This window comes from Aotus nancymaae, unplaced genomic scaffold (assembly GCF_030222135.1).
Source record: "Aotus nancymaae isolate 86718 unplaced genomic scaffold, 86718_ANA_hifiasm-v0.15.2.pri h1tg000044l, whole genome shotgun sequence".
NCBI classification, from domain to species: domain Eukaryota; kingdom Metazoa; phylum Chordata; class Mammalia; order Primates; family Aotidae; genus Aotus; species Aotus nancymaae.
The window spans coordinates 1,815,978-1,960,156 of record NW_026988458.1 but is presented as its reverse complement, the minus strand read 5'-3'; the positions used below and the strand labels follow the sequence as shown (position 1 = coordinate 1,960,156).

Here is a 144,179-nt window from a genome sequence, read left to right as displayed (position 1 = left end):
AGCTCTCCCGGCGGCCTCAGGTCCCTCACAGCAGGGCTGGGGCTGCTGCTTCACCCTGCACCCCCAAGCCCAGGACAGGGGCCTGGATTTGAAGCGCAGATCGCTCTATGACCTTTGGATAAGTTACTAAATGTTTACGAACCTCAGGGTGTTCAAATATGTACAAATAAAATTACGAAAATGAAAATGTGTAGACTGTAACAATGGATATTTGTTGATGAGAGATGGTGGGTTTCCACAAATGCAACCCCAGGCAGCCCTTCAGGGAAGGTGGTCGTCAGGAGGCATGTTCACCTAGCCACTGTCTCCAGGCTCTGCCTCTAGCCGGGGTCTGGCCTGGCCCAGCCTTCGCTGACCCCATCGTCCCCCTAAGTGCAAGTCCAAGCAGCTGGAGCTAATCACAGTGCCTTAGGGAAGGGACCCGTCTCCTTACATCTCCTCAACTGAGCTAGATTCTGTTAATGGGAGCCTTGTTTTGCAAGATGGGTCCAGTCCGGGGCCTTCCCGCTGCCCGGGGCTTGGTCCCACACGCTGCCTGGGGCCTCCCCACGCAGGTATTTCTCTTTCCTTTTACCAGCACCAGAAAGATCAACAATAGCAGATTCTTTCATCTGAAAGGATTTTTAAAAAGTAACTATTTAAAAATGGTGTTTCTTTTCCCGTCTATATCCTAAGAAGTGCTGGCTCCTCGGGCCGGAGGCCTCCGTGAGAACAGAACTGTAGACGCACGGGCCGGGGAGGAGGTCGCACGCCGTTCCCGCGCCCGGGCCGCCCCACTCCGCCTGGCTGCGTCAACACTTGACGAGCGTATTGACATACTAGGCTTTGCGATCCTCTTTCTATTTTTAAACGCTTGATTTATGCCTTTCAGTTGGATCTTATTCAACTAAAAATGTACTGTGTGTTCAGCTGAAAAAGAGTAAACATTTTCCATGGCTGTGGCAATATGTTTGCATAGACCTCAATTACGAAATTAACAGGGCAGATTTGGTTGTCTTTGTTGAGCCGAAGAGATTACAATGAAAACCTCTAATGAAAGGAGACATGAGAAATAAGACCTAAAGACGACATGAGCAAGAGCGGCTCGTTTATTCACTAAATTTGATTTACCAGCCAGCTGTGTTGCTTCGGTTTTAGAATCCCACAAGTAAGAACGCCATTTCTAAACTGCAGCAAAACCCCTAAATCCCCGGTGAGAGCCAAGGGCGTGTGGGTCAGCGGGTGGACGGGGGTGGGTGGAGGGCTGAGGAGAGGTGGTGGGTGGGTGGGGCCTCCCTGGGCCATCCGCACAATCCTCGCTCTGGAGTCACCTGTGTGCCCACGATGGCACAGTAAGAATCTCGTCCAGGGTGTGACTCCAGGTCCTGGGGGAGGTGGGAGGCGGGAGGCGGGAGGCGGGAGGCGGGAGGTGGGAGGCAGGGGCTGTCTGCCCCCAGCCTAGAGGGGAGAGGCACTTGGGGCGGCTGCCTCTGACCTGGAGGGGAGAGGTGCTCAGGGCGGGGCTGTCAGGGCTTCTCCAGGGGCTGAGCAACCCAGCAGAGCCCTCAGAGCTGTGCCCTGCAGCCTGGGACAGGCACAAGTGCCCTGAGGGCAGGCACAGAAGGGCAGGCATCACTTTCTTCCCCTGGCCCGAAAGGCCCCTGGCCCCCTGGACAGCATCAGGAGGCTGGCTGTCACAGGGGACAGGTGTCACAGGAGGGCCCTGGCTGGCACTGGGGGTGAGCACGTTGGCCCACAGAGGCTCTCCTTGGCCCACACTCAGTTGGCTCCTGAACCCTTTCTAATGAGGCCTAACCAGGGGCAACTCAGAAGCTGGGAAGGGTGTGGAGAGGGCGCTTTGGGGTTCCAGGGCCCACCTCACAGCCCCAGCCACCCAGCCACACCGGCCACTCCACTGCAGGTCTCTGGGGCATCAGTACTAGGAAGCAGGGGGCTTCCCAGAGCCTGCACTGGGCTCAAGGCCAGGCTTCGCCACAGCCGTCTGCAGCCCACTGCACACCCCCGACCCCCAGCAGCGCCCTGATCCCAGGCTGTCGGCCCACGTCCGGATGCTGCATGCACGTGAGTAAGGGAAGGAAGGAACACAGGCCAAAGTCAATCTTGACACTGTCTTGAGAAAACAGAGCGAAGCCCCTTCATTTAGGAGGTTCCATGCCCCGGAGGTGGCATCAAAGAAGGACCGCTCAGACGTGGGGTCCCCCGAGCGTCTCCCCAGCACTGACAGCGGCAAGCCCGGCCACACGCGCAGCACGGAAGATGAAGATGTCGCGTCCATCTTCCACGTAATTCCGTGCCAGCTTTTATTCACCACCTCAATCATGGTTCACGTTTCAAAGGCTGCAGAGGCCTGAGTGTCACTCTAACCGCAAGTGATCAGAATGTTGCATCGGGCGGGCAAGATTCCAGCAGGAAGCAGCAGCCGTGAGCGGGCGGCCAGAGGGACAGGACGGTCTGTAAAGGTGGGGACACAGGAGTCGGATCATGAACACAGGAACTGGGGGCCCTGGGCAGGACAGGGAGGGGACCAGGCCTGGCTGCTGGGATCCACGTGCCGTGGGTGGGAAGGATGCTGTGGAGCCGGACACCCCTGAGGAGCTCAGTTCCCGAGCCACTGCGGTTCCCAAGGGCAGCCACACAGCTGAGCTGGGCCCGTCTACCTGGAGCTCGGGCCCCTGGAGTGAGGGTTCAGGCCATCACCCCCAGCAGAAGCCACGCTGAGGGACAGCGGGAGCCCCAGCAAGGCCGGACCCCCCCCACCGCCACCACTTGCCCCCATGAGCTTCCCTTGGGAAGACAGTCCTGGAGCCATGGGGGCATCCTCCTCTCCCACAGCGTGAGCTGGGTCCCCGGCCAGTGTGGAGGGCGAGACTCAGCCCTGACCTGGAGGACGCCTGTCACTGCCAGGAATGTGCGAGCTGCAGCCTCCAGCAGCCAAGAGGAGGCCCCGCTGTGCTGTCCCCGCTGGACGGGCCTGGAGAGCAATCCTTGCCCCTCGAGCTGCAGGCCCTACTCCTGCCCCCCACCCCTGCCCCACTCCTGCCCCCCACCTCTGCCTCACCCCTGCCCCACTCCTGCCCCCCACCTCTGCCCCACCCCTGCCCCAGTCTTACCCCAGTCCTACCCCACTCTTGCCTCACCCCTGCCCCACTCCTGCCTCACCCCTGCCCCAGTTCTGTCCACACCCTTGCCCCAGTCCTTCCCTGCCCTGCCCTGCCCCTGCCCCATTTCACCCTGCTCCTGCCCCCCCATGCCCTGCCCCTGCCCCGCCCCGGCCCCGAGGACTTGCTCCAGCCCACGCCCTGCTCCTCAACAGTTTGCTTGCACGTCCGTCTCACACACACTTTCCGGGAGCCCACCCTGCAGCACTGACGTGGGAATCTGTGTTGAGCCCCAGGCAGGTGCCTCGGCCGCCTCGAGGAAAGAAGGGCAAGGTCAGACCCCAGGTCAGCAGCGCGACCCCTTCTGCGGGAGCTGGGGCCCCAGCAGGCAGCAAGCAGAGGCGCTGGCCCGACCACCTCTGGCCATGATCTGCTGAGGAAGGGCTCGCCCCCCACCCACAATGAACCCGCGTCTCCGAGCCCCCGAGACCCTGACACAAAAGGCGTGAAGCCTTGCGTGAGGACGTGGGCGATAAGGCACCAGCGCGGCCAGGCACAGCCCCAGCCCCTTGGAAGCGAGCCGAGCCTCCATCCCCCTTCAGAGGAAATTAATAAAGCTACCTGCAGACTATTATGGAAAATAGATTAGCTCCTGCTGCGATGATGTAGAATAAATTCCGTGCGAGGACTCCGCTGACACAGGACAGATGGAGCTGGCCCTGATGGGGGTGGGTGGAGTGGCCTGGCGTCCGCAGGCCCGGCCCAGACCGTCTCCTGGGGACTAAAGGAGACATGTCCCAAACGGCACAGCTCGGGGCGAGCAAGAGGAGTTCGACTTCCAGGACCACCTCGTCTTCATTCCTAGTGTGTTTATTTTTAAACTAAAGCAAACAAAAGGTGCTCTCCAAGGATGGCGTGTTGGAAGTCACCTTTGTGCTAAGGGGACAGCCAGGCCCACTGAGGTGGGGGGCGCAGGGGCTGCCGGAGGGCCCCAGGAAGCCTCCTCACTGCAGCCCAGACTCCCTCCTGGAGCTCAGCAGCTCAACCCCCACCGGCTCAACCCACTTCCAAACCACACTCCCTTCCACCCAGCTTCTCTCCCCGTGTACGCCACACGCAGACACTTCCCAGAGGCCGGCCTGGTCTGCCCAGGTGGGTTTCTGACCCAAAGCTGAACGATGCTCCAGCCCCCCGGCCTCTGCCATGTGGCCCTCACCTGGAGCTTCCCAACCCACCCACCGAGGCCCTGGCTGGGCTGCGCCGGGCTCAGCGGGCACGCCACCGACCCACCTCCTTGCTCAGGTCCCAAATCCCAGGAACAAAATTATACAAACAGCAGATGGAGGCCCAAGGGGATCTCAGAATCTCCTAACGTCCGTGAGGAGAAGAAAGCAGCACCGTCCCAGCCCCACCTCCACCCAAAAGGCCCTGCTGGAGTCCACGGATGCCTCTCGACGCTGGTCTCTGTCACACGTTAGGAAGAGAAGGTCACGGTGAGGTGGGCAGAGGAGCCAACCTGGGGGAGCAGGGGGAGCACCTGGAAGTGGGCACTTGGCTCCCAGCGCCCTAGGCAGGCCGCCCAGACAGTGAAGGCACCTGGCAAGCTCAGCCCGGAGCATGGCTTATAGTGCAACTGAAACACCCAGGGGGTTCAGCCCATCTCCACTGCGAGTGCCTGAGTCAGGGGGATTAACTATCTGAAGTCCGACTGTCACAGACGAGCAGGGAACAGGGGTTTTGGGGGGACACACACCCAGGCAGGCCTTCCTGATGTCTGTGTGAAAAGGGGCCTTCCCACCGTGGGGAAATCTAGCACAGTGGCCCTGCGGGGACTGCCGCAGCTTCAGCCCCGACCAGTTAGACTCCGTCTGAAGGAGAAGGTCTCGTGTCTGATTCTGTAAGCACCTTCCGGCTGTCCCTCCAAGGAGCTCCTCACATCTGAACGAGCACAGCGGGAACCCTGAAGCCTGCAGGCTCAGTAAACACCTGCTGAGCACCCTCTTTATGCCAGCCTGGCTTGGCCACAGGAAACACGGAAGTAACCCTAAGTTCTGGTCCCCAAGGAGCCGGCGGTCTCATGTAAGGACGGGCGTGTCGGCAGACAGATGACAACATGCAGCAGTGCGTGCATCTCAGAGGCATGGGTGGCGCCCCGCTGCCGCTGCAGCAAGCGAGTCACTGCATGGGGTGACCGTGGACACTTTCCCTGCGAGAGCCCAGACCAAGAGGGGCAAAACACTCGACCCTGAGGTGGCCGCATAGAACAGGGCTACCCAGTGAAGCAGTCCCCGTTTCTCTCTTGTGTGAAAGCAACCAGGGGCAGGCAGGCCAGGCACACATAAGGGCTCCTCACATCACAGGGCGCCCCCTCTCTGGGAGTGGCCTCCTGTGCTCAAGAAGGCTGCCTAAGCTCCAGGCTCACGTCCACATTCCCAGCAGCTGGAGGATAAAGAGCATGTCCCACCCACTAGAGAAATTCCTTCACACGGTGTCCAGTTACCACGCACTGTGAGTCATGCAGCAATACTGAGATGGGAAACAGGTTAGAAAATCAGGCTTTCACTGGGGCTCACTGCTGCCCCAAATCAATGGAGGTTCTGCCACCAAAAAAGGAGGGAGAGCAGCGGATGGGGCGGGACGCAGCCCCTCAATTGCAGATCCCCGAGGGCCAGATGGGGCAGGACGTGGCCCCTCAACTGCAGATCCCCGAGGGCTGGATGGGGCAGGACGCAGCCCCTCAACTGCAGATCCCCGAGGGCCAGATAGGGCCGGACGCAGCCCCTCAACTGCAGATCCCTGAGGGCCAGGGCTCCCAGGCTTCTCCCTGACGCCCTGAACTTCATCAACAAGGAAGGCAAGGGAAAGACAAAGAGGGGAGGGGCCTGGGAGGGCACAGGGACAGGCCGGGGGCAGAAGAGGAGGGGACGTTTCTCGAGGTCCACGCATCTTGTCTGCTTCAGGGGGAATGAGCTCTGGTGGGAGGAATTGCGAGAGCCACAGGCACAAGCCACATGGAACTGTACATGTTTTAGTAGCTACATTTTTGAAAAGCAAAAATAAACAGCAGAAATTTGTTTTACTATTCTATTTAACCTAATATATCTAAAACATTGCCATTTCAATGAGTAATTAGTAGAAAAAACAGATTAATAAGTATTCACTTTTACACCCACAGCATGTCTGCCTGGAGCAGCCGTGGCCATGTGGCCAGGGCTGGCTTCACTGGGCCACGAAGTTCGAAACCACTGGAAAACCTCCATCTGGGGCACCCAGGAGCAGGGTGTTTTTAAGACAGAGTGCCCCAAATCACACCCATAAATACACAACTGTTTGTCACCTACACACTAACACCACTCTGGCTGTGGGACTTTGTATGCAGAAGATAAATCTTGGAACAAAAACACATTTGCTGCCCAGGTGGTCTTGGTCGGGCAGGGCTGGCCAGCCAGCAGCTGGTCCTCGAAGCCCGTGCCTGCCCCAGGCCAGCCCTCCCAGGTCAGGGCCACAGCAGGGCCCCGAGCCCCGAGGCTGTGCAGGGAGTGTTCCCTTTCCAGTTACACACCTGACACTGAAGGCCTGGCCTGGCCCTTGTGGTCAGCACGGACCTTCAGCCGCTGGCCAACAGGTGCAGGTTTGAAGGGTCCTTGCAACCGTTCTTGCTGAAGTCTGGCCACAGGGCATGGAGGCTCCAGAGGGATAGCGGTGCTACATCTGTCTCAGTGGCACCTTTCAGAAACGCAGATTCTCCAACCCCACCCGACCTGCTGGGCCAGAAGCTCTGGGCGGGCCTGGGCATCCGAATTTAACAAGCCCCCCAGGTGCTGGGGCTGACTCAGGCTTGAATGCCATGGTGTTCAGCTTTGGTGCAATGAACACACATGTGCGTATGTCTTTATGATAGAGTAATTCATATTCCTTTGGGTATATATCCAGTTATGGGATTGCTGGGTCGATTGGTAGTTCCTTTTTAGTTCTTTGAGGATCACCACACTGCGTTCCACAACGGCCGAACTAATTTACACTCCCACAAACGATGTGTAAGTGTTCCTTTTTCCTCACACCCACGCCAGCGTGCTATTTTTTTGACTTTTTAATAACAGCCATCCTGACTGGTGTGAGATGACATCTCACTGTGGTTTTGATTTGCATTTCTCTAATGATCAGTGATAATGAGAATTTTTTCATATGCTTATGGGTCAAGTATATAGCTTCTTTTGAAAAGTGTCTGTTCACGTCCTTTGCCCACTTTTTAGTGGAGTTGTTTGGTTTTTGCTTGTACTTTTAAGTGCCTTGTAGATTCTAGATATTAGATGTTTATCAGATGCACAGTTTGCAGATACGTTCTCCCATTCTGCAGGTTCTCTGTTTACGCTGTTGGGAGTTTCTTTTCACTGTACAGAAACTCTTTAGTTTAATTAGCTCCCATCTGTTTACTTTCGCTTTTGTGCAACTGCTTTTGGCTCTTTGTCATGAAATCCTTGCCAGTTCCTATGTTTAAAACGGTGTGTCCGAGGTTATCTTCCGGAGTTTCACTGTAGGTGTGTGGTTTTCCTTCCGGGCTCTCTGTGCTGTTCCATTGGTCTGTGTATCTGCTTTTGTGCCAGTTCCATGCTGTTTTGGTTACTGTAACCTTATAGTATACTTTGAAGTCAGGTAATGTGGGTCCTCCAGCTTAGTTCTTTTTACGTAGGATTGCCTTGGCTATTTAGGCTCTTTTGGGTTCCATATGAACTTTAGGACAGATTTTCTAGTTCTGTGAAGAATGTCATTGGTAGTTCGATGGGAATAGCATTGAATCTGTAAATTATTTTGAGCAGCATGGCCACTTTAATGATATTGATTCTTCCTATCCAAGAGCATGGGATGTTTTTCCATTTGTTTGTGTCCTCTCTGATTTCTTGCAGCAGTGTTTTGTAGTTCTGCTTGTAGGGATCTTTCACCTCCCAGGTTAGCAAAAGTGTTCCTGGGTATTTTATTCTTTCTGTGGTGATTACAAATGGGATTGCACCACAATTGGTTCTTGGCTTGGGTGCTTTTAGGAAACACTTGGTTTAACACTTTGCAGTGCAACTATCTGAAGTGACATTTAAGTTTAGTTAATGCTGATACTCGGTTTTAATGACCATGATGACATCTCAAAAATGATGCCTCAAAATGATTCCTCACAAGGATACATTCATCAAAATGGAGAAGCTCATCATTGCCGTATTTCTAAACAGTGTTGTGTATTATTCAGTCCCAGTGATGAACTCCACCCAGGGTTTTGTTAAAGTTTGGGCAGCACATTTCTATACTTCAGGATGACAATCAGCTGTTCCTCCAGGCTAATAAGGATGTATTGAATTTTAATAATTTTAACAAATGGCCAATCAACTGAAACCCTTTCTTGGTATATTTTTAAACAAGTTTTAAAACTATTTTTTTCAAGTTTCTTCAGGATTTAAGTCAAATGGTTTTTAAAAAGTGACGCATCACTCTTAACCACAAAATCACATAATAAAACCACATTTTTGAACATTCATTTCCAAAACATTTTCTCCACAGACACATTTCTTTTGGAAGGTAGCTGCTTCATTTATTATCAAAACATTATTAGAGAGGTTCTACCTTGAAGGGATGAGCATTTTAACATTTTTGAAAACATTTGATCGGTTGTATACTATGGATAGCCATTTATCATCACAAAAAATACTGGCAAATTTGCAGCATTTACTCTTCAGTGAAATAAAATGTGTAACTGCTGAATAGCTCAGCATCTATTTACAGTGTTTGGCCATGAGTTGACCTTCAAACCTCCGTGCTTCACAGAAGAGCTTCAGGACCATCCCAACTCCTCACGAGATCCTCTGAGGATGCTGCCAGCTGAAAGAAGACACTGATGCCGTGTTCTCACTCAGGGTGCAGATGGCACAGGAAATGTGGCTCCCACCTTAAAGTGAGAAAAACTTAGATCATCTAAAAACTGTCATCTTTTAAAAGCCCATTAGAGAGCTAGAGCTGGACAGAATCCCAGTGAGATTAATCCACAGATCAGCAGCCTCCCCAGGAGAAAAGTGCCCGCAGCTGCCGTCAGCCATGGACCAGCCGTGGGGGAAGCAGAAGCTTCCAGGGACACAAATAAGAAGAAAACAGATGAGCTTCTGACAAATACGCAAAGGCTGAGTGTGGGGTGGCATGGGTGTCACAGCAGCTGTGAGTCTGCACAGGAGAACCCATCCCCACCTCCAGGGATTTTTCATGGGCCTTCTCCAGGTGCCCTTGAGAAAGATGGGGTATATGGTGGAAGGCTGAGAGACACCCCCCCGCCCTGAGACATGGGGATGAAGGGCCTACTGAGGAGCAAGCATCCAGCAGAACAGAGACAAGCCTGTGAGAAACTCCATGCCTTCTTCTGAGGCCTGCAGAGAGAGAGGGAAGCAGAGGGCCTCACCCCTTGGACACAGGCACATGAAGCCTGCTGCAGTCTAAGGGCAGGGACCAAGGCTGAGCAAAGCCTCAAAGGCGCCGCAGGGCTTGCACTAAGTACAAAGCAGAGGGCGTTTACCATGGAGAGGGGTGGAGGATGGAGGGCTGCCCCGGTGCAGATGCCAGGAGCCAGACGACACCCAAGGAAAGGCAGGGGAGCTGAGACAGAACCCACAGCCACCTGAGCCCAAGGAAAAGAGAGCTCTGATCTGGCCTTCAAATCACGTGAAGGCTGTGGTGAACAGAATCTTACTAAATTAACAGTAAAGCCCAGCTCAGCTCAGCTACAGAATGTGCTGACCAAACCCACTGCCGTACAAACTGGCACGAAGAGGCCACAGCCTGGGTGTGAGCAGCACAGGCACGCCAACAAACAGGCTTCCAGCAGCCAACAAAGCACTACAGGACACATCACTAAGCAGGAAAACACCACCCGCCATCAAGAGAGGAAACAGTCAACAGAACCAAACCCAGAAATGACTCAGATACTGGAATTTCAACTTTGATAAATATGTTACAAAATTGAGGGGGGAAATGGCAGACACCAGACACATGGAAATGCCAGAAGTCAAAAATGTTGTATCAGGTCACAGCTCTCTTTATGGGCACCTCTGCAGACTGTGGACAGCAAAGGAAAGAGTCAGTGACCTTGAAGATGTGAAGAGAAATTACTCAAGCTGAACGAAAGGAACAAATAGAGTGAGGGGGAAAATACAGAGCATCTGAGGCCTGTGGGTAAAGAGTAACAGCCAGTGTACATATTACTAGAGTTCCAGAAGGAGAGGAGAAAGAGAATGGGGCATAGAACTATCTGAAAAAATAATGGGCAAGGACATTGAAAAAATAAGAGAAGCACAAATCCCAGGAGCTTGGCAAACTCCAAGAGGAAACTACAAAGGAAACCAGTCCAGGGCACACTGTGGTCAGATTGCTGAGGGCCACCCAGAAAGAGCAAGTCCTGAAAACAGCCAGAGGCAAAACGGCACGGTGCACACAGCGGGACACAGATGACAGCACCGCCAGCTTCTCACTGGGAACAAAGGAGCCCAGAAGATGAGAAAACGTCTTCTTTAAAGTGACAAAAGCATCAACCTATATTTCCATGTCTAGCAAAAGTATTCTTTAGAATGTCCTCAGATAGGTGAAGGCTGAATGACTTTGTCTCCAGAATAGCACTGTCCAAAATGCTAAGAGAAGTCCTTTAGTCTGATGAGAAATTATACCTGATAGACGTGATGAACACTGACAAAAGTATCATGTTAGATACAAAATACCTTATATGTGTGTGTGTGTGTGTGTGTTCTCTATTTCTCTATATTTACATTTTCTCCCAAACATATATATGTGTGTGGAATAGGCTGTTGTTTAAAGATAATTAAAAAATAGACGTAATTTGCTGTTCACAGTATCTGTAGAAATAAAATAAAGACAAAAAATACAAAGGGGAAAGGGTGGTGGTTGCAACAATGATCTCGAAAACTTTCTTACACTGTAAAGCAGAAGGTATTTTTTAAGCTGGAGGTTGACAAAGATGCACATTTTAACATCTGGAGCGACCACTAAAAGAAAGGATGACACAAAAACCCCAAACTGACGGAGAAGAGAAGATCCGATACCGACCAGAATCACAGAATTCACCTTGGCGGGGAAAGGCACAGATAAAGAGAGGGCGGGAGAGGTGATTTCTATGTAGAAAATACAGAGAATTAAACACAAATATATTGGTATTGTATGTAAGTAGGCTAAATACACAAGTTTAAAGGTAGATATCATAAAACTAATAAAAATAAAAGAAAGACCAACCATATATTGTTTACAGAAAACACAGTTGAATCCTAAGGACACAAAGAAGTTAAAGGTAAAACAAGGGAAAAAGATACACCCTGTATACACCAAGTGAAAGGAAGCCACCATGGCTTTATTAATACCAAAGCAGACCTTCCATCAAACAGTTTAAGAGAAAGAGAGGGACAGCTTATAATGATAAAAGGGTCAATTCATCAGGAAGACATAATAGTCTTAAATGTGTGCGTCTAATAATAAAGCTCCCTGACACTTGAAGCAAAAACTGTCCGAAGACGGACTTAGAGCAGGGCCCAGGTCTTGGGTGCCAGTCCCCACTAACAGGACCCAGGGCTCTTTGGAGAAATGGTGGATCCCAGGGCAGGGGCAGGGAAGGCACGGAGAACCCCGGAATATTGTGTTCCATCAGAAGTGAGTCAGGACTCAAGCAGCCACAGCGTCATGGGGAGAGGACGTGGAGGCAGGCAGCTCCTGTGGGCCAAATGTTGGAGAATTTCAGCATAAAAAGAAACAGTGAAAGTAACAGATTATATCCCATTGAATCAAATGGAAAACCATGAATCTATGCTGATAAAAATACATACATACACTGGGCATGGTGGCTCACGCCTGTAATCCCAGCATTTTGGGAGGCCAAGGTGGGTGGGTCACTTGAGCCCAGGAGTTTGAGACCAGCCTGGCCAACATGGTGAAAAGTCGTCTCTACTAAAAATACAAGAGTTAGCTTGGCATGATGGCGTGCCCCTGTAGTCCCAGCTACTCAGGAGGCTGAGGCAGGAGAATCGCTTGAAACTAGGAGGCAGAATTTGCAGTGAGCTGAGATCCTGCCACTGCACTCCAGCCTAGACAACAGAATGAGACTCTGTCTCAAAAGAGAGAACGGAGAGAGAAAAAGGAGAAAGAGAGAGAGAGAGAGAAAGGGAGACCCAGAGGGAGAGGCGGGGGAAGAGAGAGAGGGGAGAGAGAAGAGAGAGACAGGAATCATTTGAAGGGTTGACGAGGAATGAAATATTTACATATTCTCAAAATCCACCCCCAAATGCTGGGAGTTCCAAAGAGGGAAGGACTGAGCTCACAGTGGACACGTCTGGCAGGCGCCTTGCTGGGTAGTTGGAGCTGAGCTCAGGCACCCCCAACAGCAGGGCACAGGAAGGACACCACATGACTTCGGCGATTTGCTGCCACGGGTGCGTAATTTGAACATCATGGTGAGGAGACACTGGACAAATCCAAACTGAGGGGAAAGTGACAAAATAACTGTCTATCTTCTGCAAAAGTTTCAGGGCCAGCAAGCCAAGGAGACTGCTAACACCTCCAAGCTGAAGGAGAACCAGGCCCTGACGACTCGCTGGTGTGCGATCTGAACTGACCGCTTCCATCTAAACAAGAACTTGCTGGAGCAGCAGGAGGAAGCGGGGTGAGGTCCGGTTGTCAGGGAAGCAGTCGATTCGTGTTAAACTCTGAGTTCTGCTGGTCGTGTCGTGGTTACATAGGAGAACATCCTCGTTTGCAGGAAAAAAACGAAAAAACGTGAGGGTGACAAGGTGACAGGACTGCAGCTTACTATTAAATCCTTCAAGAAAAAATTATTTTACTGTACTTGACACTTTTCTGTAAGTTTGAGATTGTTTCAAAGTGAGGAAGCTTTTAAAAATTAAGTTGGTAAGCCATAAATAGGGCGGAAATATTTGCAATTCGTACCTGACAGAAGGCTTGCAGCCAGAATCTATGACTAGCACCTATGATCCCACGAAAAGGAAAAACAGCCCAATTACAGTGGACGACACACCTGAGAGGCACTTCACAAAGGAGTTTCCGGCCGGCAAGCCAGGAAAGGCGTTCAGAGCCACAGCCACCGGGTGGCGTCCAGAGCGCGAGACATCGCCTCACACCCCTGAAACGGCCAGAATGAAAAAGGCCGATGACTCCAAATGGTGGTAGGGACGTGCAGCTGCCAGAACCCACAAGATGCTGGGGAGAAAGCAGAAAGCTGCGAGCTCTTTCCACACTCACATGTCAGTTGCTTATAAAGTTAAACACATGCTTCGCACATAATCCAGAAACTCCACTTCAGGAATTTATCCAAGAGATGTTCAAACTGTGCACACACAACTTGCACTCAAATGTTCATGGCATCTTTATTAGTAACTTAAACAATAGACAGAGGCTGGAAACAGCCTGGGTGTGCGGCAAGAGCGGAGCAGAGAAGCTGTAGCACCTTCACTCGTGGGATGCGCGTTACCCGGCCGTAAGAACCCGTGAGCGGACACGTGCAGCGCCAGAAGGACTCTGAAGAGCACAGCGCCAGGCACAGAGAGCACGTGTGGCAGGTTTCCGTCCATGGGAAGTTCTGGGATAGGCAAAGCTCCCTGTGCTGCTAGACGCCAGCTCCACGGTGGCTCCGGGGAAGGGGACAAATGGACCTTTCTAGGGTGAGGGGAAGTGGGTTGCACAGGCACCCGCGTCTGTCCGAGCAGCTGAACCGCGCCTTTCAGATCCCTGCATCTCTCATACCCTACTTTTGACAAGCGTAAATTTCAGAGCAGGCTCACACACATGAATGCACACAGACACAGACAGCACCTCAGTCCATGTGCACACACAGGTGAAGATACACACATGTGAAGATGCACACACATGAACATGCACACACAGGTTAACAAGCACACACAGTAAAGATGCACACACGAGCATACACACAAAGGTGAACATGTACACATGTGAACGTGCACACACATGTAAACATTCACACACATGAACACGCACACACGTGAACGTGCACACACAGGTGAACATGCACACACACGTAAAGATGTACACACATGTGAACATGCACAAACGTGAACATGCAAACACATGATGCACAAAAGGGAACATGCACAGGTGTGAACGTGCACATACATGTAAACATGTAAACACACATGAACTGCACCCATGAACATGCAAGCATGTGTGGACATGCACACGCATGCACACATGTGACCATGAACACATGAACATGCACACGCATGAAGGTGCACACGTGAACATGCACACATCTTAACATGCACTCATGTGAACATGCACACACACGTGAATCTGCATGCATGCAAACATGCAAACGTGAACATGCCCACATATGGGAACATTCACACGCGTGAAGATGCACAGATGTGAAGCACACATGCACACACATGAAGTTTCACATGTGCAAACATGCACACAAACGTGAACATGCACACACATGTGAACATTCACACAAGAATACATAAACATAAACACGTACACACCTGTGAAGATGTGCACACGTGAACATGCAAAAATACACGTGAACATGCACCAAGAGAACATACAGGTGAACATACACGTGAAATTGCACACACATGTGAACATGCAAAAACACACGTGAACATGCACACATAATATACACGTGTACATGCCCACACACATGAAGATGCACACACATGAACATGCACATGAACATGCACACACGTGAACATACACATGAAGATGCACACACGTGAACATGCAGACGTGTGAACATGCGCACACATGGGATTGTGCACACACATGAGCATATGTCAACGTGCACACACATGAACACATGGACACACGTGAAAATGCACACACACCCCAAAGGATGCCTATTGAGTCAAGCGCAGAGAAAAGGCCACACTGAAGCAGAAAGCACAGTGGGGCAAGGCCCTGCTCCCTCAGAGGCACAGGAACATGCACATACACGGGAACACACGTGTACACGGGAACATGTGTACACATGTGGACGTGAACACATGTGAACATGCATACACATGAATATGCACATACGTTAACATGCACACACACAGCAAAGGACACCTGTTGAGTCAGACACAGAGGAAAGGCCACACTGAAGCATGCAGAATGCACAATGGGGCGAGGCCCTGCTCCCTCGGAGGCCGCGGGACCCTACTCTCCCTTGGGTCCCTTCCCGGCATGTGCCCCTTGCATCCCTCTGACACCCAGGCTGCACCACAGCACCGGGCTCTGCTCCAGAGACCACCAGGCTGAAGTCAGGCAGCCCCAAGTCTCCCCGTCCGGAAGCTCCGGACAGCGCCTTGTGGGTGCTGAGGGCCCAGAGGCTCCCTGGCCCACCTAAAGCACGTGGTTTTGACATTACACTGTCTCCCAGGGGCCACATGGGGACCCAAAGTGAAACGGCCCCGAGGATGACCCTGCACCACTATTCAGAGCTGCTTGCTTCCACGCGGGTTTCTAACTCAACTCAGCCCCTAGACACCCAGGCGTGGGGTGCAGGCTTCCCCCTGGAAACACCGCACACCCCTGCTTTGTCCCACAAGCGGCGCCTCCTCCCAGCTCCTGCGTGCACAACCTCATGTGGAAGCAGGGGCTCCTCTCCCCCAGGACCCAGGACCCCAGCTGCAGGGCGCGTGGGGAGGCTTTTCCTCTCCAGCCTGTGGGTGGGGCGGCCCAAACTGGGAGGGTCGCAGAAGCTGAAATGCACCCGCTTGGCCTGGAGGCCCCCAGGGCGCCCGGGCCTCCTCCCCCTGGACACCTGCCCAGCGCCTCCCACACATGGGTGGATAGGATGCCAGACACGTGGTCTCCACTCCATCCCAGGCTCGGGAAGGAAGGCTGCCTCTCCCGGGGTCTCTCGGTGTTGGGGGAGCTGGCTCCGCTGCACCAGGGGAGGGCGGCCTGAGGCCTCGTCGGGAACAAGGACCTCAGCTCTGGGCGAGCTGCTGTGCCACATCCCCCCAGTGCGTTCTTATTAAAACCTTAAGCCCAGCATCAAGGCAGAGAAATAAAAATTTATTTCTCTTCTTTATGAGACACCTGGCAACACGTCCACAGAACAATATCCATAATCACTTAGCCAAATTTCCATCCCATTTGACTCAATTTTCTGGAAAGCAGAGGTATATTTTTGGAGCGCAGAGATCTTGGTGCAATTTTCCCTTCCCTTCCTCTTCCCCTTCCCGGCAGCCCTAGGCGGGAACTGGGTTCGCGTCAACCTCCCTTCTGGAGCAGGTCCATGCTTAGGCAGCCCCTCTGGGCACTGGCTGGGGAGGGCTGAGGCTTCCAGCAGAAGAAGGGGTGCTGGAAGCTGCCAGTCCCTGCGTGGGCCACCTTGGGGTCCAGGCAGTGCCGTGCAGGACACCGTGCTGGCAAGAGGAGCTGGACAGCATCCACCCCACCCTGTTCAGCTGGGTGGCCTCTCTGGCTGGACTGGGAGAGGGGCTTTGGTGCCTGGCACCTTACACGGCTCTGAAGATGGGTGACTTGGGGCAACTTCACTCCCTGAACCTTGGTCTCCCCAGATTAAAAAGAAACAATATCCTAAAAACTCTCTAGAGTGGCTGTTACACCTAGAGGTACACAGTAGGAAGTGTCTGGTGCATGTTAGGTGTTGATAACGATTTTGGAAATTGGCCTCTACTGCAGAGAGGCCACAATGACCACACACACCTCCGAGGTAATGACATCTCTGTATTCTTGAGAAACTTCTCCAGGCACAAGCTCTGCATTCCAGGTGAGGCTGTGACCCTTTGGGACCCCACACAGGTGACACTGTGGGTGCCTGCAGGATGTGCAGGTGTTTGGCCATTGATCCAGCAGATGCTTGGATCCCACACCGACGTCTGTGCCAGACTCCACAGAGAGCAGGGGACATGGCTGGGGGGATGGTGTAAGTCAGGATGTCAGGCTCCTTGCAAATCTCCATGGCAACACACGTGGTGATTGTGGTGCAAAGCTCACAGAACAGGCTCTCCAAGTCTTCCAGTGTGTCCTGAAAGATCCCGAAACTGCCTGTGCTGCACAGAGGAATGTGCTTTTCAACACCAGGGAGGTGAGAGGCTGCAAACACGCAATGATGAAAGCACATGGCTGGTTCTTCAGCGCAGCTCGGGGGACACCACATGGCCTGAGGCACACGCATCACTCTTAGGCGTGGTGACCCGGGACATGGACACGCATCACTGTCAGGCGTGGTGACTCAGGACATGGACACACATCGCTCTCAGGCGTGGTGACTCAGGACATGGACACGCATCGCTCTCAGGCGTGGTGACTCAGGACATGGACACGCATCGCTCTCAGGCGTGGTGACCCGGGACATGGACACGCATCACTGTCAGGCGTGGTGACTCGGGACATGGACACGCATCGCTCTCAGGCGTGGTGACTCAGGACATGGACACGCATCGCTCTCAGGCGTGGTGACTCAGGACCTGGACACCACGTGGCTCTCTCAGGCGTGGTGACTCAGGACATGGACACGCGTCAATCTCAAGCATGGTGACTCAGGACATGGACACCCATTACTCTCAGGCGTGGTGGCTCAGGGCATGGACACGCATCGCTCTCAGGCGTGGTGACTCAGGATCTGGACATGTGTCAATTTCAGGTGTGATGACTCAGGACATGGACACCACGTGGCTCTCTCAGGCGTGGTGACTCAGGACATGGACACGCGTCAATCTCAAGCATGGTGACTCAGGACATGGACACCCATTACTCTCAGGCGTGGTGGCTCAGGGCATGGACACCCATTACTCTCAGGCGTGGTGACTCAGGACATGGACACCCATCACTCTCAGGCATAGTGGCTCAGGGCTCCCCCTGTCACGCTCCCCCGACACCCGCCGTAAAGCCTCCCAAAGCGGCTTTCACTCCTAGCTTTTCTGAACCTGTACATTACTTCTCTAATTTTTATTTAGTTTACAAAAGCGATTCATCATAAACTACAAAACTTTTTAAGTACAAAGAAGAAAAAATCCCCATAAAGTCTATAATCAGAGAGAACTGTTGCTATTTTGGGGCATATTTTCTAGTCTTTCTATCTTGATCGGTGAATTCAAAGGTAAATATATTTATGTATGATATAAAATTCATATATTTTATATGTAATTTTACATATATGAAGTAAATACAGTTTTTAAAGAGTCTCTCTTTACTGAAAGAGATACGTAGCACACTTCCTGTATGACGCCTGTTTATTTAGCCATTTTCTATCACCCCCGTCACCCTGCGTCACTATAGAGATGGTCCCTGGTGTAGGATTTCTGACCTTACCACAATGCAGAGGGATGAACAGGCAGGAGCCCACCTCTCACAATGTTGGGCAGCCCCCGGGCAGCCACGCATTTTTCGTCTTCCTTGTTTGTTTTTCTGTAGAGATGAGGTCTCACTCTGTTGCCCAGGCTGGTTTCAAACTCCTGGACTCAAGCCATCCTCCCACTTCAGCCTCCCAAAGTGCTGAGATTACAGGTGAGAGCCACCGCACCTGCCTGGGCCACACGTCTTCAGCTTAGGCGAGTTTACTGGACGTGGCCCCGTGGTAAGTCAGGGAGCAACTGTATTCTTCCGGAACTTTGCCTTTAGTGTCTAACTCCTTCAATTTCTATGTGGTGGTGCAGTTGTTTATTAAGCAAAGTCTCAGTTGCTGGACATGGGATATTTCTGGCTTGACCCCTGAGGATCCTGAACTTTCAGTCAATGTGGTCAAGGCCTTGGATGGACACACGAGTTGCACAGGCTGGGAGGCAAGTGACCTGTGAGGATGCAGGGGCCGGTCCCTCCAGGCCGGGTCCCACGTGCAGCACACAGAGCATAGGCCAGGTGACTCAAGGTCCAGCCGAAGCCTCTCTCCAGCACCTCCTGCAAGGACAGTGCCACCCCTCAGGTCTCTGTGCATCAGCTAAGAAAGGCTCCTCCATACCATAGCACCCTCATGATCCAATCACCTCCCACCAGGCCTCACCTCCAACATTGACAATTACAACCGAACGTGAGATTTGGGTGAAGTCACAGATCCAAACCATGTCAGACGCCTCACAATCTAACCAAAATACCAGTTTTGTTGTGGGGCGTGGGGGGCGGGTAGAACTAGATTCTAAAATTTATATGAAAGAGAAAAGGTCAGATATAGCCATTCTTGAAGAATAAGAGTCGAACAAATTAAGATAGTCTTGTAGTGATGCGGGGCAAGACAATCTGATCAATGGAACAAAACACACATATACAGAGTCACACTTTGTGACAGAGACAGCACTCTAGATCCAGCTTTTCAATCAGTGGTGCTTGGAAACTGGATACGCTTATGAAAGCTGAATGAAACGGGCTCCTGCCTCATACTACTTGTTAAATTCATCCTGTGTAGATTAAAACGAAAGTGAAATACAGAACTATAGGCTGAAGATCTCAAATTGGAAAATCTAAAGTCTGAGACTTTTTGAGCACTAACGTGGTGCTCAAATGAAATGGACATCGAAGTATTTCAGATTTCTCAATTAGGGAAGCTGGACAGGTAATGCGAATATTCCAAAATCTGGGGGAACAAATCCAAGATCTGAAACACTTCTGGTCCCAAGTATATTAGATAAGGATGCTTAACCGGCCCTAAACTTTAGAATAAAATATAGAAGGCTATCTTCCATGACTTCAGCCATGGGAAGTACATATTTAGGGCATCAAACTACCTGACTTAAAGCTGTGCTACAAGCCTCCAGTAACCACAACAGCAGCGTACCGAGCTAAAAAAACAAACAAGAACAAAGAGACACACAGAGCAATAGAACAGGAGAGAGAACCCGGAAACAAGGCTGCACATCTAAACCACCTGATCTTTGACGAGGTCACCCATAACAAGCAAGGGGGAAAGGACTCCCTTCATATGCAGAAGATTGAAACCGGACCCTTCCTTCCACCACATACAAAAATCAAATCAAGGTTAATTGAAGACTTACATGTAAGACCTAAAACTAAAAATCTAGAAGAAAATCTAGTAAATAACATTCTGGAAAGGGGCAGTGGCAAAGAATTCATAACTAAAAGCAATTGCAACAAAAACAAAGGTTGACAAATGGGACCTAATTAAACTAAGTTTCTGCACAGCAAAAGAAATTACCAACAAACAGACGTTCTAGAAAATGCGTTAAAATACCAGCAAGCTATGCGTCTGACAAGGTTCTAACATCCAGAATCTATAAGGAACTTAAACAACTCAACAAGTAAAAACAACCCCATTAAAAAAAAAAATGGGCAAAGGACAGGACAAGACAGTTCTCAAAAGAAGACACACATGTAGCCAGTAAACATATAAAAATATGTTCACCAACATCGATCATCAGAGAAATGCAAATCAAAACCACAATGAGATAATATTTCACACCAGTCAGTATGGTCATTATTATAAAGTCAAAAAACAACAGATGTCGATGAGGTTTCAGAGAAAAGGGAACACTGACACACTGTTGGTGAAAATGTAAATTTGTTCCGCCATTGTGGAAAGCAGTTTGGAGATTTCTCAAAGAACTTAAAACAGAACGACCATTAAACCCAGTGATCCCACTACTGGGTATTTGCCGAAAGGAAAATAAGTCCTTCTACCAAAAAAGCAAAACAAACAAAAGCCATGCCCTCGTGTGTTTACTGCAGCACCGTCACAGTAGCGAAGACACAGATCCACCTGGACGCCCATCAACAGGGGACTGCTGTGTACATACACACGATGGAATGTCACGCAGACACAAAATAAAATCATGTCCTTTGCAGCAACGTGGGTGTAGCTGAAGACCATTATCCTAAGCAAATTCACACAGAGACTGAAAACCAAACACCATGTGTTCTCACTTATAAGCAGAAGCTAAACATTGAACACACAGGGACACAAAGATGGGAGTAACAGACACTGGGGCTACTTGAGGTGCGAGGGTAGGAGGTGGGGTGGGTTGAGAAGCCGCCTACTGTCTGCTATGCTCACTCACTACCTGGGTGATGGGGTCATTTGTGTGCCAAACTTCTGCGACACACAATCTACCCATGTAACAAGCCTGAATGTGCACACCCTGATCAAAAATAAAAATACACAACATTTGCTAACCATAACATTTTTTAAAAACATAAATATAGGTAGGTCTATTTTGAAAGTTAAAATGTCTGTTCACAAAAGGGCAATGCAAAGAAAGTTAAAATCTTGCTAGAAATTGAAAGATACGTGGAATATATGTAACCAGCAAAAGATCAGTATAGAAAATACATAAGTAACCCCTACGAATAAGTAACAGCCGTCCCAACAGCAGAAAACACTTGAACCAGAAATTCAAAAGTGGAAAAACTCGAGTGGCCAGTGAATACATAAAAGCATGCCCAACCTCATTAGTATTTAATAAGTAAAAGTTACGGCCACGGTGAGATGCCATCATGCAGTAGCCAGATTAGCAAAACTTGTGAAGCCTGGCAATGCCCAGTGTTCCAGGATGCTGCGTGATGGTGACTTTCACGCACTGGTGGGAATGCAACCTGGCACTTTGTAAAACAGCCTGGTAGTACACAGTATGTAAAACAGCAGAGCTCGATGCAGTCACGTTACAGACACCCTGCGACCTAGCGAGTCTACTCTTGGGTGTTTACGTAGAAAAACTCTTGAGGATTTGCCCAAGAGATGCTCACACCAGCAACGTTTGTAACAGACAAAGACTGCCAATAATCCAAATATCCATTAACAGTAGAATGGCTGCAGAAGCTGTGGTATGATCAAACACACACACACACACACACACACACACACAGAATAGTACTTATCAGTGAGTGAATGTCAGTTATAGCTGACATGATAGCAACATGATATCTTCAAATTATAGGTATCAGTCTGACCTCACGTATATAATGTGAGTTAAAGATGGCACTAACATAAAACTCAAGTGCAGGCAAAATGAGTCCATTATTATGAGGAGTGAATGCACAGGTGGTAAAGTTATAAAGAAAAGCAAGAGAGTGAATGCCTCAAAAGAGAAGACAATTTACCTGCCCAGAGAGCAAGAAATATAATCAGAAAGAGCCAGGAGGCCTTCAGGTGACTAGAAATGTCCTGTATTTTAAACTGGGAGGTAGAAATCATGGCTGCTGGCTTTATGATTAAACTTGAAACTATACATGTATGGAGAAATTATATAAAATCCATATAATCAAAAGCTACTTCTTTAAAAAAAACAATAAATCCGGGAAACCAGCACTCCAATAAAATACCTCTTGTCAAAATCATCGTGCCAAACACAATGACCGATTTTCTGTCATGATCTACTTCTGCCTTTGCGCAGCAGCCACACGAGTGACAGTGTGTTTCCTGCACCTCCGTCCTCTCGGCTCCTGAGACTCTCCAGCTCTCCTGTTCCACCTCTAAAAGTCGGGAGGACTTCAGGGTTGGTCCTGAATTTTCTTATCTGCACTTTCTTTCAGGGAAATCTCATACCCTCAAGTACTATTTATATGATGATGATTTTCACACTTGGAGCTCTAGGCCTGACCTCTTTTCTGCTCAGTTAACGTCTCTTAGGACATTCTGTGCTGTAAACTCCAACCGCCTCAGCTTCCCAGGACAATCTGCTCCATCTCAACTCAGAGAAATCGCCGCCGCGCTCTGCTGGGCCCTGCTCCCTGCTGCAGACCGTCAGCTTCCTCCAGGTGGTGAGTCAGGGCACCTGCAGGACTCGCCTTGGTTCCTCCAGCCTCAGGTCTCTGCCCTCCACTGTCAGGTGCACATGAGACCCACTGTCACGTTTTGTTTGTTTTCTTTGAGACCTTTGTTTGTAGCAGGCAGGAGGATAAATCTGGTCACCATTTTTCCATCTGAGCCAGAAGTGGAAGTCCTCCTTCTCTAATAATTTTAAAAGTGTAGATTAACACTGGCACATCATAGATACTTAAAATTTGTTGAATCAATTACCTAAGTTTAAAATGAGTACTAAGAAGGGTCTTGTCTCAGCAGTAAAGAAAAACAAATACAAGATGGTAGAAGTAAACTCAACCAAGTGAATAATCACATTAAATGTAAAATCTAGAAATTCCAAATAAAAGGGAAAGATTGCCAGATTGGATAAAACACACACACACCCCAACTATGCTGGCTACAAAATGACCATTATAAATATAAAATCACAAATAGACTAAAAGTAAAAGAATGAAAAAACTATATATCATGCTAACGCAAACCAAAAGAAAGCGGAGTGGCTATAAAACAAAGTGTATTTTAAAGCAAAGCATATTACCAGGAATTCAAAGTCTCTTTATAACGATAAACAGGCCAACTCATCAGGGAACATAACCATTCTAAATACCTAAGAGCCTAATAATAACAGAGATTCAAAATGCACGAAGTAAAAATGAGAGACAGACCAATTCCTCGTTATAGTCCGAGATTTCAACAACCCTCTCTCAGTAATTGACAGTAAAAGTAGACACAGGTCAGGAAGGGAGTAGAAGACCTCAACAGTACTGCAATTAATATCAACCCGCTTGCACTGATGGACTCCACAGGACACTCACCACCAAACAGGAGAATAAGATTCTTTCATTCCGCGCTCACAGAACATTTACCAAGACAAGCCTTCCTCAGGGTCAGAAACAAGTCTCAATAAATGTGAAAGAATTTCCTTTACACAAAGTATGTTCTCTTGCAGCAGGAGCAGTGGGGAGCAAACCTCTCAAACACCGAACTGAGGAAGGAAGTGTTTGTTATTCGGCCGGGAGCTGCGGCGGGCAACAGCCTCATTCACCGAGCTCCCTGAGCTGCAGCTTCTCACCCCTTTTATAGGCTTACGACGCTAAAGGGGAAACTGAGGCAGAACTATGTCATTGTCCATTTGCTGGACATCTGACCTTCCAATCTTTTGGCTTCATTGACTTGCTCATCCATATGCAGCACGAGCAGGGACAAGCAAGTGAGGGGGCTCACAGAGACAAGACAAAAGCAATAAGCTGTTTGTTGGCAGAGGTGTTTCCAGGCGGGAGCCTGGTCCATGGAGACGTGGGGGCGTGACCCAGTGCCGGGCTTCAGCCGGCAGGGATAACATTCATGTGCAGCTCTTTCAAGGTTAACAGATAGCAGAGACGCTGGGAACCAAAGAAATAATCATTTTCCCAGCTCTTTGGCATTTTATTTTATTTTTTTTCCTTCTTCACTCTCCTTCCCATCTGGTAGTGGGGGAAGAAGTGAAATTGAAGGAGGCGAAGGGGTCTCCCGTCTCCCTCTGACCACCATGAGATTGTGCCATAAGTCAGAATCAGAAAGATAACTGAAAAATCCATAAATATTTGAAAGCCAAATAACAAACTTCTAAATAACCCACGGGTCAAAGAAGAAAACAAAAGAGAAATTAGCAAGTATTCTGAAATGTATACAAAAGAAAGCACAGCCTATTAAAATCTGTGGGCCAGACACGGTGGCTCACACCTGTAATCCCAGCACTTTGGGAGGCCCAGGCGGGTGGATCACCTGAGGTCAGGAGTTTGAGACCAGCTTGGCAAACATGGCAAAACACTGTCTCTACTAAAAATACAAAAATTAGCCAGGTGTGGTGGTGGGTGCCTGTAATCCCAGCTATTCAGGAGGCTGAGGCAGGAGAATAGCTTGAACCTGGGAAGCAGAGGTTGCAGTGAGCCGAGATCACCCCTTTGCACTCCAGCCTGGGCAAAAGAGTAAGACTCCATCGCAAAAAAAAAAACTGTAGAATGCAGCAGAAAGATTTTAATTCAATCACCTTACTCTCCATCTCAAGGAAAAGAAAAACCCAGAGTTGGTAGAAGAAAGGAAGTAAAGATGCGAGCGGAAATGAATGAGATCTAAAGCAGAAAACAATAGAGAAAATCAGAGAGAACAAGAACCGCTGCTCTGAGGTCAGGAACAGTGATGCATCTCTACCCAGGCCAATCAGAGAGAAAAGTCACAATTTACTAATATCAGAAATGAGACTACAGTAACGCCATCACAGACATCAAATGAATAAGCAAATACCTCAAACAACACTCCGCCCATCGATTTGACAACTTAGACGATCAATTCCCTGGAAGACACAAGCTACCGAAACTCAAGAACAATTCAGAACCATGTGAGCAACCAAACGATGGGACCGTAATGCAAAACAGACAGCAAATCTCCGGCGTCCACACTGAGATGACAAATGCTTGAATCAGTACGTGCAGGAAAGACACCGTCTCCCATGCAGAACTTCAAATAATGTTTGCACACAGTCTACTCTCAAGAAGCTCCTGGCCCGGGAAGTTCGGGCCGCGCAGTGGCCCCCTCCGAAAGAGAAGCAGAGAAAAAGGAGGAGAAAAGCAGCGAGTCTGCGTGGAGAAAACAGGAGCTCAGCCAGGCAGGGGTCAAGGTCAACACCAACAGTCAGAAGTCACGCTTGCCCCCACGTGATGAGAATGGCATTTTGCCCTGGTCTTCCTCCCAAAAACCCATACTCTCCAGTATAATCACGAGAAAAGTATCAGACAAAACCCAACTGAGGGATATTCTATAGAATACCAACCACAAATCCTCAAAATTCTTGGTGTCCTCAAAAATGAAAATCTGAGAAATGCCAAAGCCTAACGGGGCCCGAGGACATGAAACAACTGAATGTAATGTGGTGTCCTGGATGGAATCTGGGGCAGGAGAAACGTCATACTGAAAAAGCACTCTCTTGCCAGGCTCAGTGGCTCACACCTGTATTCCCAACACTTTGGGAGGCTGAGGCAGGCGGATCACCTGAGGTCAGGAGTTTAAGACCAGCCTGGCCAACATGGTGAAACTCTGTCTCTACTAAAAATACAAAATTAGCAGGCTGCGATGGTGCACACCAGTAATCCCAGCGACTAGGGAGACTGAGGCACCAGAATTGCTTGAACCCGGGAGGCAGAGGTGGTGCAGTGAGCTGGTATCACACCACTGCACTCCAGCCTGGGCGACAGAGCGAGACTTCGTCTCAAAAAAGAAAAAGAAAAGAAAAGAAAAAGTTGTCTGACAGAAATATAACATGAGCAACATATGTAGTTTAAATTTTCTAGCAGCTATGTTAAAAAAACAGGTAAAACTAATCTTAATAATATATTTTATTTAACCAAATACATACGAAATAGCATCACTTCAACATGTAATCTGTATGAAAAAAAATTGAGATAGTTTACATTTTTTCCATATTAAACATCTGAAATTTAGGTGCATTTTACACTTACGCTGTATCCCAGCTGAGACCAGTCACATTTCAAGTGCCTGGCAGCCACCTGTGACCAACAGGGCGGGCCTAAATAAATAGCCTTGATCTAAAGCCAGCAACTAAAATTATGGTCATCACAGTGAGGACTCTGCATTAACCATAGGCTAATACATAGACATTGCTTCCTCTTAAGAGTTCCATTTCATGGTTAAAATGACAGCAAAGGCTAGTCATAGTGGCTCACGCCTGTAATCCCAGCACTTTGGGAGGCCAAGGCGGGCAGATCATCTGAGTTCAGGATTTTGAGACCAGCCTGGCCAACATGGTGAAACCCTGTATCTACCAAAAATACAAAAATTAGCTGGGCGTGGTGGCAGGCATCTGTAGTCCCAGCTACTAGGGAGGCTGAGACACAAGGATCGCTTGAACCTAGGAGGCAGAGGTTGCAGTGAGCTGAGATCAGGCCACAGCACTTCAGCCCAGGCGATAGAGTCAGACTCCATCTAAAAAAAAAATGGGCCAGGAGTGGTGGCTCACGCCTGTAATCCTAGCACTTTGGGAGGCTGAGGTGGGCAGATCACGAGGTCAGGAGATGGAGATCATCCTGGCTAACACGGTGAAATCCCATCTCTACTAAAAATACAAAAAATTAGCCAGGCGTGGTGGCCCATGCCTGTAGTCCCAGCTACTTGGGAGGCTGAGGCAGGAGAATAACTTGAACCTGGGAGGCAGAGGTTGCAGTGAGCCAAGATCGCGCCACTGCACTCCATCCTGGGCGACAGAGCGAGACTCTGTCTCAAAAAATAAAAATAAAAATTATGACAGCAAAAATGCAGCAGCAGCTACATTGTAGCTGCCTGTACATGCTGGTGTTTGTGTTTTTTTAATCCTATAAACTTCACCCCCAGGAGACTCTGTCCACACCATGGACTTAGATAAAAATCTCTATGCTGATGAGCATAGAATCCAGTAAACACTCAATTTTAAAAAAGGACGCACCACAGACTGGAAGAAAATATTCGCAAGTCACCTATCTAATAAAAGACTTTATCCAGACATATTTTTAAAACTCTCAAAACTCAGTAACAATAAAAATGGGCAAAATATTTTGACAGGTGAGGTTTCACAGCAAATAAACACATGAAATGAAGCTCAATAATATCAGACGTTAAGGACACTGATGCCATTTACAAATTAGAGGAATTAAAGCCACAGTGAAGTGCCACTTCATACCTATCAGAATGCCTAAAATCAGGAGTGCTGACCACGCAGAGCGGACGAGGACCAGAGCCCCTGGAATCTCACGCCTTATGCTGAGAACATCAAATGATGTAACTAACGTTTTGGCAGTCTCTTACAAAATTAAATGTAAACCTATCACGTGATCTAGCCATTCCTAAGAATCGACTCTAGAAAAAGGAAAGCATTTATCCACATAACTTGTGCACACACGTTCACAGCAGCTTTGTCGGTAATACGACCCAGAGGCCTCCACGTGAGAAGGGATGAGCCACCGTGACACGGGCTGCTCTCAAAGAAAGCGGAGCTCACTTCTGGTGCGGGAACAACATGAAAGGCACCTGGACGTAATTAGGGTTACTGAAAACACCAGACACACAGACAAGACAAATATGACAGAATTGTAGAAAATGCGCGCCATCTATGACAGGAAGGGGCCAGTGGCTTCCTGGAGATGGGACCATGACAAGAGGGGCGGGAAGGGGCTGCGTGGGTGGGGTTGCGGCTGGACTCCTGCTGTCCACACCCATCAACATGCATCAGATCACAGACTTGAATCGTGTTAATATTAGCACAATAATATAGACTGTGTCACTACAACCTAACGGGTGAGGCTACGACGGGGCATATTTGTGTTTTGTATGTTTTTGTGTGTTTTGCCTTTCTTTTCTAAATTGCTCATTGATGTGCGTGGAATTATTAGTAGATGTTATAGGCATTTATAAGGGCCTGCTATAATTAAGAATATAGATTTCATTGTCAATGTGGTAATTCGGTTTTCTAAGTCTGTCATTTGTCCTGACTGTTGTAATGTTGCCTTTCACTGGGAAACAGTTTTCCATTTTATGTAGTTAAATCTTTCATCATCTTCCTTGGTGTCGTAAGTCAGAAACCTGGGATTATAAAAATACTGCATTTTTTCTAGTAATTATGCTTTCAATCATTCATATTTACCCTATCTGAGTTTAATCTATCTGAATTTTTCTTCTGAGTTAAGGTCTTTAATTCTCTCCAACTGGTTTGTGCCTGAAACAATTTACCCCAAAGCATTTGTTCAATAATCAGACACTTGACATATTTCTGTAGTGAACCATCATCGTGTACTAAAGACCCCCGAACACGGGCAATTTTAGTCACTTTATTCCACTTCATGGATGTTTCTTTCTGTTCCTATACCACATTGCTTTATATACTATAGCTTTATAATATAATTTGATACATGTTTGGCAAATTTCCCTTTTTCTTTTTCTAAAAGAAAAAATTGAAGGAAAATAAACAAACTTCCTGGAAATTTTAAAATGTTAACTATATCCAGAATTAAGAAAAATAACAGAAATTACATAGTAGTTAGGTATTAATAACATTGAAAATAAACTATATATGTAAAAACCTGTGATATAACTAAAGTTATATGCAGAGGACAACTCACAGTTGGAAATGCTTATTAAACAATGACACAATAAATTCTATAGGCATTCAATTCATGAAACATTAAACCAAAAGAAGATATTAAATATAAAATAGTAATTTATGGCTGGGTATGGTGGCTCATACCTATAATCCCAGCACTTTGGGAGGCCAAGGTGAGCAGATCATCTGAAGTCAGGAGTTTGAGAACAGCCTGATCAGCATGGTGAAACCCTCTCTCTACTAAAAGTGCAAACAGTAGCTGGGCGTGGTGGCACGTGCCTGTAGTCCCAGCTACTTGGGAGGCTGAGGTAGGAGAAACGCTTGAATCTTGGAGGCGGAGACTGCGGTGAGCTGAGATTGCACCACTGCGCTCCAGCCTTGGCAACAAGAGCAAAACTCCATCTCAGGAAAAAAAAAATAGTAATTTATAAATAAATCAAAAGAAAAAAAGTGTATCTATAGTAAAATAAGTAACATCCACCCCCAAAAAAAGATAATTCTTGAAAGACATAAACTATAAACAAAATTTGGCTAATGTGACCAGCAAGGAAAAAGAGAAACATGAATACAAAATATTTAAGAAAGGAATATAACTCAAAAATGAGTATTTGAAAAATTACGAAGGAATCTATGTAAAAATGAATGCCAACAAATTTGAAAACCTAAATGAAAATGCATAAATTACCTCAGAACTAGGATATCTGGGGTAGTAACCATAGCAGAAAGTGGAGATGTTATATGCGACCCTTGCACAGTCCAGCCCAGGTTCTCCAAATACAGACAGAACCTGGCTGCACCTACCATTTACAGGCCGAATTTCATCCTTTTGACCATTATTTCCATACAGAAGAATATAGCAGACCTCAAAGGCATTGTGGGTCTGGCTGCAGACTACAAGAAAGCGAATATCACAACAAAATGAGTCACAAACATTTTCTGGTTTCCAAGTGCATCCAAAAGTTGTGTTTCCACTATATTGTGATTTATATTAAGTATGCAACAGACATGTCTAAAAAACCAATGTGTACACTTGAACAATACTTGATTGCTAAAGTACGCCAATGGCCATCCGGGCCTTTGGCAAGTTGTAATCTTTCTGCTGGTGGAAGGTCTTGCCTGGATTTGGATGGCTGCTGACTGATCAGGGTGGTGGTCGCTTAAGGCTGGAGTGGTTGTGGCAATTTTTAAAAATAAGACAACAATGAAGTTTGCCACATTAGTCCACTCTTCCTTTTACCAAAGATTTCTCTGCAGCATGTGATAGCATTTTACCTACAAAGAACTTCTTTCGACATTGGAGACAATCCTCTCAAACCCGGCCACTGCTTTATCAACTGTGTTTATGGAGTATTCTAAATTCCTCGTTGTCATTTCAACAATGTCCACAGCATCTTCACCACGAGTGGATCTCGTCTCAGGAAACCACTTTCTTTGCTCATCCATAAGCAAAGATGATGGCTAGATGAATGAGCATCTCCTCATCCATTAAAGCTGGATCAAAAGATTGCAGCAGCTCAGTCACATCTTCTGGCCCCAGTTCTAATTCTGCTTCTCTTACTAGTCCCACCACATCAGCAGTTCCTCCTCCGCTGATGCCCCGACCCCTCAAAGTCATCCAGGAGGACTGGAATCATCTTCCAAACTCCTGTTAATGCTGATGTTTTTACCTCCTCCCATGAATCGTGTTCATAATGGCATCTAGAATGGTGAATCCTTTCCATAAGGTTTTCAGTTGACTTTTCCAAGATCCATCAGAGGAATCACTGTTTATGGCAGCTATAGCCTGACAAACTGTGTTTCCTGAATAATAAGATGTGAAGCTGAAATTACTCCTTGACCCTGTGGAACGGATGTTGTGAAGCAGGCATGAAAACAACATTCATCTCCTCGTACAGCTCCATCAGAGCTCTTGGGCAACCAGGTACGCTATCAATGAGCAGTAATATTTTGAAAAGAACCTTTTCTTCTGAGCAGTCGATCTCTAGGGGGGTTTAAAATCTTCAGTAAACCCGGCCGGAAACAGACGTACTGTCATCCGGTCTTTGTTGTTGCGTTTATAGAGCAGAGTAGATTTAGCGTAACTCTTCAGCGCCCTAGGATTTTCAGAGTGCTTAGTGAGCACTGGCTCCAACTTAACATCACCAGCAGCATTAATTAGCTCCTAGCAAGACAATCAGCCTCTCCTTTGAAGCTAGGCACTGACTTCTCCTCTCCAGCTATGAAAGTCCTAGATGGCATCTTCTTCCCATACAAGGCCCTTTGGTCTACAGTGAAAGTCTGTTGTTAGCGCGGCCAGCTGCATCAGTGATCTCAGCCGGGTCTTCTGGATACTTGCTGCACTTTCTCCATCAGCATGTGCCGCTTCACCGTGCACTTCTGTGTTATGGAGACGGCTTCTTGCCTTTAACCTCAGGAATCAACCTCTACTAGCTTCAAACTTTTCTTCTGCAGCTTCCTTACCTCTCTCAGCCTTCACAGAATTGAAGGTAGGGGCTTGCTCTGGATTAGACTTCAGCTTAAGTGAATGTTGTACTGGTTTGATCTTCTGTCCAGACCACTACAACTTTGCCATATCAGCAATCGGGCTGTTTTGCTTTCCTATCCTTTGCGTGCTCACTGGAGTAGCACTGTTAATTTCCAGTTTCCTTCAAGACATGACCTTTGCATTCACGACATGACCAACTGTCTGGCAGAAGAGGCCGAGCTTTCGACCTGTGTCGGCTTTCAACATGCCTTCCTCACCAAGCTTAGTCATGTCTAGCTTTTGATTCAGAGTGGGAGACGTGTGACTGTACCTTTCACTTGAACACTTAAGAGACCATTGTAGGGTTAACTGGCCAAAGTTCAAGACTGCTGTGTGTCTGGGAATAGGAAGGGCCGAGAAGAGGGAGAGAGACGGGAATGGTCACACAGTGGGGCGCTCGGAACACGCACATCATTCATGGACTGAGGCTGTCGCCTGCACACGCCTCAGCTGCACCACACATCTCTTCCACGGGTGCCTCATAACGCAATCTGAGCATGCCTGTGGCCATTTCATAAAAGTACTCTCTTCCTTCAACAAGACTGTGTCCTTCTGTCCTACATTTTAATGTCTGGAGGTACATTTTTCCAGACGGACTTGAGAATCATGATGCCATGAACACTGCAGTTGACAACCTGCAGGCAAGGAAGGCAAGATTCCTCTCTCCAGTCGAGCTTGCCCGTGCAGCGGGACCTGAGGTGGCCAGCCCTTCTAACTGAGGACAGCTGTGCCCTCGGCTGCAGCCACCACACTTGCTGGTAAGGTGTCCTCACAGATGGAGCCAGGTGGCCTGCTTGAGCTGCCCAGGACACTATGGATACAGCATCACTATTATTTACAAGCGTGACAGGTAAGAGTGGTGTGCATTTTCTGGATAAAGACACGGCCATCCCAGAGCTTGGTGTGGTTGCCCACACCGTAGGCTCTCCTTTCTACACAACCCCAGTGTGGAGTCCCCAAGTCATCCATGCTTGGCTGATGTTGGGTTTTGGGACCGCAGCTCCCTAACGAGCCTGGCTGTGTGTCCACCATGATGGGAAGCGGGTCCCACGCAGCTCATCCGAGGCCTTGCCCCATCCCAGCTCCCACCTTCCAGACCCAAGGCACCCCTCAGGACTGCACCCCCCGAAAGCCCTCCACAGTCCACAAATCTGACCTAAGTCTTGGTGACTGCTACACTCCAATGCAGTCTTAATCCCTAAAATCGAGGGGGGCGTGTTCTAGAGTGGTTTCTACCGAGAATTAATCCCTGGAGCAATGCTGGCTCCAATAAAATAAAAGCTGGCTGCATGGTCAATAACCTTAGGAAATTTCTCTTGGTGATACACAATACACCATTGTGGGAAGTAGAGAAGCTTCTTTTTCAAGTTTCCTTTCTTGTTAAAGAGTAAGTGTGCTAATAACTTTGTGAAGCCCTATCCTATATAGCTTAGACGTGCCATGCTTACAGGCATGTAGTGCATTCTATGTCCTTGTACTGTCACCAAGATACTTGTGCTTTACGTGTCCACAGGCATGTCCCAGCTCTCCAATGCTTTTACTTGTTTAGAAAAGTTTTAAGTTGTTAGCCAATCGGGTTTTAGTTTAGACTGTAAAATCTGGCTCCAGCCAATGGAGATCAGACACAACAGTAAGGACGACCCAAATGCGTAAGGGATAAATTTGTGTGTTTTCCTTTGTTCACTGTACTCCCACGGCAAGATGGCTAGTGAAAGTACCCTTCCTGCGGTCCAGGAAGTAAAGACTGCGTTGCTAAAATACCCTTTGTCTCAGTGCTGATTTTTCTTTGCAGCATCAAGCATCTATTTCCAACAACCATAATTTTTAGAAAACCTTGCAGTAGAAAAACCTGTTTCAAATTTCTGATTTTGTGAATTTTAAAACTAAAATTACATTGAATTTCTGGCCTTTGCCATGGATTCAATTCTGCATGGCCAGGATTCCTGACAGCCCCTTTAAAGGAAATCCATACCTAAAGGAGTCAGATGTGGATTAAATAACTAAAGCACCGAGCCTGTGGCCTGAGCGGTGGCACTGCCTTTGCTTCTACACCTAAAGTCACACAGTTAACTTCCTGGTTTCACTGATTAAATAATTCCTAGGCTGTACCACATTAACTCGAATCCTATCAACGCTCAACCCCCAAACCCACAAGTAAACTGTCCCTTCATAAACTATTCAAGAAATAACAATGCATCTGAAAGATAAGTGCTTTTAATTTTCTAAATTTTCACTTATGCAACATAAAGGCAGATTTATGTGACCTGATAATGACATTTTTACAAAAAACAATCCCCCCCACCAACATCTTGGTCAGTAGTATATAAATATTTACAATGAAAAAATAGGCAAGGAAAAAGGAAATCTTCATTATCCATGTCGATTTCTTTCCAATGCTTATCAGGAATTTTGAAAATAAAATATCCATTAACTTTTTCTCATCATTCCTATTTACACGCTGCTTCAGCTGATGATCTGTGGTATTTGGGTTGCACTGTATGAGTGTTTTTGTTCTGTATCACTCCTTTTTCTATACTATTTTAAAAATCTGAAATAGTAAATTAAATATAAAAATGTAAACTCTGAAAGGAGAGAAAATAAGAATAAATATGTGTAAAGGTTATGCATTAAGATACAAAGGGTCTCACAGAGGTAAATATTTTACAACACTAAAAAAAAAATAAAATGCTCTATATATTTTCTTAGTTGGGACATTCTGTTTCAATTTAATTTTTGGTTATGTTAACAAAAATTACCTCTAAAGAGGATGTTAAAAAAATAGCAATGACGTTACCATCTTAACTAATGAATATCCTATCACCCTAATTTTTTCTAAAAGAAATTGATTTTTTTAAGTGACAAATATAAATTATAACATAGAAAGCTTAAGAAGCCTCAGCAAATTATGGTATCTTTTAGCAATGAAGACTTTTAGAGACGAATGTGAACAGTGCAGCCAGCCTACTTAATTTAGTGATTTACAAATGCGTTCGACTGCGACGTGTGAAACACGACGTGGATTCTCCCACCCGCCCGCTCCGCTGAAACACGGCGCACTCGTGGGCGGAAGGGCAGGACACCTGCAGATGCAGTTCCTGGAAGACACCAGTGGGAATTCTGTGTCTAGCAGCGCAACGAACATCATCTGCAGGTCCCTGGGAGGACCGCGAGCTTCACGTGTGGGAGCTGCGCCGCCCCCTGGTACCCAGAGACACGCGGAGCCTGGGCTCCCTGGCTTTGTAATGCTCATTAAAGTCCAGCCTGAAGCTAAGAAACCGAAGACTCTCGTCAGAGCTGGTCGTCAGTAACACCAAAAACTGCTGCACGATACCCTAAAAAGACGAAAAGGAATAAAATATTATTTCAGAAAAGAGTGACCCACAAATGTATTTCCCACACCCTTAATCCCCTTTGAGTCGGGTGTGTTTTTCCTTCCAGATCCACAGGCTCTTAGTAAATGCCTGCCATGGGAGGCGTCCAGGAAGCCAGTGCTGCTGGGACCCTGGAGTCCACACAGCCAGTGCACCTGCATTAGGAACGGGAGCACTTTTACAAGGACAAATTAGCAAACAATACATTTTATTTGAAAGCAGCTAACCAATAGGTTTTTTCACTTTGTTCTTAAGTTCCACAAGAATAAGCAAAACAGGAAAGTCCCAGATGTTGGAACGTTGTATTCTCTTTATTTTGAGTGCAAAACTCAGTGGCACACACTTCACTTTCACGCGACTCATGAAGGCGTATTTAGTCCTGGAGCCTGCCCTGGAGAACACATCGAGAGCATCCATAGGGTCTTTGGGTCTAGCTGCTGGACATGATGCTGCAGCTGCCCTCTTCACGGGCGTGGGCGTCGCTACCATCCTGTTACTGAGGGGCCTTTGTAAAGATGTGCCAGCCCTCAAACTCTGCCAAGACGAAAGGACTGACCGCTTCTATTTCAGGCTGAAAGACTTGCTTACTGAGTACAGGAACATCCCTGCCCAGTGCTGGAGCCTACTCCATGCCACGGGACACGGATCCGTTCATGGGAACTGCCAGCCGGGAAAGATATCACGGGACTGCAGAGAACGCAGTCACTGAGGCTCCGTGTCCTCACCAAGCCCCTCCCAAGTCTCCACCAGCCATTGCCCCTTCCCAGCTTCCGGTCAGAAAAACAAATGCAGAAGCTCCCAAGTAGGCCTGGAAGAGCCGGTCTGGATGTAGGCTGTGGTAACTTCACCTCTGAGCAGGCAAAGGCTGTGTGTGTGCACGCGTATGTGCGTGTGTGCGCACGCGTATGTGCGTGTGTGCGCATGTGTGTGCGTGTGTGTGCGCGTGTGGGATATTACTGCCTTTTTAGGTAAGGGGAGAAGAAAGCACCTATGAAGTTATATTGCCAAAAATACAGACAATGACTTCCTATTTTGTGAGAAAACTGAAATACAATGATCTGTGAAACTGACTAAAAGGAAATCTAAGGCTATTTCTTCCACAGTTTTGACGCCGTTCTTCCCCATCAATGTGAGAAGCTGTTAACACCCTGCTGTCTCCAGCACTGCCACAGAGAGCAGAGATGGGCTCCTGCTGTCACAGAAAAGACACTTCTTTGTAAATCAGGACCATTCAGATTTAAGACTGTAATTTGGGTAAAATTAGGATTACAGTGATTAAGATTACTTTTTAAAAAAGTATTAACTCCCTCAGGGAAATGTGTAACCATAAACATCATATTCTCTCTCAGAAATAAGCACACAGACAAGTCTTTAAAATAACCCACTGCTCCTCTGTAGCTATGTGACTGTCTGATTTTACAGAGTTGTATAGACCTAGCCATTAGGTCCATTCTATTAGAAACGAGAATACATACTGTATAAACAATACGAGTTCAAGAAGGCATTGTGTCGAAACTCCATCCAACAGGGGTGCCTGTGCACGGAACATGACCGGCCAGTCACTACCCCCTTTTATAAAACTTCAAGAATGCAAAAGTAGGCCAAGGTCAGAGTAAGACCACTTGTAAAAGGGGCAACGTTCCTTCTTAGTTATCTTGAAGAAAAATAAGTATTTAAAAAGTATAAGGGCTGGGTATGTAATCCCAGCACTTTGGGAGGCCAACGTGGGTGGATCACTTGAGGTCAGGAGCTTGAAACCAGCCTGGCCAACATGGTGAAACCCCGTCTCTACTAAAAATAAAACAATTAGCCAGGCATAGTGATGCACGTCTGTAATCCCAGCTACTGGGGAGGCTGAGGCAGGAGGATCATTTGAACCCAGAAGGCAGAGGCTACAGTGAGCCAAGATCACACCACTGCACTCCAGCCTGGGTGATAGAAAGAGACTGAGTCTCAAGAAGAAAAAAAAGTATGAGGACCTGGGAAACAAATTAGGTGCCCACAGAACAAAGCAAGTGAGGTCTCACTTTCAATTTTGAATCACACTAAGGCACCAGCACACAAACCCACAACGTTGGAGGGCTGGAGGCTTGATGCGCCACGATTAGTGAGCAGAGACGGAACAGAAATATTTTTCATGAAATCTTTTCATCTCTACCTCTCTCACTAAGATCACACTGAGAAATGGAGGAAGTGGGAAATGGGACCCACATGTGGAGGCGAAAGCAGAGTTCAGACGTGCCCAGTCTTCCGGGGTCTACACCATGTCTGCTGGCTGGCCAGCCCCTCTCACCCAGGCTGGACAGCTGCCTCAGGGACAGTCCCCATTGGGAGTCACTGGGAGGCCCAAGTGAAGGCAGCAGAGATGCCTGCAGGTCCCTGCAGTCCCACCACAGGGGAGCATAGGGGCCACTCTTTGGCCAGGGTTCTCACTGGCGGCACACTGGCACTGCCCGGAGCCCAGGCATACCTGAGTCCCCGAGAGGGTCACAGGGTCCACCGTGGGTGCTACTCACACCTACACAGATCAGTGGCAGACCAGCAGGGCTGACTCAGCTCTCATCACGGCGAAAGCAACTGTCAGGCACAGAACATGGGCAGAGTGGTGTGAAAAGCAACTCTCTATCCTCATACACACCTGGTAGAAATGTGTCAGTATTCGCAACTGTGAGCACATTTTTGGTATAGATTCTTTAAATTCTCCAATCCTCTTATTTTCCTCCTCTTCCTCCGCCGCCGTCACTCCCCACTGGCCCTGAAGAATCAAAAGTGCCAAATGTAAGTAAAACCGTGATGGAAAACGGATTATGGAGTGAGGCTGAAACAGGTATGTGGCGGGGGAGATGCTGCTTTCCATGCCCCTCTGTACCCTTCAACACTTTCTCAATACCCCTCTGATGCCAGACTCTCTCTAGCTTACTTTTTTCAATTAACAATGTATCTTGAGAATATTTCAGATGAATACTTCTGGGCACACAGAGAACTGCCTCTGTTTTTTTTTTTTTTTTTTTGAGACAGTGTCACTCAGTCACCCAGGATGGAGTGCAGTGACGTGATATTGACTCACTACAACTTCTGCCTCCCGGTTTCAAGCGATTCTCCTGCCTCAGCCTCCTGAGTAGCTGGGATTACAGGCACGCACTACCACGCCTGGCTAATTTTTGTATTTTTAGTAGAGACAGGGTTTCATCATGTTGGTCAGGCTGGTCTCGAACACCTGACCTTGTGACAGGCCTGCCTCGGCCTCCCAAAGTGCTGGGATTATAGGAGTGAGTCACCGTGCCCAGCCCTCTGTTGTACAACATGTAACAATGTCTATAATTCATCTCAAGCTGATCACTTTTCAGTATGATAATCAGCCTTTATCCTTCCCTCTGGTGTACACATTTTTATACAACAAAGACAGCATGTGTGAAGTGGAATCAGCTGGCTCAAGGTGTCCACACCCTTTAAACTATTATCTTGACTTTAGTGAGAATGCTTCTAGCTCCCTAAGCATGGTCTATTTTTCAGTACTGGAGATATGCACATTTATTTCTGTTTTTAAGATTATTTTCAATCAATGATGAATTTGACTAAATGCTTCTCATATAGCCTATATAGGAATTATAATTTTATTTGTTTATTTTTTATTTTTATTTTTTTGAGATGGAGTTTCACTCTTGTTGCCCAGGCTGCAGTGCAATGGCGCGATTTCAGCTCACTGCAACCTCTGCCTCCCAGGTTCAAGTGATTCTCCTGCCTCAGCCTCCCAAGTAGCTGGGACTACAGGCATGAGCCACCACGCCTGGCTAATTTTGTATTTTTAGTAGAGACGGGGTTTCTCAATGTTGGCCAAGCTGGTCTCGAATTCCAGACCTCGGGTGATCCACCAGCGCTGGCCTCCAAAGTGCTGGCACTACACTGTCTGTGGGCTGCTTCTGGACCTTACCCTGTTCCACTCACTTGTCTTTCCTTGAGCCAACTACTGTGAGCTTATTCTAGTACTAATTCACATGCCCTCAGCAGTGTGTGAGGGTCCCTTTCTCCACATCGTCACCAGCGTTTGTTCTTGCCCATCTTTTGGATAAAAGCCATTTTAGCTGAGGTGAGATGACATCTCATTGTAGTTTGGATTTGCATTTCTCTGATGATCAATGATGTAGAGCAGCTTCTCATATGCCTACTTGCCATTTGTATGTCTTCTTTCGAGAAATGTCGATTCAGATCTTTCGCCCATTTTTTAACCAAATAACTAGATGTTTTCCTGTTGAGCTGTTTGAGCTCCCTGTATATTGTGGTTATCAATTCCTCATCAATGGGTAGTTTGCAGATACGTTCTCCTGTTCTCTGGGCTGCCTCTTCACTTTGTAGACTGCTCCCTTGGGGTGCGGAAGCTTTTCAACGTGATGAGACCCCCATTTGCTTTGGCTACAGCTGCTTGTCGAGTATTACTCAAGACATCCTTGCCCAGACCAAGGTCCGAGAGTGTCCCCCAGTGTTTTCCTGCAGTAGTCCCATAATGTGAGGTCTTAGATCTAAGTCTTTAACCCATTTTTATTTGAGTTTTGTACATGGCAAGAGACAGGGGTCTAGTTTCATTCTACACAACCGACTTTTGTAACAACAAAATGCCAGCTTTCTTTCCTCGCCTCTGTTCTTCCCCTCGGCTTGCAGCCTTGGCTGGACCATCGGTGCAGAAGCGTGTGTGTCTTGCTCTGTCTCAGGGATGTGCTTCCAATATTTCACCCCCAAGTATCATGTTTTGTTATAAGATTATTCATGCAAACCTTTTTATCAGGTTTTACTTGGTATTAAATGATCTTCGCCATCTATTGAGATGATCATATAACTTTTCCCCTTTAGTTTATAAACATGAATTACAGTATTCATATTAGAATGATAAAAGGAGGTATTCTTGTATTCTTGGAATAAGCTGAAACTTATCTGTAACACATTATCGCTTTGATCTATCAGTGTGGTAATACTGTGGACTTCTCCGTCCATGTTTACGAGGGAGACGAGGACAGACAGCAACAAAAGCTAAACTACCCAAATGCTTTGTTCCAGCATCAGGTTACCACCTTAGAGAACTACGTTCAATTCTGTTTTATAAGTAAATTGATCCCTAAAAATTAAAAGCCAAAATGAAACCGATTAATCTAACTGTGCACTGAGTTGATGGAACAGCCTTAAGGGAGCAATTATTTCAAAGGACATTACCACGTGGAATTTGAATGCATCTATTTAGTGGAAAAAAATCTCGGCAAAAAATTTAAAAAATATATTAGAATAATAGAAAAAGTATTTTTCTTTTTTCCCTCAAAAAAAATTGCAAAAAAAGTAAAACTGTTTTCAAAACTATATTGTTCCCGTATCAGCGGCAGGTTCTCATTCTGAGACAGTCACACGAATGGGTGCGCATGGACGCGTTATCGTAAGACCGCAAATCATTACGTGCGATCCTGTCAGAAACCGATGTTTTCAACACTTAAGAAACATTTTTAAAATGAAAGAAGTAAGTCTGTTAACCCTACATTTGAATTGGAAATATCACTCTAAATGCAGGGGTACGAGAAGAAAGGTGGAAAGAAACAGAAGGGCCATGAGGAGGCGAAGACCCTTTGGGGCCCCCCACTCAACAGCAGCCCGAGAACATGGCGGCACCGGGGTGCAGCGGGCAGGCGCCGCTTCGGTCCCAGCACGCAGCCGGGGCTCTGTCATCTTTCCAGGAGGTGCCGTGCATGATCTCTTCAGAACCTGCCGTGGGCCTCAGGTCTAAATGACTGCTTTGAAGATTATCTTGCCTTTTGAATTTAAATGATTTCTTGGATGTGGCATTCGCTTTTGTGTCTCTTCCTGCCTCCTTAAGCAAGTCTAAATACAATACCCTGAACCAACCTGGACTTGGCCTGTGCACCTATCCCACTTGGCAAACTGTCCAAGAGAACCTTCCACTCCACATGGCCGCTGACAGGCTACTAGCACAGGGTTAAAATCCTAAGGATTGATTGTGGTCAACTTTTAGATAATTTAGTAATTCTCTAGGAGAGAAGCTTCTCTGGGGCATGTGGCAGTCTTACACATGGCAGTGGCCAGCACGCATTGAATGCCTACTAGGTAAGCGACAGATATCATCACACACAGGTAAATGACTCTGTGAGGTCGTACTCCTCATCACCCATTTTACAAATAAGGAGACTACATCTTGGAGAGGTGAGCTGCCCAAAGGCACAGAGCCAGTAAGTTACAGAGTTAGGTACAATCGTGAGTACGTCTGACTTTAAGTTATCCATAGGGTTGCCTGGACCAGCCCTAGGAGATTCTGTGTGCCAACTCTACAACACTCCAGAATTACCAAAATCCTCTTTGAGTAATGAGACCCCTTAGCGACACAAATGTTTCCAAACTGCACCAAAGGAATAACCTGTGCTCCCAGTGGCGGAGGCCTCTCCAAGCTACGTACGGTCCCCTAACACAGGTTTCAAGGGAAACCATACTGTATTGACTGAATAACATCTTCGACAACCCCAAAAGTAAGGACAGCTATAGATTAATGACAGACACAGCCGAGAAACGCATCATGAGGTGATTTCCTCCATGTGGACGTCACCGAGTGCCCTCACACAAACCTCAGCGGTGCAGCCTATACACACCCTGACTTCAGGGCACAGCCTATGCTCCTAGGCTGCAAACCTGGGCAGCGTGTGGCTGTACTAAATGCTGTAGGCAGCTGTGACACAATGGTAAGTATTTGTGTAGCTAACATATCTAAACACAGAAGAGGCACAATGAAAATATGGCATTGTAATTTTACAGGACCACTGTCATATATGCAGTCTGTCACTGACCAAAACGTTACATGGCACATGACTGTATCTCGAAAAAGTAAAAGATTACACAGATCATAGTAAATAAAAGAAATCCCATAAACAGCCAAACTTGCTTAATAAATCATCCCACAAGGTCCCGGAAATAACCTTAAGTACAGCAATTTGGTTCATAGACACATATATGTACACACACACGGGCATGCACCTGCACACACACATATATGTGCACACATGCGTGCATGCACCTGTACACACACATATACACCTATGTACACACATGCGTGCATGCACCTGTACACACACATGCATACACATATGTACACACATGCGTGCATGCACCTGTACACACACACACGTACACATGTGCATGCACCTGCACACACATACACACGGATGTACACACGTGTGCATGCACCTGTACACACATATACACGTATGCACACATACGTGCATGCACCTGCACACACACATACACGTTTGTACACACGTGTGCATGCACCTGTACACACATATACACATATGCACACATACGTGCATGCACCTGCGCACATATATACACGTTTGTACACATGTGTGCATGCACCTGTACACACACACATATACACGTATGTACACACACGTGCATGCACCTGCACACACACATATGCACACATACATAAATACCTATACATATTCCACATACACATAAACTTGCATTACAGGTATATAAACATACATATAGTCTCCAACTGAAGATGGTTTGACAAGATTCTTTTACTTCAACAATGGGTTTATCAGGGTACAAGTTGAGTATCCTTTATCTGAAATGCTTGGGACCAGGAGTATTTTGAATTTCAGCTTTTGCAGTATTTGCACATACAGAATGAGCTATCCTGGAGAGGGGCGCAAGTCTAAATGTGAAATTCATTTATGCTTCATACACACCTTAAACACATAGCCTGAAGGTAATTTTATACATTTTTTTATAATTTTCTGCAGGAAACAAAGTTTGTGTACAGTAAGCCATCAGAAAGCAAAGGGGTCAGGTGTGGAATTTTCCACTTGTGACATGTCAGTGATGAAAAAGTCTGGGGTTTAGGAGCACTCTGTATTTCGTACTTTAGATGAGGGATGCTCCACCTGTATTAAATGCGCTTCCCATGTGGAATGAGCTGACTGGGACATAAGCCTGCTGTGAGTTGGGGAGCGGCTGCAGATGCGCAGATCTGCAAACTGCAGTGTGGTGCAGGATCCACGAGCTTCCAGCACCGCAGCGATGCAGCGGGGAGACAACTGCGGAGACCCCCCGCAGCGGCACTTAGTAACGAGCACGGGTGTGAGACTGATGCTGCTGAATGCTGCCGCTTTTGTTTGTTTTTTGAAACATGATGATGATGATGGTGAGCGTGACCCCTCCCTCTTTAAAGCTATCCACACTTTCTCAGGACTTCGAAAGCAGCATAGGCACCTCTCAACCTGGCTGACCATTCTGGCAAGAAAGTTACGTGTTGGCATTTGTGATTATCGTGTGTGCCAAGGAGCTCATTATTCAAATAGAGAAATTCACGAGTGTAAATACCTTACCTCAATTTCACGCTGTTTCTTTTTCTCTTCAAACTGTAATCGTCTCTGCAGTTCTTCCAGAGCAGCTCTGTATATGGCATCTTGAGCATTCTGAAGTTCAATAATTTGATCAAACACAGCTCTAAGCTGATTTAAAAGTGCCTGAAGAGAGATGACCGTGTTTTATGAATACAGCGTCAACAAGCTTACTGAATTTCTTAAAAAAAACACTGATAATTAATGAAAAGACACTCTAAAGCAAGATATCAACTAAAATTCTCAAAGTGTTCATTAGCTGCTCGTTCATTCCCTCACCACACGCTTCCCGAACCGTCCTGCTGAGCAGCACCACACTGGGCATCAGCAAAATGTGACCATTCTGCACCCGCACGCGCCATAACAAGAGCAAGCACGACTGCCCGAGTCCCACGGTGGGCCAGGGGCTCTCCGCAAATCATCTCCATTCCTCACAAGCTTAAAAATAAAGTTCTGCCCCAAATTTCAAAGCTAGACAGCAGGTAGTTACAAGGAGAACTATTTCAAGATTTAGAAAAGAATAGGAAAGTATCTCCAGTTGTTTTAGATATAGTAAAAACAGGTAATGAAAATTATGAGAAAGGAAATACTCAGTAAAATATAAAAAAGCAAATTCAGCAAGGTTTTTAAAACGTATATCCTATTTTATACCAGGAATAAAAGGATACCTTAACATCAGGAAAAAATTCCTAATGCTTTAAACATACATCAATGTCACAGCAGGTATCTCCCGTTCATTGCTTATAACTGCACAGTAATCGTCAGTATACAACTACTGTACTTTGTTAATCTCTCTCCTAGTGTGGCACGAAAGGACGCAATGAAATCTACACGACAAAATCATTTCTGTAAATTAAAAATGTATACACAGAAAATACCATCTATATACCCAAGGCCATAGAGCAAACACATTAAAACTGATGCAAACAGCAGGGAAGGGGGTAAAGGAGGGAGGAATTGGGGTATTGGCGGGGAAGGGGTTCAAATTAAACCCAAGAACATATGAGAGGCCTTTCATGGACCACTGATGGCAGAGTTCCATGACTGAAGAGAAAGGTTAACTCTACCCTCTGCCATCTTAGGTTTGAAAAAACACACTAACAATCTCAGGGCGGAGCGAGGGGTAATTTCAAAACTGCAGAAGAAAACTGTGATAAAATCCAGCACCCATTCATAATTTAAATAAAGCATCTAAGCAAACTAGGCCTACGGTAGAACCCTCTTAGTTTGACAAGGTCCTATCAGATGTATTTGCAAACAAAACAGCCAGCGGTGAAGCAATAAAGCACCCCCTGAACATCAGGAATGAGAATGGGATTCCCTTTGCGTTTAGAGTCAGCCTAGCTAACACTCAGATGCATGAAAAAGCAGCAAAGGCAGGCTGTGTGCAATGAAAGAAACAAAACTGGTTTTATTTATAAAAAAGATGGACCGAGAAAATACTAGAATAGAAAAATTAGAGATCAAAGTAACAAAATCAGTACCATTTCAGACCAGTCAAATTTGTCTAATGTAGCAGTAATGTAACAAAAGATTTGCAAGAAGTTTATAGGAGAAAGATGACATAACTGTACTTGAGAAGCATAGAAGAGCTGAGGTAACGAGGCTCCAGGCCCGTGGTCGGGAAGACACAGTACCGTGGATCTGCGGAGACACTAAGATTAACACGACTTTACAGCGATGGAAAGCCACCTCTCACCACCATTGTCTAATGGACTAATACTATTCCGCAAACATATTTTCCCTTATGAAAGGATGGCGATGCATGGGTTCAAAATTCATTTGCTAAGTCACAGCAGCACCATTCAGAGTTGAGCTCATGCCTGATCTCAAGTGAGACAGAGCTGAAATGAGTATTTGCTGAATGGGTTTCAGAACAAACACGCAGGAAAACTTGGTATTGTGCAGTGAACAGCCCATGCTCTCTTTCACTAACTACAATGCACTTATGCAAAACAAGGTCTTCAAATTACATGGCAACGAAAACAATGTGAACTCATTTGGCAAATGACAGAAGGATGTGATCAAGCGATGCTGTTCCTAACATAAGACAACCACGTGATCAACAGGGCATCTTACGAGTTCTCCTCTTAGAAGCTGTTCTGTCCTTTTGATAGGGTCTTAAAACAAATAAGCAAAATAAAAGGTAGAGATGGTTTCATCTGTTGTTTTTAGTAAAGATTTTCTAATTTGTTTCTTTACGTAGTCTAATGAAGGATAATTTCTTATCTTTGGAAGAGCTGACGTGTCCACAAGGTGGCCCACTGACATGGACTTCAAGCTCAGGGTTCTGCCGCACAGGGCAGAACAGGGTCTGCCGCACAGGGCACCCGCAGGAGGACGCTCTTTGGCAGCATCAGTGGTACCAATCCACTGTGCAATTCACAATTCCTCTCAACACCGCGCAAACACAAGACAAAAAACGTGCACAGCCTCCAGCTTCAAGGTTCTATGCATCAAACCGCCTTGGTTTTCTTAGTGATACAATAAAATGTTATATTTAAAATTGCTTATGTCAATAATGGATTGTTTTAATCTGTTTTACATACTGGGTATTTCTTTTTATTAAAAAAATAAACCTCATTTTAAACAAATCATCAAATTAAGAGTAAAGCCATCAGCAAAGGCAAGTTCAGAAATGATGATGAAGCCTCTGGCATGATCCCTCAATGACGTCGGGGGGGCCAACTCGCACATAAACACCCACTTTCACCAGAGCACCGTGCTACAGACGGGAAGATTTTCCTCCCTGGGATGCTGTTCTTATCAGTGAAATCGTCTAGAGGCAAAAGCCATGACAATTTATTTTACACAGAACATTCATATCTGTAAGTGGGCTAAAATTCCTACATTATCCGTCAGCTGTGTGGAATATTACTTATTTGCCACAATTGTTCTGATATCAGTATGGGTATAATCCTCAGTAGTTCAAACATTTTCTGAACTCCATGAAATCTAGTGACTGTCAACATCTCTGCAAAACACGCAAACCCAGGCATAAAATAGCAACACCTATTGTCCAGCTACTATGGTCAACGTTATACTTGAATTGTATAATTCTTACAAATCTACTGGAGAGAGACTAGGACCGTGCCCTTTTAAAACAAAACACTGGAGTCAAAAGCTATGAAGTGAAACTCAACCCTTGGTCTACCTGGCTACAGAGCCGGTGTCTATCTGGCCACGCAACTGCACCATGAGACAGGCCATTGCAGCTAGCGGCACACAAGTGCAGGAACACAGAGCGATTTGTTACACCGACTGCCTGAACGTGTGCTGACCACGCTCATCGGCGTCTACTGAACACAGAGAGGCAGCGGCTGGCAGGCACCCCGAACCCTCCCATAGCTTTAGTCCGTAACAAGACCAGGGTTAGTAATAGAGGTTTCAAGGGCCTCTAACCTCAGGAGGTACATTGCTTTAATTATTAATTATACTCAAAGTATTTTAAATTATTGTTCTGCCATAATTTCCACACATTTATAAAAACATTCCAGGTTCTTCCTTTTCTATCCGCCATCTGAGCCTCAGGTGGGGCCGCCACCAAAATGCAGATTTTCGTGAAAACCCTTACGGGGAAGACCATCACCCTTGAGGTTGAACCCTCGGATACGATAGAAAATGTAAAGGCCAAGATCCAGGATAAGGAAGGAATTCCTCCTGATCAGCAAAGACTGATCTTTGCTGGCAAGCAACTGGAAGATGGACGTACTCTGTCTGACTACAACATTCAAAAGGAGTCCACTCTTCATCTTGTGTTGAGACATTGTGGTGGTGCTAAGAAAGGGAAGAAGAAGTCTTACAGCACTCCCAAGAAGAATAAGCACAAGAGAGAAGGTTCAGCTGGCTGTCCTGAACTATTAGAAGGTGGATGAGAATGGCAAAATGAGTCGCCTTCGTGGAGAGTGCCCTTCTGATGAATGTGGTGCTGGAGTGTTTATGGCAAGCTACTTTGACAGACATTATTGTGGCAAATGTTGTCTGACTTACTGCTTCAACAAACCAGAAGACAAGTAACTGAGTTAATAAACGACATGAACTAACATTTATTTTTGGATTTTATTGCACTGCTATAAAGAATGATTTTTAAGCACCAAAAAAAAAAAAAAAAAATTCCATATAGAAGCAGCTTTAATCCCAACCACGTTTTTACATGACTGATAGTTGTTTAATAATGAAAGTCATGGCTGGTTAACCTACACACACAAAAATGTTGATGAAGTAAAAGCCCTGATGCGGGGTGTGTTCCACTGACAGGCCGTGAGGAGAGTGCAGGCCTCGCCGGAGGTAACCTCCACCAGCCTGCAATGTCTGTGAAGTCAGAGTTCATGTAAAGATGCATCTGAAATGTTGCCCCGACTTCTCAGTATATTTGCTTCAAGTGAAAGCAATGTGGTTCCTTACAGCCCCAGACCTCAGAATAAAAGCAGAACTCAAGGAAGATCTGCTACGTGGAACGTGCAACTTTCAGAACATGCACCCTAAAGGAAAGAATGTTTGCAAAAAGCCTCATCCATGTTACCACGTGTTCTGTTCTTACATTGTGTTGCTTACTTTGCTCAGATATTAACCTCAACTCAAAACTCATGGTTTTCTCTTCTGAATACCACAATAGGATATCACTGTATCTGAAAAATGGAAGGTATTACTATTTTCTACAATGTTGATATCCATTTTAGAGTATATCCTCGTGTCAGCACTATTGCACTGCTGCTCCAATTCTGTTCAGAAACTGTACCTTCAACTTTAAAGTTTTAATACAATTATCTCAATGATCGCAAACGTAGCTGCATCAGGATTTCTAAGATTCCCCATTTGACAAGGACCCAAGAAAAGAAGATTCTGAGTTTGGTTTGTTGCTTCTAAGCAAGTCGGAGTCTTACCCTGGAGTCACTGTCCAGCAGGCAGCGGGAGATGATGGTGTCCAGGAAGACTTCATGAGCTGCGATGATGTGATCCAAATCCTGGGCCTGCTGGACTTTGTTCCAAAGCTCGTCCCAGGAACATTCAAGCACCTGGGAAACAGCAATTTGAAGATGCTAAATAAGCTCATGTTCTTCCTAGTATAGCACCACTTATAAAATATATACCACAAATGGGGGGCCGAGGTGGGCAGATCACCTGAGCTCGGGAGTTCAAAACCAGCCTGGCCAAGATGGCAAAATCCCATCTCTACTAAAAATACAAAAATCAGCCGGGCATGGTGGCGGTCACCTGTAATCCCAGCTACTCGGGAGGCTGAGGCAAGAGAATTGCTTGAACCCCTAGGGCGGAGGTTGCAGTGAGGCGAGGTCGCGCCACTGCACTCCAGCCCGGGTGAAAGAGCAAGACTCCATGTCGAAAAAATCTATAAATAGACATGTATATATATAGACACACATACATGTGCCATGTGAAAGCGTAAGACATGACTTACTTATTTAGATTAAAATCAACAGAATGACTGCAGTGTACCTCAAATGTGATGTAATACTGCATCTGGTGAATGAAATGGACCATCTCAGAGGCCAGGATGTGACACTGGTGCAGCACACCGGAGAACTCTGCAAGGCAAGAGCCGGCGTCAGGGGCAGTACACACTTGCCGACAGCATGCTGTTCTCCCTCTCACCCGCCTGCACGCTCCCTCCAAACAAAATCCGTCGTTTACATCCCTGACCCCTTACCTGGAAACATCCTCTCCATGACCAACTTCTGTGCTGTTCAAGCTGAACAAGAACAGCTACCTAACCACGCGGTACTACACTACTTTAAAACACGTAGAACACGCCGCATAGAAGCTTTGTATTCGTTTTCGTATTTAATTTTTACATACAATTATATTTTGCTTAACAAAATATAATTTAATTTTTTATAAGGCTTAGAATTCTAGAATTTTGCTTCACAAAATATAATTATATTTAAAAATCAAATACAAACATTTATTTTGTACTAATACAGTGCACTGGATAAACAGAAGCTCTGCTTCACGGCTTTACAGTGAGTTTGCCTGCTGTGCATGAAACAGTCACTCTTCCCTCACTCTCTGGAGATAAAGGTGGCATTTCTTTAAGCAACCGCCCGTGGCCTTGCCGCCTGCCTGTGAGAAGGAGGAGCTCGAGGGAGGTCAGGAATGAGCTCAGACTCTCCTTTTATCCTTTAGGAGATCACACAACCATCACCAGGCTGGAAGGTCACCACAGAGCACACTTCTCTGCTCGCACTTTTAATTTTTTGTTCAAAGACTATAGCAGCATATTGTTACACTAATGTATGTGATGGCTCAAATCAGAGCCGACCCATCAGTGGGGTGATCACAAAGAAGCTTTATAACATGGGTCAGCTTGGACATGTTTTGTGACTGCTTCAAATGCCCTCCTGAGTTACCTCGATAACGAGACCGAGACTTGCTATGTGTGCAGTTATGCAAGACGTCAGTCTCGCCTCTTAAGACAGTAACGAAGAAGTGTAATTTAAGCCTCTTAATAGAGGTGTGTGAAGATAATAGTGGCAATGGATACTTTTTTAAACATACTCTTTCTGTAAGTTAAAGATTCACGGACACCTCGCAGTTCTGCTGTCTTGGTTTAACACGTGACAGCTCGCGCAGTAGAGAAAAGTGTGAGAGGAGGAGATAGAATTCTAAGCTTTATAAAAATTTAAATTCTTAAACAGATGATCAACTTATACAAGCATGAAATATGTATGTGAACTGTCTGAACACTGTCCGAAGGCACAGATTCCACTAACAGGCAGCATCGCCGGCCGACCCCAGCACCAGGGAAAGGAGGAGGACGCAGCACAGAGAAGGACCCTCCTCACCTCCCCAGTGCCTGGGCCTCGGGGAGGGGCTGGAATTCTCAGCACAGAGGCTCAGGTGAGGAAGGGGATCCCACCAGGAGAGCCGGAGAGCTGTGAGGCAGACAAGGGTACACATCATATACCAGCACTTACTAAGTGAAGTATGTGGCAGCCAGTAACAAAAGATATTTTAAAAACAAATTTCAAAAGCAAAACAGAACTTGCTTCCAAGGAGACAGAAGGATTTTTAGTTAGGGATAACTGACGGCACCTTTCAGATGGAGCAAACCGATTTTCTCAAGAGGGGGACGACACACTCTCTCTCAGGATATGAACAGGGGGGAGGTGGCAATCTACCCAACGAGGAGCTCCGCAGGGCCTCGTCCACATCCACGCTCCACCCAGCACCTCACAAGGGAACAGGCCCACTCGAGGGCTCTGGCGCCTCCCCGCCAATGGCTATACCTGATGTGTCAGAGGCATACAAAGTTTAGAGCTCTGCTGAGAATCCTCAGCGCTCCTTCCACGGCCCCGCAGACAGTTAAACACGAGCTATAGTGTCCACAGCCATGAGATGCACTCTCAGCTAAGACCCTCAGAAGAGACCCAGCGGCCCTCAGGCCCATGACATCTCAGAGCATCTGTACTCGTGAGGCAACCTGCCGCACAGCTGCTCCACACGCCCCAAGTATCTTTCTTGCCATTAGGAATCTACAACCCACAGATATGGTCAATGTGCATCCTAAGAATGGGCTAAGCTTTGAGGTTCATCTGAAATCCTAGAATTATGAGTGTACTTCTCCCTACTAAAACTACAAGTAAGAGTCTACGATTTCCAATCGAGTAACACTCAAAACCTCTCAAACTACAATTACTTGTCAATATAAAAGGGCATGATAAATGTTGTTTTAAGTGATATTCAGCCATGTCATGGTTTCAGCAAGCTTCGAAGGAAAATAACTACCACTCGCACTCAATTTTAGGTTTTAACACAGAGCTCAAATGAGAGGACTGTGTCTTCCCCACTAAAGTCACTGGACTATGAAGACTACAGTCAGTCTCCCCTGGAGAACTGAGTGTTTAAAACATTCTACAAGTGCACAGAGCGTACATATATTTGTTCTCAAGATATTTCTCGAATGTGGTTTGATTTCTCTCCAGCGAAGCAAAGTTAGATGAAATAGTTTAGAAACCACCTGTGGAAGGTTTTTGTATTTTTATGTGAGTATTATCACAGAGCTCTGGTGGATCTTTTCACTGGGAAACAAAGCGACGAATGTCTGCAAGTCACACGGCACGACTCACAGGTCTCACCATGACATCCGATGTCCCCATCGACCCTTCCCCAGGTACATGCTCAGTGTGATCCTAAAATGCACTGCTGCGCACTTAGGCACAGTGAGCAAATCTGTTTTATTTTCTAGCATTTTCAAGCAACTACGCAGGTTATACTTATCAATCCTGACATCTTTCAGAGAAGGTTTAACCTGACAAAATCGTAGATTTCATCTAAAAATGAAGTGAAACTTCACCTAAAAGTTCACCTTCACCTAGAAATGCGAAGCAGGATACTGTCAGCACTTTCTCTGGGGGACCCTAGCTTTGTCACAGAAGCATAAAAACTGTTTGTGGCTCTTCTCCATGTTCTAGCTCCTGCTCCGTGCTCTGTGCGCGACAGAGCTGCTCGGTCCCGCGAAAGCTCAGATCTGTGCTGCTCTCCTCTTTCTGAGGCTTCCTCCAGTGTTCTTTTCAGGGGTCAGACAAGCAACCAGCACCTGAGTAACACGCCGGTTTTTAGTGGCACGCATGTGCTTTTGCTAATGTCTTCTACATTTCACTGTCATGCTCGTATTTATGAAACCAGGAATTTTTCTCTGGCTTCATATCAGTCTGAAAGTAGACACAGTGATCAGCGATTAAATCATTAATTCTAGTTCATAATCTCTGATTTTCTTGAGTGTACAATTTCTCTGATTACTGTTCTAGATTCTTTAATGTCACATTTGGAAATGAAAATGCAACTGAATGGCCACAAAACAAAACTAACAAAAAACACACAAAACAAAACCGTGACGCAATGCTCGGTGCCATCCAGGAAACACCGTGACACAATGCTTGGTGCATCTACAAAACAACACCGTGATGCAATGCTCGGTGCCATCCAGGAAACAACACCGTGACGCAATGCTCGGTGCCATCCAGGAAACAACACCGTGACGCAGTGCTCGGTGCCATCTAGGAAACACCGTGACACAATGCGTGGTGCATCTACAAAACAACACCGTGACGCAATGCTCAGTGCCATCTAGGAAACACCGTGACGCAATGCTCAGTGCCATCCAGGAAACAACACCGTGACGCGATGCTCAGTGCCATCTAGGAAACACCGTGACGCAATGCTCGGTGCCATCCAGGAAACGACACCGTGACGCAATGCCCAGTGCCATCTAGGAAACACCATGACGCAGTGCTCGGTGCCGTCTAGGAAACAACACCGTGACGCAATGCTCAGTGCCATCTAGGAAACACCGTGACGCAATGCTCGGTGCCATCTAGGAAACAACACCGTGACGCAATGCTCAGTGCCATCTAGGAAACACCGTGACGCAATGCTCAGTGCCATCTAGGAAACACCATGACGCAATGCTCAGTGCCATCTAGGAAACAACACCGTGATGCAATGCTCAGTGCCATCTAGGAAACACCGTGATGCAATGCTCAGTGCCATCTAGGAAACAACAACGTGACGCAATGCTCAGTGCCATCTAGGAAACACCGTGATGCAATGCTCGGTGCCATCCAGGAAACGACACCGTGACGCAATGCTCGGTGCCATCTAGGAAACACCGTGACACAATGCTCGGTGCCATCTACAAAACAACCCCGTGATGCAATGCTCAGTGCCATCTACAAAACAACACCGTGATGGAATGCTCAGTGCCATCCAGGAAACACCGTGACGCAATGCTCAGTGCCATCTAGGAAACAACAACGTGACGCAATGCTCAGTGCCATCTAGGAAACACCGTGATGCAATGCTCGGTGCCATCCAGGAAACAACGTGACGCAATGCTCAGTGCCATCTAGGAAACAACACCGTGACACAATGCTCGGTGCCATCTAGGAAACACCGTGATGCAATGCTCGGTGCCATCCAGGAAACGACACCGTGACGCAATGCTCGGTGCCATCTAGGAAACACCGTGACACAATGCTTGGTGCCATCTACAAAACAACACCGTGATGCAATGCTCAGTGCCATCTACAAAACAACACCGTGATGGAATGCTCAGTGCCATCTATGAAACAACACTGACACAATGTCCAGTGCCATCTACAAAACAACACCGTGACGCAATGCTCGGTGCCATCTAGGAAACACCGTGATGCAATGCTCAGTGCCATCTAGGAAACAACACCGTGACGCAATGCTCAGTGCCATCTAGGAAACACCGTGATGCAATGCTCAGTGCCATCTAGGAAACACCGTGACGCAATGCTCAGTGCCATCTAGGAAACAACACCATGATGCAATGCTCGGTGCCATCTAGGAAACAACACCGTGACACAATGCTCGGTGCCATCTAGGAAACACCGTGATGCAATGCTCGGTGCCATCCAGGAAACAACACCGTGACGCAATGCTCGGTGCCATCTAGGAAACACCGTGACACAATGCTTGGTGCCATCTATAAAACAACACCGTGATGCAATGCTCAGTGCCATCTACAAAACAACACCGTGACACAATACTCAGTGTCATCTATGAAACAACACTGACACAATGTCCAGTGCCATCTACGAAACAACACCGTGACGCAATGCTCGGTGCCATCTACGAAACAACACTGTGACGCAATGCTCAGTGCCAGCCTCAACTGCTGATGTCCCACTCCCACCCACCCCAATGCTGCCTGTGCCTTCCCCTTCTCCCTCACTCCCAGCCTGGGCAGCCTGCAGCCCTGGCTCCACTGGGTTTGCACTGTTTCGCTCTCTTGGCATCAGCTCTGCCTGCATCCCTCGCACCCCCAGTCACTCCAAACCCGCCTCTTTCTCCCAGTGCGCCCTTGAAGGCTAACTCATACCCCCTTGCTCTGAATCCACCTCTTCTTCCTCTTTGATTTTCAGCCTCCACTTCCTTCTCTCTATCAGCATTTCAAACAGCCTCCCAACAAACAAAGCATCTAATTTGGTTAGAAGTTTTGACTTTGATCTTGCCCAATTCTTCTGTAGTCTATCTTTACATTTTCAGATGCTATATGGCAGCTCAGAAGGATCTGTTGGTTGAAAAAGTATCGTGCACCATGACGGACAGGTCTGCAGCCCCTGCCCCAACCCCGTCCTCCTCCTAGCCATGCCTCCCTGCAAGAGTGCAGTTCCCACTCACTGACGCCACTCCCACATTCCACTCCACAACTTCAAGGATCATATGGGCTAATGACATCTAAAATCTCTACCTCTAGTCTAGATCTGTCTTCAATTTAAGATCAGTCTAATTAATGGTCTCACAAAGTAACCTAAAAAATACCTCAAATTAATGTATTTGAATGGAATCATCACCCCAAAGGAGCTCCTCCTCCAGTGCTCCCTGGGTGATAAAAGATGCTACCATCCACCAGGTCAAGTCAGAGACCCAGGTGCCACTGAGACTCCAACCACCTCCTGGCCTCCATACACACATCACCTGGTCCTGCTGGCACCACAGCCCAAGTCGCTCTCAAATCCATTCCCTTCCCTCCAGCCCCGTGACTGCTGTAACCCTGAAGGCCCACGTCACCTCACATGATTACAACTGGCTGCTCTGCTAACTACCATGGTCATGCCCCAGGCCCATTTTTCTCAACGACCTGAATCCAGGCCTTCAGGACCCCCTCCCGGCTGGGAGCCCCAGCCCCCGCTGGCAGCACAGTCCCCCTCCCCACTGACCGGAACAGCGCATCCTCACCTGTCAAGAGGCCAGCCTGGACACCACCACCTCTGGAGCCTTCTGTAAACACCCACATCTGTCAGATGCCTCCCTTAAACATTCCTATGCGACCTGGTTTTCCCGTATCAATTGACTGTAAGTTCCTGTGTAAAGTCTGTTCTGTCTGCATAAGCCATGAGCTGCCTGGCCACAGGGAGCTGGTGTGTCACCTCGTCACTGGGAACCAGCAACAGGGAGCACTACAGAATGCATGATTAGACACTCGAAGTCAGGGCAGGCAGTCTGCATTCATCTGGATCTTGAGTATTCAAATCCACACCTTTTCAAAAGATTCCTATAAGCAAGGTCAAGTCAGCCACGATGTGAATACAGGTGTTCTTTCCTTTTGCAGTTTTCCTTCTAGAAAAATCACCTGTTATTGTATCTACAGTGAGGACAGAGGACAGCATCTTCAGTGGTCTTCTTCTGAGACAAAGCCCCTTGACAGTGAGAGACCTCTGGCTGCTGCTGTGAGGATGCTGCTACTGCAAAGGACCCTGGCAACATCATCCACATCACGGAAGTCTGAAATCACTAAAGTACTACATCTATTTTTCTTTCCCAAATGAGAAGTTAAACACTACAGGCAATAGTAGTTCTGAACTTGTAACTGCTCTAAGGCTCTAGTGACTATGAACTCAATTCACAAGGCACAACTCAGTCCTTCCGTCTCTAAAAGATTCCATTTACACCTGCAACACGCCTAGAATCTCTTTACCCAGCACTGAAAATATATTTTAGGCACATGTTTTAAATGTGTTTTTATGGCTGGCCCACAAGTAAATACATAAGGATCCTAAAAGCAAAGCAACACTGGCAATGAGGTCCAATTAATACAGGAAGCACACCTCCTGCAGGGCCAAGACCACACTGGACAGTTGATACAAAAAATCAGGCGGCCACTCTCCTCACGCCTGGGCAGCAGCTAAGCGCCAGGCCCTTCCACAGTTCTCTACTGCCCCCTACAGGCTGTCGGGAGAACTTCAACTTTGACTCAAACAGGCTCCTCAGGACTTGTGCAGGCACCTTCAGCCAGAAGCCCCTCATCCAGAGATGCCCCTACAGACAGCACCGAGCGCTGCTAAACATTGGATTTGTTTTTGTCAGAAAATGCCTTGCAACAATTTGTTCACAATTTCAAAATCACCTCCTCAACCCACATTTATAGTGATGCTACTGTATTTAAAAGTGACCTCATCAAAGTACCCATCTGATTCATTTTTCTTAAGACTAAAGATCCAAAAGACGTTTGTTAAGAACTAGGATTTTTTATGTGTCTTGTTTTCAAAGTCTACAACCACCTTTAAGGATCTGCGTTCCTGCTCTCCCAGGCAAATAACCACGGCAACAGTGAACTTGGGGGCACTCACCACAGGTGGGTGCTGTTTCAAGTCCTTTCACACAGACTAAATCCTGACAACACTAATAACTAAGTCCCATCGCCACCCCACTCCCCAGATGAGGAAACTGAGGCAGAAGATCAAGAAATCAGCTGAGGCCACACAGCCCCAGAGACAGGTGGTGGGATGGGGACTCCCTGGGCAATGCAGCCCTACCACCAACAGCTCAGCTTAAAGTATCTTTCAGCCTGAGTCATGCAAAGAAAACTTTTAATATCTGTATTTGTATGTTTCACTCATCCACATACAAAAACACAGATGCATACACAAAGAAATTTTTAAAGAGGAAAACTTCAACTCATCTTTTATCTTTCACTGAGTCTAAGACACTGTCATTTTTAAGACGAATCATTATTATACGAATCATCAAGAAAGAAACATAGCTGCCAATCACAAGGACAAACACCCTGACCACAGTCCTGTGCAGGAAACACCCCCTAAGCCCACACTGCTCAGATGGGTCCCTCTCAGGGCACTGCTGGCCTGCGGGCACCTGCCTTTCCTGGTAAGATAAAGTCTGCGGTGCTGCTAATGGAAAAGCGGAATTTTGGTTCTTCCCTCGATAATAATTATGCACTTCACAGATTTCAAATTTATGCTCCACTGCTATTTCTACACCTTTTTGCAAACGCAGTAATTTTTTATTTCAAAACAGAGCCAGGGTGTCATCTTTTTGAAGGAATGAACCGCAACCGTGGCTGGTACTAAAGGCTGTCCTGCTGGAGCACAGAGCCCAGCTCCAGGCACCAAGCGGAGACACAGTGAGAACGTGAAAACAACGTGTATCTTAGAAGTGATAAAATATGGTTAAAAGGAAAACAAAAATAATGTAGTATGAGCTATTAAACCTTGGTTTATCTTATTTTTCAACATATTGGGCCAAAACCAAATTTGGGCCAATCCAGTCTTTTCACATTCTGGGTCTCAAACTGCTCTCCACTACACACGAGGGAGGTCTGTCTATGGTATCTCCAAAGTGCCTTCTACTTAAAAGCTTTCTAATTATAACTATCTGTGGGTTTAGATGTGGCCTCACCAAGTTATTTGCATGGCCAGACCCTGCTCTTCAATACCTAGACAAGAAAGCACTCGTCTTAGACGCTCACCTTATCAAGAGCACGTTTCATTCAGTGGGATTAGAAAAGATAAAGGAAAACCTTTAACTTATTATTACAGTTTAGGCAAGAAATAATTTAGTGTCTAGTGTACAAACTCTAATTTTAAAGCGTAGTACTATTATCTTTTTTTTTTGGAGACAGAGTTTCGCTCTTGTTACCCAGGCTGGAGTGCAATGGCGCGATCTCGGCTCACCGCAACCTCCGCCTCCTGGATTCAGGCAATTCTCCTGCCTCAGCCTCCTGAGTAGCTGGGATTACAGGCACGCGCCACCATGCCCAGCTAATTTTTTGTATTTTTAGTAGAGACGGGGTTTCACCATGTTGACCAGGATGGTCTCGATCTCTTGACCTCGTGCTCCACCCGCCTCGGCCTCCCAAAGTGCTGGGATTACAGGCGTGAGCCACCGCGCCCGGCCAAAGTGTAGTATTATTTACATCTCATTTTAAGCTTTGGAGTTCCATTATCTTAAACAGTGGCTGGGCACAGTAGCTGACGCCCATAACCTCAATACTTTGGGAGGCCAAGACAGGCAGATCACTTGAGGCCAGGAGTTCGAGACCACCCTGGCCAACACAGTGAAACCCCATCTCTACTACAAATATTAATACAAAAAATTAGCTGGGCATGGTGCACACGCCTGTAATCCCAGGTACTTGGGAGGCTGAGGCATGAGAATCGCTTGATCCCAGGAGGCAGATGTTGCAGTGAGCTGGAGTACATGCCACTGTACTCCAGCCTGGGCGACAGAGCAAGACTTGGTCTCAAAAAAAAAAAAAAAAAAAGCCTGGGCGCGGTGGCTCACGCCTGTAATCCCAGCACTTGGGGAGGCCGAGGTGGGCAGACCACTTTAGGTAGGAGTTCAAGACCAGCCTGGCCAACATAATGAAACCCCGTCCCTACTAAAAATACAAAAAATCAGCTGGGCGTTGTGGTGGGCACCTGTAATTCCAGCTACTCAGGAGGCTGAGGCAGGAGAGAACTTCAGGGACCATTTCAAAGAATTAACATCATTTTAACAGCTCTTCAAAAACTCAGTGTCTAAATATCAATTTCCGTCTCAGATGAGTATGTTACTGACTTAAACATCAGAGGAAAACTAAGAAAGTGTTATTTCTGAATCAGACTTCTATTAGAACGTTACTACGTAAATTTCATCTTGATTCTTTATAAAAGATCAATGCATCCTTGTTTTCCCTTAAGAACATGAGTGAGAGATCAATTTTATTTATAATAAAGACCAAAAGGAAATTATTTCAATGCCACTGTTTTGAAAGAGGGGGAGGGAGGGAAGTGGAGGGGAAAGAAAAAGCCTCCATTCTTTCCCTCCCCACCCCACACAAAGGCTGAGAAAGAATACAGGCACAGTTACATGTATTGGTCTATTTCATTCTGTGAAATGTTATTGGAAACATGAATTTAGTTTCCAGTAGCAGAAATATTTTTTAAATTAATATAATCTAACAAACCATTTTAGTATTAGCCATTGTGTTTTGTCCAGCTAAATGGCAAATACATAAAAAACTTTTACCAATTGGTAAAGGCATGAAAATCAGACCATCTTCCATTAGGAATGAGCGCAATCTTCTTGGTAGACCGTTATCAAAAACTCTCATCCCCAGCAAAGCACTTTCACATGTAACTACTTACTGCACATGACGGAGCAAGTTATTATTTTGATGAATATTGTTAAAATGCTGGGGTGATAACCGTTGATACTTTAAGTAAGACTAAGCTGTCCTTTGCACGCCGCGCCCATACAAGGCACCATGGCAGCTGTTGGCGGGAGCACCTTCTACTGCACGGTCTGTCTGTACTCTGCCTCAGATTTATAAGCAGCAGGACATTTCTAATGGGCTGGATTAGCATGATTAGCTAGTTGATTTCTGTTCATGAAGGTGTTTGGCCATGAGCTACTTTAAAATACTTCTTCATTAAAGGTCAGAACACTGGCACCCCAAAAGAAACACAGGTAAAACAATTCCCTGAAAAAAGAAATAAGGTAGTCCCCCATACGCAGTTTCTCTTTCTGCTGTTTGTGACCTGCTATCGACAGCAGTCCAAAAATAGTACATGGAAAATCCCAGAAATAAACAATTCATAAGTTTTCAGTGGAGCACCATTCCAAGTCGTGATGAAATCTCACACCATCCTGCTCCATCCTAGCCAGGAAGTTAATCAAGCCTTTGTCCAGCAAATTCACGCTGTACATACGACCTGCCCGTTAGTCACTCAGTAGCTGTCTCAGTTATCAGGTCAACAGATCATGAGAAAAAAGGTGAGTACAGTACAGTGAGACCTTTTGAGAGAGACATATACTCTCATAACTTTTATTATAGTATAATGTAATAATTCTACTTGTTAGTTATTGCTGTTACTCTCTTACTGTGCTTAATATGTAAGTTAAACTTTATCATAGGTACGTACATATGGGAAAACACATAGTATGCATAAGGTCTGACACTATCTGAGGTTTCAGGCATTCACAGGGCAAGGGTGGGAAGGGTCTTAGAACATATCCCCTGTAGATAAGGGGCGGGGAATACTACACAATATAGCAAAACAAAATAAAAAGAGGCCAGGCATGGTGGCTCATGCCTGTAATTCCAGCACTTTGGAAGGCCAAGGTGGGAGGATCACTTGAGTCCAGGAATTTGAGACTAGCCTGGGTAACACAGGGAGACCCCAATTTGAAAAATAAAAAGTGTTTACCCTCATCAAACATTTTAAAAGCACAACATTTAAAAAGCATAAAAATTGAAATGAACTTCCATTTTCACCTATGAATTGATAACTTATTTGAATTAATATCCAATGTTAGCAAAAACAGTGAGACAGACAACTTTCAACCATACGGTCCTGGCTGACTACGGTGTGAACTGAACTGGTTCCGATCCTGGCTTACTACGGTGTGAACTGATCTGGCACACACCTCCCAAAAAGTGATCTGAGAATATGAACAGAGTTAAAATATGAATACTCACTAAGTAAAAAGTCAAACTAAAAGTCATCTTTTTTTTTTTTTTTTTTTTAAGACAGTCTTGCTCTGTCACTCAGGCTGGAGTACAGTGGCATGACCTCGGTTCACTGCAACCTCCGCCTCCCAGGTTCAAGCGATTCTCCTGGCACGCACCACCATGCCTGGCTAATTTTTGTATTTTCAGTAGAGACGGGGTTTCGCCATGTTGGTCAAGCTGGTCTCGAACTCCTGACCTCATGATCCGCCCACCTCAGCCTCCCAAAGTGCTGGGATTACAGGCGTGAGCCACCGCACCCGGCCAATTCATACTGTTAAGCAAGCAGTTCCACTTTTTATCTATTCTCAAGAAATATTCAGAGAGGCATATAAAGATGTATTTACAAAAACATGCATGGCGTTATTTCCATTAGCAAAAAACTGGAGAAAAAAACTACACGTCCAGCCAAAGAAAAATGATGAAATGATATGTATACGAGATAGTATCCTGCTATCAAAAATGGTTCGGAAAAAGTTTCAATAATGAGGGGAAGGATCAGCAAAAGAAGCTGGAGTTAAACTCTATGAAGCAGGATCCTAGCGATATAAATTTTATAAATAATAATTTTCTCATACATGGAAAACTGATCAAAAAATTTATTAGTTGTTATCTCCAACTAGAAAACAAAACTCATCATTGGTGATTCAATACAATAAGAGAAGAGCAAATGGATAGGGACATTGCTAAACTGACAGATCAGAAAACCGTATCCCAACCAGCCCGTGTTTCAAGTTGTTATGGAGCAGCCTTCAGAGAGGCTTATCTTGACGTGTGACAATGACAGCATCAGTATGGCCCTAACTGGTCTCAGTCCACAATCAGAAAGATGCCGCTCGTGAGGGGCAGCCAGGAACGATCTACTCGCTGGCGTTCGTAAGAACACAGAGGGAAGGAGAAGTGCCGGCAAAGTGAAGAGCTTGCTGGCAAGTACACGTGCAGTTAAAGCAACAGCGAGCGAGGGTCCCGCCACGGCGGCGAGGAGGACGGTGTGAAGCCGTGGAGAAAGGAGACGAGCACGCAGCCCAGGCGTGCAGTCCTCTCGGCACCGCCCTCCTCCGCCTCCCCTCAATGGCAGCCAGGGTCACAAGAAGGGGAACGTGCCCACAGCCATCACTACTCTTAAAAGAAAATATCCCCTTCGCTTCCTTCTCAGCTACTTCAGAGGGTTCCCACTGTAGTAAGTATCAACACACAATAAAAACCGACAATTCTACACGTCAGTGTTGGCTCAGACAGACAACTCCCTGGCCCGCATCCTTCGGCGGGGGTCACTATTCTGGAACTCGGGTAGCCGCTCAGGGACCAGCCTGTGAGCTGGTAAAGAAGCAGAGATCATGAACTCCCTTCCCCAAACAACTGCTCTCTTCTGATTCTTAATAATTACTTTTCACCAAAGGATTAAGGGCACAATTTAGTTCTTCTTTAGAGACACGCCTACTGCAATACTTTCTCAAAGATTCTGACCAAGTCCATTTTAATATGAAGACTTCAAAATTACTTATAATTTAAGTTATTCAATATTTACAACATTAAAATAATCTTGACTGATACCTAAGAATTTTTACTATAGCTTTAAAGTGTTTTAAATAATATATTCCCTTGTCCTGGTTTATGAACAAAACGAACATTAAAGAAACTCTCAAAAACAATTTAGTTAAAACACTGTGAATTTTAAATGAGTCAGTGATTTATTAAACTGCTTTCCTTAAAAATGGGCAGTTTTTTAAAAGTATACATATGAATTCTAGAATAAAAAATAAATGTGATTTTAAAAGAAAGTTCGTGATCTGAAAAAAATATACAGCTATCACCGTGGGTCTACCTTAACTTCCACAGAGCTGCTGGAAACCGCATCCAGCAGAGGCTGGGGGCTTCTGGGAGAGCGCGCGGACCCGTGGCCGCGCTGGGGGCTCACCTGGCATGTTTCTCAGGAGCTTTGCATTGCACATGTGTCCCTTTCGTATGTCGGTGAGGATGTATTCCATCCGCTTAGCCCTCCAGAGGAAGTTGAATACTCGCAGGTAGTGGCTCATACACTCTCGGGTAAACACCTGAGGCAATGGCAGAAGACGAGTTTACAGTGTTCCACACATAAGAATCCTCTCAGTACAGGTCTCAATCATTTTTTAAAAAAAGGTACCTTTAGCAAACTGTCTTATAATATAACAACCACGCTGATTACTTACATGCTAGGCGGCATGCTAAGCAAATCACGGTGACAGAAGGCAGGCATTTTTATGCCTATTGTACAGACAGGGAAACAGAGGCCTAAGGTTACACAGACTTATCAGTCTATGGGTTGATCAGTCTACGCAGTTTATCAGGATTTTCAAACCCAGCCTAAACCTCGTCTAAAATGTGGACTCTTCACCAGAACTCCCCAAGACACCTTAGGGATACGTGAGGCAGGAGTGCACGTTCTTCTGCAACAATAGCTCCTGAGGGTGGTGACTCTCATGGAAGGCAGGCCTAGAAGAATCTCCATTCTGAAAAGAATTCTTCAGGTTATTTTCACCCATTTCCGGATAGCTTATGAATACTTCATTTCAGCGCCCATGGACACGGTTTCACAAGCAGAGACGACGAGCCAACATGGCAGGGATTGTGCAAGGCCTCCCTGCCACGCCACCCTCCTCCTGCGGCAGCCAGGTAAAAATACAGGATCCCAGTTCCATGTGAACATGAGATAAACCGCAAGTATTTTCTAGTGTAAGCATGTCCCACTGCACACACATAACTACTGCCAAACGTGTCTGACACCGACGCGTGTTTCACACAGATGTGGGCGTGTGTTCATTTTACTAGATGATGGGGGCAGAGAGTTCACCATACCATCAGCAGAGTTTTCCTACACTCCGGGGGCTGGGAGACAGGCCACCGAGGCAGGGCCTCTGTTCCTAGCAGCAAGGCACAGTCGCACACCAGTGAGAACATGCTCTGCTTCAAAGGGAGCCTCCTTCTCCCACCACCGCCCTCTGACCCAACCGCGATCGCTCAGGTCCTCGCTAGGGCCTTCACTCTGAAAGGTACCCTCCTGTGGTGCCCTTGTTCTGCCCTTTCCACCTGCCCAAATCCTATCCATCCCTCAGGCACAAAGGCCACACGACTTTCCCTGGTCTCATCAATTTCCCGCTACTTCAGAAACATAGAACACGCATTGCATTATCTTCTTTGATGTCATATATTCTTGCCATTTCTCACCAGTTGGCAGGAACTATCTATTTATGCCTCCATATGCCTGTTTGTGCCAGTAACTGTCTAAACAGGGATGAGAAACTGCTTTGAAGATCCTCCAAAATCCAATACGAATCTTTTGGAGGTTATCCCATTTTGCTGTGCTGCTCACGTGATCATTTTTTCCATTACAGAAATTAAGCGTGACCAGTTTAAATAATTTTAGGAATAAATTAAATCACTAATCAAATGATGTGTTGCAGGAGTCCTTTCAGTATGATGTTCCTGTAGCATGTTTAAAATAATTTCATTTTTAAAAATTCAGTTACATCACAGCTCTTCAGGAATATTAACTATCTAAGAGGAAGGCAGTCAGATTCCACTCAGTCTCCAAAGACGAAAACTTCGTCCACGCTGAGTCTGTAATGTACATGGTCCTTCAATTCACCTGTTACTGGAATAAAGCTCAGAGAAACCCTCAACAAATCAGCCTCTAACGCCCCATCTAAAACTCGTCCACGGAGATGAAGAACAGAAATGATTAGATTTTTATTCTATTGTCAAAATGAAAAAAAAGATAATCCCTCCTCACCTAATCTTAGGCTATCTTACCACACATTGGAACCTCATGACCTTAAAACAAAACATAAATCCATCTTTAGTTATACGGTCAACATTAAACGACCGAACCATATCAAAATTTTAGATAAAATTAAATTATTGATTTACTCAAGAGTGTAAGGTTCATTAGAAACAAGATGAACAAAAAATATTTTAAATGTTTATGAACTATTTTTAGCTAGTGTACTTTTAAGAGTAACCTGAGTTTTAAATTTCCCAGATTAATTTTCCATCAGACCTATAATAAATTCACTGATATTTTACATCATAGAAATGGTACCACAGAATTAGTATGAAGGTAAAATTATGCTACAAGATATAATTATATAATTATTATTATGTACCTATTATAATTAAATTCTGTAAAAAAAAAAAAAAGAAAAAATCTCAATAACAGAACAAAAGCAGAGGTAACACAATGAACAAGGAATAAGCAGAAAACCCATTTTCTTCCAAATCTTGACTCTAAAAGAAAAATTTTAAATACTACACTTTTTATCTTTCTAGTAACTTTTGTACATAACCACATACAAATTAATCTAATAAAAATTACTTCAATTTCTACTATTAGTTTGAATACCTATAACTGCACAATGTGGCCAAAGTATGACGATTCAGCTGAAAATCTACCAGCGCCAGGACTGGACGGCAAATGCCAGACACGCAAACGGCCACTCCCCACACGGTGGCCCTGGCAGGTCCTGCTCACCCACCATGGGACACACTCTATCATCCTCGGCACATTAGGCTGCCACTGCCAGCCACTCGAGGGGGCATGCGAACTGACACCTGTGTGCCAAAGACAGGCATCTAGCACAGATTTGTTTACTTTGGGGTTTTTTTGTTTTTGAGATAAGAATTGCCCTCTGTCGCCCAGGCTGGGGCGCAGTGGTGACAGCTCAGCTCACTGCAACCTCCGCCCGCCTCCTGGGTTGAAGTGATTCTCATGCCTCAGCCTCCCAAGAAGCCAAGATTACAGGCATGCGCCACCATGCCCAGCCAATTTTTATGTTTTTAGGAAAGATGGGGTTCTGTCATGTTAGCCAGGCTGGTCTTGAACTCCTGGCTTCAAGTAATAGACTTGTTTTATTTTTAAATAAATCTATAATATAAACTTTTTTTCCCTGAGTCCTTCTACTAAAGTAAAGCTTTAAAAACCTGAACATTTAACAATATTGCCATGAGCAATTGTTTATGTACGTGGCATGACAACTTTGACACTCTTAGTAAGATCTGCCGTACTACGAAATAATTAATTATCTAGGCAATGTTCAGTTTACCTATTTGTCAAGGCACTCAGATCTTGTGAAATAATCTACGCAATTATCTGCACTGTGGTATCTCTTATGCTATGAAAATAATATGTAATGTACGCAAATTAATAAGGCAGGAGATATGAAAGTTACTAATTTAAATAATTTGTGAAGGCCAGGCACAGTGGCTCACGCCTGTAATTCCAGCACTTTGGGAGGGAGGCAGGTGGAGGTTAGGACTTTTGAGACCAGCCTTGCCAACATTGTGAAACCCCACCTCTACCAAAAATATAAAAATTAGCCAGGCATGGTGGCTCGTGCCTGTAATCCCAGCTACTTGGGAGGCTGAGGCAGGAGAATCACTTGGACCCAGCCAGGAGAGGTTACAGTGAGCCAAGATCGCACCACTGCACTCCAGACTTGGCAACACAGTGAGATTCTGTCAAAAATAAATTAAATAAACAATTTGTTAAAATATCACACTACTTTTTGCATTATAACTATTTTAAATTGTTTAAGACATAAGTCAAAGGAGAAAAAGGTAATTTGAATATGATGAGAAATTAAATCTTTAGTGAGGTTATGCACTTAAAATATAGTAGCTTTGATCCATAAAGTTTACACATCAGGAACTTATATGTAAAAAAAAAAACTGCACCAGCAGCTCCCATCTTATTGTAGGAGAGATGGATTCGCCAGTGGCAGGTTTCTTAACCCCAAAAGAAAACAGGGTGAGCGTGCCCTCACGCGATTATTTCAGCAGCGTCATGTGCACTCTGAGACGTGGGGAAACAGTGCAAAGCAGGCTCTACCGGAACCGCTAAGAAGAAACTTTAGAGCCCAGTTATATTCCTTCTCAACAAAATACTTTCCCCAATACCTCAAAGAAATGCAATGTCCTTCTTCAGTATTTCAGATATAAAAGTAACTGAAGTAAGTTTAAAGGGGTATCTTGGTCAAGGAAATGTATTCAAGTTTGAATACTTTAAAAATGAGCACTGAAAAGAGGTATTTTGATTGCAGACACGGAAAAAGACAGCGTCCCTGGTCAGCCTTTTGTAATTTGGTGACTGTTATGCAGGTAAAAGCACTATGAACAAAGCACAGCTACTTCATCATCAGTTTAAATGAATGCTAAACATCAAATTTTACCTCTGTAGTAAAAATGTAATTCCCCTAAAATATACTTTATAGTTCCTTTCAAATTATCCTAAATTAGTTGCCACAGTCTAAGAATAATGGAACAAAATGAACAATCCATTTATTAAGGACCTGCTGAAACCTATGATAGAACAAATGATATTTTTAAGAATTTTTAAAATAATAGAGCATTTCAGTACTCATTAATACTCATTTAAAATACACACACAATTCTGGCTTAAGTATTCATTCAATGAGTATATCTTAGATGTCAAGTGATCACTTTAATTAGAAGTCCCCAGAGAAGAAAGCCAATTTCAAACAAAATGTTTAGCAATCTTAATAGCTGTAAATACTATAAAAGGATAATCTTACAGTTGCAATTGGCCCGTCCACATGATAATCGAGGCTGAAGACATCCCATCCAGTGTCACCTGGAGAGACCTAAAAGAAACAAACACATAATTGCAAGACACATAATTGAAGAACTTGTTGACTCAAAGAAAAAGCAGTAAAACAATGCCCAGTTGTTAAAAATTGCTCAACAGTTCTGAGTGCATCTTCTTGTTAACTTCTACAACCTCACCAATTAGACAATGATGCGCACACAGTAGGTGCTCTGCAAACATCTGGCAACAAATAGGGGATTTCTGAATGAATATTGTGGATATGTGTTTAAAATTCATCACCATTTGCTTACGACAAAAACCCATTGCCTCTAAATATGTTCCAAATCCTTAGCTACTCCAAGATGACTCTTTCAATATTTTAAGAAAACCAACAGGTTTTGCTAACGATCTTTCATCACAACTAAGCAAATAGTGGGTTTATGTTTAAAATATCCATATCCTTAAGAAAAGTCATGTCCTACCAAACTGAAACTAAAAACATCAATTTTCTGATAAATATCATTATACACCAGGTCTCATGCTCCTGTCAGATTCGCTATGAGAAGGAAGCACCATTTTCTAAGCATCTGCAATGTGCTACCAAGCACGGGGCAAGGGCGTCATGCATTTTCTCCAACTTAAGCCCAGCAGCCCTGCAAGGCTCCCTGCTGCCAGATGAGCGCACAGAGACCCAGAGTGGAGGACAGGGGAGGAGCTGACCATGCAGTAACAAGTGAGAGTGGAGTTCCTACTCAGGCTGCCCAGTTTCCAGAAAGATAATGACCAGCTGTGCCTGAAATAACATGGAAAATCCTCGCTACAACACCCCAGCCCAGGGGTCCTCAGGGCCGGAGCAGCGTTCCCAACACATGGGGCTGCAGTACCTCCAGCAGCCGCACGTCCAGCCTTCGCAGGATCTCAGGACTGTCAAACTGTGCGTTGGTGGCTCTGACCGCAGTTTCTAGAATCCCAGTCAGGTTATGCTGATATAAAGTCGTAGCTGGACGGACAAGTTCTGGTCTTAACAAATTTTTAAAAATTAAAGAAAATATTACTTTAATTCTTACTTAACTTTAAAAAAGCTTATAAACTATAAAAATTAACAGTTCAAATCGTAACAACTCAAAAGAAAAATGGGACCAATATAATAATGTGGCAACGAAAGCTTCACAACATTAACTGCAAATAGGGCTCACCAATTATTGTGGAGTTACATTTCTTTACAATCTCAAAAATACCAGCCTGTAATCCCAGCACTTTGGGAGGCCAAGGTGGGTGGATCACCCGAGGTGAGGAGTTCAAGATCAGCCTGGCCAACACAGTGAAATCCCATCTCTACTAAAAATACAAAAATTAGCCAGTTGTGGTGGTGCACACCTGTAATCCCAGCTACTCGGGAGGCTGAGGCAGGAGAATCACTCGAACCCGGGAGGCGGAGGTTGCAGTGAGCCAAGATCGCACCACTGCACTCCAGCCTGGGCAACAGAGCGAGACTCCATCTCAAAAAAAAAAAAAAGATTTTGATTCAGCTTAAACTGACAGTACTTAGATGTGCTATGCTATACATGTTAACAAAGTTTTCAAACTTCAGGCCAGCCTATGAGTTACATGAGCTGATATAATTTCCTTTTAGACCCAATGGTAGTAGGAGAGGTCTCCATCAAATCAAGGTATGTGGATGTCATGATTACAAAGAGCCAAGAACCACTACACTTTCAGCAAGCATTTCTTGAGAGTTACTGACACCTGCTTTCATAACCATGAAGCTAACATGTCTCTAATCAGGCGGTGACCAAGTTAAGAACATCACCAATCAACTCAGGTAGATGTGTAAGCGCTACAAAATGCAGGGCAGAGACAGGTAAAAAAGACACACAGTGTCAAATAAACCTAAAATCTAGAAACCTAAAACACAACACTGAGGAGAAATGAATCTTTTACTTAATAGCAAGAATGCAACCCGTTCAACTTTAAAATCAGGCACAAGGCTAATGATTCAACTGCTGTATGATGTGACCTGTAACACCATCACGGTCTAAACCTCACTGTGGCTTCTAATCTCCAACTGCAGCAACGACCCACATACACACCCCAGACCGCCATGGCATCTAGAGACCATTTTCCCTTGAAAAACTCACCATGACTCATATTTTAAATGGGTTGACCTCATCACAAGTATTTACCATACTAGTGAACCTTCTTACAGTGCAGAACGCCGCTTCAGTGATGATAACCACAAACCTGTCAGCAGACATCAGCTATGACTAAGACGTGAGCGTGTCGCAAGTCAGCTACGGCTGTGTATGCCTCAAAAAGCCACATCAGCTTTCACACGGAAGAGTGGCTTCTGGCGAGAAGGCAGGATGAGAGCTCTTGCATGCCTCTAACAGTGGTTCTCAATGTGGAGCCCCACTCAAGCAGCATCACCACCAGCTGGGAACTTGCTGGAACCGCAAATCCTTGAGCTCTACCCCACACCTGAGAATCTCATTCTCTGGAAGTGGGCCCACAAGCTACTGCAGCAAGCTTTCTAGTCTGGAATTCACTGACACTTGAAGACCTGAGGCCTAAAACAATTGCTTGCGTAGCACTGACAGGATTTAAAGGTAAGTTACTATTTTCTATCTTAAAGGGAACATTTAAGCTTACTTTAAGTGTCCTAAAAGGAACACCAAAAGAGAAGTTTCATTCTTATAAACACTTGAGTGAAAATCTCCAGGCCCGTGCTGTGGCCCTGCTGGGGGGCTCATGCCTGGCTCACGCCACCTGGGCAGGGGTCTGCACTATCCCCTCGGGTCTGCGCTGTCTCTAGACCCAGGAGCACAGCGGGCTCCGGTCCAGAACTGCATCTGTGTCTACTGGTGAAGAAGAACATACATTTAATTCTGAAAGGGAAGATGCCATGAGAAATGTCAGGAAACAAAATGAAAAGAGCAGAAGTTTTGTTTTTATGTGAAACATTAACTACAAATATGAAAGTAAAATTCAATTTTAAAATATATTTTATTTTTCAGATTTATTTCAAACTCAAGCTAAAGTTAATTGTGATTAGACCAACTCCTCACACGTAAAGACTGTTTAAGCGCCACAGTTTTGGTAAGAAAAACCAGTTTTCTCTTCTGAATAAAGCACAGAACATGACAGCGATGCTCTACTGATAACCAGAAAATAAAGGGACTTTAACTTTTGAAAATTTTACATTCTTTCCCGATTTTATTCAAAAAATATGCTCTGTAAGACTTCAATTCATTTTCCTTTAATATCATTTATTCTTTTAAACACAAGATTCTTTATCATGTCAAATATATTATTTAAAGACATCAAAATAGTGTCTTACTTCAGCAAATCCATTAAGTGCCTTATGAAGTCTCCTTGACCAAGAAGCAGGTACCGCCTCATTGCCTGCATGTGGTCCAGCAAGCTGTACTTTTTATTGAGAACATCCAGTAGGTATTTGCTGGTCTCAAAATAAGCAGCATCAATCTTCCCCTGAAATGCATTTTCTAAGTCTGTGAATAAGTCTGCAGCTGGAAAGAACAGGAGAAAGCACACATGCATCCGTAACTTGTATTTTCACAGAGAAGAAATGAAGGCACACGCGTCCGGACTCAGGGCCAACCACTGTCTGTGGCATCAGTAACAGACTGACCCCAGGCACAGGCAGCTGGACGCTCCACAGAGGAGACCAGAGCCCTGAGACCACAAAGATGAAAATGCTTCTGCCAGCTGGGTTCACAGCAGGCACCTACATTTGTGTCTTCATGATTTCCAAGTCCCTTTCTACATTGTAACTAACCTGAAATCTCACCAAAACACACTGGTAGTAGGGCAAGTGGGTATTGGGTCACCTGTCCACATCCATAAGATGCCTCCATAAATTAGTCTTAAGATGAAAGCAGCACATGCAAATAAGCTTGATGAATTGTACAACTCGAAAAAGTTGAGGAGTATTATCACGCATCACAGAGTGAACTCCGGGGAGCCTGCTGGAGATGTCTAGGGGACAAAACCAGACTGTCACCAAGAAAGACGCCTGACTCTAAGCTATAACACGGGAAAAAGAGCACTTCCACAGCTTTCTATTGAGAAGAAATATAGTCTCCATGTGGAGACTACACACACAATAGAGCTGCTTTTAGTGCTGATTTACATCTGCAGAGCACAAAACTGTTTTTAAAATTGATCTCAATACTTGACTTCATTAAACCCACAATCATACTTGAGCTAGAAAATAACCCCAGTGGGAGGAACAGCCTCAGACTGAGAGAAGGCAAAACGGTAGCTAAAGACTAAGCAAGAACAAGGCGCGATCTTCTGATTTGGAGTTTAAGCCTCTCTCCACTATCTGAGTTACCCAGCTGGAGTATATCAGAAGACTTTTAAGATTTGTTAGTCCTTCAGAATAAGAAAGCAGGTAAGACAGGCCTATCTTAGTGTTACTATTCCAATTACATACTGGTAGTAAAAAAACTAAAATGCCCTAGTGAAGAACATGCAGTTATCTGAGGATGAGTGAGGTCTGCCTGGAGAAATGACACCACGAAGCCCCTTAATGAACTCACCACGGTCCTGTTTTAAGGGTATGGGGATCTATTTCCGTTGACTTGCACAGTTTTAATGACATAAAGATTGTTGTTCTCTAGAAATGTTTTCATCATACCCTTGTTTGAGTCATTAAAAATTTTCATTCCACGGCTCAATCCTGTAATCCCAGCACTTTGGGAGGTCGAGGAGGGTAGATCACCTGAGGTCAGGTGTTCGAGACCAGCCTGATTGACATGAAGAAACCCCATCTCTACTAAAAAAATAAATTAAAAAAAAAAAATTAGCTGAGTGTGGTGGCACATGCCTGTAATCTCAGCTACTCAGGAAGCTCGGGCAGGAGAATCCTTTGAACCCGGGAGGTGGAGGTTGTAGTGAGTCAAGATTGCACCACTGCACTCCAGCCTGGGCAACAAGAATGTATCGGGGAGAAATAAAAGAAAATTCATTCCAAAGAGAAGGTCTGAATCAGTCTTAACCAGCCTTAGCCCAAAGCAGCCTTTGGGAAAAAGCAAATAGGGAAAGCCAAAGAGCTTTGCTCTTCAGGGTTGAGGCATCTCTCTTGTGCTCCAGTTTTTAAATTTTCATTTTATTCTTTTTTCATATTTTTAAATCTTCATAATCTTTTCACAGACAAAGATGAATTTGACATGTTCTGTTGTTTTTTGATCTTATTGGGAGTCTTTTAGGATTTGTATCTTCTATCCTCCCGGTTGTACTATAAACTCAACCGCAGAAACTTGGCTCTCCACAGACCCTGGCAGCTGTGGACAGGACGAGGGTGACAGCAGGGGTCATCACAGAGAAGCAGCAGCGGCAGCAGGAGCAGCGCCCCGTTGCCCTCAGTGTCTGCAGGGGACCAATCCCACGACCCCTAGACACTGAAATCCCCCAATGCTCAAGTCCTTTATATAAAACAGAGCAATATTCGCACCTAAGCTACACACACCTTCCCCTACAGGTTACAGCGCCTCTGAATTACCTGTAATATCTAGCACACTGTGCCTGCTATATAAAAAGCTGTTATACTGTATTTTTATTTGTATTTTTTAATGGTTGCGTGGGTTTTTTTAAGTTGTTTTTGATCTTCAGTTGATTGAGTCTGCGCACGTGGGGCGGTGGGTATGGGGCCGCAGCAGTAGAGCAGCAGCAACCTGCACGGAGAGCCTCCGGCAAGACAGGCGCGTGGGGACACCCTGTCCCAGGCACAGCCCGTCACAGCCATGTGTGCACCGTCTTCTCTGGTAACTATGAAAGGTCATGACTCGAACACAACTGCTCTCCGGGTTCTTTTCCTTACACCTCTTCAGCATAGAACCATTTCCGCAAAATCTGTATTGGATCACATTTATCTCTATTTCAGGAACTAACCCAAGGTCTATGGACCGCCCACCACCCAAGAATACATGTAAAATTGTGTGTGAATGCTTTAGGGTGAGAGGGGCTGTGGCTCTCACATGCCTGGAAAGGGTATCTGCCCTGGACCACAAGGGAGCTCTTGCTACACCATCCAGCCTTGTTCTGAGTTATCATGGTGAGATAAGTGCTTCCAAAATCTCTATATTTGGCCCTGACTTTTAACCAGAGTTTCCGTATAGCATTTCCAATACATGCTGGAAGCCTCTATTAGTAAGTCCTCTTAGCTACTGAAAACCAAATTGCCCTAAATGACACTCCTCTCTTGGTGCTATCTGCTTCCCAGATTCCCTGCTGCCCTCCTGACTTGGCCTCGTGAGCTCAGCTCTACTGCCATGACTGACTTCCTGATCCGCAGCCCTGCTGTCCAGAGAGCCACGTCCTGTCAGAGGACGTCTGTCACTCCAGTAACATCCGCATCCAAAATCACACCCAGTAACCTATCCTACTTCCTCGCGAGGTCCTTGTCTGTCTCTCTCGTTAGTCTGCCACATTAGTAAGTGATAACAACTTACACCTTTTTTTTTTATTTTCACTGTAATCTTTAGCCCAGTCTAATTGGCACTATTTCTCATCTGCACTATCACGCACGTTACTCCTTTGTCCTGGGCTGCACCGTAACCCACAACCAAATTCTCCTCCTCCTCCCAGGGCCAGTGCAATTCCTGCCCCTTTCCAGAGCCTTCCGGTTGAGCCTTGTCTGAACATACCCGACGCCCTTTACCTGCACAGCCGACCTCCCTGATCACTTTCTACCTTTATCACTGACCATTGGTTATTTCATTACACATCTCCTTCTCCATGACCAGACTGATAAGCGCATGAAAGGAACAGTCACGGTGAAGTCATCATCTCTTTCCTGTAGCTACCTCAGTGTCCTACGCAAAATAAACGTTTTGAATGAACCATGACAATATAAATAGCAAATACAGCCAAAACTGGAGAGCTGTAAACATAAATTAGCCATAGACAAAATATCATGAAATTACTGGAGGTGGGGCAGACAGCAAATAGGGAAAAGGAAGAGAGGGAAAGCCTCAGTGCTTCACGCAGGCTGAACCCCCGCATGGCACTCTGAATGCAATAAACACTTGCTAAGTCCTGGCTCTTCTCCACACAAAGTCTTTGCATCCCAAAGCATGGGTACCGATAGCAATATCTTTTCTGTTAGTTTCTTATTTTCACACACTGTCACTTTATCATTTTAAAAGTAACACAAATTATTAAGAAACACAAAACAGCAATACCTACTGTTTAACTCTGCGTAAAAAGGAAATTAAAAATTTACACAGTACTGTATATACAAACACATAATACTATTTATTAAGGTATTTTAGAGAGTAATTCCGATAATCGTAAGGTACAAAAAACACTTTTAAGTAATCTATAACATCAGCATGTCATCACCATTACCTCCACTATCATCACCACTATCACCATCCATCATCATCTCTATCACCATCACCATCACAATTATCACTGTTGTACTATCATCACATCACCATCACATCACCACCACCACCACGCCATCATCGCCATCCTCACCACCCACCCCAACATCGTTATCACCATCATCATAACCACCATCTTCACCATCACATCACCACCACCATCACTACCACCACGCCATCCTCACCACCCATCCCCAACATCGTTATCACCATCATCATAACCACCATCTTCACCATCACCACATCACCACCACCATCACTACCACCACGCCATCCTCACCACCCATCCCCAACATCGTTACCACTCTCATCACGTCACCATCATCATCACGTCATCATCATCACCCCATCACCATCATCACACCATCAGCAACACTGTTGCCATGAGTCTCACCATCCTCACATCATCATCACCACCACCACCACCAGCAGCAGCATCATACCATCCTGGGGTGACTCTGCAGACTTGGTCACAGCTATCATCTTTGTAGTGGGAGTCTGATCATGACAAACCTGGTGCAAGAAATTTATTGATTTTCCTATCAAAAGGACCTAAAAAGAAAAACATCCTATGATTACCTTTATGTACATTTAAAATGCCCAAATACTACAAATATTCAGAAGCTACAAATTGGCTATTGATTAAAAACTAACAAGAGCATCTGCTACAGTACTGAGTGAACTCTAGTAACTCAAAGATACATTGAACAGCTACTATGTTGATGTATTCAATTAACATGCACTTCATCTCAAGAACATTAACAATCTCAAAACGCATGAAGTTTTATTTAACTAAAAATTGGTTTTGTCACATTATCCAAGTATACATAGCCATAAAACATCAAAATCACAAAAATCTCTTCTAATCCTACCTTCCTAGACTGATCCATCGTAATAAATGAAGGAATCATAGATTTCCTCAAAGTATACTTGTCATGCCACAGTCGATCTGTTTTAACTGTTGGATCTGATGCTACGAAAAACTGAAAGCAAAGGGGTATTGAAACATTAAAAAGTGATATTTATGGCAAAATATTAACCAACAGCAACATCAAAGAATAAGTTATTCTAGAAAGCCAAGTTCTCTGGACACAAGGAGTCTTGCCCACTTATACAATAAAACTTGCATGAACCACAGAAATCTCTCTAAATTGAACTATGTATTTCCTAGACTTTTAAAACGAAAGTATAACAAAACAAGTTACGTTTTCCTTGGAGACTCAGCATGCCCATGAGAGCCTCTGCAGCACAGCACTGAGGACCCAAGTCTGAGGCCTCCCGAGCCGCACAGAGCTCTTCCTCAGTGACAGTGCAGGCTTTCAGGGTTCCCTCCCTCACAGGCAGCAGCTGTGTCTCTTCTCATCACTCCGCCTGCCCTTGCAGTCTCTCTTCTACAGAGCCCCAAAGCCTGGAACACAGAGGTGCCCAGGCTGGTGCCCTCTGTTCACAGAGAAGTCCCAAGCTCTATGGGCAGACCTTGCTGTACATGTACCCACATGTACAAGGGGCCAGCACCAGCCAGCACTGTAGAAGTGACCCTGCTGTGTGGCTCCCCCAGGAACCACCTGTGCTCAGGAGCATTCTTCCTCATTGGCACGCAGTTCCCCTGCACCGACCCTGACGGGCACCCACATCACTGCCGTCAGAAAGGACACCGAGCAGTGCAGAGAAAATTCAACTGCTGTTGCTTCCAGTTCATTTAACACTACAACAATGAGGCCATTTTCATTTTTCAGTCATACACCCTAACAGACTTAAGCTTTTATTTCTATAAACTTGTTGTATAAAAGCACAACTGCTGAACTGAAGTAACTTTTAATTTTTACAGACGATGCCAGGCTTCCTTTCCACACAGCTGTGCAGACTGACACTCTCACGGGCAGGATGTCCTGTTTCTGCATCCTTGCTCATTTTAGATTTTGCCAGTCAGGTGGAACCACGGTTTATCCTATATTGCTGTCATTAACCAAAAATGAAGCCAAGCGTATTTTCATAGTTCTAATTGCCATTTGCTTTTCTTCTGTGAATGGTCTTTTCATGCCCTTGACCCATCTTTCTATTCATTTTGTCTTCTCATTAATATACATTCTTTGTACATTAGGGATAGCGACCATTTGTGAATCATTAAATATTAGAAATTTAGCTTTTCCAAGTTAATCATTTGCCACTGTTTACAACATGGTCCATATTTTGGTTCTGATCTCTTTTTCTAGTGTACGCAGATAAACACCTGTCTTCCTTTATGGTTTCTGAGTTTCCTGTCTTCCTAAGAGCTTCCCACTCCTAGATTATGAGAATGTTGTCCATCATGTTCTTTCAGTATTTCTATCGAGTTATTTTTATTACCTAGATTTTTTTTTTTCCTTTTTGAGACTGGGTTTCTCTCTGTCGCACAGGCTGAAGTGCACTGGCAAGATCTTGGCTCACTGCAACGTCTGCCTCCCCAGCTCAAGCCATCCTCCCACCTCAGCCTCCTAAGTAGCTGGGTCCACAGGAGCACGCCACCATGCCTGGCTATTTTTGGTAGAGACAGAGTTTCACCATATTGCCCAGGCTGGTCTCAATCTCCTGAACCCAAGCTATCTGCCTGCCTCAGCCTCCCAAGGTACTAGGATTACAGGCAGGAGCCACCATACCCGGCCTATTACCTAGATCTTTAATTCCTCTGGAACGCAGTATAATCCTGGCACACAGTACACTGTAAGGGGGAAGTCTATGTTTTCTCCTGGATGGCATTTTATTCTTTACTGGCCGGGCCAGCCCTGTTTATTGAATACACCATCCTTTCCTCTAAGCTAAGGATGCCTCATCAAGAATTGTTAATATCACCGTAATTAATTATATCAACAGATTAAAAGAGAAAATCATTTGACTATACCAAAAAATGCTGAGGAGGCATCTGATAATGCCGCTATTTACATTTTCCAACAGTGACCAATTCGACTTTTGTTATCATGAGAGCGTGGATTTAAGCATGTCCAGTGCTTCCCTCATCACAGTTATGCTCTTCCTGGAGCTCCCCGCCATCTCCTATGTGGGGAGGGAAGCCTCTTCAAGGTGCTCCTGAGTCCTTCACACTGGACACGACTGGGCTGCCCTGCTTTCTGCTACAGAAGGTGCTCCAGGCTTAGCTTCGTTTCTCCCAATACCCAGAATCAGCCACTTCTCAAAGGAGCCCTGCTTCCTTTGAGGGAGAAATAGCACTGGGACCATGACCTCAGCACTTGGCAGTATTTTCAATCAAAAGCTGGAAGGCCTAAGACCCAGCACTGCCCTGTGATGCACGGCAGCTGAGTTCTCCATTCAGACTGTAAAATACATTTCAGTCGTATCACACCCAAAGTGCCTTTTTGGTCATCTTTCCATAAATCCCAAATATTTTTTTAGATTACATAGAAATACAAAATTAATGATTCCTTAGCAAAACGTAATGAACAAAACTAACCGAAGAAGCAAAAGAGAGGAGACCCTGAAATGCAGTATCTTCAGAAGAAACTGGAAATATATGATGCTATCACTGAGGCACAGGGCTGCTAACATTTCTTAAGACATAATTCTTAGGTTGCTTACAGTATTCTAGGCCACAGAAACACACATAGGATGCCCTCAGTTGATTTTATGAAACTGGCATAACATTAGCACGTGATTAGAAAAATACCAAAAATATTACAGGACAGTCTCATTTGTGAATATGAATAAACTCTAAATAAAATGTTATACTTGCATTACTGGAATAAAATATTCTTCATCAGCATATATTATACTTCTAATACGTTATACTAAATGTCTTAAAAACAAGGGAATATTGAAATGAATCATAAAATATTACCATGTAGTCATTAAAAATAGATTGTTCTTAACTGCCACAGACCCTTCCAATAATCTGATGAAATGTACAGGTCTTCCAGGAAAAAAAAATCACATGTACAGCTGACCCTGGAATCACACCAGTTTGAACTGTGCAAGCCCACTTAAGCAAGGGCACACGCGGAAACACAGCATCCTTGGGGTGTGAAACCCACTCGTATGGAAGGCCGGCTTTCCCAAGGCACAGGTTCCACAGGGCCGACTGCAGGACATGAGGACGTGTGGATTTCGGTATCCACAGGGCTCCTAGAACCAATTCCCCTCGCATACCACGGGACAATTATATTCACAAAATAAGAGTTTCAGAGATCATTTTAATAAGCCTTGGTGTCAAAGAAAAATATTTAATGGCATAAAATAATGTTCATTATTTGCTTCAACCAAATAAGGTGACAAAATACTGTGCATAATATGATACACACAAATACACCAGAAAAAAATCGGCATATACAAATATTAAGAGGATGTGTCTGGTCCTGTAGGTTACTAAAGAAGTTTAACTTTATCCTCGTATGTGCTTATGTGATCAACGTTATTTAAACTGCGAATATTTTTCTATTAGAAAAAAATACTGTTAATAAAAGAATCAAGTAACTCTAGCCAAATACTGAACACATGTTACCAGTAAATTGTTGTTGTTGTTTTAAATAACATCATTTTCCCAGGGCAACCAGGTAAAAACAAATTTTTTTTCTTTCACAGAAATCTGCCAAGAGTAAGCATTCAGGGAAACGAAATTTTAATGATGTCAGGATCTTATATTCGATCCTTTTAGGGGCCAGACAGTATCAATTACGTACAGCCGATCTCCTCCCTAAGTAGGCATGTGAATAAATGCCAGCATTTTTATGACCATAGGGAAGAGATGGCTACATTTATTTTTAACTAAAATGTCTTATCCTTAAGTATCCATTTAAATGACTAAAGCATTCACTGATCTATTTTAGACTTTTTTGATCTATACCACCTTTGAGGGATAAACAGCAGTACTATCCCGGAGCCGTCCTCACTCTAACATACACAGAAGTTGTGCATGATAGAAATAGGCCCCATGAGTAATCTCAACAGCGACTAAGTCACCGTGCTCATGCTGGAACTGTTCTGTAGCTCGCCATATTACAGATTAGATTAATTGCACATAAAAAGTCTGTTATTCAGTTAGACAGAAGAGCTCGTTTCTACAAACAACACACTAATTTATCCTAATAGTTGGAGTACAGCCGGATTTTTATCAGTATGAACAATAAAGAAAACTTAATTTAAACCATAAAAAACCTCAGACAATTCAGACATCTTTAGAAGTTATGAAAGCACTGCTTGCTTCATCTAAGGGCGAAGCAGCACGCAATCACTCCAGCGGCAAACATCTCAGCAAACAGAGCCTGGTATGCTTTAGAATATAATCAATTCTGTGAAAAATATATAGTTATAGAGAGAAAAAACCAAGGTCAGAATATAATTACAACATGCTTTTATTTTACTGAGGCATTTTCCACTCCAGGTTCTTTAATTTTCACCATTATGCCAAACGCAGAAAGAATTAAGAAAAAAAAATAAAACATAATTGTACCATGATTTCTCATTAACTGTTGGACAAATGCCAAGGCCTCCCTACTAAAAACAGAAATGAAGAGGGCAATTTTCTTAGCAAGCAACTTCTAAGAATCAGATCCATTAATACAGACCACAAAAAAACTCCAACTTCTACTTGCCAATCATGCAGGCAGCTACCAAGAGATTTCTGCTAAGGCCACACTTAGAAAAAATAAAATGGCAACTGGACCACGGGAATGAGTGAATTGGTCAGATTCTCTATACAACAAAGGATGGCATAAAAATTCCAAAACAGTAAGATATTTATATGGTAACCTTTTGCAGTTCAGTAATGCAGCAAGAGTGCTAAAAAGATCCAGAGATATTCTGTATTAGCCATACTTTGTGGATCTTCAAATTTAAGGACGTGGAGTTTTAGAATATTATCACAGGATTTAAGGAAACATTTAAATCACATCTGCAAATCTAATTTTGAAAACAAGAGAGTTTAATTTTAACTTGACCTGTCTTTCCCTGCTGCTCATTGAAGCACCTAATCTTTACTATCTGAAGGGCAAGTTGAAACTGAGTGATTGTGCCTGTAACTTGAATATATTGGCATAACTTGTTTACCTGATTCAGTTTAAACGGGGAAGAAGCCATGTTAGCTACAGAAAGGACTCACCATGCAGCTTCTCTAGATAGTAAAAACACAAGAAAAACTTGGTTTACTTTTACAGTACCTACATTTATGCAGAAAAAATATAAACTTGTCCCCAAATGCTGAAAGTGGGGTCCAACTTTACCTTCCAAACTCTTATGACCCTCTATTTTTGTCTGCCTTTGCAAATATACCAGATATAAATAAAAACAAAATAAAATGTAGATACCATTCTTAGCACTAGTGGGCTAAAAGGTCTATATCTTTTTTATTGTTAAAAAGTAAAATCTCAGATGTTAGACTTAGAGGCAGCTTTTAATGATACCACAGCAGACACAGCAAAGCAAAGATGCCATCTGAAAGTTTTTCTCTCATCTTTCAGTCACAAATCAGCCAAGGCCAGAGGCTGCTGGGCAGGGAGGCAATGCAGTGCTCAGCCATGATCTCATTCAAAGAGCTTCCAGGAAGGAAGACAGGAGAAAGCCTTCACGCGTAGAGTGAGCTCTGCTGGGCTGTCAACAGAGAGACTGAGAGGTCCCTGAGACTGGCAGGAACCCAATGCAAGGAAGTACCTGAGGAACAGCAGTAGGCTCTGGACAGACACAGCCAAGAGGGAGACGGATCCGTCCCCATTCAACAGGCATCCACCCGCTCCCAGGCAGGAGGAACTGGAGGCCGAGATGTGTTCAGGCTTCGGGTCTCTACAGAAAGCACAGCTCTCACACCAGCACCCTGCCGGACTCAAGCATAGCTGGTGTTTGCAAAACCCCAAGTCAAAGAAAAGCTCTGGGTCCTGTTCTAACTTGTGCTTCCCTCACCAGGACGCACAGACAGAGAGCGCAACAGGGGTGTGTGGACTTGGGAGAAAAAATAATCTCATCTTTATGTTCACTAACATCTATCTGAAACTTATCTCCTCCTTCAATTATAAACCCGACTAACAAACCACAGTAGCCGTGCCTTGTCAGCAACAGGAACCACACACTTCACGTCACATGTTAAGCTGTTGCGCTGTTTTGAAACAGGCACTAATCCTTATTTAATGTGTCAAATTTTACTTTATTTACTAAAAAATAAGCTCACATACTGTCACATCACTGACTTGATATTAAGTTTGGACAAACTACTTAAAGCAAGCAGAGTTCTTTACAAGAAAATTTCTTTTTTTTTTAAATTTTCTATTTCCATAGGTTTTAGGGAACAGGTAGTGTTTTGTACATGAGCGTTCTTTAGTGGTGATTTGTGAGATTTTGGTGCACACATCACCCAAGCAGCATACACTGCACCCAATTTGTAGTCTTTTATCTCTCACTCCCTTCCCACCCTTTCCCTCCAAGGCAATTTCCTGGAGCCTGCACTACTGCATGGAGGAGTGTGAGTGTCGAGTGTGGAGGGGAGATGAGCGTGCGGAGCTGGTGTGGAAGGAGGTGGCACTCTGAACTCAGCCCCCTCCCATCACATCAATTTTAGAATAAACTTCGCAGGTCCTCACCCAACTCCAGGGGCTGCTACAGGGAATCAGAGGGTGGGTAGGCCGGGATCCTCAAGTTTCAGTGCACAGGAGAAACCCCGCGGGGCTTTGGAAATCCTCATGCCCACACCAATCCACTGAAACTCCTGCAAAGCCCCACGTGCGGCCACACGGATGTGCAGCCTGAGAGCTACAGGGCTCGACTTAGGCACATTGACTCCACGGCGAATGGGAGCACCGAAACCTGGCAGGGAGACAGAAGACCCAGGAAAGGGCCCAGGAGCTACCGCAGCTGGCATTCCTCACCAAGCGTTTGTGTTTTCAGAACTTCTACACTTTGTTTGTTGTTTACTGAGAGAAAATTCACATAATATAAAAGTCACCATTTTAAAGTGTTCGACTCAGTGGTTTTTAGTATATTCACAACGTGGCTGTGCAGCCGTCCCTATTACCTAACTCCGGAACATCTGCATCAGCCGGGACAAACTCTATATCCATTAAGCAGCCTCCCTGCCCCCAGCCCCTGACAACATTAACTACTCTCTATCTCTATGGCTGTGCCAATTCTGGGCATTTCATATGAATGGAATCGTGCAATATATGGCATTCTGCATCTGGGTTATTTCACAGAGCACAGGGTTCTCAACGTTCATCCACACTGTAGCAAGTATCAGATTTTCAGTTTTTTGTTAGGGCTGAATAATATCCCACTGTATGGATAAACGTCATTTTACTTATCAGTTCATCAGTTCGTGGACACTAGAGCTGTTGTCACTTTTGACCACTATAAAAGACGCTGCTACAATTGTTCAGACACGCTTTTATACGAATGCATGTTTTCATTTCTCGAGTATATACCTAGAACCAGAACTGTTGGGTCACATAGTAAATCCTTACTTAATTTTTTTAGAAACTGCCAGCTGCTTTCCAGAGTGGCTGCACCATTCTGTGTTTCTACCAGCAATCATGCAGCTTCCAATTTCCCAAATCCTTGACAGCACTTGTCATCTTCTGGCTGTTGCTTTGTTTCTGCTGACCAACCTAGTGGCTGTGAAGGGTATTTCACTGCGGTTTGGATTTGCATTTCCCTATGATGATTATCTTTCCAGTGCTTATTGTCCATTTTTCTTCTTTGGAGATACGTCTCCTCACATCCTTCTTAAATGGGGTTATTTTTCTTGCTGAGTTGTGACAGTTCTTTACGTGTTTGGGATGGGATGCTAGACCATCATCAGATCAGTGATTTAGAAATACTTTTCTCCCATTCCACGAGTGGTTTTTTCACTTTCTCAAAAGTGCCCTTTAATGTACACAGTTTTTCTTTTGATGAAGCATGATTTACTTGTTTTCTTTCCTTGCTCATGGTTTTCGTGACATAGCTAAGAAACTGCTACCAAACCTATGGTCCCAAAGACTTACCACTATGTCTTCTTCTACGTTTTATAACCTGGGCACTTAAATTTAGGTGCCTGATCCGTTTTGACTTAATTTTTTAATACGGTGTGTGACAGAGATCTCAATACATTCGTCGACATGTGGATACCCGGTTGTCCCATCATCATTTGCTGAAAAGACTCTGTTTCCCCATTGAATCATCTTGGCACCTTTGTTGAACATTAACAAAAATGAAGATTGACTTCTGGGCTCTCACTTCCATCTCACTGACCATAGGTCTATCACTACGCCAGTATCACACTGTTTGGATTACCTTGCCCTGTAGCATGTTTTAAAATCAGAAAGTGTGTCTTTCAACTTGGTTCTTTTGCACAATCGTTTTGGCCTCAGGGCCCCTTGCAATTCCTTGTGAATTTGAAGATCAACTTTTCCATTTCTGCAAAGGCTGTTGGAATTTTGATAGAAACTGCATTGAAAGCATGGCTCGTGTTGGGGGAGTACAGCCATCGTAACAGATCAAATCTTCCCATCCATAAGCACGGAATGTCTTCTTCCCATTTATTTAGGTCTTTTTCATTCCCTCAACAGTGTTCTATTGTTTTCAGAGTACAAGTATTGCACTAAATTTTCTCCTACATATTTAACTTACTTAGATGCTATTTTAAGTGGAGTTGTTTTCTTAACTTTCTTTTTGGATTATTCATTGAAAGTATGTGAAAATATAACTGAAATTTGTTATTGAGCTTATACCCTGCCAACCTGGTGAAATTACACTTTAAACAGCTATACGTACACCTCTCTACCTATATATAATCTTTATTATAAAGCATGTGTGGATTCTTTAGTTTTCTATACATAAGATCCAGTTATCTGTGAACAGAAATGGCTTTACTTTTTTTTGGAGACATAGTCTCACTCTTGTCACCCAGAATGCAGTGGCACAATCATAGTTCAATGCAGCCTCAAACTCTTGGGTTCAAGTGATCCTCCTACCTCAGCCTCCCAAGAAGCTGGGACTACAGGTGTGCACCACAACACCTGGCTCATTTTTTTCTTAATCTTTTGCAGACAGGAGGGTCTCGCGATGTTGCCCAGGCTGGTCTCAAACTCTGACCTCAAGCCATCCTCCTGCCTTGGCCTCCCAAAGTGCTGGGATTACGGCTGTGAGCCACTGCACCCAGCTGGTTTTACTTTTTCCTTTCCAATCTGGCTACCTGGATGCTTTTGCCTTTTCTCTTTTTCTTTCTTTTTTTTTTTAACCTTGACTAATTATCCTGGCCAGAGCTTTCTAAACAATGCTAAAAAGAAGTGGTAAGAGTGAACACCCTTGTCTTGTTCCTGACCTTAGAGAGAAAGCATGGAGTCTTTCCCCATTAAGCATGATTTTAGCTGTTAGTGTTTCACAGATGCCCCTTGTTAGTTATGTTACTTTCTAATTCCACATTTGACTTTTTTTTTAAATCATGAAAGGGTACTCAGGCTCATCCAAGCTTTTTCAGCATCTGTTGAGTTGATCACTTTTCCTTTTGTTGCCTTAATAAGATGTCTTACATCGACTGACTTTGAGTATATTGAACTACCCTTGCATTCCCGGGATTAATCCCAGTTGGCCATGGCATTCATTCATTCCTTCTACTATGCTGCTGAATTCCGTTTTCCAGTATTTTACTGAGGTTTTTTGCATCTATATTCCTAAGAAATACTGGTATGTTGTTTTCTTGTGTAGTACCATGTTAACTTCATAAAATGAGTTAAGAAGTGTTCCTTCCTTTTCTATTTTTTTAAAGCAATCTCTGAAGGATTGGTGTTAATTTTTTAAATATGTGGTGGCACTTACTAGAGAAGCCATCAGCTCCCACGGTTTCCTTTGCTGAAGTTTCTTGAGTACTGATTCAATCTCTTTACCTGTTACAGGTCTATTCAGGTTTTCTATTTCTTCGTGAATCAGTTTTCGTAGTCAGTGTGTTTCTAGGAACTCTCTCAGGTTTTATCTATCAAGAAATGTCTTGATTTCTCCTTCATTTTTGAATGGGAATTCTGCTGTATACAGAATTCTCGAGTCATCGTGGTTTTTCTTTCAGCCTTTTGAATGTGTTCTCCTCCCACCTTGTGGCCTCCATAGTTTCAGGTTTTCCCATCTGCCACTTTGAAGATTTGCTTTGTCTCTCTACAGTTTGGTTATATAGGATGAGTATCCCTAATCCTAAAATTTGAAATCCAGAATGCTCAAAAATCCAAAGCCTCTTGGACGCCGGCATGACACTGACACGAAATGTTGGCTGCAGCATTCCTGAGAGCAGATTGTCTGATAGGGGATGCTGAACTAGTAAGTACAATGCAAGCATTCCAAAATCCAGACTCCACAAGGTTAAGAGATACTCAACCTAAATGTGTCTTGCTGTGGTGAGTTCATCCTACTTTTGAGAGTTTGTTGAGCTCCTTGAATGTGTAGATTAAATGTTTCTCATCAAACTTGGGTCTCTTAGGCTCTGTTCATTTTCCTTCCCTCTTTGAACTTTCTGTTCTCAAGCTGGACGGTCTCAGGTGACCTAAGCTCACGTTGCTGACTTTCTTCCCCCTGCTCAAACCTGCTGCGGAGCCCCACTAGTGAGTTCATTCATTTCAGTAACTGTACTTTTTGACTCCAGAATTTCTACTTGGTTCCTTTTTACAATTTCTCTTTATTGATATTTTATACTTATTATAAAAAGGAGCATTTTCTTAGGTAGATATGCAATAAATTACTATGAGATGAATGATTATAAAGCTCACTTACAGCTACTTAGAGTTAACCACACATTTGAAAAAAATGCAATTTTACAACAAAGTTATAACTCCCATTAGGGAAACCAAGGAAAAATTAACCTACAGAGGAAACAAGAGACAAAATTCCCACATTTTAATTACATAGTGATCAAACACACAATGTAATTATCTAAATTTATCTAAATTATCAAATTCTTACAGTAAATATGTTATTAATATTTAGAGTAAATTAAAAGAGAACCTTCCAAAAACTAATCAAAGACTTAAATGGATGTTTATAAATTTAGGGTCTAACAAAAAACAGAGATGTCAGAGAACTACAAACAAATCAGAGAAAGGCCAGAGACATCTTAGGGACAGAAGATACTCAAATTTTATCAATGTTCTCCTTAAAGTAGCAGCAGGTACACTACACACTTCCTATTTGTCTGACGTAATCCTCACATATACACAAAATTGCACGAGACAAGCACCATCATACACACATCTGGAAGATGGGGAAGGGAAGACCCAGAGAGGCAAAGGTATTTGCCCAGGATACAGAACCATCAGAACCTGAAACCAAGAACCAGACCCAAATCAGACTTCAGAATCTAAGCTCTTAAGCTCTAACCCACATAAAGCAGATAAAGTAGTCAGATGAGTTACAATGAGATAAACCCGTAGGTGGTATAAGCCCACTGGTATTGCAGTACTAAACACAGCAGACTCATGGTAAAGAACACAATATACTCTATGTCAAAAACGATTAACTTTAGCTCTATCAATCACAATGCATTTCTGAAAAAACCTACAAGCAAAATTAGTGAAGCAAACAAGAGTATCTCAGGTGTAAAGAGTTATTTGGACAAAATAACTAGCAAATTTAAAAATTACAAATCATGAATTTCCTAAAGCTCTATCGAATCTCAGACCCTATGTACGTGCATCAGTAAATTTAGAACCTTTAAAATAAAAATAAAAATAAAAAAGACAGGGATCATGACATCAATGTAGTAGCCTCTGAGCACTCAGGTAGTCTTGGGAAAGGATACCTGGGAATGTTGGCCATTAATTCTTGCAACTTTTCTAAGTCTGAAATTAAATCAAAAGTAAAACATTTAAAAGTGAAAATTTTTGCAAGTGAGGCAAGACCTGGGATAAGTTCATTAATAATGAGATACTGACTTGAATATTATACTCAATAGACATGCATTAATTTTTAAATAAATAAAACATGAACATTAGCCTTATGCATATTCTAACCAACAAGAGTTCTTCAAAAACGTTTCCCAAATTTAAACTACACTAGTCTTAAGGGTCTGTTTTTGTCTCACCTCAGTGAATCAAAGTTTAAACATATTAAAGAAAAAGTCTAGAGGAAAACCAATTGATCAGTTTTTGCCCAATTCCCTCTGCATTCCCTATCAACTCTCCGGCCCCATCTTTACTACCATGAAAGGAAATTAATACACAGGCCTGAATAACACACAAGCAGAGAATCAATAAAGAACTGGTGGTACCCTTTAAGGACTCTTTCAAAAACACAAATGGCCAGGTGCGGTGGCTCACACCTATAATCCCAGTACTTTGGGAGGCGGAGGCAGGCAGATCACCTGAGGTCAGGAGTTCAAGACCAGCCGGGCCAACATGATGAAACCCTGCCTCTACTTAAAAAAAAAAAAAAAAAAATTGGCCATGCAAGGTGGCACATGCCTGTAATCCCAGCTACTCAGGAGGCTGAGGCAGGAGAATCGCTTGAACCCAGGTGGCAGAGGTTGCAGTGAGTCAAGATCACACCACTGCATTCCAGTCTGGGTGGCAGAGCAAGACTGTCTCAAAAAAAAAAACACAGACAAATATAATGAATTGGTGGTTGAATTAGGTAGTACTTTAAAAACCTGGTTGTGAGAAATAGGCAAACTAAATTATCCTCAAGAAAAAGATAAAAGTATTACAAATTAGGTGCTAAAGCCAAAAAAGACAATTAGCCAGGTTGCGGCTTTGACTCTTGTTCTAATTGTTAGCAATATCTAATCCAATCGTATGAAAACTCGACAATTCCCACTCTACCTCTGCAGAAAACCAGGTTTATCAACTGATCAGCAATCATTAGAAAAGTTAGTCACCCAAATTCATACTATAATCGACATATTAATTATTGAATGAAGAGATACAAATTCTTTAATTAAATAAAAAGTGAATTTTCTCATTTTTATAATTCTAATTTTTAAAGACTGCCTTAAAATATCATCTTGTAGTTCTGAAGGGTACAATTATAATGGATTCTGAGAAGATACGCCTCAAAACTGAAAACAGTAACACACAGAACTTTTTATTTCCAGCGTAGAAGCTGGCCAAAGTATTTCTCACACATCTACATTGGGAAGCATGGCTGAGAGCATACAGATTATGGTAATATAAAAGAACACACATTCTCAAAATAAAACACTGATTTTTCATTTTCTTAACCACAAGATCACTTAAACTCCCATAAACTCATTACACAACACATTTTTTAAACTCAGATAATCTGGCTTATTGTGATAATGGTCAGGAGATTTAATATGCATTCTAAATAATCAATTGCACAGGTTTTTAAACAGCTTCCAAAATTCACCTCATCCTTTAATTATGGAATAACTGAACATAAATGCATTAAAAATGACAAGTCTCACTCTATCAAAGGAAATGCCTATTACCTATGCATCCTTGCCACCTTACCATGGTGATAAAAACTAAACAGTAAATCTTGTAAGTCTCCACTTACTCTTGAAACATTAAGTCTAGAACTTTAAGTCAAAATAATTTTACGATGCTTTCCAGAAACAGACCTAAAAATAAAGATTCAAACTTAAATGATGAATAACAATATGCCTCTATAGATGCCATGTAAATGTATTTTAACACTGAACATTATACAAGATTTAAAATAAGACTTAGCTAACTACAGTGTCAGAAGTCAGTATCGGCCGGGCGCGGTGGCTCACGCCTATAATTCCAGCACTTTGGGAGGCCAAGGCGGGTGGATCACTAGGTCAAGAGATCGAGACCATCCTGGTCAACATGGTGAAACCCTGTCTCTACTAAAAAATACAAAAATTAGCTGGGCATGGTGACGCACGCCTGTACTCCCAGCTACTCGGGAGGCTGAGGCAGGAGAATTGCTTGAACCCAGGAGGCGGAGGTTGCGGTGAGCCGAGATCGCGCCATTGCACTCCGGCCTGGGTAACAAGAGTGAAACTCCATCTCAAAAAAAAAAAAAAAGAATGAAAGAAAAAGAAGTCAGTATCAAGTTTGCCTTTAAGAAGAATGGAACAATGACAGGTACGATATAAGGTATTGATAAGTGCTATTTCTTGACTTGCATAGTGGCTTATTACAAATTGCATATAAAAAATTAAAAATATAAACAACCTAGATTTAAACAAAAGGTGTAGAGATTAAGAGTGTGGCAGTCATGCAGGTATGCAGAACCTGGAAATGGGCATGATTCTTCATCTTAATGGAGGAAGGGGTTAAAAATACCAGTTTACTCATTATTTTAATGTTTAGAAAGTTACAGGCTCACGAAAGCTTTGAAAAACTTTAGGCAATCATTAGTAAAATAAAAACACCTTTCAAAGCTTTCGATTTTTTTTTTTTTTAAAAGTTCATTCATTGAAAGGAACATAAGAAGCCTGAAAACCCTTTATAATCTCTAAATTCAATATGCAATCCCTACAAAAATTTTGAAAACAACTTTTAACAGAATTGACAGGCTGATTCTAAATTCATATCTAAGTATAAATTTACAAAAACCACAGAGAAATTGTGAAAAGAACAAAAGGTAAGGACCGCCTCTATCAAACTTCAAATAGAAAGTAGAGTCATATAAATAACACTGACAAATAAAAAGCAAACAGAAAAAATCCAGAAACAGGTTGAAGTATACAGAGAAGTTTGGTTCATGATAAAATGTGGTAAAACTTTTGTGGAGTCTCAATTAAGGCTCAGTCAACAGTACAATGATTCTTTGTACTAGTTTTGCAACTTTCTCGTAAGTTTGGAAGAATGAGGGAAAAAAAGTTAAAAGAGAAATTCCATATAGAAAATAATTGAAAATATAAAACCATCCATGATTCACTCCTAAAAAGAGAAACAAATCCTTAAGAAAAATGGGCAAAGGATACTAACAGGTAATTAGAAGAAGAAATTAAAAAAAAAAAAAAAAACTTTATATAAGCATGAAAAGCTGGTCAATCTCGCTATTAATCAGTGAAATGCAAATAAACATCCTAGTGAGATGGCACATTTTGTGCATTAGGTGAAAATATTCTCAACATTGGGTAATACAAAGTGTTGACAAGAATGGGGGAACGAGGCCCGTCACAGCAAGCTGACAGTTGGGTAAACCTGGATAGCCTCTCCTGAGCACAACGTGGCAGAATCCAAGTTTAAAACATGCATCCCCACAACCCAGCAACCCCACCTCTCAGAACCCACCTTAGGGAAACTCAGAAATACATGCAGGGAGACACATAAAAAGATGCTCATTTTAATACTGTTCATAAGATTAAAAACAACATTCTCTCCATCAATAGGACTGGCTAGATGGAAACAGATCTGTCCCTACCGTGAAATAATTCCCAGTAATTAGGAAAACTACACACCCCGTCAGAAAAGAGCGACAACACAGGCTGAGCAGCTGGCACGATGCAGATACCCATGCGCCATGCTGCCCAGAGAGTCGATTCTGCTCTTCTCTTGCTTTAAAAACAACTCATAACAGCACAAACAACAAATAAGAAAACAAACTGAACATAACACAAACTTCCTACTTGCTTATTTGCAATTTCACCCATGAGAAACAGTACAACACAGGCCACCGCACCCAGCAGCACCCGCACACAGGCACACCCGTGTTTCAATGGCCAGGCCTCCACCACTTCCCGTCACACATAGGCTGTGGCCCCTACAGCCCACTCCCACAAGCAAACGCCAGGGCTTTTCCAAGGTCAATGTGATCTTTACTGCAGTACTTAGGTATCTGTTAGCCCTTTAACATGTTCAACTGTACTACAGCTTGTGTGAGATTCCTGTCGTTCTGTTGTTTTAATGTTACTGACAAAGCTTGTGAGTATGGTGCCCCTCACCCTATCTTCCACCAAAAGCCCTACCATTTCTATCGTGTGATTTTTCAGCAGCACATGCTGCGTTACAAAACTGCCTATATTTCAATAGCTATATATGCACTAACTTGTTTCATTAAGCAGTTAGCACCAGTCCATCAAAGTGAGTCTGCAAAGTAATCACGGCAAAGCGGCAGAACCTGCCCTGATGACTGCAGCACGACTTGCCTCAGGAGGCCTGGTCCTGCTTTGCCATCCACGTGCTAGTAAACTCGGACACATAATTTGACTTTGCTGAGGAATAAACTGGGACAATTTTCCACTAACCAAAGAACTCACGAACGCATCTGCCATGCAGTGAGATAACAGCTGTCGAGGCACCATGTAAAATGTACATGGCATTCAAATGAAGCGCAGGCGTATTCCTGTTAAGAGAACACGGTAATCATGGTGGGGGGAGATTACTGCAGGGCCATGCTTTTTAAATCCAAGTCTCAGAACCGAACAGCGATCCTTACTTCATGGTAAGTGTCCTCGAGCTCCCCATCATATATCCAGCGGTACAGGAAGCTCAGAACAGGATGAGACACGAGGCTGAGGATGTGCTGCACCAGGGACCGCATGTATGGGTCTCCTGTTTTCGTGTAGGCATGGACAGCCGAGGCCAGCTCACCTCCTTTCCTTCCTGGGAGAAATGGGGGAAAATACATAAAAACACCCACATTTACACTCATAGTACACACCAGTCACTTCACACTAACCGAAGATGCCCAAGTAATTGAGATAAAGCACATTTGTTTTCTTATGGTTAATACCACTTTGGACCTAGAAACAGTGGTAATATGTAATGTTTCAGAAACCAGGAGGTCCAGACTCTAAGCCCGACTTCACACAAGCCTGTGAGTTACTCCTCTCTTTAGGGTTGCTGAGGAAATTTTCAGAAACAAAAAGTAGCAAAAAAATTGCTGGCTACACAATCTAAAGTTCACATGACTTTTCACGCCCTTTTTACTTGAGACATACTAAGATTCACGCTTCCTGGTGCAATGCAGGGCACAAATACGTGTGGAAAACAAAAGTTCTATGAATCAACACTGGCTCGCTTTTTTGTTATGGTACGCTAGTCCCAACCCACTGACTGGTTTCCTGACCCATTAACTGGTGACAACATCCAGTGTGAGAAACACTGCTCTGTGTGGAGAGAAGAGGGCCCCTGTGCCTTGGCCAGAACTACTCAGTATGAAGCACTGGGAATGGCAAAAATCCACCCCAGGAACAGAAGCACATGAAGGGTTCTCATATTCTGCTAATTTTATTAGACCAGTGGAAGATTTTAAGGAGAGGTGTGAAATCATCTGATTTTAAGATGATGGCTCTAGTGTGTGTAAAAAGTGGGAGTGTGAGGCTGAACAGGGATCGGACAGCGGCCCTGACAACAGCCCCTACGGCACCACGGCCAGGCGCACAGGCTGAGCAGGGTGAGGGGAGTGAAGGACCCCAGGGACCTGCTGGACACCGCAAGTGACAGAGGAGTCGGGGGGGAATCCAGTTCTGGAGGAGCGCTGGGAACTGGAGAAAACGCTGCTGTTTCTTCACTGTGCTCCACTCCTCTCTTTTTTGAGGAAAGTGCCAAGAGGTGAGGGGGAGGGTGTGCAGACAGAAGGCGATCGGTGTGGCCCTGCAGATTCTGGGGACCGCCCCGGGCAGCGGGAGGCAAAGAGCAGGGACCTCTCGTGTGGCAGACGGCCGGGTCGTCCACCTCATGCCGTCTAACAACCCTAAGAGGTAACGGCTGCTAGGATCTCAATGTTGCAGATGAGAGAAAAGGCAAAGAGGTTCCTGGACAAGGCAGCACAAACAATGAGAAAAAATGTCAGAAAGCAACTAGAAATACAGAACCTGCAGCCAGACAGGCCAAAGCAAGACATGCAAATGTGGGAACATCTGACCGAGAAACACCGACACCAACACGGCCCCTGACCGCAGAAGGAATAAAGGCGAAAAGCAAAATGCAAGGCAGGCTACCAAGGGAGCGGCAAGCAGGCAAGCACGGTGGGGAGGCACAGCCGAGGACTGCGCGAGAGAGATCGCCACACACAGACACCCTCCCCTTCCCACCTCCTCTCAATGCCACCCCCAGCTTCTACTGTGTAACTGCTGGGCCACACTGGCAACTGGTTATGTTCCCTCTCGGTTAACAGCCATCGATTCCTATTGAATCCTCATGGCCGTTAAGGAAAGCAAAGGGCAGGACACAAAAGCGAAAGCCTGGATGGCGCCCCCTACAGACGAGTTCTGAAACAAAGCGAGCGCAGGACACGCATGGGACCTTGGCAGTGGTCCACCAGGGCCGCAAGGGTCTTCAGCCTGATTTTGGGATCGTAGGTCCAAACCAGGAGGCGCCGCAGGGTTAAACTACTCTCAAGTCCCAAATTCACACCCTGGTCATCCTCTAGTTGTAGCTAGAAAACAATAAAGTAGAAATGTTTAAGTACAAATAACTACATAGGTCACACTTCTTAATCTACACTAAGTGAATATAAGAAAATTATTATACTCATAAAAATGAAGCCAAAGTCCCCTTTATAAAACAAGTGTTTTTAAGCTACAAGTAGCCTTTAACTGGCAGAACTCCAAAAATTAGCAATTAATTTGGCTCTAGGAGACACTGAAACTTGATATTTAAACCTTACAAACACTTTTATGAAAAATATTGCTATCTTTTAAACATAATGTATGAAGTTAAAATGTTCTATATAGCTTCAATTTTGTAACACTTCAAATCATGAAGAAATTAAAATAAAAATATTTACCTGAGAATGTAAAACAGAGAGCAATCGATAGTATTCTCTGAGTTCTTGGTGCAAGGCAGCACAAAAGCTCTGTTTGGAAAAGAGAAATATAATTAAAGCATGACACACTCATTACACATTGATTGATTTTAAGTGCAAAGGTATAATGCTTTTAGATAAAGTTCAAGTGGGGTTCTACATTATTTAAATTCAGGTTTTGTCAATAATCTTGTAATTGTCTTAATCACCACAATATTTGTGGTTTTCTTAGTACAAAAGTGTTTCCTTAGTACAAAAAGCATGAACTTTGCAGAAGAGCAATGGGAAAACAAAATGTGGTATAATTTTCAAGAAGTGTAGTCACTTTAGAGAATGATCCTTTAATATCATATCCCCTGTAAATATTCAGGGCTAAAATGTGATTTTCTTTAATGCTCTTAATTCACAAAATGTAAAAATTGGCAGCTCAATGCCAATCCCAATTTTTGTTCTGTTTGTACTGCTTTCTTCTCTGACCAACTTTTCCACACATCTCCACCAGCCACGCTCCCACCCACCAGCCACACTCCCCCCACCAGCCACGCTCCCCCCCACCAGCCATGCTACCCACCACCAGCCATGCTCCCTCCCACCAGCCATGCTCCCCCTACCAGCCACGCTCCCCCCCAACCAGCCATGCTACCCACCACCAGCCATGCTCCCTCCCACCAGCCACACTCTAATCCACCAGCCACACTCCCCTACCAGCCATGCTCTTACTCATCAGCCACACTGCCACACCACACACCTACTCACCACTCATGTTCTTACCCACTGGCCACGCTGCTACCCACCAGCCATACTCCTCCCCACAAGCCATGCTCCTACCTGCCAGCCACACTCCTACTCACCAGCCACGTTCTTACCCACCAGCCATGCTCCCACCCACCAGCCATGCTCCTACTCACCAAGCCACACTGCCACACCACACGCCTAATCACCAGCCATGTTCTTACCCACCAGCCACGTTCCTGCCCACCAGCCACACTCCTACCCACCTGCTGCACTCCTATCCACCAGCTGCACTCCTACCTACCAGCCACATTCCTACCCACCAGCCACACTCCCACCCACCAGCTACACTACATGCCTACTCACCAGCCACATTCTTACCCACCAGCCACACTCCCACCCACCAGCCACACCACATACCTACTCACCAGCCACATTCTTACCCACCAGCCACATTCCTGCCCACCAGCCATACTGCAGCACTCCTACCTCCAGCCACACTCCTACCCACCTAACACACTCTTACCCACCAGCCACACTCCTACCCACCCACCATGCTCCCACCCACCAGTCAAACTCCTACCTACCAGCAACACTGCCACACCACATGCCTACTCACCAGCCACACTCCTACCCATCCGCCATGCTCCCACCCGCCAACCACACTCCTACCTACCAGCAACACTGCCACACCACATGCCTACTCACCAGCCACACTCCTACCCATCCGCCATGCTCCCACCCACCAGCCACACTCCTACCCACCAGCAACACTGCCATGAGTCCTGTGCTATGCTGGGCTCATAGTACAGTTGTTCTGTGATTCAATAATTTTTGGAGATTTCATTGGCAATAATTACTGCCCAATAATCAACCTATGGACAAAACTACATGGTGCTTAGCCACGAAGAAGGGCTGGACAGTGGGAAGGCCACTGCTCCTGTCAGCTGCTCCCTGTCAGGCTCCAGCAGGAGGGGCAGCAGCAGCTCCCTCCCAACCATGTGCTGTGACATCAGCAGTTCCCACCCACGGCTGCCAAGACAGCCATAGGTGGGATTCCCATCTCCAGCTTCGGCAGTGTTCCCAAATCCTGCCTCACCGTGCTGCCCGGGAAACCACAGAGCTGGGAGTGCCCCCTGTCGGCAGGCCCCAGTCCAGCAGGGCCCCGTCCGAGCGTCTGGAATCAGGCAACGCCAGCTCCCCATGGTCAGCACTGTCACCATTTTCTCTGTGCTTTACAGTCCCCAGCAGCTCCTGAGCCAACCTTCTGTATTCAATGTCCTCATCAGCACCTACTGTGGGTTCTACTTTCTTGAGTGGACCCTGACAGTCGACCTCAAAGCTGCTTTACTTGGAAAGAGCCCTAGGAGGAGCTGTTTCACAGTAAGATTTCGAATAGAGTATGCGTCCCCCAAAGTGCACGGCATCCCAGCATCCTAGAAACCAGGAACACACCTGCCCAACAAGTCCGAATGAGCGGTCCAGACTCCTCTGGTCTGTGTATCTTCTGATTTTATTATGCAGCCAACCCAACTCAGAGAGCCTGACTGCTGTGTCTCTCAAAGACCTACTTAGATTTGCCTAAAAAGTAAATGTATCAAGAGTTAAACATTAAAAATCAGTACTAGAGTTTTAATTAGTATTTTTCACAAGCACTTATACTTTTCATATTATAATCCTTAGGCTTCAAGACATAAAAGTTAAAACGAAGATCCCATCCCTAAAGGGTAGGAAAACACATCAGGTGCCAGCGTGACGGAAAGCACCTGGAAGGGCACAGTGAGCTCATTTCACACCCCTGCCACTGACCTGCGGTGTGGCAGAGACAGTCTGTGACCTTAGTCTCGCTGTGAAAGGGCTAGGAGACACAGTGTGACCCACACCACAAGAAATGGGCATGGTAAAGGCAGGTTATGGAAAAAGAAAACAAAAGCAGATGAAGACCCCTGACCTGGAATCCTCCATCAATGCCAAAGACGCCAAGGGACCTCTGTCCTTGGATGCCTCAGGCATCACACAGCAGGATGCAGAAATCGGCTATGGGGTGGCCCCATCAGTAGGGTCGAGGAAAGGAGGCATGCATCAATCACAAAGCGTCCCCATAATAAAACTGCACGAGCCACAATGGACAGAAATATAAACCAAGATTCCACAGTGCGATTTTATCTCACACCTGATTCTGCAAACGCCAATACCACCTATCAATCAACAGCTCACTATCTGGACTTCATGACATTTTTTTTTGAATATTTTTAATTAGATTTTGTGTTACCATACCTTTCCTTCTACTTTGTAACAATTTTCAGTGTTGTTCATTTTGATGTTTTTGCCATCTATGCCCTGGAAGACGTACAAAATGTCCCTTACCAGAGCTGCTTCTGTAACTTCCATAGTACCTGCAAAATCATTTTTTAAAGAGAGTAATTACTAGACAATACATTTTAAGACACAATAGATATTATGATACAATTAGCTTCAGATTAGATATTTGCCACCAGGATGCAATTTACTAACTCAATAAATAAGCTCAAGATGAAAAAGAGAGTATGAGGTTAGAAAGAAACAAGGACTCGCTGAAAGGGGATGGAGACTGTGCCATTTCTTATCTAAAGAGCTCTTTAAAAAAAGACAAGCCTCTGTGTGGGAACCTAATACATAATCAAGGGAGCAGTACAAATCAATCACAAAAGGGTCAATTATTGAAACACGGTGTTTGGAAAACCGGGTTTACTACAAAGTATACTAACCGGGGTTCTTCCCTAATACCACATAAAAGAAGTTAATAGTACAGAAAAGACACTTATGGTTTCAATAATTCCTTTGAACAAAAGCTAAGCCAGGATTCAGATATTAAGCCAAAATAAAAAACGGGAGGCAATGCCCAGAAATCCAAGACACCTGTGGGAGGTGAAAGACACCTCCAGCATCTGGTCTGGGGATCAGGACTCTGAACCGCCCAGCGCCTGCCCCACACCTAAGCCTGCCCCACCCAGATGCAGAGTGCATCTCCCAGGCACGGAACCTTCTATAAATATCCACTATGTCAGGTGGCTGAACAGAACTGCTCAGATCTTACATATCAATATTGACTATTTTCCTCTGGTATTCTATCCATTCCTAAGAGAAGGAAGTTGAAATACCCAACTATAATTACAAATTTGCTTTGCTTTCTAATTCTGTCGGTTTTGCTCTGTGTGTCCTGAGGGTCTGTCAGTAGGTGACTTTGGGTTGGGATTATTTCTTCCTAAACAACTGACTCTTTCATTATGAATACCCGCTCTACCGCTGGTGCTCCTCCTGATGTCAACTTAACACAGCCGCCCGTCTTTCTTACCATTACTCTTTACAAAATTGCTGTTTTTCCATCCATTTATTTTCAACTTTTTTTGTCCTTACATTTAAAATGTATTTCTTGTAAGCAAGGTGTAGCTGTCTGAATGATTTTTTTAAAAAATCACAAGTCAATCACAAAAGGATAAATTATTGAAAGACGGTGCCTGGCACTTCAAAGAGAGTCACTGAGGAATTGCTCGATGTAATTTAATCACGCTAAATTACATTTAATTACCAATATGTCTGAATTTAACACCTTATTGCTGTATGTTTTAAACCTATTTATCCCACTGTTCTTTATTCCTTTACTTCATCTCCTGTTTCTTCCTCAAGTATATTTTTTAAGTCCATTTTATCTCTCAGTTTTGAAGCTATTGGTTAGGGATCAGGAGCCCCAGCAAACAAAAAAGCAGCAGGCAGAGAACAGCACCTGACTCAGTCTAGATGAGTCTCAGTCTCAACGCTGGCATGCTGTGCCACGGACACACAGCTGTCAAACATGACATGAGTCGATGGTTGTGGACAGACAGAGACTGGATGCCAGAGCTATACACAGGGACAGGCAGCGTGGGGCAGAGGCTGGAGACTGCTGCAGGGGGCTAAGGCTGTGCCAGGATGTCCTCCAGCTCTCAGACGCTCCTCACCTTTGCATTCTACAAGTAACATCCAGAGCTATTTCAGAATCAGCAGATCATGAGCCAACAGGGAAGCCCAATCCTCTACATCCAGGATACAGGACACTCATGTTTGAAACGCTGCTAACTGCAATGTTCTCAATAAAGAAATTCAAACTTCCTTTTGGAATCTAGCAGGGCTTTAAAACCCTGAGGTATCCATTTCACCATCAAGCAATTCCTCAATGACTCTCTTTGACGTGCCAGACACTGTGCTAAGCGCTGGCACCATTAATGAAACAGACACAGCCCCACAGTGGACTTAAGACTTTGGTAGAAGAAGGTGATTTTTACTAGGGGCCCTAACCCAGCCTTAAAGACTTTCCCAGGGAGAAAGACAGGATGAAAACTGACAGGGAGAATGTGATGGGGAACAGCAAAGAAGAGACATGTGGAGGGAGGAGACCACGGGGACCACCAGCCAAGCAGACCATGCTGGGAGGAAGAAGCCCAGGTGTCCTGGGGTGAAAAGCCAAATCCCCCACAGCACTGCAGACCACCAGGGACTCTGGACTTCATTGTAAGAACAAAAATAAACCACCGAAAGGTTTGAGGTGGGGATCCTGGGCCGTATTTTAAAACAAGGAAAGGCCGAATCCCAAATGTTCACAGAAAAGCTGTATTAACGTAGTCCTTACTCACCACCCGTATCCCCTTCTCTCCTGGACCTTGTCATGTTGCGAGACAGAGCATTTGGGACACCTTTTGAGGTAGTGGCTTGTGAAGAAGGCTGATTTGCAGTTAAAGTCCATGCGAGTCGTGACCCCAACTGCTGTCGAAGGCAATCTCCTACTCCTGGAGCTTGATGAGACTGTCTAAAAAAAGAAGAAACATTTATTATCTTCACTGAAGAGACAAAAGTATCCCTAGAAATTTCTCTCATATTATTGTCATGAATTACACAAATTTATAAATCTAAGATAGCTGATACCATGACTTTACCCTAATCGAATATATTAATAACAATCAGTCAGTCCCAAGTCCCTTGAACTTGGGACGTGTGGCCTAGTGTTCAGACCCAACACAGCGGTGGAAAAATAGTCTTACTGCTGCTACCTTATATACACATTTCTTACCATTAATATCAAAATCTATTTGGCTTTTCTTTATAAACACTTAACATACCTTACCCACCTATAACCACTTTGAAATTCTCTACTTATTTTAACTTCAAAATCAGCAACTCTCATTCACCCGCCACATACTGAGCAGAGGAACCGAGTCATCTGGAACGCTGCCTCAGGGGCCTGGCCTCACCTGTCTTCAGCCTTCAGGGTGCTCACTATGAAAAGAAGCACTGTAATTCTCAACTAACTTCTAACAGTTACACATATAAAATCTAAGGCAAATGCATATTCAAGGTCACGAAGGCTTTTCAGCAATGTTGAGACTACGTCGAAGTTATTTTTTTGAAAAATATTAAGAACCTCATAGCTGATTTCTATTCTATGAGCATAAGTTTTGACAGCTGCAACAAAAATATCACTTCCTGGGACTGCAAAACACAGCAATGAGAATCTCAGCCGCACCATGGTTTCCAGGTGCCAGAGCTTGGAATTAGCACTGGTACAATACTTGTGGGCGGGGGGCGTTCATCCATTATCCACTCATGAAGCAAGGAGAAGAAAGAACTAAAACAGTTCTTATTTTATTCTATTTTCACCAGCAGAAAAGTCAACAACATTCACCAAAATTATGTCTTTGGGCATAGTTCTAAATTTAAGAGGAAGATTCTAAAAGACTGTTTCATTTCAAAGTTCTCTTTTAATAGGATAACAATAATTACTTCAAATTCTAAGGTATAAATGAGAATGCCAGTTAATTTTTTTAGCTGGACCTTAAATTCTAGATGAAATGTGTCAAGTGTTATTTTTAAATGCTTTACGTTTTCTCTATAGAACACTAGACCCCACTGATAATCCACATTCTGTTTTTAAGTATTTTGAACATAATTTTATAACTCACAAAATGACTTATAATTCTATTACACTCACATGGAAAACACCATGCTGAATCCTTGGTCAGTGTTTTTCTGGAAAAATATCTACTCTGATAATCCACCTTAATGTGATTTCCAGGAACCAACTATGGCAAAAAGCAAAGCCGCCTGTTTATCTACATACAGGAAGAATGTATTTAAAAACAAAGAAAAACAAAGTTCTAGGCATTAATGATAATGGCACCCGCTTGATTCTCAACTGTAAATCCTGTATTTCCTGAAAACGTGCTTTGACCACGTACATAACACCTTCGCTGTGCATTCCTGCATTTCATCATCTTAATTCACGTGCACTAAAAGGTCACAATCCTTGAAGATCTCAGCACTTGAGGAAAGTTCAACCTTATTTTATTTTACTTAACAATTTACTAAAGAATCCAATGAGGAGAAAAACACACCAGTGAAGAGGCCACTGGTCCCTAAGAGATCAATCTGAGAACACAGTCAGAGAACCTCCAGAGGAAGGGTTTGCACACGGCACTTCCAGCTCCTTCATGATGGGCAGGCACTTCAGTGACAGGTGAGAGCGGCCAGAACTTCACAGCCAGCTCTGCCGATTACCAAGTGGAAAGATCTCCTGTTGTATCACAGCTCTGAAGAGGAGTAACACTCTGAGACACAGTGTATCAGACACAGTGCCCGAAACACTGCCTGGCACAAGAGGCCCCACTGATACTGTTGGTGAACACCGATGCCCAGTGAACGGCCTGCAGGCATCTCTGTTTCTAGCACGTAGAGAATCTGTACATGTCGGCGTGGCCTTACCCCGGGAGGAGAGATTGTGGCACAGGCGTGGGGCCACTGAGGGCACACAGGCCGATGCTGCTGATGCCACTGCTGCCCACGCTGCCGGAGCTCTGGGCTGACTGGGTACTCCGATCCTGGTAGCTCAGGGGGAGGGTCTGCGGCCTGGCATAGTAGTAAGGGGTTGAGTGGGCATCTCTCGGTAAGGCCTGAGCAAATAACGTAGCATAGCTAGAAACCTGAAAAGAGAAACGCACTAAGAACAGAGACAGGAGATTACAGAACAGTCTTCCCGGACCTAATAAGGTCATTTACGTTCAGATTTGCCTTCTTTTTCTGTAATTGGATTTGGATTCCATACTTTCTTAATAAATCAGATGTTACGCTTTTAAAATATTCCTGAATTGATAAAGTTTTAGAACATTTTCTGAACTCCAACAACCACTACACTATCTGATAACTAAACATTCTGATTCAAACAAACTAAAACTTAAATAACTTTCTAAAGTTAGGCATTATGAAATAATGATTGCTCTCTATATATCCGTATCTATGTGATTTACATTTATATTAACATATAATGATGGCTGAGACGAAGCCTTCAGCGACAAACAGAGCTCTTTCACCCACAGCTTCAACCTCCTTGGCTCCCATGTCTCTGGCCAGTGAGTACTTTATTATACCAGACTCTGAGATGCAGAGCACCCAATTCGCTCTGACATACTGCAGCAGACAGACACTGAGCCCCGGGATGAGAGGGTTTCACTGGCACATAAGTAAAGAATGCTCATAACTAAAAGCAAGAAAAACTCCTGAAGGGTCTTTTAGTTCACAAAGAATTACCTATCGGCGCTGATATTAATAACTTCACAACGTAAACATTTTGAAAACTGACAATTTATTCTCTATTTAATCACCCATTGTCATGTCTGAATAACAAAATTCTGAAAAACATCTTCAGGAAGCTGCACACTGACTAAAAATGCCCTTAAAAAGAAAAAGGAAAAGAAATCTCTCGACCTTCTATGACCAGACAAGCCTGTTGCTTTCCTACGCTACGTTCTTAGCTGCAGAAGCTGTTTCCTTCAAAGTCGGCCAGGGTGTCCGACAGACACAAAGCTGCGAAGGCAAAGCCACCCACCTTGCTTGGCTGCCTGCGCGGGTCCTCACTGAGGCTCAGCAAGAGGTAGAGTATTGACCATTTATTTTTCAGAACTCCCTGTTTAGAAAAAAGTTAATATTAAAAGAACAATTTTATACTAATCTCCAGTCTTATTTTCCTCTTTCCTGAACTATATTTCCAAACTAGAAACACACTTTAAAATTCATAGTAACGGGAGGCAGAGGTTGCGGTGAGCCGAGATCGCGCCATTGCACTCCAGCCTGGGTAACAAGAGCGAAACTCTGCCTCAAAAAAAAAAAAAAATTCACAGTAACATCAAATCTAACTGTTCATAAGTATTTTCAACAGTGCCACCCAACCAAAGGTGGAAGCAAATGTCTTTATGCAACCAACATGCTTGGGTCTTTCATTCCCCTATTAACTAGCTCTACAGTCCCCAATAAGAAAAGTTTCTCAAACTACCCTATTCCTGAATAGCAGTATTGTCTCCCCTGAAATAATCCTTATAATGTCTCCAAAACCATAATTATGAGACAAAGCCATCATAAAAATATGTGAATTATTTTCTCATTTATCAACATCCCATTTACGCCACAAGCACAAGTTAGTCTCATTATTGTGTGTACCTAAAGTCAAGATGTGGGCAGGAGCAATGGCTCACGCCTGTAATCCCAGCACTTTGAGGCCAAAGCAGGTGGATCACTTGAGGTTAGGAGTTCAAGACCAGCCTGGCCAACATGGTGAAACCCCATCACTACTAAAAATACAAAATTAGCCAGGCGTGGTATCACGCACCTATAGTCCCAGCTACTCGGGAGGCTGAGACACGAGAATCACTTGAACACAGGAAGCAGAAGTTGCAGTGAGCTCAGATCGCACCACTGCAATCCAGCCTGGGTGACAGAGTGAGACTCCATCTCAGAAAAAAAGAGATGTGGGTCTGAAGCACTTAGCTGTCAAGATGACTAACCCACAGGTTTCTATCCAAGGGTTATACACAGATTTCATTCATTTCCAAATGTGTATCACACCAGTCTGATTCGCAAACACAACAGCAGCCAAACCTCAGTCGTTCTGCCTCGAACTGACATGGCATTATCCTCTATTCATATAGCCTTACCTTTTGCATGCACAGGCTACGATATATAAGCACCTTTATTGACAAAACAAACTAGAGGATGATTACGTACATTACGCAAATTCTCCATTATATCAAACATTCTCTGAAAGTTTAAGAGTAAGCTCATCCCAGGTATTTACATTACTGTCTAACTTAAAAAACTGATGGACATAGACTTTTTCAGAAACTCAACTCATTTCCCAGTCGGGGCCACAAGGATGAGAAAGAGACCCAGCCCTGACGGAGTGTATCTCATCACAGGCAACGGACAAGTGAGCAGATGCAACGTGACAAATGGCACTTCACAGCTCACGAAAGGGCTCCCAGGGGAGACTCGCATCTCCTAGAAAGATGGGCCGTGCAGAGGGAGAGACAGGAACAGTGAACACGGCAACCTGGCAAAGGCCAGGAGTCAGGAGGGAAACTGACAACGCAATGAGGCCTCGACGCTGCACCAATGAGGCCTCCAACGCCACTTGGATGTGGCGCTGAAGACAACAGCAGGAAGCCTCTGAAGGACGTCCTGGGGAGAGGCACCATCACTGCACCACTGGTGATGAACTGGCTGGAGGGGACAGCCTGAGAGGAAGAGCGCTGTCATCCGGAGGGAGATGCGGGCAGCTGATTGCAGTGCAGTGAGCTGAGTGTGTGCTCAGTCACGTGTCCCTGGTGAGTCCCTGCAAGCCGGCATCAAGGGTCCAAGAGGCTCAGGCACTCAGGCCCAGGACCAAGGAGCCAAGCTACTGCCTATCTTTAGCTCTTTCCACACATTAAATCCTGTCGTCATCACAACCACGCTATGACGGCTTATTCTCTTCGTGCCACAAATGAGAGAACGAAGGACAGCAAACCTCAAAAACTCAACCAAATCACTGAACTACATGCAGGGTTCACAGCCAGCTCTGCCCGACTCCAGAGGGACAAAGGAGCAATATACCTGGGATGACACTCAGGTCCTCGTGTGGGGCAACATCAATGGTGCTGTCATTCACCAAAAGAGAGCACACGGAAGAAAGAGCAGTCTGTGTGTGGGTGGATGCGAATGGACGCCCAGAGGGGTAGACAAGGGGTGACACTCCTTTCAGCTCAGAGGATGCCAAGCTGTAAGTCCCTGTGGGAGTTTTGAGGGGAGTCTCTGAGTAAAAATGACCAGTAGGTGTAGGGAAAGATAGCAGGAAATGTTCTATAAGAAAGTGCTGGGTTACAGCACTTTGGGAGGCCGAGGCGGGTGGATCACGAGGTCAAGAGATCGAGACCATCCTGGTCAACATGGTGAAACCCCGTCTCTACTAATACAAAAAATTAGCTGGGCACGGTGGCGCGTGCCTGTAATCCCAGCTACTCAGGAGGCTGAGGCAGGAGAATTGCCTGAACCCAGGAGGCGGAGATTGCGGTGAGCCGAGATCGCGCCATTGCGCTCCAGCCTGGGTATCAAGAGCGAAACTCCGTCTCAAAAAAAAAAAAAAAAAAAAAAAGAAAGTGCTGGGTTAAAATCTCAGATTTTATTTCAGCAAAGATATATTTGAGGGTGAAGGGTGGAGAAATTTCAAAAATGAACAAAATTATGCACCAAAAACTTAGCAAGTAACATATTTAAAGGAGGAGGCAGCATCATTTTTTACTATTTTTTTTTCCCATTTGTGTCTTGAGAAAATACATTTTTTACTATTAAAAAAAAAAAAAAAAAAAAAAAAAAACAGTATAAAACACCCAGGATCTCTTCAGTCTGCTGAAAAGCATTTGATACGAAGGTGTGGATGGAAACAGGGAAACCACAGGAGACAGTGAGGCAGTCTGGGAACACCACCAGCTACACTGTCAGACAGGACCCACCAGGGAACACCACCGGCAACACTGTCAGCCAGGACCCACTAGGGAACACCACCAACCAGGAGCCACTAGGGAATACCACCAGCCAGGAGCCACTAGGGAACACCACCAGCCAGGAGCCACTAGGGAACGTCACCAGCCAGAACCCACTAGGGAACACCACCAACCAGGAGCCACTAGGGAACACCACCAGCCAGAAGCCACTAGGGAACACCACCAGCCAGGAGCCACTAGGGAACACCACCAGCCAGGAGCCACTAGGGAACGTCACCAGCCAGAACCCACTAGGGAACAACACCAATCAGGAGACACTAGGGAACACCACCAGCCAGGAGCCACTAGGGAACACCACCAGCCAGGAGTCACTAGGGAACACCACCAATCAGGAGCCACTAGGGAACACCACCAGCCAGGAGCCGTTAGGGAACACCACCAGCCAGGAGCCACTAATGACCCCAAGGCCAGAGGAATGGGGGCTGGAGACAGCAGTTACAGGGCCCAGGAGGGCCCAACAGAGGGCAGGGTCTGCCCTCAGAAGCTGTGGGCACAGCCACACCACTGACAGCTGCCCGGCAGCAGGGGAGATGATGGCTTAGCATCATCCCTCTCCCAACTCTGGACTCACCCTGGGGCTGAAGCCAGTTCCAGCTGAAGCCAACCGGGAGACACACAGCAAGAGAGGCTGAGAGTACAATCCACCAGGCCTGCAGAGCAGAGAGAGGGGCAGGAGCGGGTAGAGGAGAGATCTGGCAGAGGAAGCCACATCGTGCCTGCCACTGTGGCAGTATAGATGCTTTTAACCATGCTAAACCACTTCAGACCTGCCACATTACACTCTGAACTATAGGACCGCATGTTCAGGTATAAAATTTTAAAACTGTGCACAAACTGAATTGTAAGTGAGCAAAGTCTTATCAGGACATGGTGTAAAGATCTAGAGGAACACGAAATCAACATCTTTGCACAGCAGCTGTCTAGTGCCCAGCACAAGAGCTGCCCTCAGCTCTCCCGGCACTGCCACGCCAGAACACCCCTCATCAACAGGGCACCACCTACCACCCCGCCCTGGCTGGGCAGTCCAGCTGCACAATGTTCTCCCTCTGCTTCCCTCATAAGCCACCCTCCCGCCTCCGCCTTTCTGCTCAGCTCAGGAACACCGCGGCACTCTACTCACATCTCCAGGTCAACCTGGACCCTCCTTCCACTCCCCGACTCCTTCCTCTAGGTCTAAAACAACAAGAGCAAAAGGTCAACTGCACCTTTGACCTTTCTTCCATGTGGCCCACACAACACATCTGCAAATGGGGACCTAACTAAGACAAGATTAAAAAAAAAAAAAAACAGGATCAACAACCTTCACACTTGTGAGGAGCCCCTTCTAGCACAATGACGGCATGGCTGCCCATGTGAATACACTGTTCTGCTTTGTTTCATTATTGCTCTCACACTATTATTTCCTAGTACTTTTGATCACATTTCAGTCACACAAAGAAAAAGCCGAGAGAGTCAGTTTTGGGGGCAAGCCCTAGGAAGCAGGCTGCGATTTAAAACACTGATATTTAGGAATAAACATTCAGAGCGCCAAACAAAATTTTAGAAAGCAACCATTTTAACTCACAAAGTGTCTAAACATGTTTTCAGCCAATGGCTAATACTAACAAATACAACAGCTCTTACTGGATGAAATCCCCCTTCGGGGATCCTGGTAAGGCTAAGGATCTTGAGAAATGTGGTATCCAATAAGCAAATCTTTTTAACATTCAGTGTGTAGAAAACGGTCTTAAAAATGGAGGAAGATGTAAGAAAAGCGAATGATAGAGCAGTTCAAACTAATTTGCCTGGAAATGAATGGACGAAAAAGGTTCCTATATCTTATTCTATATTACAAAGATAATATTGCAAATATTATGGGGAAAAGCATGCTAAAAACAGTGAATCCGAGTCAGACAATTAAGGAATCCACACGGGCAGCGAGTGAACTAAGCTTGTTTCAGGAGCACAATATAACAACAGAGGAAGACTCACAGTGAGAGCTGAATCACTAGCAGCATCAGTCATTTCCACTGTGAAACACCGACAGTATTTGCTGCGCAAAGCACTAAACCGCTAGATTCTGGAATCTAAAACTAGATTCACTTTCTTCTCCATGAAAGGAGAGAAAGCTGGATGAACTAAGTTCCTTTCTGGTCAGAAATCACAAAAATCTCACCCTAAAATTCAATTAATGTATTGGTATACAAGCTGCCAAAATCTTTTATCAAAACACAAGGCGGGGCTTGGTGGCATGCACCTGTGGTCCCAGGTACTTAGGATCACTTGAGCCCAGGAGTTCGAAACCAGAAACCACATCTCAAAAAAAAAAAAAGTTGGAAAAATCATTCATTTTCAAGTATCAATATCCAATCACATTCAAAATGAATTTTTTCAGTTATTTGCTATGGCAGTACAAATTATGACCCAATGAATAAAGTATAGCAACCAGATAAAGTTTAGCTATTACACGTAGATAAGTCAGGGCGTCCACCGGTGTGCTTCCTCCCGGCAGTGTAATTAGCAACTACAATACAAACTCACAAATCCTGTTGACTTTCCCAGTGTAGCTTCATTCATCTTTATAAGCAATTTAGCATTAAATCCAGCTAAAACTTACTTCTAATACTAAAATTCACACACACATACACACACAATCTACAATTAAAAGCAATTACCAATTACAGAAAAGTTTAACAGATACCACAAAAAGTATTCAAAGTTTCCTATACCACTTGTCATATCCTCAACAATCAGTGCAATGACTTTCAGAACTCCGCACAGTACCTGTGAATGAAGTTTCCTGTGGAGTTCCGAAAACAATGCAGCATCTGCTTCTCTCCGTTGTCGAATAACTGAAAAGTCAGAAAGAAAATAAGCGTGGTAATTACAAACACCAAAATTCATTTTTATGACGCTGTTTCACCTATAATGATAGATAACTTGCGAGTGATGAATTCAGAGTCAAAAGCCATTGTCAAATCAGATGATGAGCAACTTGTGACCTCTATGAATCTGAGCAGTTTAACCTCCCTGACATTTGCAAAGTATGAAAAATATTAGGCTGGGATCAAAGAGTTTATGTGAAAATTAGGTAAAATAATAGAAATCATGGGATTACTTACAGTCCATCTACAAATGTTAATAAACAGTAAGGCAAACAATCAATGTAATTCGTTAACAGTGGCCACCTGGAGGTAGGGATGGAGAGTGAAAACATCTGGAATCCTGAATCCAACGGCAGTAAGCAAGTACAATATTCATGGTCATTTATTTCACTTGGAAACTAAACATCCTCAACATTTTTGTTAAGATACACAGCAATGTTTCATCTTATTTTAGTATTAAATGTCATAATCAATTACTGTTTCAAAATAAAATTCAAAATGGCTTATTAATTTTCATCCAACTCATTCTATTAACAAATGTCTTTGGCTATTCCAGCTACGCTTACAAATTATCTGAAAGCAGCGGCAGTGGTTCCATTCCATGGAGGAGGAGCAGCTGCCGTCTTACTGGGTTCCCTGGGGGAAGAGAACCCACTTTGCTCACATTTACAACACTGCAAACACCACCTGTGCATAGGTGCCTCTCAAAGAAGCTGTAACACCCACTAGAAAAGGTGCCACTTTCAAAGGCTAACTTATAACTTCAACGCTCTCTAGTGAGCCTTCGGATTTATCCCATTTTAGTAGTGTGGCTTTATAAAAAGCTCATCAGCCAATCACATTTAGCCTTAAATGTTCTAATTCATTTGTGCAAAGATAATGACTGACTTTACAGCCAACCCCATATTCTTCAGCTAAAAAAGGATGTTGGTATGAAGCACACACCAGAGATGACATAACCTAATCATAACTGTATATTCAACTCTTCCTAACAGAAAAGGAAAGCTATCCTAAAATATACCATGTGAAGTGCATTAAACAAAACGAACGCACTTAAAATTTAATATAATTTACTGTATTTAAAACATATAGACTCCAAATACAACCATGAAATCAAGCAAGTGGTGCTCTTTCTATCGAATGAGATCAACACACTAAAGTCTGAAAAAAACAAACTGGCGCTAATTCATGCATGCACTAGAGTCACAGCACAATGAGTAAGAATACAAATGAACCCAAGTGATGCTCCTCTATTAAATGATAACAAATCTCCAGTTACAATGCACCCCACCTGCCAGCGTGAAAAAGGAAGGAACTGACGGGTGTTACCTTTGCTATTTGTTTCAATATAAAACATACTAGCGGGCCGGGCGCGGTGGCTCACGCCTGTAATCCCAGCATTTTGGGAGGCTGAGGCGGGTGGATCACGAGGTCATGAGATCAAGACCATCCTGGTCAACATGGTGAAACCCCGTCTCTACTAAAAATACAAAAAATTAGCTGGGCACGGTGGCACGTGCCTGTAATCCCAGCTACTCGGGAGGCTGAGGCAGGAGAATTGCCTGAACCCAGGAGGCGGTGGTTGCGGTGAGCCGAGATCGCGTCATTGCACTCCAGCCTGGGTAACAAGAGCGAAACTCCATCTCAAAAAAAAAAAAAAAAAATACTAGCACTTTGTATCTGAGGTCGGTTGTATCAAATGGAATATTAACTCTTCTGTATTATTCCAGAAAGCAGAGCTACCATAACTCAACTAATCTATCAACAACTGTAATTAAATTTCTAATGTCTAAGCATTTGTAAAATACGACAAATTACCAGTGCCCATCACATAAGAGGACTGACTACAGGTGCTGAAGGAGGTGGTGCTCACTGGAGGTTCCCAAGAAGAGCTGGGGACACCCCAAAGGCACCTGAGTCGGTCAGTACACAACATGCCTTAACCTCAAAAAACACACAGAAAACACAAACTCTATACTGTTAGTTTTCTTCTTTAAAAGGAAAATCCCAAACTCCCTTGAATATCCACTGCAACAATGTAGCTGTCAGTTATTAAACTATGAGTTTAAACAAACTTTATTTTTAGCTATTCTGACACATAGGCATAATATTCTCACCATGAGGCCGTGCAATGGAACTCTGTAAAGGAAAAGGTCTGTTGTTATACAGTACCTAACTGTTGGAGTCCTCAGTAATCATCTAAAATGTGTAAAATGGTTACAGTTCAAGAGGCGAGCACCGTGTTCATATGTTCAGTTTTATAGACATGAAAGGAAAATAAATTTTAATACGTTAACAGCAGTTAAAATTCTCCATTTTTATTCTCCATCTTAAATAATACACGCGCACTCAGCAATACCGAAGCTCTGCATCGTAACAGCAGACAGATCATTTCCGACCCGGCTGCTCATCCAGCCCTGGACGAGCACAGGCACTGGGTCTAGGTGAAGTACTCCCGGGTCACAGCCTCAACTCGATCCACAGCTGACTCGCCCTCAGTGCGGCCACACAGCTCTGAAATGGGACCTCCACAGACCACGGGCCACACAGTGCATAATGCAACAGTCAGGGGTGGGAAACTGCCACGCGGACTTCTAGAAGGTGTATTACTGAGACCCAAGGCAAACGTCTACTGCACTTGGGCAGTTTAACAGTGAGGCCCCAGCAGGGAAATGCACTCACCTTGGCGCAGGCCTCTTTCCTAGTCCAACTGAAAAGCACCACTGGGTTTGGCTTTTACAGCCCAGAGAAATGTAAGGATGGAGAGCTGGCCACCTGGAAAAAGCACCTTTCAAACGGGACTTCTCATGTGTGGCTGCTCATTGCTCAGAGCCAAGCTTCCCCCTCAGACTCTCCAGAGGTGAAGCGGGGCAGCAGAGCCCTGCCAAGGATGATCAGATAATCTACTAACCAACCAAGAGCTGACAAACGGAAAGCTTTCTTCTCTAAGCTGCCAGGATTTGCAAAAGCTTTATGCACCATCTGGAATTAAAAATTCTAAAGTAGGCCGGGCGCAGTGGCTCACGCCTACAATCCCAGCACTTTGGGAGGCAGAGGCGGGTGGATCACGGGGTCAAGAGATCAAGACCATCCTGGTCAACATGGTGAAACCCTGTCTCTACTAAAAATACAAAAATTAGCTGGGCATGGTGGCGAGTGCCTGTAGTCCCAGCTACTCGGGAGGCTGAGGCAGGAGAATTGCTTGAACCCAGGAGGCGGAGGTTGCGGTGAGCCAAGATAGCGTCATTGCACTCCAGCCTGCGTAACAAGAGCAAAACTCCGTCTCAAAAAAAAAAAAAAATTCTAAAGTACTGTGTTCTAATAGTTCTGACTCTACGACAGAACCGACCTATCCTTATTTTGTACCTATATTAAATTGTGCTTGGGAACTACATACACACATGCATACATACATCTGCTGAAGCTCTGACAAGTTTAAGAATCCAACACATGACCTTTAAGAAAAATACGTACGCTCTTTCTTGATTTTTTCAGCTACTAGAAATTCATCTCTTTCAACAGTTGGAGCAAAGTTGCTGCCAATCACCCGCACGGCATACTGGAACTGCTGGGCTACATCAGCTGAAAGTCAAACAAAAGGACGTGGATTGTTACCAGCCAGGCTAAGTTGAAGCTTCGAGTTCAAGACAGTGAACTAGACGCATCTACCTTCCACCTCCCCAAGGTCTTAACTGAGAGGACAGAAAAGCTATTAAGAAATCAAAACAGAATGAGTGAATGAAATTAGAGTTCAATAAAATAAGAATGAGAACAGCGACACACCAGAGAGTCTGAAAAATCCTAGATAATAAAAAACCAAACTGGCTCAATAACCACAAAAAGAAAAGGAAGAGAAAGGGTCACATCCCAACACATGAACATGAGGAGGAGGCCTGGTCAAGAGAGCCTCTGAGAAGCTCCCAGGTCAACAAACACAAAAGCCAGAGGTAGGTCACTCAACAGTCAAAACAGACAGTTAGTTTGCATGTGCACCTCTAGATGAAGATGACAGCTTAAACACATGTGCCTCCACTACCTTCAAAAATGCCATCAAGCTGAGGATAAAGGAGTTTTTAAAATTAAAAGCATAAACCAACAAGGACAAAGAAAACAAGGCAGAAAGGAATCAGAGAGAAGGCAAACAATGCGAGAAGCTGGACGGCAGACGGATGTGTGGGAACTGAGTCAAGAAGACAGTGAAACCTGAACACTAAGTGTCTGTCAGGTTCAGAATGGGGAGGGGGAGTGGGAGAAACAAACGTCAAGAGGAAACAGTTCCCACTGCAGAGCCCAGGGAGGCTCAGGACGGAGAAACTGGATGCTCTCGGGATGTAGAAGCAAGCAGGGCTGAAGGGGGAGACCTGGCCGCAAGTCTGGATGGAAACAGACTCCTGGGTCCTCCATCCAATCCCACACTGCCAGACAACCACGGAGACCTGCCCAGCAAGCCTGCTCTGGATGGACGGCAGGGTGGCCCTGGTCACTAAGTAAAGGTAACAGGCAACTCAGGGACCCCCAGTCCTTCCTGGAACTCCAGGATGCACAATTTGTCTGTGGGAAGACTGATCAGCCCAAGAGAAAAGAGAGACAGACAGTGATGGATGGAGATCCCCAACAAGCAGACGGGTCTGTGTCCAATTCAGGCAGACCACAGAGATACTGCAGATCTGGTTCCAATATTAAAGAAAACACTGCAAAAAGAGAGTCAGTTGAACTTTTTGGTTTCCCAGTGCATATAAAAGTTAGGTTTAATATACTGTCGTCTATTAGGTGTGCAACAGCATTCTGTCCAAAAAGAAAAAATATTCACACTTTAATTTTAAAATACTTTATTGCTAAAAAAAAAAAAAAAAAAAAGCTAACAATCATCTGAGCCTTCAGTAAGTCACAATCTTTCCTGGTGGAGGGTCTCGCCCTGATGTTGACGGCTGCTGACTGACCAGGGCGGTGGGTGCTGAAGGCTGGATGGCTGCGGCAATTTCTCAAAATAAGACAATGTAGTTTGCCACGTCGATTGACTCTTCCTTTCATGAGATTTCTCTGCAGCATGTGATGCTGTTTGACAGCATTATACCCACAGCAGCACTTCTTTCCAAACGGAAACCAATCCTCTCAAACCCTGCCACTGTTTTAGCAACCAAGTTGATGTAATATTCTAAATTCTTTGTTGTCATTTCAATAATGTTCACAGCACTTCAGCAGGAGTAGATTCCATCTCAAGAAACCACTTTCTTTGCTCATCCACGAGAAGCAACTCCTCATCCATTCACATTTTATCATGAGATTGTGGCAATTCAGTTATTCACATCTTCAAGTTCCTCTTTCTAATTCTAATTCTCCTGCTATTCCCACCACATTTGCAGTTCCTTCCTCCACTGAAGGCTCGAACCCTTAAAGTCACCCACGATGGAGGCCAGCTGCAGTGGCTCTTGCTTGTAATCTCAGCACTCTGGGAGGCCGAGGTGGGTGGATCACAAGGTCATGAGTTCAAGACCAGCCTGGCCAACATGGTGAAACCCTGTCTCTACTAAAAAAAAAAAAAAAAGACTTTGACCAAAAAAAAAAAAAAATAGCCGGGCATGGTGGTGGATGCTTATAATCCCAGCAACTAGGCAGGCTGAGGCAGGAGAATCACCTGAAACCAGAAAGTGAAGGTGGCAGTGTGCTGAGAGGAGCCACTGCACTCCAGCCAGAGCAAAACTCCGTCTCAAAAAAAAAAAAAAAGTCACCCATGATGGCTGAAATCACTTTCTTCGAAACTTCCATTAAAGCTGACAATTTGACCTCCTCCCATGAATCACAAATGATCTTAATGGCATCTAGAATGATGAATCCTTCCCAGAAGGTTTTCCATTTACTTTGCCCAGATCCATCGGAGGAACCACGATCTATGGTGACTATAGCCTTATAAAATGTGTTTCTTACATGGTGAGATTTGAAAATTCCTCTTTGGTTCATGGACCGCAGAATAGATGCATGTTAGCAGGCATGAAAACAACTCCAGATGCTTTCTCAATGAGCAATAGTATTTTGAAAGGAATCTTTTTCTGGGCAGTAAACCTTAACAGTAGGCTTAACATATTCAGTACACCGTGCTATTAAAAGCAATGTGCTGTCATCCAGGCTTTGTTGTTCCATTTATAGAGCACAGGAAGAGCACATGCAGCATCAAGGGCCCAGGATTTTTGGAACGGTCAAGAGCACTGGCTTCAACAACTTCAGTCAGCAGCTGCATCAGCCCCAGACATGAAAGTCAGCGCTGAAGGAAGGCTCTAACTTCTCTCTAGCAATGAAAGTCCTAGATGCCATCTTCTTCCAATAGAAGGGTGCTTCATCTACACTGAGAATGTGCTAGTGTAGCCACCTTCCTCAGTGACCTCAGCTGGATCTGGACACTTGCTGCAGCTTCTCCGTCAGCACGCGCTGCTCCACCTTGCACTTTCATGTTATGGAGACGGCTTCTTTCCTTCAACCTCATGAACTAAAAACCACTGCTGGCTTCCAACTTTTCTTCGGCAGCTTCCTCACCTTTCTCAGCCTTCACAGAGTTAGGGTCTTGCTCCAGATTAGGTTTGGGCTTAAAGGAATGCTGTGGCTGGTTTGATCTTCTATGTAGACTGCTCAAACTTTCTCCCTATTAGCAATAAGGCTGTTTCAGTTTATTACTCCTGTGTTCCCTGGAAGAGCACTTGCAATTGCCTTCAGGAAGTTTCCTATTCAATCACAACTTGACTAACTGGCATAAGAGGCCTAGCTTCTCACCTGTCTCAGCTTTTGGCATGCCTTCCTCACTAAGCTTAACCATTTCTACCTTTCGATTTAAAGCGAGAGACATGTGACTCTTCCTTTCACTTGAACACTGATTTCTTTTTGTTATTTCTTCTCAAAAAACAAAAAACAGGATCCATGTGCAGAAGGTGCAGGTTCGTTACAAGGTACACGTGTGCCATGCTGGTGTGCTGCGCCTATGGACCCGCCCTCTAAGTTCCCTCCCCTCACCTCCCACCCCCAACAGGCCCTGGTGTGTGCTGTTCCCCTCTCTGTGCCCATGTGTTCTCACTGTTCAACTCCCACTTATGAGTGAGAACATGTGGTATCTGGTTTTCTGTTGAACACTAATTTCACTTGAACAGTAAGAGGTCACTGTAAGGCTATTAACTGGCCTAATTTCAATATTGTTGTGACTCAGGAAATAGGGAGGCCTGAGGAGAGGGGGGGAGAGTGGGGGAGACGGGGAACGGCTGGTCAGCAGAGTAGCCAGAACGTACACAACATTTTCTTATTAAGTCTGTGCACTTCACGGCACACCAAAACAATTACAATAGTAGCATCAAAGATCACGAGTGACACATCACTGCAACAGACATAATAACATGAAAACGTCTGAAATACCGTGAGAATTTGCGAATACGACACAGAGATACAAAGTGAGCACGTGCTGTTGGAAAAACGGTGCCTAAAGTCCTGCCCAACGCATGGTGCCAAAAACCTTCCATTTGTGAAAATGCAGTATCTGTAAAGGATAATAAAACGATGCGTGCCTGTTCTCCACAAGGAAGCGCACACTCACAAATGCTGCCCTATCCAAGACCTTCCAACCAACTTCACTCTTGAAGATGAAAAGAACAGGTATCACCAGACACTCGAGGGCATCATCTAACACAAAAGAGACACAAAAACCAGAAGGAAAAAAGGAAACTAATCACAAGTAGCAACGTAGGAAATAAGAAAATGGGGGGAAGACGTACAGAAACAAAGAAGCTATAACGGCCTACAAGATTAGACATAACACGTCCAAGAAGCGAAACAGAATGCCATCAATTCAGAGAAGACAAGCTCTTGAATATTAAAAGTATAAAGGCAGATGTTTTTTAAAATAAGTAGAAAGCCTGTATTTAAAGTTGAAGCCTCTCAAACACTAAAACAAAAAGGTAAAAAGATGGAAATTAAGACAGCCAAGACAAGGAAATCACCAGATCAGGCCAGGCAGAAGTGGGGAGGGAGAAACCTGGAGTGGAGCAAATGTCCAAAGAAGTCACACAAGACAGCGCCTCAGAAAGGATGGGAGAGGAAGGGCCTGGGAAGTGCCATGGGTCACAGCAACTGGCCCACCCCAGAATAAAAACCCAGTCTCTCACCTCTGCTGAGGCAAACTCCCAATCTGAGGAACTCCCACCCCTCAGTACAAGAGACCCGGGAAAAGAATGGCTGCCCATTACAAGCTCAACAGCAAAAGCATGTCAAGGGTCAGGAAGAAATATTTCAGAAAGCCTCCACCTTCGGAGTAAAGCAATCACTTCAATAAGTGGATTAGGGTTGGTATCGGGGTACGATAGCCTGCCTGTCTGCCCAGCTTCTATGACTCCAGAAGTCAAGCTACCAGCAGATACCTCCAGATCCCCCCTACTGAGTGCTGGGCCCAGTTCAACCTGGGATGCAGAGCAGCAGCCCGACAGGGCAGTGCCCAGCTGCAGCTGCCAGCAAAAGCCAACGCTGTTCTCCAATCCCAGAAAGGAAGTGGGACTATGAGTGGCACCTAGAAATTCAAGTGACCACTCCAAGCTCAGCGCAGTTTCCCCTGCCCAGTCCACAGAGAATCTTCAAGTCAGCGCTCCGAGCTCAGCGTGGCTTCCCCTGCCCAATCCACAGAGAATCTTCAAGTGACCACTCTGAGCTCACAGTGTGGCTTCCCCCTGCCCAATCCACAGAGAATCTTCAAGTGACCACTCTGAGCTCACAGGGTGGCTTCCCCCTGCCCAATCCACAGAGAATCTTCAAGTCAGCACTCTGAGCTCAGTGCAGCTTCCCCTGCCCAATCCACAAAGAATCTAAAATTCCCAGAAATTTAAGAAAGGATTTAAGGAAGAGATAAACAAAACCAGAAAAGTGGATGTAAGAAGGACATTCTTGGTGAAACGGAACTACGAAGAATCCCTAAAAGATGGAAAGAAAACAAACAGGATTGACCTGAAAGAAGAAACTAGGGACAGAAGTCATCTCAGTCAAGACAGAGTAAGCACACTCCACCACCGATGACAACACAAAACTCTGGCAAAAATACATCAAACAACTCTGAAGAGACTCTGAACAATGGGTGAGAGGAGCAGACTGGGTATGAAGCTCATGATCAAAGGAAAACCTGGAGTGACTTCCCATTTTTGCTTCTTGATATTTTGTTTATGTGTTTGCTGCAGACTATACCATCTGGGGCTGAATAACACCCCAAAACCCAAACCACAAACAGGCAAAGACAGAAAAACCTCTGAGCCAGGCCCAGTCTCCCCAGCCAGGGCCCAGGTGGGGGAGGAGGGAGGAAGCACTGCAGCTCTTCCAGCCCTGTGCCAGGCTACCAGCCCCTTCTACCTTCACTCAGGGGCATCCCCACAGCTCTCCCAGCCCTGCACCAGGCTACCAGCCACTCCACCTTCACTCAGGGGCACCCCACAGCTCTCCTAGCCCTGTGCCAGGCTACCAGCCCCTTCCACCTTCACTCAGGGGCACCCCCACAGCTCTCCCAGTCCTGCACCAGGCTACCAGCCCCTTCCACCTTCACTCAGGGGCACCCCCTAAGCTCTCCCAGCCCCGTGCCAGGCTACCAGCCCCTTCCACCTTCACTCAGGGGTACCCCCAAAGCTCTCCCAGCCCTGTGCCAGGCTACCAGCCCCTTCCACCTTCACTCAGGGGCACCCCCAAAGCTCTCCCAGCCCCATGCCAGGCTACCAGCCCCTTCCACCTTCACTCAGGGGCACCCCGACAGCTCTCCCAGCCCTGTGCCAGGCTACCAGCCCCTTCCACCTTCACTTAGGGGCACCCCCACAGCTCTCCCAGTCCTGCACCAGGCTACCAGCCACTCCACCTTCACTCAGGGGCACCCCACAGTTCTCCCAGCCCTGCACCAGGCTACCAGCCCCTTCCACCTTCACTCAGGGGCACCCCCACAGCTCTCCCAGTCCTGCACCAGGCTACCAGCCACTCCACCTTCACTCAGGGGCACCCCACAGCTCTCCCAGTCCTGCACCAGGCTACCAGCCACTCCACCTTCACTCAGGGGCACCCCCACAGCTCTCCCAGCCCTGTGCCAGGCTACCAGCCCCTTCCACCTTCACTCAGGGGCACCCTCAAAGCTCTCCCAGCCCCGTGCCAGGCTACCAGCCCCTTCCACCTTCACTCAGGGGCACCCCAACAGCTCTCCCAGCCCCGTGCCAGGCTACCAGCCCCTTCCACCTTCACTCAGGGGCACCCCCAAAGCTCTCCCAGCCCCGTGCCAGGCTACCAGCCCCTTCCACCTTCACTCAGGGGCACCCCAACAGCTCTCCCAGTCCTGTGCCAGGCTACCAGCCCCTTCCACCTTCACTCAGGGGCACCCTGACAGCTCTCCCAGCCCTGTGCCAGGCTACCAGCCACTCCACCTTCACTCAGGGGCACCCCACAGCTCTCCCAGCCCCGTGACAGGCTGCCAGCCCCTTCCAGCTTCACTTAGGGGCACCCCCACAGCTCTCCCAGCCCTGTGCCAGGCTGCCAGCCCCTTCCACCTTCACTTAGGGGCACCCCTACAGCTCTCCCAGCCCTGTGCCAGGCTGCCAGCCCCTTCCACCTTCACTTAGGGGCACCCCCACAGCTCTCCCAGCCCTGTGCCAGGCTGCCAGCCCCTTCCAGCTTCACTTAGGGGCACCCCCAAAGCTCTCCCAACCCTGTGCCAGGCTACCAGCCCCTTCCTCCTTCACTCAGGGGCACCCCCACAGCTCTCCCAGCCCTGTTCCAGGCTACCAGCCCCTTCCTCCTTCACTCAGGGGCACCCCCACAGCTCTCCCAGTCCTGTGCCAGGCTACCAGCCCCTTCCACCTTCACTCAGGGGCACCCCAACAGCTCTTCCAGCCCTGCGCCAGGCGGCCAGCCCCTTTCACCTTCACTTAGGGGCACCCCACAGCTCTCCCAGCCCTGTGCCAGGCTACCAGCCCCTTCCTCCTTCACTCAGGGGCACCCCTACAGCTCTCCCAGCCCTGTGCCAGGCTACCAGCCCCTTCCTCCTTCACTCAGGGGCACCCCCACAGCTCTCCCAGCCCTGTGCCAGGCTACCAGCCCCTTCCTCCTTCACTCAGGGGCACCCCCCACAGTGGGCTGCCCCCTCCCACACTGGCAAGAACCAATAATGGCCCCAAGACTCCATCACAAGGCTGGCAGGCTGGGAGTTCAGATTTTAGCCAGAACATGAGGAAGTGTCTTAGGAACCAGAGAGTGAGGGCAGCAGCACAGAAGAGGAAGCTGGAAAAAGGCACCCCTGAAAGCTGTGTGCTGTCCAGAAAGAGCCCAACTCAGGCATGATGAAAGACATCCTTAAAAGTTAAAGGATGGAAAAAGATATTCCATGAAAACACTATTCAAAATGAAGGTGAACTGGCTACATTTCTATCAGAGACAAAGAAAACTTTATACTAAGAAAAATTAACAAGGATAAAGAAGGGATCACCAAATGACAAAAGGGAAATTCACCAACACGACATAATTCTAAATGTGCACACTCTAAACAGCAGAGGTGTAAGAGACATGAAGCAAACTCTAATAGAACTGAAAGGAAAAACAGACATTCACAAATACAGCACGGGGACAGTAGTTAATGACAATGCATTGTGTACTTGAAATCTGCTGAGAGTCAATCATAGGTTTTCTCACCACACACACAAAAAAAACAGGTACCGAGATGAGCTGATGAACACAATGATTAACTTCATTGTGGCAATCATTTCACAATGCATACATACATCAAAGTATCATATTACATACCTTGAATATATACATTTTGGATTTATCAATTATACCTCAACGAAGCTGAAAAAAACACATGGGCAATAAAAACTGTCAAGGAAAATTAGAAAATGAATTGAATGAAAATAAAAACACAATATATCAAAATATGTGAGATGTGGCTAAAACAGTCCTTAGAGGAAAATTTATAGCATAAAATGCTTTCTTATACCTCCAATCAATACTCTCAATTTATATGATAAAAATCTAGAAAAAAGAAAAACAAAACTCAAAGTACACATTAGGAAATAGTAAAAAAAAAAAAAAAAAAAAGAAGAAGAAAAGAGCAGCAATCTATGAAATTTACAACAAAAATGGTTGGGGGGGAGGATCAATGAAACCAAACTCTAGATTCTTTAAAAAAAAGAAAAAACACACACAACAGAATTGATAAACCTTTACCAGACTGACCAAGAAAAACAAGACAATACACAAAATCAGGAGGGGATATTGGCACTGATCTTGCAGAAATGTAAAAGATAATAAGGGCTAAGTAATTTACGTAGATACTTCGCTCTCAAGGAGGTGACTAAACGTAACTCCAAACCTTAAGTGTGCGCTGGGCATAGTGACTTTCTTCCAAAGAGCACAATATAAGCAGGAAAAAAGAGTCACTCACAGCAGAGAAACCTGACACACACCTCAGCCAAGCAATCAAGATCACTTTCAAAAACGATGAGTTACCCTGGTGGCAGGTACCCTCCATATAATGTGATGAAAATGTCACTTCACCTTGGGGGTCTTCCTCCCAAAAATATGTAACCCTAGTCTAGTCATGATAAAAATATCAGACTCAATTGAGACATTACAAAATAATCTTTAATCCTCAAATCTCTCAAGATCATGAAAAAAAAAAAAAAAAACCTGAGAAATTGTCAATGTCAAGAGAAGCCCAAAGAGACAAGACAATTGAATGTAACATTACTAGAGGGAACCCAGAGACAGCAAAAGGACACTGAGTAGTAACTGAGAAAATCTAAATAACTAATGGTGTTTCATTAATATTAGTGTATCATTATTGATTAATTAATTCTAACAACTGCACCGTGGGAATGTAAGATGCTAATAATAGACAAAATGGTACTGGGCTTACAGGAACTCTATCTGCAATTTTTCTGCAAGTCTACAATCATTCTAAAACAAAACATTTATTTTTTTTAATATATTAATACCAAGACCCATTTTTCACAAATTCTGATTTTATTAGTCTGGAGTTGGGGGCCATGGCATCAGTATTTTTTCAAGCTCCGTTTTAAAACTTTTAGTCTTCAAGATAAGAAAGCAACTAAAGTGTAAGGAGGAAAGAGCGTTCTTTGGTAAACTCGAAAATGAATTTCAATCTATTATCACAAACCGTGTATGAAATTAACTCAAATAAAAGAGTAAAACGTAAGCCCCTCTTAGAAATAAAACAAAACGAAACCAAGAAGAAATCTTTGCAACTTTGAGTTTGGCAGAGTTCCTACATGACACCAAAATCAAGACTCATTTTTTTTAGAAATTCAGAAATTGGCCTTCATCAAGATTAAAAAATGTGCTTTGCAAAAGACACTGTTAAGATAATGAAAATACCGAGAAAAAAAATTTGCAAAACACAAAGACACACACAAAAGTTTTAAACAGGTAATTTTACTAAGAAGACATATGAATGGCAAAACACACACAAGCACACACATACGAAAAGATGTTCAACATCACTAGGAAAATGAAAATTAAAACCATACTGAGATATGGCTACACACGTGCTAGAATAACTCAACACTGCCCAGTGCCGGTGAGGCCACGGCATCCCCGGAGCTCTCCTACGCTGCTGGTGTGGAGGCAAAGCAGCCACAGCCACCCTGGAAAATAGTCTGGCAACTTCTGAAAACGATGAGCATGTACCTTCCCCAAGGCCCAGCAACCCCACTTGTAGGTGTTTATTCCAGAAAACTCACTTATGTTCACATAAAAACCTGTCCATGAATGTTCACAGCAGCATTATCTGTAACTGCCAAAAATGGAAGCAATCCAAGTGTCCCTCAGTGGTTAAATGGGTAAACTGTGCTTCATCACACAATGGAACACTACTCCGCAATGAAAAGGAGTGCACTATTGATACAGAACTGCAGACGCCTCTCAAACGCATTATGCTAAGCGAAAGAAACAGGGCTCAAGAGACTGCTCACTGTACGAGTGCATTTACACGGAATTCTAGAAGAGGGGACATATACCGACGCGGGACAGGAGCTGCCAGCACAAATGCAAAATGCGAGCACAAAGGAAATCACTGTGAACCTAAACACTAATAATTTTTTTAAATGGGCTAAATAGCAGAATGGCGATACTAAAAGACAAATTAAATGCAAGCTGGAAAATCAGACACAACAAAAGACAGAACCGTTAAAAATAATGAAGAATAATAAAATAGTAAAATTTTTCTATCATTAAAAAGTCAGCCTAGCATAGTGGCTCATGCCTATAACTGCAACACTTTCAGAGGCTGAGGTGGATGGCTTGAATCCAGGAGTTGGACACCAGCCTGGACAAAACAGCAAGACTCCTTCTCTATTTAAAAAAATTGTAAGTCTGTCACTAGTTATAAAAAAAATTTTTTTAAAAAAAAAGAAAAAAGGTCCTCAGATTGAAGGATCATCAAGTGTTGATCCAGGTAGATTTTTAAATTCCACGCCTAGACACATTACTGCAAAACTTCAGAACTTAAAAGATTAAAAAAAAAAAACCTAAAAGATACCAGATACAACTTCTAAGGAGTAAGAGATGAATTAACATCAGACTTCTCATCAATAATTAAAGAATATCTTCAAAGTGGGCAGAGGGAAAACACTTCAGACAAATATCTACATCTCACTGATGATCCAGGAAATCGGGAATAGGAACATGAAGAGAAATAAAGACATTTTCAGACTGTTAAGTAATTATTTAAATCAGCGAATCTGTTGATTCTGCTTATAAAAGCACATCCCAAATACGATCACTCCACAGATACCATTCCATTACAGAAGTCTCCTGAGGAGCTGGTCACCTGCTTTCACCTTTGCCTCCTTAGAGTGAATTATCCACAGAGCAGTCACAGTGATCCTCTCAAAATATAACTATTATCATCACTCTGCTCACATACACCCCATCACACTCACAACAGAACCCAAACTCCTGGCCCCAGCCCAGGAAGCTGGCCTCTTGCTCCCGACATTACACTCCTGCTACTCCTGGAACACACCAAGCTCACCTCCAGCTCAGCACCCAGCTCACTCTTCTCCACATCCTCTCAGGACTCACCTCACCATTATTCTGTCTCTATTCTCGCTAAAGCAGACACATGCCCACCATGTCAGCCAGGATCCAGTCAATGCCTACATAGTGGGGAACGGAACAAAATGAAATCCAAACTGTTTCATGGGGTCACAGGATCAAGGGTAGTTTTTTTGCCTTACATTTTTCCATACTTTCTGAATTTTTATACTCAGTATATATTAATTTTATAAACATTAAAAGTGTCACTGAAAAGTTTCCTTAAAAAGTTGTGTCACTATTTTAGTTAAGAACTTTCTTTTTCCAGACAGGGTCTCACTCTGTCGCCCAGGCTAGAGTGCAGTGGTGAGATCCTGGCTCACTGCAACCTCCGCCTCCCACGCTCAAGTGATTCCCTACCTCAGCCTCCCAAGTAGCTGGGACTACAGGTATGTGCCACCACATGCAGCTAATTTTTATATTTTTTGTAGAGACAGGGTCTCACCATGTTGCCCAGGCTGGTCTCGAACTCCTGGGATCAAGTAATCCTCCTGGCTCGGCCTCCCAAAGTGCTGGGATTACAGGTGTGAGCCACTGCACCAGCCAGCAAAAATTATTTTCATACTCAAGTACATTCCCACCCCAAATGTTTGATATACTTTTGAGCTTTCTCCCACCAAAAAGTTAGGAATGCTTCAATACCAGAAACACTCTCCTCTTGGCCTCCTCACTTTCTCTGCACCTAAGATGGACATTTCACTCCCACCTGCCTCTTCAGCCACACCTGAGTCTCCTTATCTGCTTACCGACCAAACTTCCAGTCTACCTTCTTGCTGATTATAAAATACTTTTTAAATTCATCGGTTCTTTTTTTTTTTTTTGAGACAGAGTTTCGCTCTTGTTACCCAGGCTGGAGTGCAATGGCGCGATCTCGTCTCACTGCAACCTCCGTCTCCTGGGTTCAGGCAATTCTCCTGCCTCAGCCTTCCGAGTAGCTGAGATTACAGGCACGCATCACCATGCTCAGCTAATTTTTTGTATTTTTAGTAGAGACGGGGTTTCACCATGTTGATCAGGATGGTCTCGATCTCTTGACCTCGTGATCCACCCGCCTCGGCCTCCCAAAGTGCTGGGATTACAGGCGTGAGCCACCGCGCCCAACCCTCATCGGTTATTTCTTAAACCAAATCTACTTATCCTGTGTTTCAAAGGGAAACGCACAGAATCCAGACTGTTAAAAGGAATTAGCCACGGCAATCATTCCTTACTTAGTGAACCCGCAATCAAAGAGTAAGATGGGAAAAATCAAGCAATGTTCACTACACACTTCTAGTTTAAATACTCCCAAAATATTGTTCAGTGTTTAAAGTATAATAACTAAACTCAATCAGTAATTAAATGAGTAACTCCCAAGTACTTACTACAGGCCAAACACATCAGGCCCTAATAACATGATGTACAGCGGTTAATGAGACACACAACACAACAAACGTGACACGTAACTACACAAGGCAGACCGTGATAAGAGCGCCAAAGAAAATGAGGGCACTACGACAGCTCACGACCAGGAGGACCTTGTGAAACGGGAGCTGAGGGAAGGCCTTGCAGGGAGCACCGATGGGCTGGGCGGCCAAGGCCACCACATGAGGAGCCCAGGACGCAGAGAGGGGAACCACAGGGAAGGGCAGCTGTGACACGCTGTGCCACGGGACTCTAAATGCCACTCAGCCAGTCACTCCATCGAGAGCCCCAGGTGACAAGACCCAGATGTAGATCTCTGATGACTTTGCTTAATCCAAAAGTGAAAAACAGAGTACTCCATTTTTTTGGCCACAAAGCACCTAAGGAGTGCCTAGTTCTTCCACCTCTAATCTACTCTGGGTGTGTGAGGGGTGGGCAGTTCTCAGGTGCCTGGAAGGGAAGAGAACACTCCTCTAATGATCCTCTGAAAATATTTCAATGAATGCAAGGACACACTGGCTGACCAGAAAGCAGTGCTGCTGAGCTGTACACTCTAAACACGAGAGAGGACAGAGGGGAGAAGCCGTCCCACGGGAGACTCTAAACACGAGAGAGGACAGAGGGGAGAAGCCGTCCCAGGGGACACTCTAAACACGAGAGAGGACAGAGGGGAGAAGCCGTCCCACGGGACACTCTAAACACGAGAGAGGACAGAGGGGAGAAGCCGTCCCACGGGAGACTCTAAACACGAGAGAGGACGGAGGGGAGAAGCCGTCCCACGGGACTCTCTAAACATGAGAGAGGACGGAGGGGAGAAGCCGTCCCACGGGACACTCTAAACACGAGAGGACAGAGGGGAGAAGCCGTCCCACGGGACACTAAATACAAGAGAGGACAGAGGGGAGAAGCCGTCCCACGGGACTCTAAACACGAGAGAGGACAGAGGGGAGAAGCCGTCCCACGGGACTCTCTAAACACGAGACAGGACAGAGGGGAGAAGCCGTCCCACGGAACACTCTAAACAGGAGAGAGGACAGAGGGGAGAAGCCGTCCCACGGAACACTCTAAACAGGAGAGAGGACAGAGGGGAGAAGCCGTCCCACGGGACTCTCTAAACAGGAGAGAGGACAGAGGGGAGAAGCCGTCCCACGGGACACTCTAAACACGAGAGAGGACAGAGGGGAGAAGCCGTCCCACGGGACTCTAAACACGAGAGAGGACAGAGGGGAGAAGCCGTCCCACGGGACACTCTAAACACAAGAGAGGACAGAGGGGAGAAGCTGTCCCAAGGGTCGGACTAGGATTTGTCGTCTCTATGGAGCACAGAGAGAAACTCGCCATTGAATTCAACACTTAAGACCAGGGATGAATTAATTCAAAATATCAAGCTGCGGAATTAGAAACCTGGGTTCCAACCTTGGCCCCGCAACTGACTAGCTGGATGACACTGAGCAAACTACTTAATCTCTCAGTCTCAGTTTTCTCCTCTACAAAATGAGGGTCATAATAATTCTACCACTATATAAGCACAACATCCAGCATATTTTAAGCTTTCTATAAATGTTAGCTATTTGTATTATTATTAAGTTGAAAATATCCTTTAGATACATACTGTATCTATCACAGCCATTAAAATCACAACTCAAAAAAGCACCCAGTTTTTAATCTTAAGGAGGATAATCTGGTCTTCATCTTGAAGATTACAAAGTAAGTCTTCGGCAGATTCGATGAGATTGGTTTTCTAGGAAGGACCCTCTGACTGCAGAGGAGAAGTGGAACTAGAGGGGATACAAAGCTAAGGCAAGGCCCTCAGCTGGGACTCCAGAACTGTCTCAAATGTGAAGTCTCCAGAGACACCTGGATGTGGGCCCAAGAGCTTTTAAACAAAAAAAGATGCCCTTTGTATCCCAGAAAGATTCTATAAACACTCAGGTTAAAGATGACAACTGAACTTAAAAGATGCACCAAATTAAAGTGACTCAAGTGAACACAGAAACTCCACAGCTGTAAGCTTTCTTGAGATTCAAAAAACAACTGCAGAAAAGTTGAATTGTTTGGGAAGACCTAAGTTTCTGCCTTCATGTTTCTTGCCTACAGTGTGGCTTATATGTTCCATACTCCTGTTTTTCTGAAGGATAGGGAGGAGTCGGGGGAAGTTGGAGGTAAGCCACAGTGTTCAGTAGAGGAACAGAGCACCTCAACTAGCCATCTGCAACTCCAGATGCAAGTCAGAGTAAGTTACCATGCATTTTAATGTTTCAGATGCCAAGCTCCAAACCTACAGGATCAGAATCCCTAGAGATGGAGCCCACAATATTCATTCTGAATAAGTCCCACATTTAGAGAGTTTAAAATGAAAAGCCACAGAGAGACCATAAAAAGTCCTGTTCTCAACCACTGTCTGGCTACCAGTTCCCCTTCCCACAGGCAATCATCGCCATCAGGCTCTTGTGTAATCACAGGGATTCCAATGCATGGCTCTAGTTGGAAAGCAATGCTCTAGAGCAACAAAAACATTACTCTGGATGTGTGGTTCTCAAACTTTTTGGTCTTGGGCTACTTTACACTATTAAGATTGAGAACTCCAAAAAGCTTTTGTTTATATAGGTTATATCTATCCATAGTTATATTAGAAATTTAAACCAAGACAATTTTTAAATATTATTTTAAAATAATATATCCATTAAGTACAACTTGAAACAAAGCCTGAAACTCTGAAGTTTTAATACACATCTAATATATATCTTAATATACATGTAATACAGATTGATCTTCCCAAAAATGTAATTATATAAACAAAGGAAGATCACATGGTATTTGGAACTTCATCAAAAACTCTTTGCCATTTTGGAAAATCATGAAAACAATAGCAACACCACCTGTGGTACTGAATCACCAAAACAATACTCTTTATCTTCTGCTAGAAGTACACGCATAGAGGTCTTGGAGTACACGCATTGAGGTCTTGGAGTACACGCACAGAGGTCCTGGAGTACACGCACAGAGGTCTTGGAGTACACACATAGAGGTCTTGGAGTGCACTCACAGTGTCTTGGAGTACACGCACAGAGGTCCTGGAGTACACGCACAGAGGTCTTGGAGTACACGCACAGAGGTCCTGGAGTACACGCATAGAGGTCTTGGAGTACACACATAGAGGTCTTGGAGTGCACTCACAGTGTCTTGGAGTACACGCACAGAGGTCCTGGAGTACACGCACAGAGGTCTTGGAGTACACGCACAGAGGTCCTGGAGTACACGCACAGAGGTCTTGGAGTACACGCACAGAGGTCCTGGAGTACACGCATAGAGGTCTTGGAGTACACGCATAGAGGTCTTGGAGTGCACTCACAGTGTCTTGGAGTACACTCACAGAGGTCTTGGAGTACACGCACAGAGGTCCTAGAGTACACTCACAGAGGTCTTGGAGTACACACATAGAGGTCTTGGAGTGCACTCACAGTGTCTTGGAGTACACTCACAGAGGTCTTGGAGTACACGCACAGAGGTCCTGGAGTACACGCACAGAGGTCTTGGAGTACACGCACAGAGGTCTTGGAGTACACGCACAGAGGTCTTGGAGTACACGTACAGAGGTCTTAGAGGACACTCACAGAGGTCTTGGAGTACATGCATAGAGATCTTGGAGTACACGCACAGAGGTCTTGGAGTACACGCATAGAGGTCTTGCATATTATGGCAATCACTTATGCTGAAATACTTATCTAATATAAATTTCTTTAGTTTTTTTTTAACTAATAATTAGAAAAAGAATTACAAAGTAGCTATGAAAAGAAGGGTTACCTCTGACAGATTTGAAACACTAACATCAAGCACACTGCTTTCAATGATAAGAGTAACTATCCAAAGACATAATAAATGTGCTTCCTGGAGGGGCAGGGATATGGAGACAGGATTTGCCTATCGCTGGCCAGCAGTATGTGTTTCAAGCAAATTCACAGATGTTACAAGTTGGCAAAGGTGGTAAATAATGGTTATGCTAACTTCATAAAACTGTCAAGCACCATTATATGTAGGTGCTTTGCTTCTGAAGGTCCCTTGAAGTCAACAGTATAATATTTTAAAATATACCTTATAAAAGTGTGATTCATATGAAATTCTCATTAACGTAACAAGTATCTATTATGCCTTGATATCACAGTACCAAAAAAGCAATGTATTACAAAAGCATAAGGTCAATTGTTAGTAACATGTCATTAAAGAATAAGGTAATTAATCAAATGTTCTATGGAGTTACCACATAAAATGCCCACTAATCAAATTTTTTAACATCAAATATTGTAAAGGTAGTAATCAATATTGTTCCTTTGCTCACTAAGGTAAAACAAATGAAAGAACAAGGTAAGCTACTAAATATAAATTCTTCAGCAAATACCTGCATAATATGAAATCACATTATAAATGCTTGGCAATCCTAGCTATTTAGAACATCACAAAAAGAGCATCACCTTTAATGGACTTTATGACATAATTCATTCAGAGAGGGCCAGGTGCAGTGGCTCATGCCTGTAATCCCAGTGCTTTGGGAGATGGAAGTGGGCAGATCACTTGAGGTCAGGAGTTCGAGACCAGCCTGGCCAACACAGTGAAACCCCCGCCTCTACTAAAAATACAAAAATTAGCCAGGAGTGCTGGCATACACCTGTAAGCCCAGCTACTCAGGATGCTGAGGCAGGAAAATCACTTGAACCCAGGAGGCAGAGGTTGCAGTGAGCTGAGATCAAACCACTGCACTCCAGCCTAGGTGACAGAGCAGGACTCCATCTCAAATAAATAATTCAGAGAGGACTCTGTCAGGATCTGAGAGTTCACTTTTAATTCAGATACAATTCTAAATGGGAAGATAGTAGGATACGGAATTTTGCTGAAAAACAGCTTTTCAATATCTTGGAACAGGCAAAACTTATATATCAAAGAATCTTCAACGTAAAAAAAGTTTTTAAGTTGAGAACATCACTCTAGCTCACAATGAATGACTTTCAAAATCCAATTGTGACAACGAGAATGTATGAATGTGTGGTTTATCCCTAGAACAAAAAACTCTGGAAAAAAAAAATCTGGAACCACCTGTATAAGGAAAACACCGATATGAAGGTGGGTATGTCACAACTAACAATCTGAGTTTCATATGATTCCCCCTATGACTAGGAACATGAAACATGAGAAAGGTAACTCAGCGTGCTAGTGACAAAAAGGAAAGAGGGCAGGCCATGCTCGTACCTCAAGGCCTTTGTACTGGTTCCCTCTACTCAGAACCTTCCCCAGATGTTCAAATGGCCCTCCCTTACTCCATTCAGGTCTCTTTAAATATCTCAAAGGCTTTCCCTCACCTCTTCTCTCTCTATTCCTTTACCCTACTTTTTCATCACAGCACTTATTACCAATTAACATGACCGGTTTATTATGTCTCTTCCACTAGAGTGTCTGTCAGATCTGTGGGAGGAATGACTTGTGCATCTGCATCACCAGCACTTAGCAGAGTTCCTGGGGGGAACTCTGAGGACCAGGTTGTCTTCAAAGATTTCTTAGATAAATAAAGCGACAGAATGAAATTTCAGAAAATGTAGCAAGAATTGTGTGAAGTCACTCATTTAATAGTGACACAAAGTCATTCATGATTGCTCCAAGATTATCATAGAACATCCAATGAATTACATATAGTAATTGTCATGAAGCATGAAAGGTCAAAAATGCAGTCTCAGTACTTTAAATGTAACTTTGAAGTCTTCTTTCAAAAATTGAATAATTTCTTTTCCACATTTTGGTGCTTAAAACGTAACTCAGTTGCTTCGATTACTCAGAAAATTCCCTCATGGTGCATCCTCACTCTCTCCCCGACCAACCTGGCCAAAACAAGTATCGGGACATTCTGTACCATTTGTTTTAAAGTACCTCGGCTACAAAATGGCTTTACCTACTGTATAGGATTCATTTAGTTGTGCTTATTAGTAACAATATTCACCATGTGAACTTTCCCAGAATAGTTTTATACCAAATCCAACCCTCAACCTTTTAAACAGTAGGAAAATATGGCAGATAACAACAGTCGTTAACACCCCCGTTCCCATAATACTCAAGCCTGTTAAACTTTCCTAATGAAAGGGACGATGATGTGGCTCTCCAGCACCTCGCATCCTCCCCCGCGGCGCAGCCGCTCTCTCCACCCCACACAGGATGAACCCAAAGGTGCGCGGAGGCGCCCTCCCCCGGCGTGTGACACCAGAGAAGGGGGATAAATTGGCGAGCTGGCATTCCTCCCGTCCTCACTGACGGACCCGCGCGCGGAGCGAGCGGTGACTCAGCCGGCTGCGGCTCGGGCTCCGCCCTCCCGCCGTCGGGCCCCGCGTTCTCGCCCCGACCTCGGCCTCTCCGCTCCCTCCACACTGGCACTTGCCCTCCGCTCCCTCCTCGGCTCCCTGGTCCCCAGAACCCCAGACCTCCGTTCCCTCCCCGGCTCCCTGGTCCCCAGAACCCCAGACCTCCGTTCCCTCCCCGGCTCCCTGGTCCCCAGAACCCCAGACCTCCGCTCCCTCCCCGGCTCCCTGGTCCCCAGAACCCCAGACCTCCGCTCCCTCCCCGGATCCCTGACCCCCGGCCCCCTCCTCGTCCCGGCCCCGCGTCCTCGGCCCGTCCCCCAGCCCTCCGCCCCGGCCCTGCATCCTCGTCCTTCCAGCCCCGGGACGTCTTAGGGCTGCGCGCGCAGGGAGGGGCCCCCGGGACCGGTATGCGGGCCCCGCGCGCCCGGCCCCTCTACCTTCGTTCCTGCCCAAGATCCTGCAGCACAGGTTCTGCAGCAGAACGTTCGGCGACTTCTGGTCCGGGGTCGCCATCCTCGCCCGGGACTGCGCACGGGGGTCCTGGCAGAGCCGCCACCGTCGCCGCACGCGCAGGGACCGCGGCCCGCGCCCTCCCTGCGCCTTGCAGGCTGCCGGCTCCCGACAGGCTAAGGCGCGGGCGCCGCCGGCCACCAGGGCGCCATTTTAACGGAACCCGCCGAAAGCGCGGGCGCTTCCCACAATGCTCCGCTTCTTCCCTGCGCCGCCGCGCGTGCGGCGGCCTAAGCGTTCCCTGCCCTGCCCCGCGCATTCTCCCGGCTCGTGCCCGGCCGGCCGGGAAAGTTCCGGGCGAGAAGGTGGCCAGAGGCCCTCGAGCTGCGCGGACAAAGCGGCCCCGGGGTCGCGAGCGTGACAGGCTTGCTGGCAGAGCACTTGGTGACCAGTAGCACCTTAAAGGCCATAATTTGGTGTGCGCGCGTGTGTGTGTGCGAACGGCATTGGTTTGATTCACATTTCTGGTGGAAGCAGCCTGTTGAAAGGGTGCAGGGGTTATGGTTGTTCACGTGTGGCGTGGCGGTTCACCTGCCGCGCTCTCCAGCAGGCGCCCTGCTCAGCCCCGACCTCACACCGCCGCGCAGGCCGCTCCCCAAGGCCCGGGTAACTGGGACGTCCTGGGAAAATAAACCAGTCGGGTAAGGAGTGAGACACCAGAAGACCTGCAGAGAAAAAGGTCAGTAGGCAGTCACACCAGGCCATTTTCAATGCAATCGAAAAAGCTTACACAAGGGAGCACGCTTGGGAGCCGTGAGCTACCAGGTTAAAAGCCCAACTTCCTGAAGGATAAATGGTGGAAAGAGAAAGATCCCAAGATCCCATGAAATCCAAGAGGGAGGACAACACGTCTCTCCCAACATCCCAGCTGAGGCCAGCCGCACACGAGACTGTCTGCAAAGCCTGCCGGCCTGGGTCCAGTTCAATTTGCAGAATTTTTAGCAAATAAAACGTTTATTGGCGTTCCGACTCAAAAACATGGAGACAAGACTTGTAGGATATTACAGTCAACAACTAGACCCTGCAGGTAAAGGACTGCCTCCGTGCATAAAGCAACAACCAGCACAGCTCCTCAAGAGCCTATCAAGCAAGCACCAAGGATGCGATCAGTGACCCTCACTGCCTTCCACCCGCTTTCTGTGGAAGCACTTCTAAACTTGTACCACACTCAACACTATCAGTTAGAAACTGGCTTCTTATGAAGTTCTTCTCTCACCCCATACTGCAATCTCCAGATGCCATCTAAATCCTGCCACCCTCTCCCCCACCTTCATCGGAAACGCTGCATGCCTGCATCATCCTAACTGACCCACTGTCTCCTAGGATGGACATACAAGAACCCCCCTCACTAACGCTGATGTTATTTGGTTACAGATGGCTCTTAAAGGATGCATCTGGAAAGTATTACACTGGTTATGCCATAGTGTCTTTGCCCAAAGAAATAGAAAGTGCTTATCTTCCAGGAGCAATCAGCTTAACAAAGTTAATAGCATTAATTGGAGCCTGTCAGTAGCCAAAAGGAATAACTGCTAATCTTTATACCAATAGCAGATGTGCTTACAGAGTAGCTCATAACTTTGGAATGCTATGGAGACAGAGGATTTTTAAGCTTTTCTGATCAGTCCATAAGAAAATGGTGTTTTGTTTCAGAATTATGGGAAGCCATACTATTGCTAAAAGTATTAGCTATTATCAAGATTCCAGGCCATTCAAAGACACTCAAAAAAGCAAGATAAACCAGTTAGCAGATAGTATTGCAAACAGGGTGGCCATAAACATATCTGAACAAAAAAAAAAAAAATCAAACCATTTTGGCCTTTAAGGAAGTTTGATTTTTATGTAAAATAGCTCAATCCACTCTCCAGAAACAGGACAAGAAAATTGGGAAGCAAAAGTAGGCATGTACTCTTCTGAGACTGAGGTACACTGTGGACCAGATGGTCTACTCAGACTTCCAACGAAGTTACAGCCAACTTTTTTTTTTTTTTGAGACAGAGTCTCACTCTGTCACTAGGCTGGAGTGCAGTGGAGCAATGTCGGCACACTGCAACCTCCGCCTCCCGGGTTCAAGTGATTTCCCTGCCTCAGCCTCCTGAGTAGCTGAGACTACAGGCACACACCACCACGCCAGGCTAATTTTTGTACTTTAAGTAGAGACAGGGTTTCACCGTGTTGGCCAGGCTGGTCTCAAACTTCTGACCTCAAGTGATCCGCCTGCCTTGGCCTCCCAAAGTGCTGGGATTTCAGGGGTGAGCCACCACGCCCAGCCACAACCCTCTTTCTTAACATGCATACACATCATAACTCACTGGAGCCCTGATAAGATGATTAATTTATTGAGGAAAACAATGTCATCAGAAACCTTTTCCGACTGTTGCTCACAGGTATACAGTCACTGCCGTCTTCCCAGAATATAATGCAAGGAAACCTTGACATAATTCTCCAGGTCATTTTCCTTTACCAGAAGGCCCTTTTGAGGTATGGCAACTAGATTTCTTCAGTTATCCCCATCACAAGGATACAAGTACATCCCAGTGATGGTTTGTGTATTTTCTCAGGTTAGAAGTATTTCCATGCAGAAGAGTAACAGCCTTAGTGGTAACTAAAATTATCTGAGAAGAGTATTCCAACTTGGGGACTTCCTCAAGAACTTTATAGCAACAGAGGTACTCATTTCACTGCACAAATAATCCAGTCAGTATACAAAATCTGGCCCATATTCCACATTTCCATTGTGCCTGTCACCTCAGTCATCTGGATTAGTAGAAAGCACAAGCAGAATAATCAAAACTCAATTGGCAAAATTAACAGGTTTTAAAACATCCTTGACCAGAAGCTCTTTCTTGTTTTGGCTTCACCTAAGATCAGCCCCTCTGTGTAAACACCAACTGTCTCTATCTGAAATTATAACAGGCAGACCTATGAAATTGTCTCCAGGAAATTGTAAATCAGTGATGTTAAAAAGGGACAGGTTGTATTATTGCAGCAGCCTCTTTAGGCACCTAACTAAAAACTGTCACTTAGCGAAAGACTCTTTCCACAGTGAGCTCCAAGAGGCAAAATGAAGGACCACATACTTCAACCAGGAGACTTTGTAGGAAACAGCATCATTTAAAGAACTTTCTTCAACAAGGTGGAAGGAACCTTATCAGGGATTCCTAACCAACCCTTGTGCCACCAAGCTCTAAGGAGTTGACTCCTGGATACCTGGTACCCACGTAAGGAAAGCTGCTTTGCCAATTTGGACTTCATCTCAAACTGGTTATCTAAAACTAAAACTCTCCAGAACCAACAAGGATAAGAAAACGACATCTGAGGTGACTGGCCTTCTCCAGACACCCAACCAGGCGTGTATCTAGACAAACCCTTAATACCGATCATCATTAACAGATGAGGAAGCTGCTCCTTTACAAGTTCCCACCACATGTCCTTCTTTTTGTCCCTAGTTCTTATGTTTTGTTGCTACGATCACCAGCTATTGCCCATGAAGCAAATGTCTTCTTGCAGTGGGCTTGGGACTGTGCTAGTAAATTACAGGAAAACACTCATTAGGTGTGTGGCCTCACGCCCCTTTCTGGAGGTTCTGACCCACCATGGTGGCAGCTCCTCTGCAAGGACAAGAGTAGACAGAATATCAGAAATGTGTCTGTGCTTCTCAGGAGCAGTCATTGGTGCTTAGCACCAGTATGACGAGGTTAGTGTGCATCACTGGCCTATTAACAATACTTTACAAAGAAAAGGCATAGGAAGAGCTTTTCAGTAAAAACTGGTTCACGTGCCTTACTGCTGGCGCTACCCCAACTGAGAAGCTAGACCGCTCGGCATGAGGATGGCATAACACAAACTTGGGATGCTTTCACCTGGCTTACCCTCTCTTTTGGTCAACTAAGTCCACTTGCCCCTTTCCATTGGGAACAAAAGAAGCACATCAAAGATCCCTGGCCCAGTAGCGCTGAAAACGGATGGAAACCCAGAGAATGGGGCATCCACACCATTGTGTTACAGAGTCCTGGCGGGCATGCCACTGAGTGAAATCAGCAGTAAGGGGATACTGTCTCACTGCTCAGAGAGCCCCTAACAAAAGGTTTCTGCCTTTCTATGGCCCTGGAGTCAAGGGAAGAGAGAGGAGGCAGCTTAGAGTGGAAAAGTGCTGAAGACTGAGTCAGGGTGGGAAAAATGTCTTCCAGGCCCCCTGAAAAGGAGGCTTTGGCAGAGGTACCTGAGACAGGCCTCAGCTAAGGGACCCGTGCGGAGGTCTCAGAAGGGAGGTGCCTAGGCTGGGCACAGGGGATGCCCAGGGCACCCGTGTCCTTCCCTACAACAGCCTGCAGACACAGCAGCACGCTGGCCACACACCCTGAGGCAGCCAGGTGGGGCCTTTGTCATTGCCCATGGTCAGACCTGAAAGATCCCACAGGGCATTTGGGCCTGCAGACAACTTTCCAGGCAGCTTGTTGCATTCCAACTCTGTTTCAATTAAACTAGTTTCAAAAAAGAAAGATTTCAAAATATTGATGGGATGCTGCTAAGTTGTTGATCCTTACAGTAGAAAGGAAGATGTAAAAGGAGTAGTTTAAGCTTCCACATAAGGAATCTAGAAAAAGAAAACCAAATCAAGCTCAAACTAAGCAAAAGGAAGGGCAATAAGATCAGAGTAGATGCCAGTCACAGTGGCTTAATCCTGTAATCCCAGCACTTTGGGAGGCCGAGGCAGGTGGATCACCTGAGGTCAGGAGTTCGTGATCAGCCTGGCCAATATGATGAAACCCTGTCTCTACAAAAATACAAAAATTAGCTGGGTATAGTAATGTGCACCTGCAATCTCAGCTGCTCAGGTGGCTGAGGCACAAGAATCACTTGAACCCAGGAGGCAGAGGTTGCAGTGAGCCGTGATGGTACCACTGCACTCCAGTTTGAGTGACGGAGAGAAACTGTCAAACAGACGGAAAAAAAAACCCGGAACAACAGTGGCTCACTCTAATTCCAGCACTTTGTGAGGCCAAGGGTGGATCAGCTGAGGTCAGGAGTAAGAGACCAGCCTGGCTGACATGGTGAAACCCCATCTCTACCAAAAATACAAAAATTAGCCAGGGGTGTTGCCACGTGCTTGTAATCTCAGCTACTCAGGAGGCTGAGGCAGGAGAATCACTTGAACCTAGGAGGCGGAGGTTGCAGTGAGCCGAGATCGTGCCACTCCACTCCAGCCTGAGTAACAGAGCAAGACTCCATCTCAAAAAAAAAAAAAAAGAAAGGATCTGAATGGCAATGAGTGACAGAAAACATAAGAAACTAAAAGAAGTTTGTTCTAGGAAAACAAAACTGATCAGATTTGCTAGACTGAACAAGCAAAAAGAAAAAGACAGAAATATGCCAAATCAGAAGTAAAAGAAATAACATACTAGGGTCCATGGTGAAACTGAGACTATCACAAAGAAATTTTAAAATGTTAAAAAATTAGATAATTTAGATAAAATGGACAAATTCCTTAAGAGACATAAATTATAAGCACTGGCCAACACTGAGTAGAAAATTTGAATAGATGTATTAGTAACCAGGTTGAATTAGTAGTTAACTACATGCCCACAAAAAAAAAGATCTGAACCAGATGGCTTCACTGGTGAATTTTCCAAATTCTTAAGAAACAAATGATATCAATCTTACAGAAACCAGAGACAAAATAATACTTCCCAACTTATTTTACAAGGCCGGTATTAACCTGGTACCACAACCTGGCAAACACATCATAAGAAAACTACAAAATGAGAAAGACACAACTTTTTAACAAAGTGATTGCAGATTAAAATCAGCAACACAACCGAATGGGGTTTATCCGAGGAATGCAAGCTTGGTCTAACATCTGAAAGTCAATTAATGTCGTAACTCCTCAATAGAAGAAAAGAACCGTGTGACCTTCTAATAGCCACGGAAAAAGCATTTGACGAAACTAAACTTTTCATCATAAAAACTCCCAACCTATGACTAGAAAGAAACTTTCACAACCTGATAAAGGCCGTCTATAAATAAACCTGCAGCTAAAAGTTTCAGAGAATCAGCTGTTTGTCTTATTTATTTCCTCTGCTATGTCTCTGCTTTCATTTCATTAATTTCTTCATTGTCTCCTTCCTTCTGTTTGCTTTGGGTTTATTTGCTCTTCTATTTCTAGATTCTTGTGGTGGGCACTTAGGCTATTGTTTGAGACTTTTCCTCTTTTCTAATGTAAACATTTAATGTTATAAATTTCTATCTAAGTACTGCTTTGCTGAGCCTTGTGAATTTTAACATGTTGTATTTTCATGTTTATTTTGTTCAGTGTACTTTTATTTATTTCCCTTATTCTTTGACCCATGGATAATGAAAAATGTGTTATTTCTTTTTCGTGTGTTTGGAGATTTTCCTGTTATTCTGTTGTTGATTTCTAGTGGTGGTAAGAGAAGTCAGACTATGATTTTAATTCTTTTAAGTATGTTGAGATTTCTTTGATGGTCAGAAATGGTATATCTTTTGATATGTTTTGTGGGCACCTGAAAAGATTATGTATTCTGCTGTACTGCCACATTCTCCAAATACCGATTAAATCCAGTTGATTAATCATTAGCTGTTCTCTGTCCTTGTGGATTTTCTGTTTAGTTGTTCTGTCAATTGTTGGGAAAGGAGAGTTAGTGTTCTTAACAATAACTGTGGATTGCTCTGTTACTCTTTTCAGCTCTATCAGTTAATACGTTTTGCAGCTCTGTTGTTTAGTGTATACACATTTAAAATTGCTATGCCATCTTAGCAAACTGACCTTTATGTCATTATATAATTGTCTTGGCTCTGAAGTCTACTTTATCTGATATTAATAGGACCACTCCTGCCTCTTTTGATTGTTTGCATGGTATATACTTTTTTCTATTTTTCCCATTTCATTCTACTATGTGATTGTGATTGAAGGACAGACAGCATATAGCTGGGCCATGTTTTTTTAAGGCTGTTTCTAATCTGTATCTTCTAGTTGGTATATTTAGACCATTTACATTTGATATAATTTGATATGTAAGGCTTAATTCTGCTATCATTTTTTTTGTTTTCTGTTCATTCTCTCTGTTTTCCATCTCTTTTTCTCTTTCGTGCTTTTCTGTGAATTATTTGAACAGCTTTTTTAGAATTCCATTGTGATTTGTCAATATTGTTTCCCAGCACACCTTTCTGAGGAGTTTCTCTAGGTACTACTTTACATGTACACGACTTATTTCCGTCTACTGCTGTTGACGTTTTACAGTGTGAGCAAACCTTATCTCCTTGTATGTCCCTTTACATTCCCTGTTTTTGATGTAAATATTTCCTCTACAAATATTGAGAACCATGCTAAATCGTGGTACTGTTTGTGCTTCATTCATAATTTAGAAAACACAAGAGTAGAAGAAAGTCTATGATAGTTATTCACATTTTCATTCTTTTCATGGTACTTTCTTCCTGATGCTTCAAGATTCCATCTTTTATCATTTCCCTTCTGTTTAGAGAACTAGCCATTCTCTTGGGATAGTTAAGATGGCAGCAAATTCTTTTTGTTTTCCTCCATGTGAAATATCTTGACTCTCCTTTCATTCCTGAAGACTATTTTCACAAGATAAAGAATTCTGAGTTAGCACTTTATAAATGTTGTGCCACTTCCTTCTGGCCTTTGTGGTTTCTAGTGAGAACTTTTCTTTCATTCAAATTGTTTATCCTGATGCTGAGGTGTTATTTCTCACTGGCTGTTTTCAAGACCTTTTTTCCTTTGTCTTCAGTTTTTAGGAGTTTGACTATGAAATGTCTTGACATGGTTTCCTTGGGTTTGTTCAGCTTCTTGAATCTATAGGTTTATGCCTTTTGCCAACTTTAGGAATTTTTCAGACATTATTCCTTGAAAACTTTTTAGTGCTTTACACATTCTGCTCTCCTTCTAAACCCTGGTTATATGGATGTTAATTATTTTGTTATGGTCCCACGAGTCTCTGAGGCTTTCTTCATTTTTTAAAAATATATTTTCTCTTTGTTGTTCAAATTGAATGACTTCTATTATTCTAACATTTCCAGACTTAAAAGACTAATAAAAGACTAGTTAATTCAGACCAATCCTCCCATTGCAAACACCTGGAAATAGTGAACACAATATAGAAACCATATGTTCAAAGGCACTGGAACATAAACAAGGCAGTGAAAAAACCTGGGGACCAAGATTTGGGAGAATAAGAAAACACAGCAGGGTAACCTTGGCATTAAAAGGCTTTTCTCCCATGGATTTCCTCCAACTTCCAGAAGAAATGGCTGGGATATTGACAAGCTGAACAAAGCTTTAAACTTACTTCTGAAGTTACAAAAACAAAAACTGGAGTTTATGGAATGATAAGGAGGAGAGTGGTGGCTTGTCTATCAGCCTGACTAACAGGCTGTTAAGGTTGCTTAGGGATCTGGGTTGGGAGTTGATGGTAAAACTGTAGAATACAGACTAAGCTGTAAATAAATTGTCCTCTTCAGAGATGTGTGCTCAGCTTTAAATTATCTCAACCTATGACTGGATTAAGATGGTGGGCAGGACTGCTAGTGCCCCTGGTACATGGAAGAATCAAACATAAATCCCCACTAGGAAAATAAAACTTCATTCTAGCCTCAAAGTACCTCTATAAGCTTTCATATAGTGTCTCAGTCACAAAATACAATTTAACCAGTCATGTGAGGGGACGGCTAGTGTTTTGGAAGACCAAGAGAAACAACAGAAAATAGAAAGAGATTTACAGGTGTCACACATAATGCACTATGAAGAAGATGCTCAAGGGAAATCAAAGAAAAGATTGAGAATGTTTGGCAAAGAATTTAGAGAATAACAACAACAACAAAAAGCCAGTAGAAACTCTAGAACTAAAAAACATTACCTGAAATTAAAAATCAATGTGTGACCTTACAGCAGTTTAGATACAACCAAAAAAAACAAAAAAAAAAAACAAAAAAAACAAAAGATGACATGAAGAAGGAAACAGACACATTAAAGCATGGTGAAAGAAAATGATTCAAAATATGGGAAAGAATATGAAATATGTAGGGAACAGAGTGAAAACGTGTAACATTCATAGTATTGGAATCCAGAGGGCGGGAAGAAAGAAAATATGTCAGAGGCAACAACTGAAGAGATCATAGCCACTGACACTCCTGATATGTCAAAGGACATCAAGGCAGTGAAAGAAGTGCCACAAACCACAGCCATACTCACCTAAGGAAAGTCGTGCCAAGGCAAACCTAAGCAAAATCCTTGGAGACCAAAGCCAGAGACAGTCTTAATAGCCAGAGGAAAAAAGAGGTTATCTTCAAAGGAGCACTAATTAACCTGATAGTTGATATTTTAGCAGAAAGAAAAAATAAAGGCCAGATGAAAATGGAATTGTATCTCCAAGCACTGAAAGAAAACAACTGGCAATCTAGAATTCTATACTCAGCCAAAATACACTTTACAAAGAAAGAGAAACAAAGGCTTTTTTAGAAGAATGGAAATGAAAAGATTTACCACCAGCAGATTTATAGTAAATGATATACTAAATACTATTTTCTTCAGGCAGAAGAAAAATGGTACTAGGTGAAGGCTGGCATTGTAGGCAGGAACACACAACAGTGGATGCCATAAATACAGGATAAATATGAATCAATAGTGATTAGAAAAACAATAATGTTTTTAGGTTTAACATATGTAAATACATAACAAAAATATCTCACCAATAAAGAATATGGCAAATATTATTAAAGTGCTCTGTTATCTTTGAAATGTCCTGAAAGAGATAAAAGTACCATTTATATTAGACGTTGATATGACAAGGATATTTGTTGTAGTTTCTAGGGAAACCATTAAGAGTAAAAATATTGATAACTACCAAACTAATAAGGAGTAAATTGTTAGACAACAAAAGAACCAAAAAAGAAATAAAAGTGAACATATTACAGGAGGGATAAAAGAACAATAGAAAGATGGCAGAGTTAAACCAAAATATCTCACAAATCACATCAAATATAAAAGCACTAAATCCATAGAGGTAAAGTACAGTTCTCACCGAATGGTATCAAGGGTGCATGCTGTCAACATGACTTGTCACTGTCGGTGGTAATAACTTTGATCACCTGACTTTGGGTACTGTTTATCAGGTAAAGTTATTCTATGAAGTTTTTCTTTTTCTTTTTCTTTCCATACTGTAGTCTTTGGAAACAAGTCACTATGCAGCCCACACCTAATAAATGGGTCCTTACGCTCCACTTCCTTATGGATGGAATCTCCACGTAAATTATTTAGAATTCTTCTGACTGAGACAGTTGTCTATTCTCCCTCATTTATTTATTTATTCAATAATTTATTTATATCAGTATTTATGGACATTTCTTTTATATTTGGAGTTATAATCTAAAACTACTTTATTTTCTTGCTCAAATTGTTCCAGACTTGAATAGTTGAAGCTCTTTCACTTGGTTCCTGTGTCACCTTCACATTCTTTAATCATTTCAAGTTAAAAAAATTAATGGCACCTTATGGTTTATACCGTTTTAGATTTTATACTATTTTTACACCATTTTAGATTTACAGAAAAAAATGAGAAGATAGTACAGACTTTCATACACCTCTCCCCATTTCCCCACCCCCTGCACGAGTTTCCCCAACAATTAGCATCTTGCATGAGTGCACAGTGAAGGGACCGATGTTAAGACATGATTATTAACTGAGGTCCACGGTTCGCGTTAGTCCGTGGTAAGACAATGAATCCAACACTGGTGCACCCACTGTGTCATCTCTTCTCCGTGAAATGGATCCTTTCAGCTGAGGTGATGCTGGTGGGATGCTGCAGTAGAGAATTCCCGAAGATGGCTGCCAATCATCCTGCCCATCTCTGTGGGAGTCCGTTTCTCCTCTCCTTGATGTGGGTTAGTTTTAAAATTCTTTTATATTCCATCTCTCATGTCACACTTGATATTACAGGGGAAAAATGCATTCAACCTGCCTAAATTGGAAGCTGTATGATTAATGAGGTTATCAGTACCCAACTCAATTAATATCAGGAGCTTCTGATTGATTGACTACAACTAGTGAACGGTCTTTAAAATTACAATTAATTTATAAATTTATACTCACTTTTCTTTTTTGAGATCAGAGTGATTTGTTGTTCTGACATCATATCAACAGATTGAAATTTCAACCAGGCTTTGAAAAACTCGTATCTTTCAGGAAAATGTCATTAAACTGTTGAAAGTAGATGGATAAATTACTTTAGAAGTCAAGAAGTCTTTTAAGCCACTCTCCTTTCTGTTATCTTGCTTTATGAGCATGTAGTATTTCTTCTTATACTTTAAAAAAATTGGAATTAATTTTCAAAGGTTGACATTTGATAAGGCTTTACTATAAATATCACTAGGATCAAAGGATGCTTTTTGCCTCTCTCTCCAGGTTAGCAAGCAGAAACCACTACTGCCCTCTTCTCCAGAATCATTTTCACCTATATTCTTCTGTCTTATAATTCAGATCTATAGTTATGGTTTCTGAGCATATTAAGTTTTTGAGTATGGTGTTCAATGGTAACATTGCTTCTTTGATTCTAAACGTATTTTAATTTTAAAACACAATTCAGGTCACACCTGAAATCCCAGCACTTTGGGAGGCTGAGGCAGGTAGATCACTTGAGGTCAGGAGTTCGAGACCAGCCTGGCCAACACTGCAAAACCCCATCTCTACCCAAAGTACAAAAATTAGACACAGTGGTGTACACCTGTAATCACAGCTACTAAGGAGGCTAAGATAGGAGAATTGCTTCAACTCAGGAGGCAGAAGTTGCAGTGAGCCGAGATCATGCCACTGCACTCCAGCCTGGGCAACAAATCAAGATTCCATCTCAAACAAAACAAAACAAAACAAAACACCCTACAATTTAAAAAGAATACAAATGGCTTTTCGTAATGGTGATGAAATGTCCTTGTTTGGACACAAAATTCCATGACTAATATTTTCATCTTCTCTCATCTTGCTCTTCCTCATATGGCCTCATTTAATAATGCACTTGCCATGAACTTTAACTTCAGTTTCTTCACAAACTGGTTTTCTTGGTAAGTTGGTTTAGTGTTCTCACTCTGTTGCCCGGGCTCGGGTGAGGACGGATCCATTCTCTCTGTAGAGTTAACAGCACTTCACAGTTCCCACAGCTCTGACAGGGGTTGTGGTGAGGAGTGGATGAGGTAACGA

The 144,179-nt window shown here is 44.6% G+C and overlaps 1 protein-coding gene and 1 pseudogene across 1 annotated transcript; one reads left to right on the top strand and one right to left on the bottom strand.

Annotated features, from left to right (window-relative positions):
- Nucleotides 1–33,700: 33,700 nt before the first annotated feature.
- On the bottom strand, nucleotides 33,701–132,132 carry TUBGCP3 (tubulin gamma complex component 3). The gene is made up of 22 exons (XM_012464769.3): nucleotides 131,884–132,132; nucleotides 112,089–112,196; nucleotides 108,514–108,581; nucleotides 102,765–102,842; nucleotides 101,645–101,862; nucleotides 99,523–99,695; nucleotides 97,151–97,269; nucleotides 96,329–96,454; nucleotides 94,124–94,192; nucleotides 93,640–93,772; nucleotides 91,829–91,995; nucleotides 75,400–75,510; nucleotides 74,971–75,079; nucleotides 70,456–70,645; nucleotides 68,003–68,138; nucleotides 67,105–67,173; nucleotides 62,457–62,592; nucleotides 48,718–48,806; nucleotides 48,147–48,278; nucleotides 43,249–43,389; nucleotides 37,512–37,628; nucleotides 33,701–34,834 (listed from the first exon to the last, which is right to left on the bottom strand). Exons 1-22 carry the CDS (start codon nucleotides 131,957–131,959, stop codon nucleotides 34,676–34,678), a joined length of 2,724 nt encoding a protein of 907 aa, XP_012320192.1. The 5' UTR covers nucleotides 131,960–132,132; the 3' UTR covers nucleotides 33,701–34,675.
- On the top strand, nucleotides 46,767–47,347 carry LOC105725635 (ubiquitin-ribosomal protein eS31 fusion protein-like; annotated as a pseudogene).
- Nucleotides 132,133–144,179: the final 12,047 nt, after the last annotated feature.

What these genes read in the sequence shown, in the direction of transcription:
- TUBGCP3 (XM_012464769.3), bottom strand. Translation starts at nt 131,959, where the DNA reads ATGGCGACCCCGGACCAGAAGTCGCCGAACGTTCTGCTGCAGAACCTG. An exon ending in TGCAGAGTCACCCCAGGATG is followed by an intron (nt 70,646 to 74,970) that starts GTATGATGCTGC and finishes TGTTCTTTCCAG; the next exon opens with CTGCAGACTTATTCACAGAC. An exon ending in AGAAACAGCGTGAAATTGAG is followed by an intron (nt 37,629 to 43,248) that starts GTAAGGTATTTA and finishes TTGATTCTTCAG; the next exon opens with GGCCAGTGGGGAGTGACGGC.